Genomic DNA, 144,179 nt, shown 5'->3' with positions numbered 1-144,179 from the left:
GCGACAAGATTATTGATAAGGTAGTCATATCTAATAAATTCAATAACTTTTTTGTCACCGAAGCGTCTAAATTAACAAGCGCAATCAACTCGATCACCATTAGTTCGACTAAATCTCTATCCGCGCGAAATAATTCTACATTCGTTCTTTATCCTGTAAATTTAGAAGAACTAAAACAAACCTTTCTATCGATAAAAGTTACTAGTTCAGCAAGAATTCTATCCCTTTTTCTTAGATAAATTTATGTTATGTTTAAATAAATGCTTCGATGAAGGAATATTTCCATCCCACCTCAAGCATTCAAAAAATTTTCCACTTTATAAGAAAAATAATAAAGACGATATAAATAATTACCTCCCCATTTCGATTTGTTTTTGAACTCTTTCGATAAAATAATTGAAAAAATCTTGCATACTAGATTAACGTCTTTTCCCAATAAATATAATATTTTGTTCAAGAATCAACATGGTTTCCAAAAGAACCATTCTACTTCCCACTCAATTTATAATTTAGTTCATAACATCATTGACTCCTTCAAAGAAGCCACATATTGTACTGCGATATTTTGCGATCTGTCCAAAGCTTTTGATAGTATTTCTCATCAAAGACTTCTTGACAAATTAGAAAATTGTGGTATTCGCGGACGTCGGCTCAAACTATTTGAATCTTACCTGTCTAATCAAACTCAAAGCGTTTACTTAAATTACTTTTACTTAAATTAAGCGTTTACTCACGAGCAAATAATTTCGGATAAATTGACAAGTACATTGGGTGTGCCCCAAGGATCAATTTTAGGGCTTCTCTTATTTCTCATTTATATTAATGATTTACCCCACTGTACAAATCTTTGTGATTTTATTCTGTTTGCGGATGATACCAGCGTTATCATCAAGGCCAAATCTCTTAATGAATTACAACATAAATTAAGCGTGGTTATGTCAGAAATAACGAAATGGTTTTGTGAAAATAATCTAATCCTCAATAATGATAAGACTCAAATCATATCTTTTTGTACAAAAAATCGTTTATCCAATAATATTACTTCTTTAACCATCAATAATTTAGCATATAATTTTTCGCAAGTATCAAAGTTTCTTGGTATCCATATTAATAATATATTAAAGTGGTCTGATCATATCTCTTAATGAGTTACAACATAAATTAAGCGTGGTTATGTCAGAAATAACGAAATGGTTTTGTGAAAATAATCTAGTCCTCAATAATGATAAGACCCAAATCATATCTTTTTGTACAAATGTTTTAAATGAGTATAACTTTCAATTTTGAGCTTGACTGGTGGTCAAATAGACTTTAATATGATGAACTTGATGATGAACATTGTATTTAATGTTCGAATGCTTTTTTTCAGCTCTTTTTTTCGGAAGCGAAATTCGTGCAGCTACTATGATTATTATAAAATTACTATCCTTTTAATATTAACTATAAATAAGCTTGACAAGAGCCTGAAATAATATCTATTATTATTGATTACGGCTTGCTTACGAATAAATAAATAAATAAATAAAATATATATATATATATATATGTGTGTGTATATTTCAAAATTCGAATCTTTGGGTGAATGCACAGGACATCAGAATTCATTTCAGAGATATGGTTTCTTCGGCAAAGTATCTTATATTAATCCTTAGTATACGAAAATCATATGTGCCTATGCGTCTTTTTTTACCCATACAAATCGACCCGCCCTAATATATCTTATATATAAATTTCTTCTGTAACTATGTATGAATGGTTAATTCTTCTGAACTATAATTCGGATTTTCATGAATCTTCCTAAAGTTTGCTCGAAAAATTTTCTAGAGTTTCTGGATTCATAGAAATATAGATAGATTGTAGAAATAAATGGAAAAAATTACAAAAAAAAACGCTTATCATTGTTTGCCCTTTAAAATATTTAAGGCATAGTTTGAAATTAAAAACAAGTGAAGACTGTCATTTGCCAAACATTTCCATTCACTTATAGGCTAAGACAATATTAAAATATAATATATTTATGATTATGAATAAGAAAATTGTAATGACTATATTATTATTGCCGAAAAGCAGATGAGATGTGCCAAAAATTAAAATAATATAAGATTTATAGTCTACATCTGACAGGTGATGCAGTCTGCGCAAGCGTCTGTCAGTGATCGCACATCAAATTAGCCTATAATTCACTTTGACAGATTATTATTTTTTAACTTTTAAATACAGTCGTGTTTTGCTTTACTTTAGTAAATCACGATACAAAAATAATTTACTTATACAAACAATTATTTAGAAGTTTCATCGTGTCAAAAATTCATATGTTTGTCATTGGATACGAAATATTTACTCAAGACAATGGAGCATTTTGGGTCTGAATATTTTTAATGTGCTCCAATTTGCATGAAATTTTGGAACTAGGTTCATCTTACTCTTAAGTTTAAAAGTAAAAATAATTTAGAATCATTTGCCACTTCCCGGGGAGATGACATGCCTTTCCAGTGGTGCAATTGTATCTCTTTCAAACTAACGTCGGATATCGATAAAAGAACTAATTAGAAGATTAAAATGTTTAATAATGTTTTTCAAAAGAAAAATTATTTTTCACGTTACTGGTTACTGAAATTTTTTTTTTTTGCTAAAATTCTAAAAATATACATTTAAACGAAAATCATGTGATGAATAAAATTATATCAATTAAAATCCTAATAAATCCGTGTTCTATAAATTGTTCTAGGAACAATATTAGGCTGGATATGAAAATGGGGTTTTGTAGGACTCAAAATAAGCTTTAAAAGGAGTATTTCTGCTTGTAAAATGAGTGAGCTATCATGCAGATAAAAGACGCATACAATATTTTTTTCATTTAAAGCAAATAGTTTTTGAGTGCCATTTCCACCAAAACTAAAAATAATCGTATTCCCTCTAGAATCAACTTGGTTTAAGAGATCTTGACGGATTCTAGAAAATACCATAACTTTAGTGCAAACGATTTTTAAAAAGCTCATGATTTCATGAAAAAAGGTATATAAATGAAAATTCAAGGTCTTTTATTGACTAATTATTGCTTTTTATTATTTTTCTGTTACACAAATATTGATAGTGTCTAACCAGAGTGTCTTTCGAGTCCTTCAATCCTTTGCCATTTCAAAATAAGAGAAGTTACAGTAAAATTTATGATAGAGAAAGTTATAGCTCATTTATTTACCTTTAAAATAGTGTATTGCAAGTACTGATAAAATCAGAATTAAAAGAGTTATAATCCAGTTAATCCGGTGGGTGGTGACGAAGTGCAAATTGTTTTCACTTCCGAACTTAAGATGAAGATTAGCTTATTTCCGACACACGCTTTTTTTCTCTCCATTTACTGCAATAATTTTGTTGATCGTAGGTTGAATAGAGCACATGTGAACAGGATTTGATAAATTAATTCACTTCAATTATAAACTTAAGTAATAATGTATATTGAATTATTAGTGTAAAAAATGTTATTTAGATCGTAAAGTACTAAAAGCCAGTTAAAACATGGTACGAAATTATAAAAATTATAGGCAACATTATTGAAGCAATTATTTTGGGTAGGAAAATCCAAGGTGATATTGTACCTTTACCGCAAATGCTATATATTAATTCTTTCTGAATTTGTTATACCTTTTAAAAGACTTTAATTTTCAACACGTGTGTCTTATGCTATGACCATAAATCACAAAGCAGGCGATGATTTTTTGTGTGATAAATTTTGAAAATCAATGTTTTAGTCGTGAATAAACAAAAAATCATTTATTTATACATCCACATCTACAGATATGACTGAAAGGTAGTATAATCCTTGGCATTAAAATAAATTGAGCTATTGGAAATAAATTTGCAGTGTATAATTTTTAATATACAATTTTATTGAACATATTTTAATATTTGTTAAAGAAATAATTAAAGTGTTAACTGTGGGAATTGAGAATAATCTTTTTATTTGAAACAGTTCTACATTTAACATCACTCATATATTGGTGTAAATAGTAATTTGAAAAACAATAATGATTATTTTTAACTTAACGGTATAAATATTAGTATAGGATATTTAAAAAAACGTAGATGTGGGTACAGGACAACGTCTGTCGGGTCATCTAGTATATATATAAATATATATATATATATATATATATATTTATTTATTTCTTTATTTATATAATGAGTGAGCGGTGAGCGTCATTGACATTCGCATTTCTTAAATACCGTAATTAGATTTGTGCATGTGGTATGCGTGACTAGTCATACTTCTGAAAAACATATATTTCCAGCCTGTCACACTACCTGGTTCTAGCATAATATTTGCATATAGTAATATGCGGTACATTATATGTCTGTGAACTGTCATGTTCAAATATATGTGTCATTTCTTTCGCTCCAGCTTACCGTAGCTTCTTTTCCTCGGAAACTGCCATTCATGTCATCTCGGGAAATAGCAGCGGACTGCGCGAAATCAACGCTGAGAGCTCCCCAGGAATCCATTGTTATTGCAGTCTGTATAAAATCGCGAACACAATAGATGACCACAGCAATATATCAAAGCTTTCCCAGATTTTATTTATATTTATATCGAACCTCTCTGTACCGCGATATCACTTTAATGAGATCAATTTTAATATATCAATAAATAAATTTATTTAGGCTCTACAATTATATTTAATTTAATAATCACAATCATACATTCACAACACTGGCATTTTATTTGATTTGATTATTATTCCCAAAAGCATATGTTACTCTTGCAACAACGTTATCATATTTGATTGCTTATTTGTTTTTTTTTTTTTTCAAAGATATTTATAAATTATTCACTGCAGAACTGTAATTTTAACTAACAAATTTGCGTTTTCGAACACATGTTTATAACGATATGTATGAAATTAAGTAAATGACAGAACTAAAATAACCTCATAAGTGACGGGCTTTGCTCGTCCCGGGTATGTAAGCTCCAATTGAACAGCTTCAGATGACACGTTCCGTACGCTCAAAATCTATTTAAACACACAACAGTTCACAGACATGTCGGAACAAAATATTTTGCGATTTCATGTGTGGCCAAGTGCCCAGAACGTTCGCTCGCAAACGGATCGACATTCTGTTTGTTTTCATGAGTTTTATATATTTGCAAACCTATATGCTGCAAATGTTTTCTAAAACTATTGTCGGCAACCGAAATTATCAGAAAACATTTTACTCAAGCAAAATGTGGGAAAGAATTTTTCTGATTTCACTTTCAGAACACCAGTATTAACTCATTTACACATTATTTACTCATCAATTGTACACAAAAGGATAATAATAGAAATTATTATTTAATGTAATCACATAAAAATTGGTCTTTTTCTATATTAGTTTACTTTTTTCAGATGGAAATTTGTTTATACTACTTCAGAACTTATAATTTGAATACTTTAATATGGTTACAACAAGCTTTATAAATTAATGTATCGAAATAAGAATTAATGAGTGAATTCTACTCTAATTGAAAAATATAATATCAAAACAATTTTGCTCATATTTATTTTATAAACGAAAATTTTGTGTTTTTAAATGCAATATTAAAAAACGGTAAAGAATGTTCGTAAAGAAACGATACAGAACATACGTTATATTGATCCGTGCTTGAATTGACATGGTGAAGAACTGATAAAATTTTTAGAAAGGCAGGTTCAGCTGTTTTTGAGATCCGATTAAAAACGTACAAAAATGCCATTTGGTGGTCAAAAATGATCATTAGACAGATACACATCAAATTTACAAATATTTGATAGAAATTTTAATAATGAGTATAAAGTTTGTTCACATTTCTATGAGTTCTGTACCAATGTTTATTCTTTAACTTACAACGCAGCGCTTCTATATTTTGTCTTTAAAACAGCTACATAGCGCAATGATACGTTTAATTCTTTTAAATTGATACAATAATTTAAACAAAATTCAATACTTTTTTTATGTGGACAAGAAAATAATTAACTTCCCGTAGGGTAAGTTATTGTAATCGTCCAAAAATCGAAATTGATGGATATAATTTTTTGTTCACGTTTTCGGGTGCACGGATCAACCGATTAGAATAGTTAACTAGCTGTAAGTGGAATTATGTCTTAAGGCAATTAAGGCATCGTGCCTTAAGGCAAATTGCTGGAACTTCCCGTACCAAAAATTATTATTTTTTTAAAAACAATTAACATTTTTGAAAAAAATTTACTTCGAAAAAATTAGATTTTTGAGAAACTATAAATTTGACAAAAAATTACTTTTAAAAAAAAAAATTTTTTTTTTTGAAAACAATTTTTTTTGAAAAGAAAAATGTTTTCTTCATTTTGACATATTTTGGAAATTCTGAAGGTTTTTTCAAAGCAATCGTACTGCTTTCACTGCATAAAGACGAAATATCAAAGCGCGTAAGCGCCGCATCGCCGTCTAACGCGTAAACATTGTAACGGAACCCACGGGAATGTAAACAAAATTTATACTTATTGTTAAAATCTCTATAAAATATCTGATAATTTGATGTGCATATGTCTAATGATCATTTTTGACCGCCAAATGGCTCATTTTTTTACTTTTTCCTTCATATCTCCAAAGTCGTTGGACCTGCCTTTCCAAAATTTTGAACAGTTCTTCATTTAGTCAATACAAATAAAATGTTTTTTGAATTATTCCAATCGGACGCTCCGTTCTCTTAAAAACTGAGTTACCGTTTTCAGCACTTTTTGCCCCGTCTCTTCGGAATTGCTAGACCTACCTTTGCCAAAGACTAATCAGCACGTCCCCTTATCAATACGAATCGAATGTTTTTTTAAATTATTCAAATTGGTTGATTCGTGTTCCCGAAATCGTCGACGAAAATTTGTATCCGCACATACATACACACACATACACACACACACACACACACACACACACACATACATCCATTTTTTCTAAGGTATGCCAAAATGTTCAGAAACCTTTGAAACGTAAAGATATATAAATATTTTCATTTTCGATTTTTTGCGATTACTATAACTTGCCCTACGGGAAGTTAAAAATTTTTGCATTTCTCGACGTTTCAAAGGTTTCTGAATATTTTGGCATACCTTAGAAAATATGGGTATGTGTGTGTGTGCGTGTATGTATGTGTGTGCGGATATAAATTTTCGTCGACGATTTCGGGAACACGGATCAACCGATTTGAATAATTCAAAAACATTCGATTCGTATTGATAAGGAGACGTGCTGATTAGTTTTTGTGGAGGCAGGTCTAGCCGTTCCGATGATGCGGGGCAAAAAGTGCCAAAAACGGTAACACGGTTTTTAAGAGAACGGAGCGTCCGACATTAAAAATTCAAAAAACATTTTACTTGTATTGACAAGATGAAGAATTGATCAAATTTCCATGAAGGCAGGTCCAGCGGTTTCGAAGATCTAATAAAAAAAGTGAAACAAAAAAGCGATCAAAAATGATCATTAGACATATGCACATCAAATTATCAGATATTTTATAGAGATTTTAACAATAGGTATGAATTTTGTTTACATTCCTATGGGTTCCGTACCTATGTTTATCCGTTAGACGGCGACGCGGCGCTTACGCGCTTTGACATTTCGTCTCTATGCAGTTAAAGCAGTACGATTGCTTTGAAAACTAGCTGTAAGTGAAATTCTGTCTTAAGGCAATTAAGGCATCGTGCCTTAAGGCAAATTGCTGGAACTTCCCGTACCAAATATTATTATTTTTTTAAAAACGATTGACATTTTTAAAACAAATTTACTTCGAAAAAATAAGATTTTTGAGAAACTATAAATTAAACAAAAAATTACTTTTTTTGAAAAAAAATTTTTTTCAAAAAAAAATCAATTTTTTTTTTTTTTTAAATTTTTTTTGAAAAAAATAATGTTTTCTTTATTTTGGCATATTTTGGAAGATCTTTTTTCAAAGCAATCGTACTGCTTTAACTGCATAGAGACAAAATGTCAAAGCACGTAAGCGCCGCGTCGCCGTCTAACGAATAAATATTGGTACGGAACCCATAGGAATACAAACAAAATTTATACTTATTGTTAAAATCTCTATAAAATATCTGATAATTTGATGTGCATATGTCTAATGATCATTTTTGACCGCCAAATGGCATTTTTTTTACTTTTTTCGTTAGATCTCCGAAACCGCCAGACCTGCCCTCATGAAAATTTGATCAATTCTTCATCTTGTCAATACAAGTCAAATGTTTTTTGATTTATTAAAATTGGACGCTCCGTTCTCTTAAAAACTGAGTTACCGTTTTCGGCACTTTTTGCCCCGTATCTTTGGAACGGCTGGACCTGCCTTCGCCAAAAACTAATCAGCACATCTCCCTATCAATAGGAATCGAATGTTTTTTGAACCATTCAAATCGGTTGATCCGTGCGCCCGAAAACGTGACTGGAAATTTGTATCAATACATACATACACACACACACATCCATTTTTTCTGGGGTATGCCAAAATATTCAGAAACCTTCAAAACGTCGAGAAATGTAAAAATTTTCGATTTCGATTTTCGGCCCATTACAATGACCCAACGGGAAGTTAAAAACTAGTTGGTTCTGGTATTTAGCATTGAGGCAAGTTACATGAACTTCCCGATATGTATAAATAATCGAAGTAGTCAATAAATAATAAATTAATTTATGAGTGATTGAAAGTATTCCGAGTGGATGGATTTATTACACATCATCACACTTGAACTCGGAGTATTTTCTAAAATCGAATTTTCAAAAATCAAGAATTTTTATATTTGAACCAATTTCCGTAGGACATTTATGGTTTGTATTTTACAGACAAAATATAAAACTGAATTGCAAAGTTAAAATTATTTATTTTAACTATTAAGTGAGCTTTCGAATTCAAGATAGATTCAAAATAAAAACCAAATCATTTTCAATTTTCAAAAAAATATCTTTAAAAATTATAAAAAAAATAAATTTAAAAATTAGAAATTTTTTGCTTAAAAACAATCGTTCCGTCAGCACAAGCAATTCGAATTGGATTCTTCGTTCTCTCAAAAACTGCCATTTTTGCACTTCAAAATGTTCAGAAAAAATGCAAAAATTTTCGATGATGATGATGATGATAAAGTTTTATATTTCTATCAATATATTTTACAAAGTCCAGTATAATATTTTATGCATTACTACCTAATAAGTATTTTTGCAATTTATGTATTATTTAAGGAAATTTTAATAATCTAGTTACATATCAATATCAATAATGTTGACAATAAGTGAAAAAAAGGAAAACAAAAAAAACACTATTCGTTCAATTATAACTTACAACTAAGATAACACTAAAGCTTAATACTAACTAAAATATATTATTATGAATAAGTGTAACTATATCTTTTCCAAATACTACTGCTCTATCAGGTGGTTTGGCAAAGCGTATTTGCCATACCATATCATGTCTGATGTAATTCTTCCTAGGCTTTTTATGATTGGGTTTGGACTGTGTTTGCAATTTTCGAAGAATTTCGCCGTCATGTTGAGTATGGTCTCTTTAAAAGGTTGCAGATTGGATTTTTCATGAAGATACTTACCAGATTTGTAGTGTTTTGTGATTGGATCTCTCTGCTCATTTAGTATTAATCGTAATACTTTATTTTGTAATATTTGCAGTTTATGAATGTTACTTTTACATGTAGTGACCCAAATTTGTGCCGCATAGGTGATTATTGGTCTTATTAATGTGAGATATACGGTCCTCTTATTTTTTGAGTTCAGAATACTGGTTCGATGTAGTAGTGATTTTAGTGCGTTCATTGCACCGTATGCACTACCAAGTTTATTTTTAATGTGTTTTGTGAAGGTTAATTTTTGGTCCAGTGAGACACCCAAGTATTTGACAACATGATTACAACAAGCTTTATAAATTAATGTATCGAAATAAAAATTAATGAGTGAATTCTACTCTAATTGAAAAATATAATATCAAAATAATTTTGCTCATATTTATTTTATAAACGAAAATTTTGTGTTTTTAAATGCAATCATAAAAAACGGTAAAGAATGTTCGTAAAGAAACGATACAGAACATACGTTATATTGATCCGTGCTTGAATTGACATGGTGAAGAACTGATAAAATTTTTAGAAAGGCAGGTCCAGCTGTTTTTGAGATCCGATTAAAAACGTACAAAAATGCCATTTGGTGGTCAAAAATGATCATTAGACAGATACACATCAAATTTACAAATATTTGATAGAAATTTTAATAATGAGTATAAAGTTTGTTCACATTTCTATGAGTTCTGTACCAATGTTTATTCTTTAACTTACAACGCAGCGCTTCTATATTTTGTCTTTAAAACAGCTACATAGCGCAATGATACGTTTAATTCTTTTAAATTGATACAATAATTTAAACAAAATTCAATACTTTTTTTATGTGGACAAGAAAATAATTAACTTCCCGTAGGGTAAGTTATTGTAATCGTCCAAAAATCGAAATTGATGGATATAATTTTTTGTTCACGTTTTCGGGTGCACGGATCAACCGATTAGAATAGTTAACTAGCCGTAAGTGGAATTCTGTCTTAAGGCAATTAAGGCATCGTGCCTTAAGGCAAATTGCTGGTACTTCCCGTACCAAAAATTATTATTTTTTTAAAAACAATTAACATTTTTGAAAAAAATTTACTTCGAAAAAATTAGATTTTTGAGAAACTATAAATTTGACAAAAAATTACTTTTAAAAAAAAAAATTTTTTTTTTGAAAACAAATTTTTTTGAAAAGAAAAATGTTTTCTTCATTTTGACATATTTTGGAAATTCTGAAGGTTTTTTCAAAGCAATCGTACTGCTTTCACTGCATAAAGACGAAATATCAAAGCGCGTAAGCGCCGCATCGCCGTCTAACGCGTAAACATTGGTACGGAACCCACGGGAATGTAAACAAAATTTATACTTATTGTTAAAATCTCTATAAAATATCTGATAATTTGATGTGCATATGTCTAATGATCATTTTTGACCGCCAAATGGCTCATTTTTTTACTTTTTCCTCCATATCTCCAAAGTCGTTGGACCTGCCTTTCCAAAATTTTGAACAGTTCTTCATTTAGTCAATACAAATAAAATGTTTTTTGAATTATTCCAATCGGACGCTCCGTTCTCTTAAAAACTGTGTTACCGTTTTCAGCACTTTTTGCCCCGTATCTTCAGAATGGCTAGACCTACCTTTGCCAAAAACTAATCAGCACGTCTCCTTATCAATACGAATCGAATGTTTTTTAAATTATTCAAATCGGTTGATTCGTGTTCCCGAAATCGTCGACGAAAATTTGTATCCGCACATACATACACACACATACACACACACACACACACACACATACATCCATTTTTTCTAAGGTATGCCAAAATGTTCAGAAACCTTTAAAACGTAAAGATATATAAAAAATTTCATTTTCGATTTTTTTGCGATTACTATAACTTACCCTACGGGAAGTTAAAAAAACATTCGATTCCTATTGGTAGAGAGATTAGTTTTTGTCAAAGGCAGGTCCAGCCATTTTGGAGATACGGGGCAAAAAGTGCAGAAAATAGAAATCGATTTTTGGTGACAACTAAGCATCCGATTTGAATGATCCAGAAGACATTCAATTCGTAATGACGGCGACAAGTGGTGATTAGTTTTTTTGGCAAAGGCAGATCCAGCCGTTTAGGAGATACCGAGCTAAATATGTAAAAAATGGCAGTTTTTGAGTGAACTAAGCATCCGATATGAATATTTCAAAATACTTTCTGCTTGTGTTGACGAAACGATTGCTTTTAGAAAAACAATTGTTTTTTTCCAAAAAAATTTTTTTTTAATATCGAAAATAATTTGAATCCTTACTTCAATTCCACCTATAGTTCTAAAGCTCACATATATACTTCAAATAAATAATTTTAACTTTGCAAATCGATTTATATAATTCTTATAAATATTAGACAATGTCGTTCATTTTAAATTCGATTGATTTTATTTAGTTTATTAACCTTTCTGTATACATATATAAGTTACAGTATTCATAATAATCTTTTTGAAAACATTTAATATTTCTCGAATATTTTATTATGGTACGGAAAGTTCCAGCAATTTGCCTTAAGGCACGATGCCATACACCACTAGTTTATGTTTAAAATAGATTTGGGGCTTTTCAATCAATTTTTATTTTGTTTATCAAATTTTGACAGTTCTCGTTATTGTTTCTAACTAAAATTAAACTAGTGGGGTGAATGGCATCGTGCCTTAAGGCAAATGGTTGGAACTTCCCGTACCGTAACGAAATGTTCGAAGAATTTTGAATGTTTTCAAATAGATTATTATAAATAAATATTGTAACATTGTCTAATATTTATAAGAATTATATAATCTAAATTGCAAAATTTAAATTATTTGTTTAAAGTATATTAGAACTATAGTCAGAATTAAAAATAAAATCTGAATTATTTTCGATATACAAAAAAAATTTTTTTTGAAAAAAAAAAGTTGAAACAATTTTTTTTTTACAAAATCAATTATTTTGTTAAGACAAGCAGAAAGTTCTTTGAATCATTTAAATCGGATGCCTTGTTCTCTCAAAAACTGACATTTTTTACACATTTAGCTTCGTATCTTCGAAATGCTTGTGCCTGCCTTTGCCAAAAACTCATAAACACTTTTCCCAATAATTACTAATTGAACGTTTTTTAGTTCATTCAAATCAAATGCTCCGTTCTCTCAAAAACTCGATTTATATTTTCTGCACTCTTTGCTCTTTATCTCTGTAACTGCTAGACCCGCCTTTGCCAAAAAACTAATCAGCACATCTCCCTATCAATAGGAATCGAATGTTTTTTGAACCATTCAAATCGGTTGATCCGTGCGCCCGAAAACGTGACTGGAAATTTGTATCCATACATACATACACACACACACATCCATTTTTTCTGGGGTATGCCAAAATATTCAGAAACCTTCAAAACGTCGAGAAATGTAAAAATTTTCGATTTCGATTTTCGGCCCATTACAATAACCCAACGGGAAGTTAAGTTAGTTGGTTCTGGTATTTAGCATTGAGGCAAGTTACATGAACTTCCCGATATGTATAAATAATCGAAGTAGTCAATAAATAATAAATTAATTTATGAGTGATTGAAAGTATTCCGAGTGGATGGATTTATTACACATCATCACACTTGAACTCGGAGTATTTTCTAAAATCGAATTTTCAAAAATCAAGAATTTTTATATTTGAACCAGTTTCCGTAGGACATTTATGGTTCGTATTTTACAGACAAAATATAAACCTGAATTGCAAAGTTAAAATTATTTATTTTAACTATTAAGTGAGTTTTCGAATTCAAGATAGATTCAAAATAAAAACCAAATCATTCTCGATTTTCAAAAAAATATCTTTAAAAATTATAAAAAAAACTAAATTTTAAAATTAGAAATTTTTTGCTTAAAAACAATCGTTTCGTCAGCACAAGCAATTCGAATTGGATTCTTCGTTCTCTCAAAAACTGCCATTTTTGCACTTCAAAATGTTCAGAAAAAATGCAAAAATTTTCGATGATGATGATGATGATAAAGTTTTATATTTCTATCAATATATTTTACAAAGTCCAGTATAATATTTTATGCATTACTACCTAATAAGTATTTTTGCAATTTATGTATGGTATTTAAGGAAATTTTAATAATCTAGTTACATATCAATATCAATAATGTTGACAATAAGTGAAAAAAAGGAAAACAAAAAAAACACTATTCGTTCAATTATAACTTACAACTAAGATAACACTAAAGCTTAATACTAACTAAAATATATTATTATGAATAAGTGTAACTATATCTTTTCCAAATACTACTGCTCTATCAGGTGGTTTGGCAAAGCGTATTTGCCATACCATATCATGTCTGATGTAATTCTTCCTAGGCTTTTTATGATTGGGTTTGGACTGTGTTTGCAATTTTCGAAGAATTTCGCCGTCATGTTGAGTATGGTCTCTTTAAAAGGTTGCAGATTGGATTTTTCATGAAGATACTTACTAGATTTGTAGTGTTTTGTGATTGGATCTCTCTGCTCATTTAGTATTAATCGTAATACTTTATTTTGTAATATTTGCAGTTTATGAATGTTACTTTTACATGTAGTGACCCAAATTTGTGCCGCATAGGTGATTATTGGTCTTATTAATGTGAGATATATGGTCCTCTTATTTTTTGAGTTCAGAACACTGTTTCGATGTAGTAGTGATTTTAGTGCGTTCATTGCACCGTATGCACTACCAAGTTTATTTTTAATGTGTTTTGTGAAGGTTAATTTTTGATCCAGTGTGACACCCAAGTATTTGATACTGTTTTTCCATTCGATTGGTATATTTGTTACTTGTAAATTGTTATATGGAATACTTCTTTTATTAGATTTATAGAGAATTATTGCCTCGGATTTTTGGGCATTAATTTTAAGGCACCACAATTTCGTGTAGTTTATGATCTCGTTTATATGTTGTTGAATTCTCTCTATTATTAAAGTAACTGATCTTGCTGAGCTTAGGATTGCCGTATCGTCGGCAAATATCAGCATGTCCGTTTTGGGGGAAACTGGAATGTCATAAATATATAAGTTGAACAGTGTAGGTCCAAGTATAGATCCTTGAGGTACCCCTGCAGTAACCATTTTTGAACTTGAAAGTACATTACCAATTTTCACTTGAAAGTTTCGATCACTGAGATATGATATGATAAATTTAATTATGTACTTTGGAAATTTTAAAATAATTAGTTTATAGATTAATCCTGTGCTCCAAATTGTGTCAAAAGCTTTCCCAATGTCAAGTAACACTAGTCCTGTATGATTACGTTTGTTAAAGTTAGTAATGGCTTTTTGTATCAGCACACATAGTGGATGCACTGTAGAATGTCCTTTTTTAAACCCAAATTGAAAGTTTGGTATAATATTTAATTTTTCTATATGTTTGTTGGCCCTGGTTTGTACGACCTTTTCTGCCACTTTACTCATTGTATTGAGTAGTGCAATTGGACGATAGTTTGCTGGTATATTGTTTATTTTACCGGGTTTGTGTAATGGCATCATGATTGAACTCTTCCATTGAGCTGAAAAATAGCCGAAAATCAGTATTTGATTTATTACTCTTGTTAGAAGTATCAACGCTTTATGCGGCAAGTTTTTAATTATGATGTTTTGCAACCCATCTGGACCTGGGACTTTATTGTTTTTGAGAGTTTTTAATGTGTCTATTATTTCCTTGACAGTAACGATTTTAGTCTTGGATCTACAGTGAGCAGTTTTAGAGATGAATGATTGTACTACATTTTCTACTTTTTGGGAAAATAAGGTGTTTTGACTGTCTGAATTTAATCGATAATTATTTTCAAATTGTTTAGCTAGTGCTTCGGCTTTCTGGATTTCTGTCGAGGCCATCCCCGTATCGCAAATTAGGGCAGGTATTTGTGGAAGTCGCTTTGTGATGCGCTTTATAGTTGGCCAAATATTATTTGGATATGTATTTATTTTGTTTAGTTTGTCAGTCCAGCATTTGTTACTATATTCCCTTATTTCTACTTGGATTATTTTTGTTAGTTTATTCACATGGGATTTCAGGTGTTGATTTCCGGAAACTTGCCAAAGTTTTTTGACTTGATTTTTGAATTTTATTTTATTTATTATGTCTTGTGGTAAGCTGTCAGCAGTATATTGTTGTGAATTTCTAAAAGAAATAGTTAATTTAATAGCGTTATTTATCGTGCTTGTTAAGTGTTCAATTGCTCTATCTAGATCTTCTTTTTCAATAATTTGCATTCTGTGATTGATATTTAAGTTTATTAATTTTTTAAATAGGATCCAATTGGCTTCTGCGTAGTTTAAGTACTTTGTATTGTCAGACTCACAAACGGTTAATTTGTTATTTATTTGTATAAAGACTGGATTATGATCCGAGTTTAGACATGGCAGAGATGTCGGTTGAGTTGTTATATGTACATTTTTTGTTAAAGCCAGGTCAATAGTACTATTGTTATGATTGAGCAAATCTAGTAGGAGTATCTGGGTAATGCAGCTGAACATTATTCACTGTATTATTAATATATTTGTATAGTTTTTTACCACTGTTATTATTTCCTCTGCATTTCCACATTGCATGTTGAGCGTTGAAGTCACCAGCTCTAAGCACTTTATTGTTAACATTAATGAGTAATTTGATGTCACGTAGTAATAATTTGTTGCACGGAACATAAATAGATATTATTGTCAGTTTAAAATTTTCAGTAAATATATTTATGGCAGTCGCTTCAGTGTACTTCAGTTCTGGTAAGTTGAGTTGCTCATGCTTAATGCAACGCCTGACAAGAATGGCTGTACCTCCCCATGAAGAGTTTTCTCTATCTGTTCTATACACTTTGTAATTTTTAATATAAAAAGTATCTTTCTTTTGTAAATGTGTCTCATTTAAAAGGACTATATCAATGTTCTTAGTTTCAAGTAATTCAATAAGTTCAGCTCGATTTATCTTGATGCCATTTGCATTAAAGTAAATTACATTAATGTTATAGGTTTGGTTCAAGGCCATAATTTTAATGAGTCGAGTATTAAATGATATTTTTCACTATAGGGCTTTGCTGTCTTGAGAGCTGTAGATAATGTGTATAATTCCTTAAATATTGTTGCCACTTCTGGATCTTCAAATGCTGATTTTATATGTTTGTTCGCTGTTGATGTTGTTCACCTTTTTTAGATTATTCATATCCTGACTGTTATCCAGTATTATTATGTAGATAGGTAGTTTGATTGTGTGTCCATCCGAATGTTTTTTCTTGAGTTGAATAACTTTTCAACTAGTATGTTGTTTTCGATGAGATAGTCATGAACTTCCGTATCTGTAATGTGTGGGTTCAGTCCAGTAATAGTAATTTTTTTTAGAGAAATTGTTACTGGTGGAGTAAGGGGTATAAAATTGAAGTTTTAATTCTTTAAGTTTGTTTTTAATAATTTTATGATCTTTTATATTGGTAGTGTAAAGTTTATGTCTGTATGGATTAATGTATTCAAGAGTAAATGATATTTTAGTAGCGTCTTTTACGTACTTAATAGTTTTAAGATCAATTGTGCTTCTGATAATGATAGGTGGAATTTTTGTAGAAACTTTTTTGATGAGAGCCTCTTCATTACTGTTATTATTGTTTGAATTTCTCCTTCGTTTTTTGTTTGTCACTGTTTGAAAATCGTCCATGTCCATATCATCTCTGTCTGTTAAGGATTCGAAACTATTTGCACAAGAAATAGTACTTGTGGTTTCTTCCATTGTGTTTTGGGTAGGATCTACATTATTTAAATTTATTTCTAAAGATTTCCTGGGAATATCCCTAGGTAAATCTTTGTTACCTTCTGTTCTTCCTGCAGCTGAATCCAGTATCGTAAATTGACCTTGGTATAAGTTTCTCAATTGCTGCTTTAACACTAAAGACTTTTTATCACCACAATCTTCGGTTTTCCAAAAATCCTTCTTCTTCTTTTTGCCTTTCCACTTCGACATCAGCCACAATCCGAGAACATTTCGAACACTTCAAATATCTTCTGCGCCAATCTCGCCAAGTTCTCGATCCTCTTCCTCAAGCAACCTGCCGCCGAGTCGAGTTGTCGCAAAAATTTTCTTACTCTACGGGAAGTTAATGAATTGTAATAACGAGTTTGTATATGATAATATAATTGTAAATATCGATGAAGTATGGAAAAACCCAGTATCAAGTAAAAATTTAGAAAAAGACGTATAGTAATAGTATTAGTAGAAAAAAGAAGAAGATGGATTCACAGGAAAAGGAAAAATTGGTAAATTTAAGATAAATGTATATAACTTAGAATGTGAAATGTTGAGTTTTTTTTTTTTTTTTTTTTTTTTTTATTGGCCTCTGGTAAACATTTAGCCACATACATAATGTACAATATACAGGTAACATATATAGTATATTGGTCACTTACAACTTAATTTTACTATTATTAACAAACCTAATTATGATAGGATAACAGTTCAGATTTTGCAATAATGATGTCAGATTAAAGGGTTTAATCAGTGTTTTTATAGAGTGTAGTTCCTCTAACAATTTAGCCCTGCTTGCCTCAAATATACTACATTCTAGTATGATGTGTTCAGATGTTCCGCTTGATGCTCCACAAGGACATGATTCTGACTCTATTATTCCCAGCCTCTTCAGGTGTGCAGGGAAGTTGCCATGGTTAAGCCTTAGTCTTGTTATTGTTACGATGGTACCTCTGTTTTCATCTGCATATTTTCGGAACCACGGTTTCATCTTCAATTTGGGGTTGACTGCCTTATAGTGTCGTCCTTTTGTTTCCGACGATCTGTTCCATTGCTCTTGCCATTTGTCCAGTATTTTTTTCTTTGAATTATTTATATAGTCTTTCCTAGTGGCTAGGTTGATCATAGTTTCGTATTCTGTTGCCCATTTTGCTATGGAGTCCGCTTCATCGTTTCCACTAGAACCGGAGTGCGATCTAGTCCATAATAATTTGACTGTATACCCGTTCTCCAATAGCTGTATAAGTCTATTCCATACTTCATATACTAATGTCTCGCTTAGTCGATTAGTAAGGAATAGATTTTTCAGTTTATCTATGCAGCTTTTGCTATCGGTAACAATAACCACTTTAGTGATTTTGTGGCTTTCTATATATTCAATTGCTTTTTTTATAGCTATTAGCTCGGCTGACCAAATTGAAACGAAGTCTGGTAGTTTATATCCTATTTTGATATTATCGTTTTCATAAAATAAAGCGCAGCCAGTTTTGTTATTAATTTTTGACCCGTCTGTAAATATAACTTTATAATCCTCTATGTTGATTGTATTCGTATTGAATATTTTTTCTATCGTATAACTGTTGTCTAATGTGAAAAAGTTATAATACGGGTGTTTATTGTATTTATTTGTGTCTCCTCTTGTTTCAATTACTTTTATATAGCTATATACCAAGCTTGGTTTTGGACGATTTCTCCAATAGTCACTTGTTAATGTATCTATGGCTACATTCTTGATATTTTCGATTGTTCTATTATTTTGTACTTGGTATTTTTTAAGTACAAGTTTATCACTTAAATATTGGAATCTTGAATGTAAAGGCATTTCTCCACATTCCACCAACAAGGCGTTTGTAGGTGTGGAGATCATTGCCCCTATGCACAGTCTCAAACATTTATATTGAATTTTTTCTAGCTTTCTGCAGTGAGAAGAGTTACTGAAAGCTAGACTTCCATACTCCCATGATGGTCTAATTATTGTTTTATACAAATTCAGGGCTGTGGTAGGGTGAGCTCCCCACCATGTCCTATTTACCATACGTAAAATGTTGATTTTTGGCTCAATTTTTGTGATTACTTGATTAATATGTGCTTTGAAAGATAGTTTTTTGTCGAATGTGACGCCCAAAAATTTATTATTTTCTTGTATTTTGATTGTATGGTATTTAGTCGTTAGTGCTGTTCTTTCTTCTAGCTTCCTGCGTCTTGTAAAGATTCCGATTGAGCTTTTTTCGTCCGACAATTCAAGTCCTTTCTTTGCGAGCCATTCGTGGAAGAGATCTATGTTACGGCTCATCACCTCATAGGCTTCCTGGAGGCTTGATTTTTCTATATATATCACGACGTCATCTGCAAATTGTAATATTTTGGTACCTGTTTCCCATATTTTTTCTATGTCTCTTACATAAATTGAGTATAAGATGGGGCTAAGAATTTCTCCCTGTGGTAGGCCTTTGTAGATTTTTCTCGGCCCTATCAGTTTCCCATTTATTCGGAAAAATATCTTTCTTTCTCGGATGTTGGTCGTAATTGAGTTTATGAATTTTCCTGGTAGTCCAGTGTTAGCCAGAGTATCTTCCAGCACCTCTGGGAGGACGTTATCGTACGCACCTTTAATTTCGCTAAATAGAGCAACGACATAGTTGTTTTTTGCCATTGATAGATATAGATCTGATATAAAGATCGTTAGGTTGTCATATGTTCCCATGCCCTTTCTAAATCCACATTGGGATTTGGGAAGTATGTCATACTTTTCTACCCACCATTCTAATCTTCTCTTGATCATTCTATATTTGACTTTGACTTTTGCAATGCAGGAAGCCAAAGATATGGGTCTATACGATGAAACTAAATTTGGGTGTTTATTCATTTTTCTGATAAGTATTATCACTTGTTGCCCCCAATCTTCTATTGCTACTGGATTCAGCCACACTTTATTAATTATATCTACCAGTATACTTTTAGCTTGTGGTGTCAAATTTGCAATCATTGAATATGATATGCCGTCTGTTCCAGGAGCTGTGTTGTTGCTCCTCTTGATAGCTATTTCCAGTTTCCACAATGAGAATGGTTCCATCAGATTGTTTGTTTCTCTTTCCAGGACAGTTTTATTTCCATTGCCTAAGTCATTTTTGGCAACCGGTGGTGATAGATAGTCGATGATTTCCTCACTAATTTCTTCAGGGATATTACTATATGTGTCGGTCCCGTTCGTGTGTTTCTTGAGACGTCTGATCATTCCAAATATTTCTTTAACTGAAGTATTTGGATTCAATTTATTGACGTATTCCTTCCAACTGTCTTTTTTCTTCTTCCTGAAAATGTTTTTGATTTTCTTGTTTATATTCTCACATGTTAAATAGTTTTTATAGTTGGATTCCTGTCTATAAGCTTTTTCACCCTCTCTCCGTTCCTTTATTAGCTGATTGCATTCGTCATCCCACCACACTGGTTTAATGAACTTAGTATTTATCAATTTTTTCCTTTTTGGAATGCTTTTTTCTGCCGCTGAGTTAATTTTCCGTATAAAATCTGTGTACGCTTTTACGGGGTCACTTACACAAAATCCATTTAGTTCATCTTCTAGATGTATTTGATACTTTTCCCAGTCTGCTTTATTGAGGTTCCATCCAAGATCGTTATTTTGGAGTTGTGGAACTTCTTTTTGTTTCAGAGTTAGAATTATGGGGTAATGATCTGAGCCCAGAGACTCATCGATTACACTCCAGTCTATTTTGTGCGCTATGTCCTGAGAGCAAAATGATATATCAACTGCTGTAAAATTGTTTTTAGATCTCAAAGTTGGATTTCCATCATTGAGTATAAATAAGTCATTGGACTCTACGGATTCTAGTAAATTATTTCCCATTTTGCTATTCCATTTACCTCCCCATGCATAATGGTGAGCGTTAAAATCTCCGCACAAAATGAATGGGTTTTGGAACTGTGACAATATATGATTCCATTGACTTACTGAGATATTGCTGTTTGGTGCAACATAAATGGATATAATGGTCAATTTGGTGTTACAGAACATAAGTGTTATTCTTTTGATTTGGCACTTGCTTACATCTATTGTGCCTATATTAATGTTCTCTGTATTGAGTACCGTGATATTATCCTTGACTATTATAGCCGTACCTCCATATCCATCATTTCTATCGTTGCGGAAGATCTTGTAACCTCTGAAAGTGCAGTTGTTACCACCTTTTAACCATGTTTCTGAGAAGGCCGCTATTTGAATCTTTTTCTCGTATAGAAAATGTTCAATGCTGCCTTTGTTGGCAAACACTGATCTACAATTGTATTGCAATATTTTCAATTCCTGTGTCATTCTTGTCATTTCGGATTTGTTAGGTTTATCTGATCTCTTTCCATCCGATTAATTATGGCCATTAGCACTTGATTATTTTTTTGGTTGGTAGGGTTAAAAACATCCTTTAGTCTTTTGATTATGTGATTCAGAGATATTTGCTCTGGTGTGCTTGGATTTGGTTGTATTCCTCTTTTCTGTATATTTGTCGTTCTAACATCCTTCTCTTTCGTTTTATCTCTGTTGTCCTCTTTTGTCATTTTCGTATTTACGTTTTCATTTTTTTTAAATGGTATTTTATTTATATTAGGTGACGCTTTTCGTGCATCGTTTTCTGTTTTATTGTTATTATTAGAGTTTTTAATGCTGTTGTCTATGGCTGGTGTCTCAACGCTAGTATTGTGTAGTCTTCGTTTCTTGGGCTGATTCACTTCCGTATTTTCTGGTTCTTTATCTCTTGTGCGTTGTTGGTGATCTTGAATATCGGGAAAAACTTTTTTGTTTTGTAAGTCTAGTCTAGTTGTAATTATATTTGCGTAGGGGCGGTTCTCCAAAATCCTTTTTGCTTCATTATAACTTGCATTATTAAATTCCATTATTTCCTTTAATTTAATTTGTTTTTTGTAGACTTCGCAATTTTTGTTAATTGCCTGATGTCCATTGCCACATAATGCACATTTGGGCTCTTCCTCCCTGTTATCGCACTCCTTGTAGTTGTGGTTACCCGAACAATGTCCGCACCTGACACTACTTCGACACTGTGTGGTCACGTGACCATAACGTAAACAGTTATAACATTGGATTATTTTGTTGTATTGACTCACCCGACACTTCACCGCATGTATTGTTACTTTCTCAGGTAACCTTTGGCCTCTGAAAGTTAGAACGCATACGGGCGTTTTTACATAATCGTTGTTTTGTTTTTTAAGAATTCGTTTGACTTCTAATATTTCCACTTCAGATTTTATATGTTTCAAAATATGTTCTTCTGATAGCTCGGTGTCTACGTCGTATATTACTCCCTTTTTTATTACAGTAGATAGTGGTATATATGCCCTTGCGCCGATCTCTGAGAATATGTGGTCCGCTACCAACTTGTTTGTGAATTTGTAGTCATAACATTCAATTTTGATTTTGTTAATTCCGATAGCTTTAATTTCCTTTATATATTTGTCCATCTCTGGGTGCTTGTTAAATATCTTTCTTCCTAATGCCATGTGGTGTAGTTTGCCTATGTTTTTGTTCATCGATTCCACATAAATTAAAAATGGTCCTATGTCTTTTTCTGTGTATGACACTGTTTTAAATACTTTAGTATTTCTCGATTGATTATTTTTTTCATATGTATTCTCATTAATCTTATCGTTGGTTTTTAAATTTTCATTAATATTAATTACCTCATTATTATTAATAGTTTCTTGGGAAGGTTTGTCCCCTGTGAGATATTCACTAGCACTGTTTTTCCCTCGAGTCGTTTCTAGATTTGTTATTGTATTCATTTCGTTGTTTGATACAACGTCACTTTCTTGCACTGAATTGATTGTTCCTTTAGGTGTAACATCACTATTTAATTTATTTAAATTAGCGTTTGATTCAGTTTCCATATCTTCTCCATAACATATACGCAATGCGTTTCCTATGCACGGACCTAATTGTATTTGTTCACGGTCATCGTCGGGACCCTCTCCGTAGGGTCCGCTATCCATGATGTCACTATTTCAACTACCTGCTACGGATTACTCACTATTCAACACTGAGGTCTTTATCGTTCGAACGCTCGTTGCTGACTGCGAAATGTTGAGTTAAAATTTGAGTTTTTGTTAATTTGAAATTGCATAAAAAGATAAGATGGAAGTTGAATTAAAAATATATATAAAATATAAAAATTAAACGTTGTAGGTGGTTAAATGCTCTAAGTAAGCGAGGCCAATAAATAACTAGTTGAAAGTGGCATTTAGCCTAAGGCAAGTTGCGCGACCTTCCCGAATTGTATAATAATTGACTTAATCAACCATAATTGTGATTTAGATATTTAGATAAAATTTTCAACTATTTATTTCAAAAATAAAGTTTTCGTTAAATCTTCTAAACATTGCGATTTGCAATTATGTGTTAATATATTAATTATACTGCACGTCAATAACGCAGTGCTGTATGTCCTAAAATTGTTGCTTATTATTTTAAATTTCAACTAGCTGTAAGTGGAATTCTGTCTTAAGGCAATTAAGGCATCGTGCCTTAAGGCAAATTGCTGGAACTTCCCGTACCAAAAATTTTTTTTTTTTTAAAAACGATTACTTTTTTTGAAAAAAAATTTTTTCAAAAAAAAATCAAATTTTTTTTTTTTTTTTTAATTTTTTTTGGAAAAAATAATGTTTTCTTTATTTTGGCATATTTTGGAAGATTTTTTTTCAAAGCAATCGTACTGCTTTAACTGCATAGAGACAAAATGTCAAAGCGCGTAAGCGCCACGTCGCCGTCTAACAAATAAATATTGGTACGGAACCCATAGGAATGCAAACAAAATTTATACTTATTGTTAAAATCTCTATAAAATATCTGATAATTTGATGTGCATATGTCTAATGATCATTTTTGACTGCCAAATGGCATTTTTTTTACTTTTTTTGTTAGATCTCCGAAACCGCTAGACCTGCCTTCATGAAAATTTGATCAATTCTTCATCTTGTCAATACAAGTCAAATGTTTTTTGAATTATTAAAATCGGACGCTCCGTTCTCTTACCGTTTTCGGCACTTTTTGCCCCGTATCTTTGGAACGGCTGGACCTGCCTTCGCCAAAAACTAATCAGCACGTCTCCTTATCAATACGAATCGAATGTTTTTTGAATTATTCAAATCGGTTGATCCGTGTTCCCGAAATCGTCGACGAAAATTTGTATCCGCACATACATACACACACGTACATACATACATACATACACACACACACACACACACACATACACACACACACATACACATACATCCATTTTTTCTAAGGTATGCCAAAATGTTAAGAAACCTCTGAAACGTAAAGATATATAAAAAATTTCATTTTCGATTTTTTTGCGATTACTATAACTTACCCTACGGGAAGTTAATAAATTGATAATGTTTGACTCATCACATCACAAAAAAACTTTCGACACAAATTTGACTATAATACTTTCTCAAACTTTGATGAATTTTTAACATTAAACTATTTGTCGTGAGGCCGTAACATTTTAGTATGATCTATGAGACCATGATATCTGTTGTCAAAAAAAGGTTTATAAAAATTTTTATAAAAAAACTTTTTTTTCAACAGTTAATTTCAAGAAAACGGACCGGAAGATTTTTACCTAAAACTAATCACGTCAATAACGCAGTACTGTATGTCCTAAAATTGTTGCTTATTATTTAAAATTTTAATGAATTGATAATGTTTGACTCATCACATCACAAAAGCCTAAACCTAATCAATTTCATTCCCATACAATATATTTTGAAAAGTTTTTGATTTTTTTAAATTGATTCAAAATTGAGACAAACGCTAAAAACGATACTAATTTTTGCAAACTTTGACATATTTTTAAAATTAAACGACTTATCGTAGGGCCGTAATATTTTAGTATGATCTATAAGACTATGGTATCTACCGTCAAAAAAAAAAACCATAATTAGTGGGGCACATGGCATCGTGCCTTAAGGCAAATTGGCGGAACTTCCCGCATAGTAATTAAACATTCGAGGAAAGAAAATAAACAATAATTGTTTAGAATGATTTCAAATAGATTATTTATTACATACTGTTAGTTTATGAGTGCTTTTTAAACTGGGCGACGAGCGTATTGTATGAACAACTTATGTGTACGTTTACAAGAGTCCAGTTTTTTTAATTTGTTTTTTTTTTGATAATTTAGAAATTTTTCCAAAATTTTGAAATTTGTTTGAATTTAAAAAAAATGTTTTTTCTAAATATTTTGAGAATTCGGAAATTTTTGAAAATATTCGATTTTTTCGAATATTTTCAAAATTATCAAATTCGAAATAATCAAAATATTCTCAAATTTTTGTAAGAAATCATTTTATTTAAGTTTTTTAAAATTTAGTTTTTTTAAATTCCGAAAATTTGAATTTTTTAAACTTATTAAAATTTTTCAAATTTCTAAATTTTCAAAATTATTAAATTTTCTGTAAATGCATTTTTTGCACATCGTTTACTAAAGCAAAATGTTTTTTGAATTAATCTAATCGCATGATCCATTCTCTCCAAAACTACATAACCGTTTTTCCACACTTTGCGCTTCATACCCCGAAACGGCACAATTGCCTTTTGCAAAAATGCCTCGCGATCGAGTACGAACCGAATGATTTTTAAATTTTATAAATTGGTTATTCTATACTATCGTAAATGTCTAGGACATTTGTTTAAACAATATAAATAAACTTCAAAATTAAAAATCTTGGTCGGAACCCATAAAAAATTACACAAAATGTGCACACAATATTAAAATTTCTATAAAATATCTGATAATTTGATGTACATATGTCCGTATAAACATTTTTGACCACCAAATGACACTTTTTTAACTTATTTTTATTGAGAGTCCATAACCGCCTGATCTGCCTTTGCAAAAATTTTCCTAGTTGTTCATTTCGTCAATGCAAGTAAAATGTTTTTTGATTTTTTAAAATCGGACGCTCCGTTCTCTTAAAAACTGAGTTACCGTTTTTGGCACTATTTTCCCCGTATCTTCGGAACGGCTAGACCTGACTTTGCCAAAAACTAATCAGCACGTCACCTTATTAATACGAATCGAATGTTTTTTGAAATATTCGAATCGGTTGAATGGTGTTCCCGAAATCGTCGACGAAAATTTGTATCCACACACACACGCACACATACACACACATACAGTGCCGGTCCTGGGGTCCTCAGCGCCCGCATGCAAGATTTGTTCTAGCGCCCCCCCCCCCCAAATATATTTTACTGTTTTAACAGTTTTTCATTGAAATTATATAAACATTTACTTTATTTTTTTAAATTATAATTAAAGTAAAGTAAATAAATAAAGTAAAGTAAATAATTATAATTATTAATCATTCTGGATTTTTGTACACACACTTTAGTACACAAAAAATATAATCTAAAAGCGTATAAAATACATTGATTTTAAATTTATTTAAAAAATCGAGACTATTCGCGGTTTGATCATAATCAAATATTTTTAAATTCTCAATTATTTCTAACGTAGGTGTAATATTAATATTTGTGATTTTGAAACATTTAACTTATTTATTATGCGATTTATTCTAAAGAGCAACCTATCACGACAAAAGAGCAAAAGAGTTTGTATTTGACCTCGGAGCAGGTAACATCGACAAGTGTTCAGTGAATATATATTAAAAAAGTGACGTAATGGAATCCGGCCAATACGGACAAGAAGGCGGACGGCCGCCCGACTGTTCAACAAAGTGTTCGGTAATCGGTGAAACAATTGCAACGGCAATGAATACGATAAATGATAGCTATGATAATGAAATGTTAATGAGTAAAATTAGTGAAGAAGAATTAGAAGTACATTATAATTCAAACAAAAATCCTAGTAGCATCATGAGCGAGGTAGATGTAATTAAGAACAGATTATTACATAAGTATAAAAAACATACCAGAATTTCCGCAATATCAGATAGTAAAGATAAAAAGAACAGTAACAAAAATAAATCAATTAAAAAAGATAATAAATTAAAAATAATGAATAAAGTAATTGGCAAAAGTGCAACCAAACTTAGAAGAACCGAAAATATTATACATACTATGGGAAATAATAACAATGACACGGCGTCTAAGATAACAAATAATAGTGATATTTCAAATTATAATAATAGTGATGGAACAAGTCATGAAAGAAATATTATGGTATCGAATATAGTAAATATCAATCAGAATACTGAAGCAAATCGGGACAGCCAAGAATTAAACAGCGTTATGCAATTTGATGAGTGCGATAAGGATTTGAGTGAAACAACAACTTATACAAACAACGAAGAAATGACCAATGAAAATATTAGTGCAGGGTCGAGTAATACCGAAATAAATGATCAGAATGATAAAATGTTGCATGACTTTCATGAGTTAGATAACGTAATGCAATTTGATGATTGTGGTGAGGACTCGAGTAAAATAACAAAAGATAATGACAAAGAAAACGAAACGATGCCCGACAGTTACGTGCAGGATAAACTACGATATGACAGTTACGACAAAGGACCACATATAATATACGTAGAATCTTATAATAAAAACATAGGACGCCTGCATCCTATAGCACTTGGAAAAAAAAATCATGATGCATGGCCAAATTTGAAAACAAATCTGGAAGAAATTAGAGTAATTGGCAAAAACAAAGTGAAATTGATTTTAAGTAATGGTGTGACAGCTAACAGAATATTAGATGATGATTTCTTCAAATCGAATAATCTAAGAGCGTATATCCCCAAATATTTAACGGTGCGGACCGGAATCATTCTTGACGTTGATAGCGAATTATCTGAGGAAGAAATTTTAGATGTCATCGAATCCGAGTATCCGATAGTGGGAGTAAAATGTATAAGATCAAAAAAAAAAAACATAAGACATACATAAAAAAAAAAAAAATAAGACATACAAATCACAATGTGTTAAACTCACTTTTAAAGGGACAAAATTGCCAGAAAAAGTAGCGATCCACTCTGTTAAATGCCCAGTAACACCATTTGTGAAAAAAGTAATCCAATGCCACAAATGTTGGAGATTCGGACACGTTCGTGATCAGTGTCGAGGAGAGGTTAGATGTCCAAAATGCGCAGAAAAGCACGACTCACAAGAATGCATAAATACAGATGATTTAAGATGCTGCTTGTGTTATAGTAAACATGCAGCATATAATAGGGAATGCCCAATATTTATGAAATACAAGAAAATACGAGTATATGAAATAATGGCAACACAAAATTTAGCTTTTCACAAAGCACGGTCAGTCGTAGAAAACAACAAATATACCAGGATTACCAGGGGTAGCCTAATCAATCTAGACAAAGAAAAGAATTTCCCGGTAATAAGCACAGAACTCAGGAAAAGTTCACAAATTAACAACAGCATTCTTAGAAATAAATTCGAAATTTTATCTGACTTGGAAGATAAAAATGATGAACTGGTATCTAGTTCAGTCATTTAGTAGTTTTACCTTAAGAGTTTTCCGGTAGTTTTGAAAATTGGTGATTTTATAGATTTTGATGTGATCTTTATGAATTTCAACTTTGCCACCTCGAATTTTTGCCGCTGCCGCCGCTATATTGGAAACATTGCGTCAAAAATCAGTTTTTCAACGATATCTCCTTTCTGACGCATGTTGCATTAAAATAACTTTATACAAAATTAAACTAGACAAAATTTTCTATAATTTATTCAATAACGTTTTTTTCTGTAACATCAATAGTTTTAGCGTACGTGCGCCGCAAAGTTTCTGCTGCTCGCGCCACCATCGGATATTTGGCCGCTCTTTGCACTTGAACGCATGCTCTCTAATAAATAAATAATTTCAATAATGAATTAAGCTTTTCTGCTCAGGTTTGGTCTAGAAATAACATAAATTAATCATTTTTGTTTTTCATTTTTATTTTTGCTGATGATTGAACATTTTAAATCATACAATTTAATGCATTTTTTTCTTTTTTTTTTTGGCAATATTTATATAAATTTGGGATTATTAAACTATGAAATATTGAATGAACTCAAATTGGAACTGTATATAGGAATAATCTTTGGCGATATACGTTCTAATAACTCGATTGCAACGAATAGATTACTGCGTATTGTATAGAAGATTATATTATCTTCTAACTATTCTAACTATTATAACAACACACAACGTCAATTATCTGTATTTCTACATCTACATATGTATAATATGTTCAGAATAGGGTTTATACAAAAACCGACATTTCAGAAAACTGGTTTTCGAATTTTAATTTTACTAAAAAAACGGTTTTAACCGGTTTTCGAATTTTAAATAGAAAATAAATTTTTGCTCAAAAATTCTGTAATTTATCCGCAAATTTAGTGTAATTTAGAGCAGTATTTGACTGAATTTATTTATTGTTCAATTTTATAGATAGTAAAGTAAACAAATTCATTTTAATTTTAATTAGTAGCTCTAAAAAAATATAGTTTACCTTGATTAAATAAATTTGAAAGTAATTATTCGTATTTATCATTTTCACATATAAGAACGAAAATATTTTTATGGTAGTGAAAGGAAAGTTTTCGAATAAATAAAAATAATACATTTCTAAATAAAAAAAAATCATTAAATTAAAAAAAATAAATAAAAAATATTAGATACATTTTGATACATACTTTTCAATATCAATTTTAGTTTTAAAAATAATTAAGCTAAACTCGGGTATTGTCTCTTCCGAGTAATTTTAATTAACTAATTTTAAACATTCTATTTTTTTTTTGTTTAATAAAATACGATTTCAAAAAACTGAGAACATCTATCGAACTTCTACATAGACGTGTCCTTTATTTACGAATCAAAATTTCCTGGAATAGAAAATACTCTCATACTTGCGAACAAATTATGCTTAATTGTTTTTAAAGCCTGCTATGATAATTCCAAGTTTTTTGTTCTTTAATTTGTGGCATCTAGGGTTTAAAACTCTTTTTTTCAAGTTTGAGTAGAGGAAGTTACTTCTCAAGAAGAAGTCACACTGATTTTAATTAATATATATACTGCTATAAAAATCTAAATTAATACAAAAAAATACCTTTCAGACTTTTGAAAACTAACAAGATATCAAATGCTATTGAACCGATATGATTTCAAAAATCAAAACGCTTTCATCTATCTTTTATATTTGGCTATATTTGTCATTTTCCATTTATACATTGAAACCCGACTTTTTTCACTAAAAAACCGGTTTTTGAAAACCGACAAACCCTAGTTCAGAATCAATAGAAGTATTTTTTTAGACGTCAGTATATTTTTATCGTTCCGTATGCTAGTTTACTTGCATTTTTGAAGCCATGACTACTAATAACGTGAATTGTTTTATTTGTGAAACTCCATTGCGAGAAACTGAAGTGATTGAAGTGAAAGAAAGAGGATTAGAGACTTTTCGTAAATCAAGTGCTCAAAGAAAGAACAATAAAAGTAAACTTTCAGAAGGACTGAGGTCAATAGTCAAATCAATCAATAAAATCAATAGTCAAAACTATTCTTACAAACAATTTCATATTTGCATTAAATGACACATTTAATGGTTTAAAATGTTCAATCATCAGCAAAAATAAAACTGTAAAACAAAAATGATTAATTTATGTTATTTCTAGACCAAACCTGAGCAGAAAAGCTTAATTCATTATTGAAATTATTTATTTATTAGAGAGAATGCATTCAAGTGCAAAGAGCGGCCAAATATCCGATGGTGGCGCGAGCAGCAGAAACTTTGCGGCGCACGTACGCTAAAACTATTGATGTTACAAAAAAAAACGTTATTGAATAAATTATAGAAAATTTTGTCTAGTTTAATTTGGTATATAGTTATTTTAATGTAACATGCGTCAGAAAGGAAAAACTGATTTTTGACGCAATGTTTCCAATATAGCGGCGGCAGCGGCAAAAATTCGAGGTGGCAAAGTTGAAATTCGTAAAGATCACATCAAAATCTATAAAATCACCAATTTTCAAAACTTTCGGAAAACTCTTTAGGCAACAGCATTTTTTTGCACCAAATGACTGGGCTAATCGGACAGCACACCAATATGGTACAGTACGCCTTTAAGACCTCTCAAGAGAAACATCGGCAATAAACAAGAAAGAACCATATATAATAACATGAACAATAGAAAGAAGATAAATCAAAAGGTGAACCAAATAAATGTAACAAGGTACATACAGATCTATGTGATGTTTTGTTCTTTAGGTATATATTTGTATATATGAGTATGTATATATATGTACATATATTTTTAATTATAACAATTTAAAACAAATTTTATAAACAAGCCGTCTCATTCATAGAATATTTTTTCTCTTAACAACATCTATTTTTCAACTGGACCCTAATCCTTCCTTTCCTATCTGATCGCGTGACTATTCAATTTTAAGTGGTTTTCAAGTGGTTAGAGAATTTGGACTTCGACGATCGTTGGTGTGGCAGAAGACAGTATATCGAGCGACTTGTAATGGATAACACATAGTGCTAACTTAGGTTTCCATATTTTAAATTTTAAATTGTAACACACTGATGATGAGACAAACCTAGTCTCGAAACGTTTGTGAAAATTATTATTTAATAAATTAGTGCAATTAGAATTTTTCCAGCGAGAGCATTACAAATAAGTGCTAAGTTGTATCAGTGGGCCATTTTCGTTTGAACCTTCTCATTGACGGTGCATTGAGCAAAGATGTAACTAAATCTTTTGAGTGAAATTCTAATTTTAACACGGGAGAGTTTTGTCTGTTATGGATAACATCTTGCAATAACGGAATTTGTCGGCACATCACTAAATATATATATATATATATATATATATTTATATATATATATATATACTAGCTGACCCGGCAAACGTTGTTTTGCTAAGTAAGATATATTCTAAACAATTTCTAGAGAATCAAAAATATTAATACCTTAGGTGTATAAGGATGTGCTGTTGTGTTAATGCTATATACAATGAGGTATTATAAAAACAATAAAACCCATTAGTTTGACTATATTTTGTCAATACAATCGAAATGAACGTTTTATACATTTTCTATAGAAAACATGGTATAATCCATCCAAGTCTTTTTTGATCTTTCGACTTATTAATTACGTTTCAGGTTTTCACATTCTTTTTGGGTTCTGGATTTTGTGTATAATTGAAAATAATACTACTGAGCTTATACAAAATTATCAAATTTTTGCGAGGAGAGATAGAAAATAAATTAAGTATTTCTTTTTTAACCTGCTTTTTGAAAAGTTTCAAGTAACATTCGATGAATTAAAGTAAATTTAATAAAGTATATATGTGGAGCAGGGCGAGGCACAAAGGTCAAATTTGACTTTGAGCAAATATAAACTGCATTGTGAAAACCATGACAATGATATCACATATCAAACGAACAATTATCTGAGTTCAGTAAACTGCCTTCTACTTCATCATTGTAGAAATGTGCTTTTTTGATGTCTTTCAAAAATTTGTTATCTAGACCTCTTTACCCTATAGGTGGGGTAACTTAAACGTGCAGATGGCAAAAAGGTTTAAAGCCTTATTATAGTCTCAAAGATATTTTACAAAATAATTTTTAACTAATGCTAAAGAACTACCAACGGAAGAAAATACTTTTATTATGGATTTTTAAAGATTATCGTTTATCTCCGTCATTTCAAAGATTACCGTTTTTAAATCAAGGTTGTAGCTGGTTATACATCTTTTTTCCTCTACTTTCAAATATTGTTGTTAAACAATGCTTAACTTTACTGATTTTTGACACATCGGTGGTGGAACTTTTTAACCCCGGACCTTCATATACTATCTATTCTTCGATAAATTCTGGGAAATTATAACTGGGAACATGTTATTTGACAAAATGTCAATTTGATCGATACCAAATTTAGGTTCTGAATTTAAATAACATAAATAAAAAATAATATAACCTAGAAAATGAGTATATAATTATACAAATGAGATCTTTCAGAGCACCGTGTTTGAGAAAAATATGCCAAAAAGTGCATTTTCATATTAACATATCAAAAAAGTTTATATTTTGAGTCTCTAGTAACACTTGCGGCCCGTTTACAAGCGTTTTTGTATATAAATAAAACTACAAACAAAACTACTTGCTACAAATTTATCATAAATAAATAATATTCGCGTAAAACATCCTATTAAACGTAATTGAACATCATCTGTCAAAAGCGTTTGACATTTCACGAAATTGCCACCGTCCATTGTTTTATTTAAATTACGCTTCTACAAAAATTTTCAAATTAAAAATGTAAAGTTTCTACGCGGATTTGAAATAATTTCCCACCTTTTGGACTTTCTCTGGATTGGCACGAAGTTTTCAAGACTAAGACTGGCCAAATCGATTCAGGCGTTTTCGAGTTTTATTCGGACATTTGAAAGAGAGCTCCATTTTTATATATAAGATATATATATATATATATATATATATATATATATATATACATAGCTGGACATTAATTCGTTAATCCGTTAATCGTTAATTAACGAAATTAACATTTTAACACGGGAGAGTTTTGTCTGTTATTGATAACATCTTGCAATAACGGAATTTGTCGGCACATCACTAAATATATATATATATATATATATAATATATATATATATATATATATATATATATATATATATAATATATATATATATATATATATATATTTATATATATATATATATACTAGCTGACCCGGCAAACGTTGTTTTGCTAAGTAAGATATATTCTAAACAATTTCTAGAGAATCAAAAATATTAATACCTTAGGTGTATAAGAATGTGTTAATGCTTATACAATGAGGTATTATAAAAACAATAAAACCCATTAGTTTGACTATATTTTATCAATACAATCGAAATGAACGTTTTATACACTTTCTATAGAAAACATGGTATAATCCATCCAAGTCTTTTTTGATCTTTCGACTTATTAATTACGTTTCAGGTTTTTCACATTCTTTTTGGATTCTGGATTTTGTGTATAATTGAAAATAATACTACTGAGCTTATACAAAATTATCAAATTTTTGCGAGAAGAGATAGAAAATAAATTAAGTATTTCTTTTTTAACCTGCTTTTTGAAAAGTTTCAAGTAACATTCGATGAATTAAAGTAAATTTAATAAAGTATATATGTGGAGCAGGGCGAGGCACAAAGGTCAAATTTGACTTTGAGCAAATATAAACTATATTGTGAAAACCATAACAATGATATCACATATCAAACGAACAATTATCTGAGTTCAGTAAACTGCCTTCTACTTCATCATTGTAGAAATGTGCTTTTTTGATGTCTTTCAAAAATTTGTTATCTAGACCTCTTTACCCTATAGGTGGGGTAACTTAAACGTGCAGATGGCAAAAAGGTTTAAAGCCTTATTATAGTCTCAAAGATATTTTACAAAATAATTACATTTTTAACTAATGCTAAAGAACTACCAACGGAAGAAAATACTTTTATTATGGATTTTTAAAGATTATCGTTTATCTCCGTCATTTCAAAGATTACCGTTTTTAAATCAAGGTTGTAGCTGGTTATACATCTTTTTTCCTCTACTTTCAAATATTGTTGTTAAACAATGCTTAACTTTACTGATTTTTGACACATCGGTGGTGGACCTTTTTAACCCCGGACCTTCATATACTATCTATTCTTCGATAAATTCTGGGAAATTATAACTGGGAACATGTTATTTGACAAAATGTCAATTTGATCGATACAAAATTTAGGTTCTGAATTTAAATAACATAAATAAAAAATAATATAACCTAGAAAATGAGTATATAATTATACAAATGAGATCTTTCAGAGCACCGTGTTTGAGAAAAATATGCCAAAAAGTGCATTTTCATATTAACATATCAAAAAAGTTTATATTTTGAGTCTCTAGTAACACTTGCGGCCCGTTTACAAACGTTTTTGTATATAAATAAAACTACAAACAAAACTACTTGCTACAAATTTATCATAAATAAATAATTTTCGCGTAAAACATCCTATTAAACGTAATTGAACACCACCTGTCAAAAGCGTTTGACATTTCACGAAATTGCCACCGTCCATTGTTTTAATTAAATTACGCTTCTACAAAAATTTTCAAATTAAAAATGTAAAGTTTCTATGCGGATTTGAAATAATTTCCCACCTTTTGGACTTTCTCTGGATTGGCACGAAGTTTTCAAGACTAAGACTGGCCAAATCGATTCAGCCGTTTTCGAGTTTTATTCGGACATTTGAAAGAGAGCTCCATTTTTATATATAAGATATATATATATATATATATATATATATATATATATATATACATAGCTGGGCATTAATTCGTTAATCCGTTAATCGTTAATTAACGAAATTAACATTTTGATTAACGGATTAACTTTTAAGTTAACTTTTAAAAATATTAACGGACACGTTAACTTCCGTTAAAATCGCAGAAGTCCGTTAATCGTTTATCCAATGCCTACTATTTACCGCACGGCACAGCTTTAGCCAATGCTTTATAAAATGGCATAGAGAAAAGATTTGGACCACTCTTGAATAATGAACAGTGCCAACTTGCCGCGACATTTCACCCAAAGTTCCGCTTGATATGGCTGGAAACGTATGACAGCAGTAGAGTGGATGCAGTAAGAAAGTGCATGGAAAAAAGGTAGAAGATGCCTTACGGCAAGAAGCAGCGGAAAATGCGAAGGACAGAGATAGATTTAGTGGCGGAAGGAGCAATGCGAGTAACAATGATGATGACGAGGAGGAAGACTTTTTCAATTCTGTCACTCAGTCTATAGAAAACCCAAAGAGCTCCAACTCTTTAAAGAATATAGCGCAAAGTCTCGTTAAAATGTGGCTGGACATGAAATTCGTTCAACCGTTCCTCGGGGAACAGATATTCATAAATCTATTTACTAAATACAATACTGCTATACCCGCTGCAGTTGAACGTTTGTTTTCCCGTGAAGATATTTTGGCACCAAAACGAGCCTCGCTTTCAGACGAGAACTTCAACATGTTAATGTTCATGAAGGGGAATATGTACCTTATTCCCGACGCTTAACCCGTCGCGCGTTTCCTATTTTTCGCAAAAAAAACTCTTTCCCTTTAGTTAGAAAAAAATTCTTATAAAAACAATATGCAATCATAAAAACGGAAACTTTTTTTTATAGTGCTCATAAAAACGGAAAGTTGAGCAATAGCGTTATTATCACGGTGTGTGCATAAAGCGCGTCGCGCCATTTTCCTTATACACACGGAAGTGTGCATAAAACGCGCGACCGATGGGTTAAATTATACAAGTATTTTGTTTTATTCATAACCTGTTAACTTCCAGAACCTAAGCCAATAAGTTTTTTAAGTTCACTAACGCAACGATATAAAAATGTAATTTTACACATATTAACGGATTAACGATTAACGATAACTTGCGTTAATTCTTCCGTACGTTTAGCGAAGCTAACTTTTTTGTAGCGGATTAACGATTAACGAAGTTAACTATTTGATTAACGGCGCCCAGCTATGTATATATATATATATATATATATATATATATATATACTAGATGACCCGACAGACGTTGTCCTGTATCCACCTCTACGTTTTTTTTTAATATCCTATACTAATATTTATACCGTTCAGTTAAAAATAATCATTATTGTTTTTCGAGTTACTATTTACGCCAATATATGAGTGATGTTAAATGTAGTACTGTTTCAAATAAAATGATTATTCTCAATTCCCACAGTTAACACTTTAATTATCTTATTTAAATACCTGTAGATAAGGATGTTTAAATGAATGATTTTTTGTTTATTCACGGCTAAAACATTGATTTTCCAAATTTATCACCATGTATTTATTGTCATAGCATAGATACACGTGTTGAAAATTTAAATCTTTTAAAAAGTATAACAAATTCAGAAAGAATTAATATATAGCAAGCGGTCAAGGTACAATATCACCTTGGATTTTTCTACCCAAAATAATTGCTTCAATAATGTTGCCTACAATTTTTATAATTTCGTACCATATTTTAACTGGCTTTTAGTATTTTAATATCTAAATTGCATTCTTCACACTAATACATCAATATACATTATTACTTAAGTTCATGTTTGAAGTGAATTAATTTGTCAAATTTTGTTCACATGTGCTCTATTCAACCTACTATCAACAAAATTATTGCAGTAAATGGAGAGGAAAAAAGCGTATGCCCAGCTAATCTTAATCTAAAGTTCAGAAGTGAAAACAATTTGCATTTCGTCACCACCCCCCGCATCAATTGGATTATAACTCTTTTAATTCTGATTTTATCATAACTTGTAATATACTATTTTAAAGGTGATTAAATGAGCTACAACTTTCTCTATCATAAATTTTACCGTAACTCTCTTATTTTGAAACGACGAAGAGTTAAAGGGCTCGAAAGACACTCCGGTTGGACAGCCGCGCACTCTTTAATCAATTAGAACTCTATCATAATTTGTGTAACAAAGAAATAATAAAAAGCAATAATTAGTCTGAAAAATACCTTGAATTTTCATATATATACTTTTATTGTATTTTTTCAGAGATATTATAATGAGAAATTGTTTTTTTTTTAATGGATTTTTTTATGAAATCATGAGTTTTTTGAAAATCGTTTGTACTAATGTTATGGTATTTTCTAGAATCCATCAAGATCTCTCAAACCAAGTTAATTCTAGATGGAAAACAATTATTTTTAATTTTGTTGGATATGGTACTCATAAACTATTTGATTTAAATGAAAAAAAAACATTGTATGCGTCTTTTAATTGCATGATAGCTCACTCATTTTACACGCAGAAGTACTTCTTTTAAAGCTTATTTGGAGAACTATAAAAACCCATTTTCATAATTAACTTAATATTGTTCCTAGAACACTGTAAAATAGCGATTTATTAGGATTTTTATTGATATAATTTTGTTCATTACATAATTTTCGTTAAAATGTATATTTTTGAAGATATTAGAAAAAAACGATGAAAAACGCAAAAAAGAAACAAATTTCCAGTAGCCAGTAACTTGAAAAGTATTTGCTTTTTTGAAAAACATTATTAAACGTTTTTCTCTTATAATTAGTTCTTTTATTCACACCCAACGTTATTACACCACTGAAAAGAAATGGCATCCCCCCGGGTAGTGCAAAGGAGTCTAAATTGTTTTCACTTTTGAACTTGAGAGTAAGATGAGCCTAATTCCAAAATTCCAAACAAATTGGAAAACAGTAAAAAAAAGTTCAGACCCAAAGCGCTCCATTGAGTAAATATTCCGTACAAAATGCCAACCATATGAATTTTTGACACAATGAAACTTCTAAATAATTTTTTGAATAAGTAATTTTTTTTGTATTGTGACTTAGTATAGTAAGGCAAAACGACCGCAAATTCGATATTTTTGAGCGCAATCACTTATGGCCCGTCTCCTTTGCACGAATTCGTACGGCGAATCTGTTCGCAAAGTGCGCAAACAAAATTATTGCAAGCAAAAGCAAACCACGCGCACGTTGAGAACACGATTCGCCGTGCGCGTCAGTCGCATGCGCAGACTGTCAGACGCATGTTATATTATTTGCATCTTATATTAATTTAATTTTTGGCACATCTCAGCTGCTTTTCGGCATTAATAATGTAGACATTACATTTTCCTTATTCATAATCATAAATTTATTATATTTTAATATTGCCTTAGCCTATAAATGAATAGAAATGTTTGGCAAATGACAGTTGTCATTTGTTTTTAATGTCAAACCATGCCTTAAATATTTTAAAGGTCAAACAATGATAAGCGGTTTTTTGTAATTTTTTCCATTTATTTCTACAATCTAACTATATTTCTATGAATCAAAACATTCTAGAAAATTTCCCGAACAAACTTCAGGAAGATTCATGAAAATCCGAATTATAGTTTAGGAGGATTAATGAAACTTACATTGTTACAGAAGAATTTTATATATAAGATATATATATATATATATATATATATAAATTAGATATAATTTCATTCTAAGTTAAGAAAATGTAAACTAGCTAAGTAGACTCGTTAAGAAATAGCTTTATGAAGAAGAAATCAAATGCCCAAATAATTAATAATTTATTGATAAAAAAGAAATAAACTTAAAATAGCTCAACGTCGAGACTAATATAATCTTGGTGCAGCATGCAAGCTTTAGAATCGCATTAAATAAATTTCATGTTTTTTGGCTTATTCCAAAATTTTACTTATGATGTTTAAATACAATTCAATAGTGATTTTATCTTGAAAGTTATCATTCACATTTTTTTAGAAACAAAAAAATTGTGTGAGCGGGGTGCATAACGTTTTTAGAAACTTCAAGGTGGGGCCAGGTCCAAAAATGGTTGGGAATCACTGATCTATAGTATACCGGAAAAAGTTACAGTTGGTACTATTGTTGTGTAGCACAGAAAATTCAGTTTTAGATATATAGATAGAATTTATCGAAGCTATTACTGGAGAGTGATCTGAAGATAAGTCGTAATTAGGACCGACTTCAACGTATGTTTCAATAATTCCAGAAAAAATTAAAAAATCCAATATATCTGGTATACGTGCTGGATCGCTAGGCCAGTGAAACTACATGAAAATTATTATGTTGGATGGTATTATTTAATACTCCGCCTTTAGAATTTACTAGACGAGAGCCCCAATAAGGATGTTTGCTATTGAAGTCACCACCGATAAAAAAATTAAGTCCAAAAGTTTCAAAAAATGTTGGGAACTATTCGTCTTGAATGCTATGTCTTGGTGGGCAGTAAACTGCAGATATTGTGACGATAATCTAAATTATCGTCTTATTGATAATTATTGTTGCCTGATGGTCGTCCACCCCGTAGTACACCATCCCTACCCTTAACTATTTATTGGTTCTTAGGGTCCAAGGAGAGATGCTCTGGAGATCCTGCGTAATTAAGAAGTTACTGCCATCTGAGACGTATCCCATAGGCGAACGCCTTGGGATACGTTAGTGTTAGTTGTGTGTGTGTTGTGACACAAGACAGGTCCAGCTTAAAGGTCAGATCATGTAGATTATAAGCTATGGCTATTCTCCCCTCATATATCCATATAAGCACATATACCACGATATAAGAATAAGTGGTATTAGTTAGGGAACATGACCGTATGCAAGTACGGTCATGTCCACAAATACATGCGGAATGTATTATTAATTATTTTATCGGAAATCAAACAATTTACCGATTATAAAATATTTATTCTTTTATACCGTGATAAATTTCATAAATTTATCTGAACCCAAAACTTTACATTGTTCCAAACAAATGATCCAACAAAACTCAATGTCAATTATTATTTTTTCTCTCGCTTACTAAAATTGACGCGACCTGCCAATCTCCCACATATTCCCCCTCTCAGTGACGTTGTCACGAAGGAACCATTCATGGGTGATTGTAAACATCTCAATAATTTGTTTTCACCGCTATTTCGTAGGCTGGTTTAATCCGATCTACTGAAACGGTGACATTTTTACCACGTATCATTAAATTGAAAGTTTTTGAAGATCGTGATAAAACTTCAAATGGGTCTTCATAAGGGTTCTGCAGAGGTCTTTTTGGTCCATCATTTCGAAGGAATACATATTTAGCATTTTCTATCTCCTTGAACCTAAAGGTTGGTTTTACTCCATGCCTTGTGCCAGTCACAGGCCTAACCATTTTCATCTGCTTCCTAAGATTTTTTACAAAATCGGTCTCACTATGACTGGTCTCTTGGGTTGGTACCAGCATGGCACCCGGTAATCTTGAAGTTTCGCCATATAACATCTCAGCGACAGTCGCTTGAAGATCTTCTTTCCATGCTGATCGAATACCAAGCATAACAGTCGGTAATATCTCAGTCCAACGCTCAGTATTATGACATCTTATCGCGGCTTTTAATTGTCTATGAAATCTTTCAACCATACCGTTAGAAGCCGGGTGATAAGCAGTTGTCCTGAAATGTGTAGTTCCCATTAATCGGTTGAGCTGCTCAAATAAACACGATTCAAACTGTCTACCCTGATCTGATGTAACTCTTAAGGGAGCTCCGAATCTTGCTATCCAGTTACAAAAGAATGCTCTTGCTACTGTAGCTGCTTCCTGATTTTCTATAGGGATTGCTTCAGGCCAACGTGAAAAACGATCTACGCATGTTAGACAATAACGATATCCATCTGATAACGGCATAATCACGATGCCGACGTGTACATGCTCAAATCGTGCTCATGGCAATGGAAATACTCCCGGTCTTGAGACAATGTGTCGACTAATTTTTGAGCGCTGACAATCTAGGCAGCTGCGAGCCCATTGTCGACAATCCTTCTCAATGGAAGGCCATACATAATGTTGCGTTATCAATCTAATTGTAGCATTTGCCCCAGGATGCGACAAACCATGTAGGCTATTGAATATAGCACGGCGAAATCTTCTTGGTATCACCGGCCGAATGATTGGTTGAGATACATCGCACAATAGTGATGTTCCCAATTCTTCAATAAAAATTCTGTTTAATTTAAGAGAATGGTCAGAACGTAATAACAGTTGTGCCATGTCTATATCCTTATGTTGTTCATCTGCAATCGCCTTAAAATCTAGATCACATTTGTTAACTATCTCTATACGGGATAAAGCATCTGCTACCACGTTATCTTGACCCGATACATGTCTGATGTCGGTCGAAAATTGACTAACAAAATCAAGGTAGCGAAACTGTCTCGGCGTACACTGGCTATCTTTCTTTTTAAACGCGTAAGTGATAGGTTTATGATCAGTATATATCACAAATTCTCTTCCCTCTACCATATGTCTAAAAAATTTTACAGCGTCGTAAATTGCAAGGAGTTCTCTGTCGTAAGTCGAATATTTTCTTTCTGTTGCATTCAATTTTCTCGAGAAAAAAGCTAATGGGCCCCATGCACCATAAATTCGTTGCTGCAACGCCGCTCCTATAGTGTGGTCGGAAGCATCACAAACTATAGCTAGAGGAGCGTTTATCACGTCGGGGTCACCACTATCGGAAATCAAACAATTTACCGATTATAAAATATTTATTCTTTTATACCGTGATAAATTTCATAAATTTATCTGAACCCAAAACTTTACATTGTTCCAAACAAATGATCCAACAAAACTCAATGTTAATTATTATTTTTTCTCTCGCTTACTAAAATTGACGCAACCTGCCAATCTCCCACAATTTAAATAGATTTAGTTATAAAAGTAATCTTAGTTTCATTCGTATAGTAGCTACTAACCCCCACAGGTAGTTACAGGTACTTTAGCGGGCAATTGGAGTGTTGAAGTAACCCCTTCGTAATGGGGTTGCAAGGCTAAAATATAGTATTTGGCAGCCATTGCATACCCCAAGAAGGGGCTTCAACCCCATTTGTCACAATGATGAAAGCGTATTCGATCCCCAACTTACAATTTTTATTTAATATTTAATAATATTTAATAAAAAAACAAGCGAGTAGCTCCCACTATTTACGTGTTCGGTTGTATTTTAATGCGTTCGTAATTTTTAGAGAAGTTTGTAGAAATAAATCAAATTTTAAACGTTGCGCAATTTCTTGGTGTTAGTGCAGTAAACGGAGAGGAAAAAAGGGTATAACCTCTGAATTTTTTTACTGTGCTTCGAATTGAATGAAATTTTGGAATTAGGTTCATCTTACCCTCAAGTTCAAAAGTGAAAACAATTCGGGTTGCGCCATCACCCCCCGGGGGGATAACACACCTTCTCAATTTTGTAATTACATTTTTTCAAAATAACGTCGGAAATCGATAGAAGAAATAGAAATAATACGTCGGAAATCGATAGAAGAAATAGAAATAATAGAAAGCATGTTTATTATTATGCCATTTTATTGCATAACTTGCTAAAACATTTATTATTATCTTTATTTTAATTACAATCTGTCACACTTAGGACATTCAGTAATTGTTTTGACTTTTTCTTATTATATGAATTTTGAATTTAACTTTTTTCATTTTATATTCAATGTATTGCATTTTTTGTTTTTTTTTTTTGTATTTTTTTTTTCGCTCATATCAATTTTGTAAATAAGACATTAAAGTCTTGATTTACAAAAATAAATTGTAACAAAAAAAAAAAAAAAAATATATGAATTTTGAATGAATGGCAACCCAGTAGTTGTTCAGTTCAGTTATGACTAATTATCTATACTCGACATTTGCTGACATTTTTATTGCATATGCAACTGTACCCACGAGAGGCGATTTTCACTTGAGGCTATATTTGAGATCTATAAACTCAAGTGAAAATTTGACATCAAAGTTGCCTGATGTCGGGCTTGGCGTAGCGGGAATCGAATCAGCGAACCCGGGACTAGTTGGTGCTAGCCCACGTTCTAACCGATATCGCCACCGCTGGTCCCTACTTGCTAAAACATAGTTGTGAATTCTTTGAGTAGAGTTGATAACGTATTGTTGACTTGATTATTGTCTTCATTATGTTCATACAATGTTGTTGCCTAACGGGCTATGAGTAATAGGTCGTGGTCCCGTGGTAAAAACGTGGGCTAGCAAATCCCAGTCCCGGGTTCGAATCCAACCTCGGTCGGTTCGGTATCAAAGCAGCTTGATACCAAATTTTCACTTGAAATCATAGATTTCAAATATCATCTCAAGTGAAAATGGCCTTTCGTGAGCATTGCTGCAGCATACGCATATGCAGAAGGAGCAACAGCTGTAGTAGCAACATGCCTCTTACAAGTAAGAGGTACTTGGATTGTATCCCTGTAATCAAAATGAAAAAGAAGGACTCTGACTCTGTGCATCCATGACTGAGTTGGAGAGTTAATACACCGACGGTTTACCTGAATTGGGATTAGAAATAAATTCTGTTACGGTATTAAATTTATTGCTCTTATTTACAAGATTTTGATAGTATCCACATTTAGAGTAATTGGAGTTATGGCGACCGCAACAAAAATAGCACGTATCCGGAGCATCTTTAGCTTTTGTGCAGAGTTGAGATTCAGAATATGATTGAATATTTTGTTTACCTTGAATATTGCTGAATTGTTATTAGGTGGCTCTAAGTCAATATAAAACATATTAAGTGGTTCTCGGCTTTTTTGGTGAATAACATTTATTACATTTCGTACTCTGTAACCATTTTTTTTCAATTTCGCATTTGATATCTGCGATATTGGTACTATGATGAATATACTGCAATACGACTCTGTACGCTCGTTCTGATTTTATCTGATATGTATGAAAGACTACTCTAGTTTCACGTAAGTAGTGAATTAATTTTCCATAACAGTCGCTATATATCACATTAATTTTGACACTGTTGTCCGCCATCGTTTTTGACGAAAACTGGTTGGAATTTAAAGTGGAATTAATACTTCCGATCATTTGTGCATAGTTTTTCACACCATAAATAAATATTGGCGGAAGGTCTTTTTTTGTTGGAATGTTAAGTAAATTGTCATTCTGAGTTATGGGTGTTTCATTAATATTTAGGACGCTAATTTGTTGTTTTCATATTATCATTTATAACTTTGCCTTTTCTTCTACTTTTGAAGCCGTGATAAACTTCCTGTCAGGGATTAGGGTTTGAGTCTAATATTGGAAAGGAGTCCATAGCTAATGTTGATGGAGTTGAGTCCATTGCCGATGTTGAATGCGTCGCGTCTAATTACGAAGTTGATTGCATACATTCTTGACTGGTTGTATTTTTTTTTTACTTTTTCGCTGGCGATATAATCTCATTCTATGAACAGCTCTAATATCTGTCTTGCCTAAAAAATATTTTCCATTTCAATAACTTCAAAGATTTATAGAAACTACAAATAATATAGAAATAATTTCTAATCAATAAACTTACGTTTATCATTTTACGTTTTATTATTTTCAAAGAATAGAGTAAAATATTCTTCTGATTCAGGCATTTCTCAAATCAAGGCTTGTACTACGATGTAACTTTAAAATATTTATTTATCTATGCTGATTTCCTTGTTGAATTCGGTACGCATACAAATACATATCTCTATTCACATACGCGACGACTAATCACAATCGATCCGTATGGAAATGATATCATCGAGAGCAAATGACGAATCATTGGCACTCGACTCTTATCTTATCTTATCTGCCGTAATGCATTTCCGTTGCTTTTGTACGAATTTACACCCTAGTCGCGCTTAAAAAAGTTTTACTTTAAAAACTTAAATTGAATGTCTGCTATATCAATTAGTAGATAAACCTCACTTCATCGGAAAAAAACACTTTAAAAAAAAAAAAAAAAAAATAAGTAGAAAAAATAATATTTCACAGCATATAATAAACAATAGGTTTTCACTCGACAAGAGCTCGACCGAAAGTGTAAAGTAACACAGGTTACTTCCACAAACAATCACAAATAATTACAGCCCTTACATCAATTAGCATAAGTCATTATATTAATTAGCATAAGCCATTTATATTTAGCCAAATGTGTAATATATCGTTTTTTATATGTCTCTATTTTTCAAAGAAATTTTTACTTTACGAATTGCTCGGCCGTTTTACCGTATTTAGAAATAAAAAATGATTAGATAATACATTGAAATTAAAAATTAATTAACAAAGAATATTGAAAAGAGAACACTGTCTTATCGCTGCACAGATTTATTTAATGAGCAACGTTTGCAACTTGCGGGCCGCATTTAATTTATAAATTTTTTGGCGCGCCTCACTTATTATTAATTTACAAAACTTGATATATACTAATAAAAATTATAATATACTTAATTTAAATATAAATATTTCATAAATTAATGAAACCTAGAAAGAATGTATATAAATCAAATTCCACTTTAAAAATGCTTGGTGGGCCGCAGAAAAATATTTAAAGGCCGCGTAAAGCCCACGGACTGCGATTTGTCCATCCTTCATCTACTCTATTCAACAGTTTTAGGCAAAGGCACAGTAATGAATAATAGCGAAATACATTATTAAAGAAAATGTTCTGCATTTGTAAATAAATTAATGCATTTTAGTTTCAAAACAGTTTTACATTTGCTTTGTCTTGGATGTCAAACTGTTATGAATTTGGCAAAGTCTTGTGATGTATAAGATGAATAATATTTAATTTTTAAAATTAATGTTGTTTAGCTCAATTAATTTCGTTTTTATAAGGTACGAAGTTAGTATTATTTTTACCATTTTAGATATTTCTTGTTAAAATTACTCTTAAAGCTATTATATTACATTATATGTCATGCAAAAATGAAGGCCAAAAAATGAATTTACTAGCATTCTTTTATTTTGGCATGATGAAACTATCGTAAAATATTTATGTAAATTTATTCTTATCGGATTGAATAAACATAAAATTAGCAATCGAAATACTATGAAAATATTGCAATTGATTCATAAAATAAACATAAACAACAGTTGCACATGTTGGCAGTCTGTGGTTATTGATAAAAACGTGATCGGTCGTTGGGTCGGTCCGAGATTCTACGGCCATCTCTTTCCTTCCCGTGTCTATGATAGACTAACTCCGACTTCGTATGCGCAGGCTCGACACGACGGACGTATTCGCATTCGCACGATCTACGAACCAACTGACATAGTAGTACAGCGGGTGACAGTCGTCGTAAAACGTAGAATAATGCGTTACAATTTCGATCTGAAGTGGACAATGACTTCAATAATTTATAACATCAAAGCTTCTGCACGACCATAAATTGATTTTAATCTTTTAAATGATTTCGTTAACGCTAGCTCAATCTCAGTGCAGATTAGCTAGTCGAACGTCGAATCTTCCCAAGAAAAACGGTGCGACTATACGACGTTTGATTTTTTGTTTACTGCGCGTTCTATTGGTCCTTAAGTGACATTCTCAGATGTTTTTAATGTGATTTTCTTGTGATATAAATGCGTGCTCATATCATTTGTGTTAATTTTGAAATTAACGATTTTTTATTTTCCGTTCCAGGCTTGTGTTTCTATTGGATTCATTTGTTTTATGGATTTTGATGCAACATAAACGGTGTATTGTAAAAACCTGATGATAAAACAAGTATTTTTAAATAATAATTACGTTACGTTATTTGTGATAGAGAGTGAAAGTAGTGGCAATGAATTCCTCAATTTGGGAGTCAGACTCAGCCTTCAGATTTATTTACACTGATTTAGTTATGGAATACATACCAGAATATTTCAAAGACTGGCAATATCATCCATGGATTTTTTCGGTCTTAGGTTCTATTTTAATTGGATTAAGTGGTGTGTTGCCTTTACTTATAATTCCATTGGAAGGAGGAGAACATTTTAAAAGTGGAGGTAAGTCAACTAACTAACTTAAGAAAAACCTTTATTCCAAAGTGATAGGTAATTAGTATTTCGATAATTGATATTAAAATGTCAATATAATTAAGGCCAATTTTTTTTAAGATTTAGTTTTTCAAGTTTGCAAACTATTTATGCTCTCTTTTAAAATTTAAATTTGTCACAAGTTATTGGTAACTTCACTTACTTAGTTTAGTAATTAACTTCCCGTAGGGTAAGTTATAGGGTTCGCAAAAATATCGAAAATGGAAATGTGTATATATCTTTACATTTCAAAAGCTTCTGAACATGTTGCCATGCATTAGAAAAAATGAATGGTGGTGTGTGTGTAATGTGCTTTATGTATTTGCGGATACAGATTTTGGCTACGATTTCTAGAACATGAATCAACCGATTTGAATAATTCAAAAGTTAATAAGTTTACTATTTATGTGAATAATAAAAAAACGTTTTTTCATAAATAATCAAATATTTAACGTATATTAATATATATATATATATATATATATATATATATATATATACAGGGCCGGTCCTGGGGTCCCCAGCGCCTACATGCAACTTTTTTTTCTAGCGCCCCCCCCCCCTATTAATTTTAGCTGTTTTATAGTTTATCATTAAAATCATATAAATATTTACATATTTGTTAAAAATTAATTTTTAATTATTCTGGATTTAGTACACAATAAATAAGATATAATCTAAAAGCGTATAAAATATATTGATTTTAAATTTGATTATAATCAAATGTTTTTAAATTTTCAATTATTTTTAACGTATGTACAGTATTAATATTTTGCTTTTAAAACATTTTACTTATTACGCGATTTATTCTATTGAGCAAATCATGCCAAGAGAGCTAAAAAAAACTAGTTTTTCATTTTCAATCATAACACTCGCATTTCATGTTAGATTTTTTAAATTTTAATTTAATTTAATTTTTCATCATTTGCAATATCCAAAATTGCGTCGTAAACTTCTCCTTATTGATATCGTAAGAGCCGAACTGTATTTATCCTTGCATTCCCGTCATATTCAGAGTATCGGGTTTGTTGTTTTAAAGTTAAATTTTTAACGTATTTTAGAAGTATTGTCCAGAAATCAGCAAAAAATGCAAAGAAATTACACATTTCATAGAACTATATTGAAAAAAAAATTGCAACAAAAACAAAAGTTAAAATTCATTTTTTTCTAAGCACCCATTTTTCATTTTCCCGATTATATTTTGTTTAAACTAAATCAGCTTGCAATTTTTCGTCAATAATGCCCAATAATTAATTTAATCTCTCGCAGGTTTGCGCTTAAGGGATTGAACACTAGATAATTCTTTTTTCGATTCCACGGTAACTTGAAACAAAGAAAAAATTGAATAAGTAGATTATCCAATACACAGAGCAGTTATTTACTAATTTGCAGAGTTATTAATCGGTTAATTGTTTCTACTGATATCACATTGCAAAATAAATATGCTTTTTGTGTCTCCGTATCCCTAGTTAAGTTAGATCGTTTATTATAATTTATTAAGTATTCTAGATTTTATACAAATAATTCTAGATTTTATATAAAAAAATATAAATATTATATTATAAATTTAATTTCCGAAACTCGTTTTGGCGCCCCCTAAGGCGTGCGCCCGCATTTTTTGCATGCATCGCATGCAAGACAGGACCGGCCCTGTATATATATATATATATGTATATATATATATATATACTTCATACTATATACTATCACAATTTATTTGTGACATTGAAAAATTGAATTAGTTGAGAAAAACGATATTATGTGGTTCATTTAAACCTACTTCATTATCGCAGATTTTCTTAATACTCTTGCAATTCTTACGGTTCTCATTAGAAAGCTCTGCGATAATTGAACCGCAAATAATAATCGTAACAATAGTTTTTTATGTGACTATGGAAGTAATACCGACGTTTTTTTCTCTTTCTTCAAAGCGAAATTTACACGCAATTCTTTTTGCAACGACGATTTCTCATATCAGATACGACATGAAAATATGTAATAATTATATGTAAATGAGTGTATTTCATTACCTAAATTACAATCATTATCAGCTTTAGATCCATTTAATTACCGATTCAGGTTTTTCTTATGGGAAGATCATAAAATTAAAAGAGAAGTCTGGCAGAATTAGAGCCAAAAAAGTGAAAATACTTTTTTTAACTAAAATTTACTTTTGATTAATCCTTCCGTGCAAAAGTATGTAAAAATCAACGCTATAACATTTCAATAAAATTTGAATAGAATATAATCTTTCACACTGCACTTTCATGTTCGAGCTGCAGTTTAACTCAGCACACCAACTTGCCTTGGGGAAAAGTATTCAATCAGAGAATTAAACGATGCAATAAGAAAACAGTCGTACGTGATATTATATGTAAGGAAAGGTAAAATTGTGTGACCATATAATGGCGGTTGATAATTTTAGATTCTCATATTTATTTCTCAATATTCTAATCTTCAATTGCACGTGTCATTGTTTCTATTATCGGTTGATGATAGAAACAATGATAATGCAAAGTGAACTCTTTATTCCATGTCACTTTAAATCAATCTCGAACAGGAAATCGTGGTAGTAATGGTAGATAATATGTAGCGATTATTTAAAAACTAGTGGCTTTAAGGCAAATTGCTGGAACTTTTCGTATCGTAACTAATTGTTCGAGTAATAACAATATTTAACTAGCTGTAAGTGGAATTCTGTCTTAAGGCAATTAGGGCATCGTGCCATTAGGGCAAATTGCTGGAACTTCCCGTACCAAAAATTATTATTTTTTTTTAAAACGATTAACATTTTTGAAAAAAAATTACTTTGAAAAAATAAGATTTTTGAGAAACTATAAATTGGACAAAAAATTAGTTTTTTTTGAAAAAAAAAAAAATTTAAAAAAAAAAATTTTTTTTTAAAAGTTTTTTTTTTTGAAAAAAATTTTTTTTTTCTTTATTTTGACATATTGTGGAAGATCTGAACTTTTTTTTCAAAGCAATCGTACTGCTTTAACTACATAGGGACAAAATATAAAGCGCGTAAGCGCCGCGTCGCTGTCTAACGCATAAGCATTGGTACGGAACCGATAGGAATGTTAACAAAATGTATACTTATTGTTAAAATCTCTATAAAATGTCTGATAATTTGATGTGCATATGTCTAATGATCATTTTTGACCGCCAAATGACTCTTTTTTTTACTTTTTCCTCTATATCTCCGAAACCGCTGGACCTACCTTCATGAAAGTTGTATCGATTTTTCATCTTGTCAATACAAATAAAATGTTTTTTGAATTATTAAAATCCGTTCTCTTAAAAACTGAGTTACCGTTCTTTTTGCCCCGTATCTTCGGAACGGCTTGACCTGCCTTTGCCAAAAACTAATCAGCATGTCTCCTTATCAATACGGATCGAATGTTTTTTGAATTATTCAAATTGGTTGATCCGTGTTCCCGAAATCGTCGACGAAAATTTGTATCCGCACATACATACACACACATACATACATACACACACATACATACATACACACACACATACACACACACACACACACACACATACATCCATTTTTTCTAAGGTATGCCAAAATGTTCAGAAACCTCTGAAACGTAAAGATATATAAAAATTTTCATTTTCGATTTTTTTGCGATTACTATAACTTGCCCTACGGGAAGTTAATAATCAACAAAAATTGATCAATGCTTAATCATATTTTTTTTTCAAATAATTTCAAATTATGAATATGGTACAAGTGCTTATGAAATTGAACTACAATAGGTGTGTATAAAAGTGTTTTTTGTGAAAATTTGGAATTTTTTCAAAATCTAATATTTTTTTAAATTGAAATCAATTTTTTTAAATTTTCTGAAAAATCTGAGAAATTTCGATTTTTTTTTTAAATTTTGATTTTTTTATGAAACCAATTTTTTGAAAATTTCAAAAATGAAGCAATTTTTCACACCGTCAACACAAGCAAAATGTTTTTCGAATCATTCTAATCGGACGATCTGTTCTCTCGAAAACTACATGATCGTTTTTGCACCCTTTGCCCCCATACCTCCAACATGATTGTCAGTACGAACTGAATAGTTTTTTAATCAATTAAACCAGTTTTCCAAACTGTAGAAAATGTCGAAGACATTTGTATGGACCATATGAGTGTACTTAAAAAAATTAAAGATCGGATTTTATACGAAATCCAAAAAATGTAACGAGATATGTGCTCATTATTAACAGTAACCTACCGACAATTATTCATACCCATTTATATGAATTATATAAACTGAATAACAAAGTTAAAATTATTTATTTAAAGTATATAAGTGAGCTTTAAAAATTTAACCAGAATTAAAATTATAATCTGAATTCTTTTCGATATACAAGAAAATATTTTCTGAAAAAAAAATTGAAATATTTTTTTTCGCGAAAGCAGTTATTTTGTCAACACAAGCAGAAAGTTTTTTGAATCATTCAAATCGGATGCGTAGTTCTTTCAAAAACTGCCATTTTAGGTATAGGGGTTGATTAGACCCTTTCGGAATAGTTTATTGTGTTTTGATTCAATGGCTACTCCGAGGATTTTGTAAAATTGAGTATTTTAAGGAACAATTGAGGTTATCTGCTTGGAAGGCGGCCCAATTGCAGCTTGAAGTCCGGAACTCTCAGCTCGTTCTCGGAATTGGATGCTCATGAAGGAATTGACTCCAAATGCACAATAAGGAACACTGCTTTCAATTAATAAAAGTGCCCCGGGCGGCACTTATTTTGGGGCGGCATTTTTTAGTTTATTTATAATTAGTTGTAAAAAGCAACTTATTCATTTTATATTATTAACTTCCGTAGGGTAAGTTATACCGAAAATCGAAAATGAGTTTTTTTACATTTCTTCACGTTTTGAAGGTTTCTGAACATTTTGGCATACCTCATAAAAAATGGAAGTGTGTGTGTTTTGTGTGTCCGCATTTTTTCGTTCACGTTTTCGGGCGCCCAGATTAACCGATTTGATGGTACAGAAAATAGAAATCGAGTTTTTGAGAGAATGAAACATCCAATTTGATTGATGCAAAAAACTTCAATTTGTAATGATGAGGAGAAGTGGTGATTAGTTTTTGGCAAAGCAGATCCAATCGTTTTGGAGATACCAAGCAAAATGTGCAAAAAATATCTGCTTTTGAGAGAACTAAGCATCCGATTTGAATAATTCAAAAAACTTTCTACGTGGATTTTAATTTGAATTCTACATAAAGTTCAAATGCTCACTACTTATATACTTGAAATAAATAATTTTAATTCAGTTTATATATTTCTTATAAATGTTAGACAATGCCCTTTATTTCAAATTTGATTGATTGAGTTTTGTTTATTTACTTTTCTGTAAACATGTATAATTTACAGTATTTATTATTATATATTTGAAAACATTTAATTTTCCTCGAATATATCATTACAATACGGGAAGTTCCAGCAATTTGCCTTAACTTACAATGCCATATACCACTAATAAACTTCCCCAAGGAGAAGTTTATGTTTTCATCAAAAAATCCGAATCGCTAATTTTGTTTTCTCGACGTTTCAATCCATTCTGAATCGAATGAGCCCAAATTTGGAAAAAGTATGTGTGTGTATGTGAACAGATTTTTTGTCGTAAATCGTCATTTTCTCAAAAACGGCTGGACCGATTTCAAAAATTTAAAAGCCACTCGATATATCTCGATGAGGACTATTATTTGTCAGTTTTGTGCGACGATCGGCCAAGCTGTTTCTTCATAAATCGCAGAAAAGTGAAAAATTTTTTGTCTACGTTTTAGCCTGCAATTCTGAATTGATTTTGAAAATTCAAAACCGTTCGAGAGATATTAGTAGGGAATCAAGCTGATTAGTTTTTGGTAGAGATCGGCCGGGCCGTTTTTTAATAAAGTTTAAAAAAAAATTCGACGAATTTTATGGTTATTTTTTTGACGGTAGATACCATAGTCTTCTAGATCATACTAAAATATTACGGTACTACGACAACTGGTTTTGCTTTAAAAATTCGTCAAAGTTTGCAAAAATTAGTATGGTCTTTTTGGCATTTGTCTAAATTAGACCTTTGATCGACGTTTTCTCAAAAACGCCTAAATCTATTTCAGAAATTTAAAAGCCATTTGATGTATCACGATGAGGCATATCGTTTCTCAGTTTTGTGCGACGATCGGCCGAACCGTTTCTTTGTAATTTGGAAAGAAGTGTTAAATCAAAAATTAAAGTCCACATTTAAGCTCATACTACCAAACCGATTTTAAAAAATTAAAAACCGTTCGAAAAATATTATTTGGGATTGATACATTAGGTGTATAGTTTTAGGTGAAAATCTACCGAGCCGTTTTCTTGTAATTAACTGTTGAAAAAAAATTAAGCCGATTTTTATGAAACTTTCTTTGTCGATGTATATCATTGCCTTATAGAACTTACTGAATTATTACGGCCTTACGACAAGTAGTTTAATTTTAAAAATTTATCAAAGTTAGAGAAAATGTTTTTTTGACGTTTGTTAAAAATAAAATTAGATGATTTAGTTGGTGTAACGATAGTGTACTTGGTCTTGAACATAGTAAACCATTGAAGTCCTACGGAAACTGGTTCAATTATAATTATTGATTAATTAAAATTATTGATTTTTTAAAATTTGCTTTTAGAAAATACTCCGAGTTAACGTGTTCGTTCGCTCATTTGCAATGATGTTTAATACATCCACTCGGAATACTTTTAATCAACTCATAAATTAATTTATTTTTTATTGATTAAGTCGATTATTTACACATTTCGGGAAGTTCATGTAACTTGCCTCAAGGCAAAATACCAGTACCAACTAGTTTTCTTTCTTGAATTATAATACATACAATACACCGAAGAATAAAATTCTAAATCATATGGTTAATTATAATTTATATAAATCAAATATTGACAGTAATAGCAATCAAAATGATCATTTTGATTGCTATTACTGTCAATATTTGATTTATATAAATTATAATTAACCATATGATTTAGAATTTTATTCTTCGGTGTATATAAATTTATATTAGTGTAAATTTTGAATTCTAATTTAAGAACAGGTTAATAATTTTATTTTATTGTATTCATTAAAATTCGTTGAATTCGTATAAGCATCTTTACGATTTTGTTCAGCGATTTTTTCTATTTTTTTATATCAGCTCATAAATGTCATTTCTTTTGAAAAGTTTATATGATTACTTTGAAGTGATTTATCAATATTTTTTTAAATCATCAATTTTTCTTTTGAAAATCAGGGCTGGCGGAAGGCGGGGTCTGCTAGGTCTGCAAAGCTTTAGGGCATTATATAAATATGTTGACGAGTGCATATAAATATGTCTGAAAGAAATTACTCTGTGTATTAATTAATATTGATTAAATAACTTAATAATTTTTTAACTTCCGTAGGGTAAGTTATACGAGTATATAGTAATCGCAAAAATGTCGAAAGTGAAAATTTTTATATATCTTTACGTTTCAGAGGTTTCTAAATTTTGGCATATCTTAGAAAAAATGGATGTGTGTGTGTTTAGATACAAACTTTCACAATGACTGTAGGAACACGCATCAACCTATTTGAACAAAACATTCGATTCGTACTGATAAAACGTGCTAATTAGTTTTTGGCAAAACAGGTCCAGCCGTTTCAAAGATACGGGGCAAAAAGCCAAAAATTGTAATTTAGTTGTTGAGAGAACGAAGCGTCCGTTTCAAGAAATTCAAAAAACATTTTATTTGTATCGACTAAACGAAGAACTGTTTTTGGGATGACAGGTCTAGAGGTCTAGCGAGATTACGGAGAATCAATCAGAAAAAGTAAAAAAATGACATATTTGGCGGTCCAAAATGATCATTAGACATATCCACGTCAAATTATCTGATATTTTCTAGAGATTTTAATAATAAGAACAAATTTAATTTACATTTCTTTGGGTTTCGTATCAATGTCTAGCCGTTTCACTTCGATATTTCGTCTGCAAAACAGCTGCGCAGCGCGATTGATTTGAAAAAAAGTTACAAATTTTCAAAAAATTTCAAAATATAAAAAAAAAATCAAAAAAAGCCATTTTTTTCATAATTTTCGAAATTCTCAAAAATATATTTCTTTCAGATTTCAAAAAAAATTTAATCTTTTTTAAAAATTTTATGTTTCGGTACGGGAAGTGCCAGCAATTTGCCTTAAGGCACAATGCCATGCACCACTGGTTTTTTTGTATTAATTTATGAAAACTACTATTTGATTGACTTATAATTGAAAGGGCGGCAATCTGGAGACCGCCCCGGGCGGCAAAAGTTCTAGGTACGCCACTGATTGTACTTATATTTCTACTCAGTCACACGCATAGGGGGAAGTCCCGTAGCGCCGGACGGCACCAAGTACCGGACACTCTATTTAACACGTATTATTTAAGCTAGTATGAATCTTTTTATTTCAAAATACAAGTGAAATGGGCACTGGGGGCACACAGGTACAGGATCACGCGCCAAGCCTCGCCTGTGATGCACACGGCCACGGCGAGAGCAACCCTTTCCTGTTTTAGGCGCAAAATCACGGCGTCACCTAAATATCAATGGAAGTAATTGTAGCATATTGATGCATTTATATTTGAGAGGTATGCAAAGATAAAAGTTGTAATTGATTGTTATTCGTAAAATAGTAGAATATCATTAGATCTTTTAACCAATTTTAGTAGGTGCCACCAAATGAACGAAAATGTCTGTCCCTTAGCACCGGACACTAAGTCGTCTCTTTGTGCCGGACAGTAAACATATTGATATTTCTTGTGAGAATTAACGTAATTTATTCCAATTATTAACTTCCCGTAGGGTAAGTTATAGTAATCGCAAAAAAATCGAAAATGAAAATTTTTATATATCTTTACGTTTTAGAGGTTTCTTAACATTTTGGCATACCTTAGAAAAAATGGATGTATGTGTGTGTGTGTGTGTGTATGTGTGTGTGTGTGTGTGTGTATGTATGTATGTATGTACGTGTGTGTATGTATGTGCGGATACAAATTTTCTTCGACGATTTCGGGAACACGGATCAACCGATTTGAATAATTCAAAAAACATTCGATTGGATTTTCGTATTGATAAGGAGACGTGCTGATTAGTTTTTGGCGAAGGCAGGTCCAGCCGTTCCAAAGATACGGGGCAAAAAGTGCCGAAAACGGTAACTCAGTTTTTAAGAGAACGGAGCGTCCGATTTTAATAATTCAAAAAACATTTGACTTGTATTGACAAGATGAAGAATTGATCAAATTTTCACGAGGGCAGGTCTAGCGGTTTCGGAGATCTAACGAAAAAAGTAAAAAAAAATTCCATTTGGCGGTCAAAAATGATCATTAGACATATGCACATCAAATTATCAGATATTTTATAGAGATTTTAACAATAAGTATAAATTTTGTTTGCATTCCTATGGGTTCCGTACCAATATTTATTCGTTAGACGGCGACGCGGCGCTTACGCGCTTTGACATTTTGTCTCTATGCAGTTAAAGCAGTACGATTGCTTTGAAAAAAGATCTTCCAAAATATGCCAAAATAAAGAAAACATTATTTTTTCCAAAAAAAATTAAAAAAAAAAAAAAAAAAATTTGATTTTTTTTTGAAAAAAATTTTTTTTCAAAAAAAAGTAATTTTTTGTTTAATTTATAGTTTCTCAAAAATCTTATTTTTTCGAAGTAAATTTGTTTTAAAAATGTCAATCGTTTTTAAAAAAACAATTATTTTTGGTACGGGAAGTTCCAGCAATTTGCCTTAAGGCACGATGCCTTAATTGCCTTAAGACAGAATTCCACTTACAGCTAGTTTAATTTTATTCTGTACGAGTACTAACAGTCACTACATAGCCACATTTTTTGTATTTCCTAGTCAAAGAATGAAAAGCTTATGAATGCACCAGCTGAGAGCATCGGTGTGGCCCAGCCAAAAGGGTGGATGAATAGTGACTTTTTTTGCAATATCTAAGCATATTCGTCAAAGACACATGCGCAGATATTCCATAGCGTGGAGATGTGATCAATGCAGGTTATTTTGAAATGTCCGGTACTAAGTGCCACTGAAATCATATTTTTTTATAGCAAAGTTTGATTGATGGTATTAATTATTTTTTAGCAAAGATTGTGGTTTTGTTAATTTAATTTGATTTCTAACTTTGTTATCTAACATAAATCATAATTTAATAAACCTTTCGTAAAATATTTTTTGATTTATTTATAAATAACTTCAAGTGTCCGCCACTTGGGGACACTATTTTCCACCTAAATAAATCGGATGAGGTTTAAAAATTATAATAGTATCCACTCCAACGAGTTCAACTAATTCAACTAATCTAGCTGAGATATGTATCGTGCTCTGGGTCTGGTCTTGATCAAATTTGATCTGTCTTTAAATCAATTAGAACTCTTCTTTTGAGTCTCTTAGAACGGGGTTCTTCAAGATGATGTTTCACTCAAAAGACGATTACTGGTAGTGCTAATTACATATTTTACAAATAGTAGGTCCATATCGCCTTTATTACAGTATTATAAGCTAGCTACTCAAGCTACTAAAGCTTGCTTTCAATAGGTAATTTAGATTTGCTACCTATGAGCCAGTAGAGTTCCTTAGCTCTATTATTTACTAGAGCTATTTTTGAAAGTATGTGTTGTTTCCAGGTAAGTTTGCTATCTAATATCATCCCGAGGTATTTTGTTAAGTGTTTAATTGGAATTGTCCTATCATGAATTTGAACTGCTGGGCAAGGGGTTTTTTGAGTGTGAATATTACTTGACTTGATTTATTGCCATTGATTTTTATGCGTCATTTGCTAGTCCATTCTTTAATGTTGTTAAATTTTCATTTTTAGGAAAATCGTTAGTATAGAGTAGGTAAAGGTATGGGTCCAGTACATTCTTAGTTAAATTAGATTTTTTATTATCTGTTTAATCTTCACCCGAAAATGATAAAAAATACATGTGACAACATATGTCACAACCGTACCCAACGCACACTTTTAAAAACAAATCATCATTATTTTGAGTTGAATTATCTAAGCAAAAACTAACAAACAAAGTGAGTGATCTATTTGTATACTACTAACAGTTATTATTGAAATAATTCGAACATGAAAACTTACTTTTGACTCTTCAAAAACAATGCGATCTACAGATAATATTAAAGTAAGGCACTGACTGAATGCAATAGTGGAAACTTGGTCGAATCATCATACTTCATCTTACTCCATTTGAACCCTATCTTAAAATCAGTTATCTGTTAAACGACTGTTACTACCGTACCCTGGCACAATACCTTTAAAAAAATGAATGTGTTTTTGTGCGTATGTATAGATTTAAATAGTTCAAAAACTATTCGATTCTTATTTATGGTAAGATGTGTTAATTAGTTTTTGGCAAAGACAGGTCCATCCATTTTGGAGATACGAAGCTTAATGTGCAAAAAAATTTAGTTTTTGAATGAAGCATCCGATTCGAATGATTAAAAACATTTTGCTTGACAGTTGAAGAAACGATTAGTTTTTGGGAAGAGCATTTTTTCATTTCCAAATTTAAAATATTGAAAATAATTTAGATTTTATTTTAATTCTAGTTAAAATTTGAGATCGTCCAATTTATGAGCTTTCATATTTTATCTATAAAATACGAATAATGGAAATTACAGTATTTATAATAATCTATTTAAAAACATTCTAATTATAAAAAAAAATATTCTCCGAATATTTCATCACGGTACATTTTATTACAGCAAATTGCATTAGGGCACCACTAATTTTTCGTTTTTTTTTTCAAATACTACTGAATCATAAAATACTAGTGGAAATATAACTTCTCAAGGTGTTCAATTTGTAGATCACGGAATAGCGTCAAATTCGATTTTTTTACTGATTGATTTTTTTATTTTAAATTTATTTATTGTTAGTTTGATTTACTTCTCCGCATTATGTATATTGGTTTCAAAAAAAAAAAATTTATTTTAGATTTGTTCTTAATTACAACCCTCGTTAGTGAAAACTTAAAAAAACCAATGCTAAAATATAAGGTCTATGATCTTCCTTATATAATTTATAAAGCAGTGCATTTGTGAATTATGGTTATTTTATGTGCGTATGCATTTCCTTACGAATACTATGATGGTTGTGCTGTTTTATGATACTTATTTTATGAAGTCTGTACCAATTTTTGTGCGAAATAATCTGTTTTATAAATGATGGTATTCAGACGTTTTTAATTTTTGTTAAAAGACCTTTATGTCACACTTTATGAAAGGATCATTTTGCATCTAGGAAAGGTGATGTATAGTATTCGTTTTTTTTTTCAAAAGCTCATGGCCCTGTGGCATTGCTGAATCGCGGAGTGTTTGCAACGAAAACAATTGCCTGGAAGTAAATCGTCATTTTTAGTGTGTATGACATTAAGTATAGTTTCAAATAGTTTGGCTAAAGTAAAAATAAATTTTATCGGTCTATATAAACTTTATATGAATCAACGAGTTCAGAATATTTGAATTAACAGTATTTCTGATATTTTTAAAGCATTAGACCAGCAATTTAGTGTTACAGAATTGATAATGTAGGTTAGGAAAACGTATCCCTTTTTAGATAGTTTTTTTTTTATTAATTAGCATGTATCTTTTCTATTGTGTAAAACAATGCGAAACAAACTCTCCAGGTTTAAATCTAGGAACACGATGAATCGATGATGGTAGTTTAATCTGATCTCTCATTGTATTCAGAAATATAAGGTTTGAATACAGTTCCTAAATAGTCTGCAAGACACTTGACCTTTTTTTCATTACTTATAGCTCAGGAAAAAAACATTTGCTATGGCAACTTTTATTGGTTTGCGTATAGATTTAGGACTTTTATTAATATTTAACATAGATATGTCAAATTTGCTGAGATTTGATATATACTTTTGAAATTTAATTTTTTTTTTCAATTTGTTTTTAAGTTTATTATTGAAATTGTTACATAATGTTTTCATTACAGAATTATTATATATTTGCCATAATCTATTAGCATTACTTCTAATATTCCTGCATTTGTGTTTTATAGGAGGAGTTTGGTTAATTTATATTTTTTTTATATATTGGCAATATATAAATAATATATATTTAATTATATAAAAATATAGTTATTATTATACATATACATGTAAATATATAATTATTCAAAATATAAATGTATATATCTTGCGTTTTATTAAAAATGTTTTAATTTATCAAGACGCGCGGCGAGCAATGCTGTTGCTAGTCGTTGCGAATGAGAGACGACTTACACGGGTGCTATGTGAGCGCGAGCGTGTACTTGCTCAGGTTTTTTCTACTTTTGAATGTGTTCTACCACATGAAATACAACAAAATTTTGCACACTAAAAGAATATTCAATAGCCTTTCTAATGATGCTAATTAAAAATTAGTCCAAACAGCCGCACTACCCGAAAAATCAAAACAAAAAATTATTTTCACTTTTTCTCGCACTAACAAATAATTTTTTCACATTATTTGTTATGAACAACATAGCCAAGATCAGTATAAATAGAATGACGTTAACAGTTTTTCGATATCTCTCATATTTCCGACAAAAAGTGAGATTGAAAAAAGGGGCCACTTTCACATGTTTTCACTGATATCTCGGCCAAATGATGAGCTACGGATTTGATATTTGGTATATCGGATTTTCTCGAAAATACCTATAAAATGGCATCAAAATTATTTAAATACCAGGGTGGGGCCAATTCTGTATGGAAACACGCCCATACCCTTTCTTTATATGTACTTCTTAACCTTATTGATTCGTATGAAATTGCTCTTATCGCTTTCCTTTTTTCTTTGTGCGGAATTGTCATCATATATGAAGTAAGAAACCACTAGAAATCTGAGGCAGTGAAGCATTTCACAATTGCCTTAACCGCATTGCCGCAAGCCGCTAATAACAAGTATTTTCACGAATTGTTTCCACGATTTCCACAGACATTTATTTACTGTTAGCATTTTATTTGCAATAATTAATTACCATCACGTTTATCACGTTCTGAACTTTTGTCCTCCGTAGAAAATAGTAACTTCTTGTTTATTCATTATACTTTTTTAACATATGTGAGTTTATTAGGTATTTATATTTGTCAAGTGTAATATTGTAATTAACTTCCCGTAGGGAAAGTAATAGTAATCGCAAAAAAATCGAAAATGAAAATTTTTATATATCTTAACGTTTCAATGGTTTCTGAATATTTTGGCCTACCTTAGTTAGAAAAAATGGATGTGTGTGCGGATACAAATTTTCGTCGACGATTTAGGGAATATCAATCAACCGATTTAAATTATTCAAAAAACATTCGATTCGTATTGATAAGAAGACGTGCTGATTAGTTTTTGGCGGAGGCAGGTCTAGCCGTTCCGTAGATACAGGGCAAAAAGTGCCAAAAACGGTAACTCAGTTTTTAAGATAACGGAGCCTCCGATTTTAATAATTCAAAAAACATTTTACTTGTATTGACAAGATAAATAACTGATTAAATGTTTGGGGAGGCTGGTCTAGCGGTTATGGACTCCCAATAAAAATAAGTTTAAAAAATGCCATTTGGCGGTCAAAAATGTTCATTGGACATATGTACATCAAATTATCAGATATTTTATAGATTTTAATTTTAATAATATGTACACATTTAGTGTACTTTTTTTGGGTTCCGTACCAAGATTTTTAATTTTAAATTTCACGTTTATGGTTCAAATAAATGTTCTTGACATTTTCGACAGTATGGAATAACCGATTTGAATAATTTAAAAAACATTTGATTCGTATTGATAAAATTGTAATTCAGTTTTTGGGAGAACGGAGCGTCTGATTTGAATAATTCAAAAAACATTTTATTTGTATTGATTAAACGAAGAACTGTTTAAACTTTTGGAAAGGCAGGTCCAACGGTTATGGACTCTCAATGAATTATTTTTAAAAAAATGAAAAATAGCGGTAAAAATGTTCACTAGACATATGCACATCAAATTATCAGATATTTTATAGAGATTTTAATAACGTATACACATTTTTTATCAATGTTTTTGGGTTCCGTACCAAGATTTTTAATTTTAAAATTCACGTATATAGTTCAAACAAATGTTCTCTACATTTTCGACAGTGTATAATAACCGATTCGAATAATTGATAAAACATCCGGTTCGTACTCGATCGCGAGGCGTTTTTGTGAAAGACAATTTTGCCCTTTCGGAAGAATGTAAAAATGGTTGTGCGGTTTTTGAGAGAACGGATCATTGGATTAGATTAATGCAAAAAACATTTTGCTTGAGTAGACGGTGTGCCAAATATGCTGAACTGTTCAGCATATTCAAATGAATTATTGATTATTTTTATTTCTCGAATGTTTAATTACGGTAGTAAAGTTCCAGCAATTTGCATTAAGGCACGATGCCATGCACCCCACTAGTTTAATTTTTTTTTTATTTTTAACTTCCCGTAGGGCAAATTATAGTAATCGCAAAAAAATCGAAAATGAAAATTTTTATATATCTTTACATTTCAAAGGTTTCTGAATATTTTGGCATACCATACAAAAAATTGATATATGTGTGTGGGTGTGTGCGGATACAAATTTTTGTCGACGATTTCGGGAACACCGTTCAACCGATTTTAATAATGCAAAAAACATTCGATTCGTATTGATAAGTAACGGTGCTGATTAGTTTTTGGCGAAAGCAGGCTTAGCCGTTCCAAAGATACGGGGCAAAAAGTGCCAAAAATGGTAACTCAGTTTTTAAGAGAACGGAGCGCCTGATTTTAATGGTTCAAAATACATTTTACTTACATTTTGCTTGGTTAGACTGTGTGCAAAAAATGCATTTACAGAAAATTTAGTAATTTTTTAATTTTCAAAAAAAACTAAATTTTGATAAACTTCAAAAATATCAAAATTAAAAAAATCGATTTTTTACAAAGATTTGAAAGTATTTCGAAATTTTCAAAAAAATCGAATATTTTCAAAAATTTCGAAATCCTCAAATTTAAAAAAGACGTTTTTTTAAATTCCAAAAACTTCTAAAAAAATTTCAAAATTTTGAAAAAAAATCTAATTTAATAAAATGAACAAATTTCTTGTAAACATACACATAAGTTGTTTATAAAATACGCTCGTCGCCCAATTTAATAAGCACTTAAAAATTTACAGTATGTATTTATAATAAATAATCTATTTGAAAATATTCAAATGTATTATTGATTATTTTCATTCCTCGAATGTTTAATTGCGGTACGGGAAGCAATTTGCCATTGTCACGATGCCATGCACCCCACTAGTATATACATCTACATCTATAGGTATGACTAAAAATATCGAAAAACCCTTGGTATTAAAATAAATTGAGCTATTGGAATTAAATTTGTTCAATAAATTGTAGTGTATACTTCTAATATACTATTTTATTAAACATATTTCAATATTTGTTTGTTTGATGGTTTTAAGTGGCTGATTTGAATTTCACAGTATAATTAAAGAGTTAAGGGGGTGGGAGTACTCAGAGGCACGAAAAATGAAAATTTTCAGTATTTTTTTTTTGTTATTAAACGAGGTTTTTTACAAAAATAGTAAAACGGCATTATTATATAGGGTCCGCCAAATAACTTTTTTTTTGAAAATGCTATAAAAAAAAATACTGAATATTTTCTCAAATTTCCTTTTTTATTTGAAAGTACAATCCTTCCGGTTAATAATGGAAAATAATTTCATTGAAATGGCTGTCTCGGCTGGCCATGCAGTAGCCTACACTATCGGTCCAATTTTTAACCAATGGCTTCACGAATATTGTCCTTTAAAGCGTCAATTGTCTCTGGCTTGTCGGCGTAACACTTATCTTTGACGGCACCCCACAAATAATAGTCCAACGGTATCAAATCACAGCTCCGAGGAGGCCAAACGACATCAGCTCTGCGACTGATAATGCGATCTTTAAAAACAGGGCGCAAAACATCGAGTGTAGCTTCGGCTGTGTGGCACGTAGCGCCGTCCTGTTGAAACCAAATGTTGCCAAGATCTTCCTCTTCAATTTTTGTGAACAAAAATTCGTTCAACATGGCCCGATAACGATTGCCATTGACTGTAACGGCCACTCCTTGCTCATTTTCGAAGAAAAATGGCCCAATTATGCCTCTGGACCAAAATCCGTACCAAACAGTGACTCGTTTTGGGTGCATCGGCTTTCCAATGTATGCGTGCGGGTTTTCTGTGCCCCAAATGCGACAATTTTGCTTGTTTATATACCCGCCAAAATCAAAATGAGCTTCATCTGAAAAGATGATTTTTTGGCAAAATCGGCATCTTCTGTAAGTCGATCGCAGGCCCACTTAGCGAAGCGAAAACGCATTGGATGGTAAGTAATGTCGCAATATTTCCCAGCGTTGTTCAAGCGTATACACAACCATATTCGTTCAGCGGAAGGATAAAACTAATTATCTGTCAAATCAGACATGAGCTAAGTGTTACCATTCACGAAATAAGCACTAGTTGAAAAAAAACGTTAGATGGCGGACCCTATACAATGTTTTGACTTCAAACAACAAAAATTTCAGAAAAAAAAATATTGTAGCTGTTTTTGTTGTCATAACTCCTTGGAGATTTATCTAAAATCGATCGAATAAAAAAAATAGGATAAATAAAACATCAGGAGGTAAGGGAGAATAATCTTGAGTATAAGTATCGGGCTGTCCACTTACTTCAGTGCGCTGGTAAGATTCCAATAATTCAAAAAGTAATCATCGGATCAACTTGAAATTTTCATAGTACATTTTCAAGATGTTACACTTAACGAAAATGCAAAAAACAAAAATTGATTTTTCAAAAATTTGAAGTATTGCTTACCCCTTAAGTGTGGGTTCTGAGACTCATCATTTTATTTAGAGCAGTTCTACATTTAAGATCACCCATATGGATGTATCATTGTGCACCCATGGGCTGACAACAAATATGTTGTGGATCCGTTGCCAACAATTATGTTGCGTCACGCCAACGATGTCAACATCTAAAATTAGGTTCTTCTGCTGCTATCCTAAGCTTTTCACTGTGGAAATATTTAATTAAACATTTGAAGACATTTATTAATTTTATTTACTTCATTATTCGGTTACACTTAATACACAATTGATATATTAAAATAAGGACTGATGTGAACTGTTTAGCGTCTACTCGAGAATGAACACTAGTTCCGTCGTCCTCAGGCTTTTTATAATCTCTGATGATGACGTAACCATCCTAGAATATTACGTTACAATGATTCATACTTGCTTATTTGTCATCGCAGAAACCGTTACGAATGACTCAACTTACTTATTTGTCATCGAAGAACACGTTACAGGCTTGCATACAATGTTGCTTATCTCTGATACAATCTATGAGCTGTGAATCAGCAACGTATTGCGTCTTTCATATTGACTGTTATATCGAATTTATAATATTATTTATAATTATTGCAAAAGGGGTGAATACCACTACACCTCACCCGCCAAAAAACGCGCGCCCTCGTGCGTTCATAAAAAAAAGAAAGCATTTCGGGTGCTTCAAAAAAAAATGTTTGCGCTCATGCTATTACATTGAATAGAAACTTGTACAGATTTTAAAATTGGAACGTTTTTGTCATGTCTTTCTTTGATTTCATCTTTGTCTTTTAATTTCTGTTTGTCGTTTCTTGGGTCTTGTTCTTTGTTTGATTTTGTACAAAAAGTTTTGTTTTCAATTTGTAACGTAACATTTTTGTTTTTGTAATTCACTTCCTTTTCGTCGGTTTTATTTATTGAAAATGAACTGAAAAATTGTGCATTTAGTTCACATACTGTAATTGTATCGTTGTCTGATGTTGTTGGTTTTGGATCTTGGGTTTGGGAATTTGTGGTTTGTTGGTTTTCGTCACAGTTTGACATACTATGGGTATGTGCGTTTGATGCATTTTCTGCATGTGTGTGCGAATAGTTGCAAGTTTGTCTGTGTTCGTTGGTAGGGGTAATACAAGTTTTTGACATGTTAAAATTATTTCGATTTGTATTAAAATTTCTGCTATTTGGATTTCTGCACTCAAAAATTAAATGACCTTGTTTTTTACAATAATTACAAAATTTCTGGTTATTATTATTTGAATTAGCGTTATTCTTTTTATTTAAGAAACATTGTGGAGCAATATGACCACGTTTTTTGCAAATGTAACATGTTATATTATTATTTTGATTACTTCTGATATTTGACGAATTTTGACAAGCTTCTTCTTGCAAAGCGAAGTCAATAGCATCTTTGATATCAGAAAATCGACAACATTTTACTAAAGTTTTTAACGGTTCTCTTAAGCCATTTTCAAAAACTTTTATGCCTACTTGTTGGAATGTCACTTGTGTTGTTGTTGCATATTCATGTCCTACTCTAATTATGTTTGAATAATGAATTTGTCGCAAAATTTCTTCAATTCTGTCTCCAAAACTTTTTACTGTTTCGTTGTATTTTCGTTTTAAATTATTCAATTCGTTTAATAAACTAGAAATGGGTCGTTTTACAACATATTCTTTAGCTAAATAACATTTTAAATCATCCCACGTTTCAAAATTAATAAATTGGATTTTTGCAAAAATTTGTGGGTCTAATTTCAATTTTATAACTGTAAGCAATTTTTCCGCTTCTGATGGACTCAAATCCACCGACAAAGCATCACAAGCTGTGATAAATGAAGGGAGATTTGAAGGTTCCCCATTGAAATTCGGGATTAAAGCAATAGCAGTTTGAATATTTAATTTACCTTCGCGCGACATATCTACTGGTTCATTCATTTTTGAAAAATATGTGTAAAACTATTAAAACAGAAGCGCAAAAATTTACAAAAATATATTAAAATTAGCTTACTGACAATGAGTTGTAATCCTTTCTTAATTTAATATCCTTCTGGTTCACTCGAATTCACAATCACTTGAACTTTTGTAACCTTGAACAATGATTTGTATCACTTTTTCATAACACTTTTTATTTTATTTTTCACCTTTGATTTTTCACTTGTAATTATAACACTTGAACTTCTCGATTCTTGTTTCTTGATTTGTATTATCTTCTTTCTCTTTTCTTTGTTTCTTGATTCTTGATTTGATTTTCTTGTTTCTTCTTGTTACGATTTTTCTCTTTTCTTGCTTCTTGATTCTTGATTTGATTTTCTTGTTCTTCTTCTTGTTACGATTCTTGGAAATTCTTCTTTATAGATTCTTGATTATATATCTTTATACTTGATTAAACTCTCGATTTCTTGATTCTTGGAGTCTTCACTTTGTAGTTTCACTGATATTTCCACTTTCGGTAAAGCTTCTTACCGTTTTTTGAATCTAATTATTGCTATACTTCGGCGTATTTTTTCAAATATCCGTTTTCCAAGTATGCAATAATTCTATGTTCAAAACATGTTATGATAAATACCTTAGCATTTTTATAAAAAAAAAATTCGCAGAATCCCACACTGCCACCAAAATGATGTTATGCACCCTTGGGCTGACAACAAATATGTTGTGGATCCGTTGCCAACAATTATGTTGCGTCACGCCAACGATGTCAACATCTAAAATTTGGTTCTTCTGCTGCTATCCTAAGCTTTTCACTGTGGAAATATTTAATTAAACATTTGAAGACATTTATTAATTTTATTTAGTTCATTATTCGGTTACACTTAATACACAATTGATATTTTAAAATAAGGACTGATGTGAACTGTTTAGCGTCTACTCGAGAATGAACACTAGTTCCGTCGTCCTCAGGCTTTTTATAATCTCTGATGATGACGTAACCATCCTTCTAGAACATTACGTTACAATGATTCATACTTGCTTATTTGCCATCGCAGAAACCGTTACGAATGACTCAACTTGCTTATTTGTCATCCAAGAACCCGTTACAGGCATGCATACAATGTTGCTTATCTCTGATACAATCTATGAGCTGTGAATCAGCAATGTATTGCGTCTTTCATATTGACTGTTATATCGAATTTATAATATTATTTATAATTATTGCAAAAGGGGTGAATACCACTACAGTATATACATTTCGGTATCTATAGACTGTAGTGTAAAAAACATTAATTTTTAACTAAATGGTGAATATATATAGATATATATATATATATATATATATATATATATATATATAGGTTATTAAATGGAAAAAATAATATAGCCCTGCTCTGGTGCAAACTGCGTTTGAAATTGTTGATTTGCACATTTTTACAAGAACAAGTCATTTAATAACTTCAAGATTATGTAAAAAACAGTATCTTTCTCTATTTATCACCTACTTTTTTATTTAAAACAACTAAGTTATTAAACACGTTTTTTTATTGTTTTTTTTTTGACTTTGTATACACGCACATTAGTCATATACATTTTATAAGTATAATTTATAAAGACTTTAAGTATTATGTTTATTTATTTTTTTTTTCTACCGCAACTTTTTAATTTTGTTATTTTTATTACCAAAACAATTGGGAGGGTACTTGGCTTGAGGGTATTGACTGGGAAATGTATATACTTACTATAATCAGTTCAGATCGACCTTGCGTTTTGGGGAATGTGCGCATAATCCGTTAAAAGTGCACATTTTTCAATAGTGTACATTTACCGTAACATATGTGTGTGTGTTTCTTGTGTTCTTTAGAGTGGAGGATCACTTTCGGGTAGAATGGACCAGTGTTTTTGGGTTGTTGATTAGTTAAAGGACCAGATAGAATATGTGACTCTATCAACCGTCTTGATTATAAAAAGACTTTAATTAGAATGGAAAATACACTTTTTATTAAAATATAATTTTAATATATAGTTTTATATATTTATTATTAGATTATTAGAGCCAAATTACTGGATGCGTACTGATTCGCAAACATTTTCGAATATACTTCTTTTCCTCGTCGACCGATAATGGAAGCGTATGCTGAGCATGCATCGTTTTCAGATTTAACGGCAGAGGAAAATGTATGCGATGTTGTGGATACAATTTTTCGTCCACGTTTTGGGGCGGACGGACCAACTAATTAGTAATGATTTGGAGAAGTGTTTAATAGCTTTTGGCAAAGGCAGGCTCAGCCATTTCGAAGATACGGAGCTAAATGTGCAAAAAATGACAGTTTTTGAGAGAACTAAGCGTCCGATTTAAGTGATTCAAAAAACTTTCTGCTTGTCTTAACAAAATAATTGATTTTGGAAAAAAAAATTTCAACTTTTTTTTCAATTTTTTTTTTATTTTTTTTTTTGTATATCGAAAATAATTCAGAATTTATTTTTAATTCTGACTATAGTTCTAATATACTTTGAACAAATAATTTCAACTTTGTAATTCAGTTTATATAATTCTTATAAATATTAGACAATGTTACAATATTTATAATAATCTATTTGAAAACATTCAGTATTCCTCGAGCATTTCGTTACGGTACGGGAAGTTCCAGCAATTGGCCTTAAGGCACGATGCCATACACCCCACTAGTTAACTTCCCGTAGGGCAAGTTATAGTAATCGCAAAAAAAAGCGAAAATGAAAATTTTTATAGATCTTTACGTTTCAAAACCTTCTGAACATTTTGGCATACCTTAGGAAAAATGGATGTATGTGTGTGTGTGTGTGTGTGCGTGTATGTATGTATGTTCGGAAACAAATTTTCGTCGACGATTTCGGGAACACGGATCAACCGATTTGAATAATCCAAAAAACATTCGATTCGTATTGATAAGAAGACGTGCTGATTAGTTTTTGGCGAAGGCAGGTCTAGCCGTTCCGAAGATACGGGGCAAAAAATGCCGAAAACGGTAACTCAGTTTTTAAGAGAACGGAGCGTCCGATTTGAATGATTCTAAAAATATTTTATTTGTATATATAGTTTTATTTGTAATATTTTTTCTAAATGAAGAAGTGTTCAAATTTTTGGAAAGGCAGGTCCAACGGCTTTGGAGATATGGAGGAAAAAGTAAAAAAACGAGCCATTTGGCGGTCAAAAATGAACATTAGACATATGCACGTCAAATTATCAGATATTTTATAGAGATTTAAACAATAAGTATAAATTTTGTTTACATTCCTATGGGCTACGTACCAATGTTTACGCGTTAGACGGCGACGCGGCGCTTACGCGCTTTGATATTTCATCTTTATGCAGTTAAAGCAGTACGACCGCTTTGAAAAAAAGTTCAGAATTTCCAAAATATTTCAAAATAAATGATTTAAGATAGAATGATTATTATGGTTCGAAATTCTATTAAAAGTTTCAAATCATTGATCAACTTTTATTGATTATTATTATTGATTATTTTTAATTACTCTAATTTTGAATTGCGGTGCGGGAAGTTTCAGCAATTTGCCTTAAGGCACGATGCCCTAATTGCCTTAAGACAGAATTCCACTTACAGCTAGTTTTAATTTTATTTGGCCTCGCTACGGCACCATTAGAATATGATATCTTCATATAGAAGTTTCTCTCTCCCGATTTTTACGTTCAGAAGGAATAATTAAAGGGTCCTACACTCAAACGTGAGGGCGTTGCTTTAGCCATTCAAATTAATGGCGGAAAATTTGAAATTACATTTAATGAATTTTATTAATCAGGTATTTGAAACAAAATTTGGTATTACAATCGTATTATGTGTTGTAATAATACAATAGTAACAAAAATATACTAGATAATTTTATATTATAATAAATATACAATCAAATCAGAATTGACATTCTTAAGCAATTCATTTTCTTCCAAGTCTATTCAGGTCCGTGTGAAGTGGTAATCCAATTTTGAACGGCTGAAAGAGTTCTAAATATTTTGTCTTTCTTGTAGAAGCTTATACTTGTTTTCTTACATAATTTCCTACAAGTGGTCAACTACGTAGTATTTATGTCCTGTATGTGAGTTTGAAGCCCTTCTATTCACTTTGTCAATGAAAACTTTATTAACAAATGTACAAACACAAACGAACAAGAATCACAATTTGTCAACTGACACAAAAATAACACTGAAGTTTCTTAGTAGCTAACATAATACATATATTTACAATACATTTTCATCGGCTCACTCTTTGTGATTAGTTGCGGATTTTGTTCTGATTGTGAGATAATAGGCCGTGATACTTGTCAGCGTGTCAGCATGATATGAATATATCATATTCTAGTACTGTCTTGGTTGTAACTATTAAGTTTTTGAGTATGGTCAAGGAATAGTTTTTAGTTGCTACAAAGGGAAATTCTGTTATTGTATTTATTGCTTACCATTAACCTGAAGTATTAATTTCATGTATTTTTAACTTCCTGTAGGGTAAGTTAAAGTAATCGCAAAAAATTGAAAATGAAATTTTTTATATATTTTTACGTTTGAAAGGTTTCTGAACATTTTGACATACCTTAGAAACAATGGATGTATGTGTGTGTACGTTCTGATTAGTTTTTAGCGGGGGCAGGTCTAGCCGTTCTGTAGATACGGGACAAAAAGTGCCAAAAACGGTAACTCAGTTTTTAAGAGAATGGAGCGTCCGAATTTAATAATTCAAAAAACATTTTACTTGTATTGACAAGTTGAAGTACTGATCAAACTTTTGGGGACGCAGGTCTAGCGGTTATGTACCCTCAAAAAATAATTTTAAATAATGCCATTTGGCGGTCAAAAATGTTCATGGGACATATACACATCAAATTATCAGATATTTTATGGAGATTTTAATAATGCCTATAAGTTTTGCTTACATTTCTATGGGTTCCGTAACATTGTTTGCCCCTTAGACGGCGACGCGGCGCTTACGCGCTTCGATATTTGCTCTCAATGCAGCTAAAGCAGCGCGATTGCTGTAAAAAAAAGTTCAACATTTCCAAAATATCTCAAAATAAAGAAAACATTTTTTTAAGTTTTTTTTTCCAAAAAGTCTTTTTTTTTTAAATTTTAAATTTCTCAAAATTCTAATTTTTTCAAAGTTTCCAGAAAATTTTAATCTTTTTCAAAAAAAATATTTTTTTATACGCGAAGTTCCAGAAATTTGCCTTGGCACGATGCGATACACCACTAGATCATTTGTATGATTTTAATTACCATTAATATCGAGTTGTTTTTGGAATGGAAAGTTATTTTATCAATGACAAATTTATTTCGAATCAATTTTGTTTGTTTTTTTAGTTTCTTCTTACTTGGTAATTTGAAATGACTGTTTCACTAAGAATAGTTTTAGATACTAAATTTCATAAATATATTACTATTTTAGTTTTGGTTTAGCCGTAATATTTTTGATACAACATTTATTTATACATTTACAGGAGGGGGCAAACTTTTGCGCGTATTGCTCAGTTTTGCAGTAGGAGGTCTGCTCGGAGATGTGTTTTTGCATTTGTTGCCAGAAGCATGGGAGAACTACAGTAACAAAGGAGGTATTCATATTTTTTTATTAAATAGTTTGTGTTATTTGACCTCATTCTAGTCTTGTTTATTAATAACGGTAATATATGGTGGTACGCATAAGGATGTTTTTAGTATTCATAACAGTATCAAAGTAAACTAGTTGGAATTGGCATTTTGCCTTGAGGCAAGTTACATGAACTTCCCGATATGTGTAAATAATCGACTTAATCAATAAAAAATAAATTAATTTATGAGTAATTAAACGTATTCCGAGTGGATTTATTACACATAATTGAAAACGAACGAACGCGTTAACTCGGACTATTTTCTAAAAGCAAATTTTCAAAAATCACAAATTTTTATATTTGAACCGGTTTCCGTAGGACTTTAATGGTTTAGTATATTTATAAAGACCAAGTACTCTAATGTTATACCAAGTAAATCATCTAATTTTAATTTTAGTTAACGTTAAAAAACTACTCATTTTCTCAAACTTTGATGAATTTTTAAAATTAAACTACTTGTCGTAAGGCCTTAATGTTTCAGTAAGTTTTATAAGACCATGATATATATCGACAAAAAAAGTTCCATAAAAATCGGCATAAATTTTTTTTTTCAACAGTTAATTACAAGAAAACGGCTCGGTAGATTTTCACCTAAAACTAATCAGTATCATTCCCAACTAATATCTTTCGAATAGTTTTTGATTTTTTAAAATCGATTCGGTAGTATGAGCTTAAATGTAGACGAAAAGTTTAACACTTTTTTCCAAATTACAAAGAAACGGCTCGGAAGATCGACGCACAAAACTGACAAACGGTGGTCCTCATTGAGATCTATGGAATGGCTTTTAAATTTCTGAAATCGGTTTAGGCATTTTTGAGCAAACGTCCATGAAAGGTCTAATTTTGACAAATGCCAAAAAACGATACCAATTTTTGCAAACTTTGACGAATTTTTAAAGTTAAACCAATTGTCGTAGGGCCGTAATATTTAGTATGATCTAGAAGACTGTGGTATCTACCTTCAAAAAAATAATAATAAAAATCGTCGAAAAAAAAAATTTTAACAGTTTATTACAAGAAAACGTCCCGGCCGATCACTACCAAAAACTAATCAGCACGATTCCCAATCAATATCTTTCGAACGGTTTTTGAATTTTCATAATCGATTCAGAATTGCGGGCTAAAACGTGGACGAAAATTTTTTCACTTTTCTGCTATTTATAAAGAAACGTCTCGGCCGTCGTAATCGTGCTGATTAGTTTCTGGTAAAGATCGGCTGGGCCGTTTTCTTGTAATAAAGTTTAAAAAAAAAAATCGACGATTTTTAGTATTATTTTTTTGACGGTAGATACCATAGTCTTCTAGATCATATTAAAATATTACAGCCCTACGACAACTCGTTTAGCTTTAAAAATTTGTCAAAGTTTGCAAAAATTAGTATCGTTCTTTTGGCACATGTCAAAATTAGACTTTTGATCGACGTTTGCTCAAACACGCCTGAACCGATTTTAGAAATTTAAAAGCCATTCGATGTATCTCAATGAGCACTATAGTTTGTCAGTTTTGTGATACGATCTGCCGAGCCGTTTCTTTGTAATTTGAAAAAGAGTGTTAAACTTTTCGTCTACATTTAAGCTCATTCTACCGAATCGATTTTAAAAAATTAAAAACTGTTCGAAAGATATCACTTGGGAATCATACTGATTAGTTTCAGGTGAAAATCTACCGTGTCGTTTTCTTATAATTAACTGTTGAAAAAGAATTTAAACCGATTTTTATGAAACTTTCTTTGGCGATGTATATCATGGTCTTATAGAACTTACTGAAATATTGCGGCATTACGACAAGTAATTTAATTTTAAAAATTTATCAAAGTTTGAGAAAATGAGTAGATTTGTTGACGTTTGTTAAAATTAAAATTAGATGATTTACTTGGTATAACGATATATTACTTGGTCTTAATGAACATACTAAACCATTAACGTCATACGAAAATTGGTTCAATTATAAAAAAATATTGATTTCTGAAAATTAGTTTTTAGAAAATACTGCGCGTTAACGTGTTCGTTCGTTTTCAATTATGTGTAATAAATCCTCTCGGAATACTTACTTATAAATTAATTTATTTTTAATTGATTACGTCGATTATTTACACATATCGGGAAGTTCATGTAACTTGCCACAAGGCTAAATACCAATACCAACTAGTTCATATACTTAATATATTTTCTATGTAACTTTTTTGCATAGAGCGACTCGTAGTCATGTACGAATTCGTAGATTCAGGAGGAGGTAGTCCATCAATGACATGCGGGTGCTGGGTATTAGCTGGCCTCTTGTTATTCACGATGGTCGAGAAGTTATTTGCTGGTTACATGGAAGATGATGACGTTTCCGAGGAAAAGACCGAACGAAAGCGCAAGAAAATGTCTAAAATTAATTGTTTGATAAAGAACAACAATGTCTTGAGGGCTAGAAACGAAAATGGACGATTCTCGACCAGCAAATGCTCAGGCGGACAAAATGGAAAAATGTGTGACATTGAAGTTATAAATGGAGCTATCAAAAACGGCTGTTGTATGGTCGAGGAGCTAGAGAAAGAGGCTGTGAGCAACAAGTCTAAGCATGTGAGTTGCAGAGAAAAAAATTCACTATCTTATTTTTCATTGATGTTAATAAATTGATCACTATTTTGTATTTCAATAGTTTTGATTTTTATTAATTCGTATTATGGACTTTGTCAGGTTTCTGGATACTTAAATCTCATGGCAAACTCAATTGATAATTTCACACACGGTCTTGCTGTTGGTGGTTCTTTCATTGTTTCATTCAAACTAGGAATTTTAACAACATTCGCAATTCTAGGTAAAATCTCTATACATATAGTCAATTTAGGAAATATTGCCACTACATGTTACATAATTCTAATTTGTATCCCTCGTGCAGTGCATGAGATTCCACACGAAGTGGGCGATTTTGCAATTTTGTTGCGGTCAGGTTTCTCGCGGTGGGACGCGGCTCGAGCGCAACTCATGACCGCTGGCGCCGGCCTGCTTGGAGCTATGACCGCAATCGGCGGAAGTCGGGCTACGAGTGCAATGGGTAAGTGCCTAATAAATAAAGCAACAATAGAGAATCGGCCGCATCTGGTATTTAAATAATTTATACGCCATTTTAAATGTTTTTTTTGAAAAAAAAAACGATATACCAATGTTTAACTTTGTACCTCATTTAATGGCCAAGATATCATCGAAAACATGCCAAAGTGGCCCCTTTTTTTCAAACTCACTTTTTGGCCTGAACATAAAAGATATCGAAAAAAAGTTTTCGTGGTTCCGCTCATACTGGCTTAGACAACATTATATAGAATAATCGACGCCAAATAGTCATTTATTATTAGCTGAAAAAGATAAAATAAGTTTTTAATTGATGTTTTCGGGTAGTGCGTTTAGTTGGATCACTTTCTAATTAGCGTTATTCGAAAGTATATTCTTTTTTCTTCTAGTACTGCAAATATTGTTCAAATCAATTATGTGGAACACATTGGAAAATTGAAAAAACCGGAACTAGTACAACCGCGCGTACTTGTTTATCTATGCAAGTAACGCTAATAGTACCCTGCAATTGCATGCAGTTCGTTTTTTTTATTTATTGGCTTTGTAAACGAGTACATATGCCATATACACAGTGCTGGATTCAGAGTAGGGGCAATCGGGGCTACTGCCCAGGGCGGCAAATTTTGGGGGGCGGCAAAATTTGGATAGTGAGAAAAAATTCTATACAATATAATCAACTTTTTTTTAACAACATTTTTTATTTCAAGAATTCTAATTAACAAAACATAATACGATTGCAATGCAAAATTTGGGTTGAAATAAATGTCAACTAAAACTTATTATTTTGCCTTGCCTCCCTCTCCGAACGTAAATTATCAAATTGGTTAATAAGTTATTAAATTTGGCAATTTGGCTAATATAAAGATGCATAAACAAGCTGAAAGTTTAGGAAAAATATGTTTTTCAGTTCTCGAGCCCTCTTAAAATATACGTATTTATGCACTTCCAAGCTTATAGCGTCGAATAAAAAATTTAAACTAGTGGGGTGGGTGGCATCGTGCCTTAAGGCAAATTGCTGGAACTTCCCGTACCGTAACGAAATGTTCGAGGATTACTGAATGTTTTCAAATAGATTATTATAAATATTGTAACATTGTCTAATATTTATAAATATTATATAAACTGAATTGCAGAGTTGAAATTATTTGTAAAGTATATTAGAACTATAGTCAGAATTAAAAATAAATATTTTCGATATACAAAAAACTAAAAAAAAACTAAAAAAAAAAAAGGACACATTTTTTTCCAAAATCGATTATTTTGTTAAGACAAGCAGAAAGTTCTTTGAATCATTTAAATCAGACGCTTAGTTCTCTCAAAAACTGCCATTTTTTACATATTTAGCTCCGTATCTTCAAAATGGCTGGGCCTGCCTTTGCCAAAAACTAATAAACACTTCTCCCAATCATTACTAATTAAATGTTTTTTAGATCATTCAAATCGGATACTCCGTTCTCTCAAAAATACGATTTCTATTTTCTGCACTCTTTGCTCCGTATCTCCGAAATGGCTGGACCTGCCTTTGCCAAAAACTAATCAGCTCTTTTCCCTATTAATAGGAATCGGTTGATCCGTGCGCCCTAAACCGTGACTGGAAATTTGTATCCACACATACATACACACACACACACACACACACACACATCCATTTTTTCTGAGGTATGCCAAAACGTTCAGAAACCTTGAAAACGTCGAGAAATGTAAAAAATTTCATTTCCGATTTTCGGCCCATTACAATAACTTACCCTACGGGAAGTTAACTAGTGACTCAAGGTACTACGCCTTAAGACAAATTACTGAAACATCCCGCACTGAAAATTACATTTTATAAAGAGCTTCAAATTTTATTGAAAAATAAAAAAAGACTTATAAAACACATTTTTTGTATTTTGAAATTTTTCGAAAATTATGAACTTTTTGCAAAGCAATCGCGCTGCGTAGCTGTTTCAGAGAAGAAATATCGAAAGTCAATTACCATTTTTCGTAATTGCATGTACCAAAAGCTAATCAGCACGTCTCCCCATCAATACAAATCTAATATTTTTTAATTATTCAAGTCGATTTCGAGAACACGGATCAACCGATTTATGATTCAATTCCTATTGATAAGGAGACGTGCTGATTAGTTATTGGTCAAGGCAGGTCCAACTGTTTTGAAGATACGGGCCAAAATGCCAAAAATGATTTAGTTTTTGAGAAAAAAGCGTCCAATAACATTCAAAAAAATTTACAGAATAACTGCTTAAATTTGTGGGGGGCCGGATAAGCGGTTTCGATGATCCAATAAAAAAATTTGAAAAAGAAACATTTGGCGAACAAAAGTGATCATAAGACATAGGCACAATAAATTATTTTAACATATTAATTAATTAAAATATTTTAAAGATATTATAATAACAAGTATAAATTTTCTTTACATTTATATAAGTTCTGTAACATTGTTTATCAGTTAGACTGCGACGCGGCGCTTACACGCTTCTATAGCGCGATTGCTTTACAAAAAAGTTCGAAAGTTCGTAAAATTTCAGGGATGGGGCGGCATTTTTGTCAGTGCCCCGGGGCGCCAAATTTCTAAATCCGGCCCTGCATGTACATAAGTTAAATCTTATTTAAACATCTTATACTATACTGCATAATATCTACACTATATTGAGAACTTTTGAATGCGAAAATATTTCTCATATAGTTATATGTATAAACTAGACAAAATTTGCAATTTTTAGACATTATTAGTTCTACTATGTGGGGCGCATGGCATCGTGCCTTATGGCAAATTGCTGGAACTTCCCGTACCATAATTAAACATTCGAAGAATGAAAATAATCAATAGTTGTTTTGAATAATTTCAAATAGATTATTTATTACATACTGTAAACTTATAAGTGCTTTTTAAATTGGGCGACGAGCGTATTTTATGAACATCTTATGTGTACAAGAGTCCATTTTTTTTAATTCAATTTTTTTGATAATTTAGAAATTGTTTCAAAGTTTTGATTTTTTTCTTATAAGTTTGAAATTTTTTGGGATTTAAAAAAAACGTTTTTTCTGAATATTTTGAGAATTTGGAAATTTTTGAAAATATTCGTTTTTTTTTTTAAATTATCGAAATAGTCCCAAATTTTTGTAAGAATTTTTTTTTTAAATTTTTCGAAATTTAGTTTTTTTTTTTAAAATGATGAAAAATTTCGAAATTTAGAATTTTTTAAACTTCGATTTTTTTTGAAAATTTTGATTTTTTTGTTTGAAAATTTTCAAAATTATTAAATTTTCTGTAAATGCATTTTATGCATATTGTCTACTCAAACAAAATGTTTTTTGAATTAATCTAATTGGATTATCTGTTCTCTTAAAAACTGCATAACCCCTTTTACACCCCTTGCGGTTATTCCATACTGTCGAAAATGTCGAGGATATTTGTTTGAACCATATAAATAAACTTCAAAATTAAAAATCTTGGTACGGAACCCAAAAAAATTGACGAAAATTTGTATTCGCACATTATTTTCAATGTTAAAAAAATATATTTAAATATATGTGTTAAAAAATCCATATCACAATTTGTCTTATTAACTTCCCGTAGGGCAAGTTATAGTAATCGCAAAAAAATCGAAAATGAAAATTTTTATATATGTTTTCGTTTCAAAGGTTTGTAAATATTTTGGCATACCTTAGAAAAAATGGATATATGTGTGTGTGCGTGTGTGTGTGCGTGTGTGTGTGCGTGTGTGTGTGCGGATACAAATTTTCGTCGACCGTTTCGGGAACACCGATCAACTGATTTGAATAATTCAAAAACCCTTCGATTTGTATTGATAAGGAGACGTGCTTATTAGTTTTTGGCAAAGGCAGGTCTAGCCGTTCTGAAGATACGTGCCAAAAATGGTAACTCAGTTTTTAAGAAAACGGAGCGTCCGATTTTAATAATTCAAAAAACATTTTACTTGTATTGACGAAATGAACAACTGGTAAAATGGGAAGTCAGGTATGCACTCTCAATAAAAATAAGTTAAACTAGCTGTAAGTGGAATTCTGTCTTAAGGCAATTAAGGCATCGTGCCTTAAGGCAAATTGCTGGAACTTCCCGTACCAAAAATTATAATTTTTTTAAAAACGATTGACATTTAAAAAAAATAACTTTTTTTTGAAAAAAAAAATTTTTCAAAAAAAAAAATTTAAATTTTTTTTTTTTTAATTTTTTTTGGAAAAAATAATGTTTTCTTTATTTTGGCATATTTTGGAAGATCTTTTTTCAAAGCAATCGTACTGCTTTAACTGCATAGAGACAAAATGTCAAAGCGCGTAAGCGCCGCGTCGCCGTCTAACGAATAAACATTGGTACGGAACCCATAGGAATGCAAACAAAATTTATACTTATTGTTAAAATGTCTATAAAATATTTTATAATTTGATGTGCATATGTCTAATCATCATTTTTGACCGCCAAATGGCTCATTTTTTTACTTTTTTCGTTAGATCTCCGAAACCGCTAGACCTGCCCCCATGAAAATTTGATCAATTCTTCATCTTGTCAATACAAGTCAAATGTTTTTTGAATTATTAAAATCGGATGCTCCGTTCTCTTAAAAACTGAGTTACCGTTTTCGGCACTTTTTGCCCCGTATCTTTGGAACGGCTGGACCTGCCTTCGCCAAAAACTAATCAGCACGTCTCCTTATCAATACAAATCGAATGCTTTTGGAATTATTTAAATCGGTTGATCCGTGTTCCCGAAATCGTCGACGAAAATTTGTATCCGCACATACATACACACAAGTACATACATACATACATACATACATACACACACACACACACATACATCCATTTTTTCTAAGGTATGCCAAAATGTTCAGAAACCTCTGAAACGTGAAGATATATAAAAAATTTCATTTTCGATTTTTTTGCGATTACTATAACTTGCCCTACGGGAAGTTAAAAAGTGTCATTTGGCAGTCAAAAATGTTTATTGGACATATGTAGATCAAATTGTAAGATATTTTATACAGATTTTAATAATGTGTACCCATTTTGTGTAAACTTTTTTGTAAATATTTAGAAAAAACGTTTACTTTAAATTCCAAAAAAATCATATTTCTAAAACAATTACAAAATTTTGAAAAAATTTCTAAATTATCAAAAAATTTCTGAATTATCAAAAAAATCATATTTAAAAAAAATGGGCTCTTGTAAACGTACACATAAGTTGTTCATAAAATATGCTCGTCGCTCAATTTAAAAAGCACTTCAAATAATCTATTTGAAATTATTGAAAACAATTATTGATTAATTTCATTCCTCAAATGTTTAATTATGGTACGCGAAGTTCCAGCAATTTGCCTTAAGGCACGATGCCATGCGCCCCACTAGTTCTTTTTAGTATCGTAGTGCTGACAAAGATAGGTCACAATAAGGGTTTTATTATCACAACACAACGTTACAGCTATCATTAAAACAAAAAGGTTTCTTGGGTTTGTTGAAAATTACAATGTTTCATTATATAATTATTTTATATGTATATATATATATATATATATATATATATATTGTAACGACAATTAGTATTGTCATCAAAGGGTTGCACAACCATCAGTGCAAATCGACTCCCCCACCTACTTCTACTAGGGTTTCTGCAATATAAGGTCCAAGTCGAGGGTTGAAAATTAGCATTAAGAAATGTAACAACCTCCGAGGAGGTCGGTCGGATCCAGGAACGAGTGTATAGTGGTGTGCCAGGAGAAGTAAACCTGTTCCAGCAAAGGTCAGATGTATTGTTTAGTAGCTATTCCCTCCGTTGATTCCGTTAGTATAATATAATATAATCCGATACTCCATTATGTGAGTCCAATACTCCGTCAGTTAAGTTAGCGCGTTAAGTAATTAATAAAGATATTATCAGTACGTTAGAATTTAGGCATAGGTCATGACTATACGTAGGTACTATCATGACCTCACACCTGTAATCTTAATTAGTTAAATTAAATAAACTAAAAGTACCTTCTCGTTCATTCGCGTAGTTAGTTGGTTTAGTTTTCACAGGTAATTACAGGGTGTTCTTAGAAGTCGGGTTAAGGAGTTGGAGTAACCCTTTCGTAATGGGGGTGCAATGCTAAGATGTAATAATATTTGGTAGTCGTTGCAATCCCCCAGCAAGGAGCCATCAACCCTTCCCCACTCTCGTCACAATGATGGAAGCGCATTCGATCCCCCTTAAAACCCCCCTCACAAATTTTTAATATTGTTAATTATAAATTAATTTTAATTAATATTAATTAATTTTTATTAAAAGCTAAGCGAGTCGATCCCACTAGTTACGTCCTTGCTGTTATGCTAATGTTCAAGATAGTTTTTTGTTATTAGACTACGTTTATCGGTTTATCGGTAAATCGGTATTTCTAAGTTAAGTAGTATTTGTCAAAAATATAAGTGATTTTTTTAATAAGGTTTGGATATGAAATTTAACGCCTGTTATAATTATTATCTAATATTTGTTAACATTAGTTCTAAAAAAAATATATGTATATAAAATTAGCGAATTTAAAGTTACTTAACTTATTTAAAACTATTGAACTTATATTTATTTAACTTACTTAAGTTTATAATATTACAAAAAATACGAAAAGTATTATTTTTATTTTAAAATCAGATTTAATTTAATTGTTGTGTGTGTTCGTTCTATTTTTTTTCTCTGGATATTATATCTGGATATTACAAAAAATGTAATTAATTTTATTTTAAAATTGGATTTAATTTACTTGATGTGTTTGTTCCATTTTGTTTCCTCTGGATATAGAAAAAACTCGATCAAAAAAAAAAACATTATTATTCGTACAGTTGTCAAATATTCGTACTGTAAAGTCATATATAAATTGTCATCAGTTTTTGAGTTGTTTCAAGTATTTTGTTTTGATAGTCTAGTTCGAAAGTTCGAAAGATTTTAAACACATTGCCCAGCAAAATACATTGCGTTTTCTTCGTAAAACTCAAATTTCGTACACTTGACCCAATACTGATGTCAAATACTCGTATCGTAAAGTCATATATAAATCGTCAAACAGTTTTTTAGTTGTTTCGAATATTTTATTTTGTTAGTCTAGTTCGAAAGATTTCAAACACATTGCCCAGCAAAATATATTGCGTTTTCTTCGTAATATTCAAATTTCGTACTCTTGACCCAATGCCACACACAAATCGTTTTTTTTTTGCTGTCTTCGAAAACAGATATTAATAGGCAAATATTATGTTATAGTAATCCCTAGTATTTTTTTCATTGACATGTTTGTATACAGATTTTAAATATATTATGTTTTTTTGAAAATCCCAACGTCTCTTTTATGTCTCTCAGCACTCGACAATTTTTGACCCTATCGACGGGGTGCCGTGCGCAACGCGAAAGAACCGTTAAGTGTTTTTTTTTTTGCACAGTTCCTGGCGCCAGCCGGACACGAATATATAACGAAAGATCGTGTCGTAGCATCCACCACCCCTTTTAATAATTTATTTTTCTCTTTATTTTTCATATGAATATCCCGTAAACAGCCCAGCTGCCGAGCGACGTAGTGCTAGTCGTGGTGGCCGAGGCAAGCGACAGGGCACTAGCGGTAAACGAGTTGGACTCGATTCGCTAACGAGTACATACTACAAAATTTCGGGAGAGCCCAACAAAAATGACGAATTTGGTGTAGGCCAGTGGGTGTTAGTGAATACAGACGTTAGTTAAGATAGTTGATAAATTATAAACATGAGTTATAAAATTAGGCGTAAATTTAGAAATAGTTACAAATACGACACGGTGCACGTTAGCAGAATAAAAGAATATTTTGGTCGCGAACCAATCCACTAAAAATATTTCTTTCACTTTTCTCTTCGCTTTTTAAATATATATAGGTGACATATATAGATGTAATACATAAATAATTAAACATAGTATCAACAATTATTGTAATAGGTTTAGTTTTAAGATTCACCCCCCCCCCTTAGTTAAGTCGTAGAATTAAGTTTTAGAATATATTAAGATATATAAGAAGTTATGTCGGGATTTCGGTTGTTGAGAATAGGTTAGTTGCAACAAGATAGTATAAATATAAGTATGGAAACTTATATGCAAAGGCCATATCGGATCTACGTTTTTGTTTTATGTGTATATTAGAGTAGAAAGCTGGGCCCAGTACTCCACGAGCGAGGACCATTGAGATGTCCGAATCGATGGACGCGTACGGTTTCAATCGGGGAAATCGCCCTTAATCAACCCCGCAGCCGTCGAATTATTATGTGAATTATGATGAATTATGTTGGAATATTTTGTGAAGGTACAGCGAGACCGGGATGGCGACATAGGTCGCAGCACGTCATCTCCCGTCAAGAGGGCAACTTGGGGTACTCTTGTGTAGTGTTAGAACGATAGTATCGATACTGAGTAAGTATCGATACTTTGACTTCGATACTGAGTACTTTTGGAATCGATTCTTCAGCACGATTCTTTTGGCGGTATCGATACTTTGCGCCGATTCTACTCAAAAAGTATCGACTATATTTTTTGACCCCAGCAAAAGTTCGACCGCATTTTATAAACACCACTCGTTCTTTTTTGTCGCGCCGAAACTTCTCTTCATAGATAACGAACGAAAGAAGCGATAATCGAGTGAGATATGGTTTTTGTTAAAGAAAATGTTTATGAATGCCCCCAGTTCCAAGCCAATGATTAACAATAAATAAAAGAATTAGAGTTTAAGATTACGTACGTCGATAATATAATTTCTGTTACCTCCAAGAACATATGTTTATCAACGATAATAAATTTTGTATATTGTATGCAAAAACCTTGTTATCTGCGAAATTGTCACGCAACCAACTTTGGTTAAATAATTTATTAAGACATTCGATTTCCGATTCTAATTTTTAAAGCCGATACTTTTTTCGAAAATAAATACTACTTTATAATCACTAAGTATTTCCAATAAAATTATTATAATTCCGATTCTAATATTTAAAGCCGATACTGGTTTTTTCTAAAATAAATACTATTTTATAATCGCTAAGTATTTCCATTAAAATTATCATTCCCATTCTAATATTTAAAGCCGAAACATGTTTTTTCTAAAATAAATACTATTTTATAATCGTATAAGTATTCCTAAAACAATAATATTTTTTAATTAATGAGTATTTTTCTTTATGATATAAATTAGCCGATACTGAATTCATAAATAAATACTTTTGTCACAAAACAATACTTTTTTTTAATTAATGAGTTTTTTTCTTTGTGATATAAATTAGCCGATACTAAATTCATAAATGAATACTTTTGTCACAAAACAATACTTTTTTTTTATTAATGAGTATTTTTCTTTGTAATATAAATTAGCTGATACTAAATTCATAAATGAATCTTTTGTCACAAAACAATACAATTTTTAATTAATGAGTATTTTTCTTTGTGATATAAATTATCCGATACTAAATTCATAAATGAATACTTTTGTCACAAAACAATACTTTTTTTAAATTAATGAGTATTTTTCTTTATGATATAAATTAGCCGATACTAAATTCATAAATGAATACTTTTGTCACAAAACAATACTATTTTTTAATTAATGAGAATTTTTCTTTATGATATAAATTAGCCGATACTAAATTCATAAATGAATACTTTTGTCACAAAACAATACTTTTTTTAATTAATGAGTATTTTTCTTTGTGATATAAATTAGCCGATACTAAATTCATAAGTGAATCTTTTGTCACAATACAATACAATTTTTAATTAATGAGTATTTTTCTTTGTGATATAAATTAGCCGATACTAAATTCATAAATGAATACTTTTGTCACAAAACAATACTATTTTTTAATTAATGTGAATTTTTCTTTTTGATATAAATTAGCCGATACTAAATTCATAAATGAATACTTTTGTCACAAAACAATACTTTTTTTTAATTAATGAGTATTTTTCTTTGTGATATAAATTAGCCGATACTAAATTCATAAATGAATACTTTTGTCACAAAACAATACTTTTTTTTAATTAATGAGTATTTTTCTTTGTGATATAAATTAGCTGATACTAAATTCATAAATGAATCTTTTGTCACAAAACAATACAATTTTTAATTAATGAGTATTTTTGTTTGTGATGTAAATTAGCCGATACTAAATTCATAAATAAATACTTTTGTCACAAAACAATACTTTTTTTTAAATTAATGAGTATTTTTCTTTGTGATATAAATTAGCCGATACTAAATTCATAAATGAATACTTTTATCACAAAACAATACTATTTTTCAATAAATGAGAATTTTTCTTTATGATATAAATTAGCCGATACTAAATTCATAAATGAATACTTTTGTCACAAAACAATACTTTTTTTTAGTTAATGAGTATTTTTCTTTGTGATACAAATTAGCCGATACTAAATTCATAAATGAATACTTTTGTCACAAAACAAAACTTTTTTTTAAATTAATGAGTATTTTTCTTTGTGATATAAATTAGCCGATACTAAATTCATAAATGAACACTTTTGTCACAAAACAATACTATTTTTTAATTAATGTGAATTTTTCTTTATGATATAAATTAGCCGATACTAAATTCATAAATGAATACTTTTGTCACAAAACAATACTTTTTTTTAATTAATGAGTATTTTTCTTTATGATATAAATTAGCTGATACTAAATTCATAAGTGAATCTTTTGTCACAAAACAATACAATTTTTAATTAATGAGTATTTTTCTTTGTGATATAAATTTATAAATGAATACTTTTGTCACAAAACAATACTTTTTTTTAATTAATGAGTATTTTTCTTCGTGATATAAATTAGCCGATACTAAATTCATAAATGAATACTTTTGTCACAAAACAATACCTTTTTTTTTAATTAATGAGTATTTTTCTTTATGATATAAATTAGCCGATACTAAATTCATAAATAAATACTTTTGTCACAAAACAATACTATTTTTTAATTAATGAGCATTTTTCTTTTTGATATAAATCGAATTTGAAATTAGTATCGAAAAATCATTGTTTTAAACTTTTCAAAATTTTGAAAATGATGCTGATTTAGCAGCATCAAATACAGGCAATAGAATTTATAATAATATTGTAATTCGATCTGTAGAGAGTTTTAGATCTCTCTTGCACTTATGTTTGATTTTGGTGAAAAGTACTCAATATTCGATACTGAGTAGTATCGATACTTTTGCCACGATACTTTTTTGGAATCGATACTTTGCCTCGATTCTTTTTTCAGTACTCGGTAACGATACTTTGCCTCGATACTTCTAACACTACTCTTGTGGCGGGCTGGGGAACCCCAGGTGTGTCCCGCTTACATAGGTGTTTAAGTGTAAGTGCCATTTGTTTTCGGGTGGGCATAGACGGTCAGTCTAGAGTGATATTATTATGGTGTTGGGCTCTGCGGGGGGAGCAAGAAGGAAAACTAGATCTTAGCCCCCATCTATGGTCTTGTATTTGGGGGGCAATCACACCAGTAGAGGCTGAATTACTGTAAATGTCGCGTCCGTAAAAGTAAACTGGTTATTTAAATATTTGAGTTTTGTAAATTGATACGTAAATATATTATTTCTTGTTTATCGTCAAATTAGTTTTTTTTTGTATTTCCGCGCGTTACGCAGTGAAGGATTGTCCATATCATCGGGCTCATCGATTCTGGCCAACTAATTTATAATTCGGGCTACAGTTATTCCATTAAATCTAATACTACAACCAAGGAAATAGGTGACAGCACACGCACATAGGATAAGTTTGCGTTTCAAGGAAACATGTTACGAAAAAACTGTACGAAAAACGTAACTTTTAAAAATACATAACTTTTTTTTTCTTTCGAAGTCTAGCCTTTCTGTTTTAAGTTTACTACGCACAGTTTTTCCTGACACGATTTCCTTGAGAACGAAATAGGTTAAGATAGTTTCAAGCAAACGGATTTATTTTTGTATTGTAATTTTTGTGTTACTGAAGGATTTTTTTGTTTTTTTTTTTTTTAAATTAATGATGTTTGTGTATTTTTTATTTGACCTGTATATATAAGTTCATGTTTACTAGCTGCTACGTGTTTTGTGTTTGTAAACAAAGGGGGAATAGGTTACCAGGATACTAGGAATATCTGACCGGAACCACAACACCCAAGGGATGGCCGGCACACAACCACAACCACAATCATCGTCCATTAGTCAAGGCTCACACTTGAGCAAGCTCATTTAACTACCCAACCCAAAGTCGAGGACCAAAGGGCAAAACAGGACCCTAGGAAGAACACCGGAACAACCCGGAAAACCCATGAGAAGGCAAAATTTCAACTTTGGATTTAAGAGCCGAGGGAGGCTCTAGTGTGACAGGGGGCGTGTAACGACAATTGGTATTGTCGTCAAAGGGTTGCACCACCTTCAGTGCAAATGGACTCCCCCACCTACTTCTAATAGAGTTCCTGCAATATAAGGTCCAAGTCGAGGGTTGAAAATTAGCATTAAGAAATGTAACATCCTCCGAAGAGATCGGCCGGTTCCAGGAGCGAGTCTCTGCACCCGCTTTGTGTATAGTGGTGTGTGTGTGTGTTGTGCCAGGAGAGGAGAACCTGTTCCAGCAAAGGTCAGATGTATTGTTTAGTATCTATTCCCTCCGTTGATTCCGTTAGTATAACCCAATACTCCGTTATGTGAGTCCAATAATCCTTCAGTTAAGTTTGTCCGTTAAGTAATTAATAAAGATATTATCAGTACGTTAGAATTTAGGCATAGATCATGACTATACGTAGGTACTATCATGACCTCACACCTGTAATATTAATTAGTTAAATTAAATAAGCAAAAAGTACCTGCTCGTTCATTCGCGTAGTTAGTTGGTTTAGTTTTCACAGGTAATTACAGGGTGTTCTTAGAAGTCGGGTTGAGGAGTTGGAGTAACCTTTTGTAATGGGGGTGCAACGCTAAGATGTAATAATATTTGGTAGTCGTTGCAATCCCCCAGAAAGGGCCCATCAACCACCACTTGTCACAATATGTATATATATATATATATATATATATATATACAGTAGACCCTCGCTTTACACGGCACTCTGGGTACGCGGTTCCCATACTACACGGAGCTAAAAATCCGACATCCCTCCGACTACACGGACTTTTTATTACACGGTATTTGGTCAACAGCCCATAAGTTCGTTGTGCAACCTATGAGTGATTCTAGTAACTTGATATCAAAAGGATATTAATGTAAGTTTTCTTATCGACTTTTAAATTTTAGACATGCTTGATTATATAATAGCTGTGTACTGCATTGGGTTTTATTGTCTAAGAATACGTTTGAATAAGTATTGATAAAAAAAATCTGAACCGACATGTCTGAAGAAACTAGGAAAGGCCTCAAGAGGAGGTGTATATCGCTTGAAAATAAAATTGAAATTATAAATCGGTTAAAAGATGGTGAAAAATTATCGGCTATTGCCAAATCAACAAATTTAAATGAATCAACCATTCGAACCATAAATAAAAATGCAGATCATATAAGGAAAACTGTGGCAGATGGGTGTCCTTCAGTTGCAAAACGTGTCACTCGCACGCGACCATCTATTATGGTGAGAATGGAACGAGGATTGATGATTTGGTTAGAAGATTGTATAGCTAAAAGAATTCCTATAAGTGGAAATCTTATAAAACAGAAAGCTCTTAAAATTTATAATCACTTAAAGAATAACGGACCTTCACTACATAACCATTCGTTTGCCGCGAGTAAAGGATGGTTTGACAAATTTAAAAAACGGCATGCCTTGCATAATATAAAATTTCAAGGCGAACAGGCATCAGCAGATTCAGAGGCTGCCGAAAATTTTAAGCTGAAACTTGCTAGAATTATTAATGAGGGAGGTTATTCACCTGAGCAGATATTCAATGCTGATGAGACGGCTTTGTATTGGAAAAAACTTCCATCAAGGACTTTTATTTCCAAAGATCAAAGGCGTGCTCAGGGGTTTAAACTTTCCAAACAACGAATTACTCTTCATCTGTGCAGCAATCTATCCGGGAACATGATTATGAAACCGATGATAATAAATTCTTCTTCAACTCCGCGTGCACTAAAAAACATGAATAAGACACGATTGCCTGTATTCTGGCGATCAAATAAGAAGGCCTGGATGAGTCAAGATTTATTTAAGGATTGGTTCTATAATTGTTTCATCCCGGCTGTGGAAATCTATATGATAGAAAAAAATTTGCATTTTAAAGTTATATTGCTTCTTGACAACGCTGGTTGCCACAATATACAGCTAGACCATCCAAATGTGAAAATAGTCTTTCTTCCTCCTAACTGCACATCATTAATACAACCTTTGGATCAAGGAATTATTCAAACTTTAAAAATGTACTACACACGTCGATTTTTTCAAACAATTTTTGACAGACTAGAAAATAGTAATAAAACTCTTATTGAAGTGTGGACTGAATTTTCTATTTTAGATTGTATTACAGCTTTATCGTCGGTTTGCGAGGAAATTAAACCATCAACGCTTAACTCGTGTTGGAAGCCTCTTTTACCTGAAATAGTTCACACAATGCAAGATGATTCTACAATTTCACTCCCAGCTGCAGAAATAATAAATATGGCTTCCCGCTTATGCGATGACGCCTTTGAAGTAAATATCGACGACGTACGACAACTTGTTCTCGAGGAAGAAACTTTGGATGAGGAGGAATTGATAGAATTAATTGATGGGCCTGCCTCAAATACATTGGTAAATGAAACAGATGAAATCGAATGGATTCCACATCTCGATATACAAGATGTAGAAAAAGGATTTAAATTGGCGAAAGAATTGGAACTTCATTTTATTCAAGCAGATAATTCAACAATGCGAAGTGCAAAATTTAAAAGAGAGTTAAACAGTTGTTTAGCTCCCTATAGAGAAGTTTTACAAGAATTGAAAAAATAAACAATCACAAAAACACATGTGAAAAAGAAGCATGAAAAAAATCATTTTGCCAATTAAAAGTAGACAAGTCACATGTGACAGCGAAGGCGATGGGAGTTGAAAAAATTCATGATTTTACCAAAGTCTTACTTGTTTATGTTGGAAAACATTTTAATTTATTTAGTTTAGTATTTTTTGTATTGTTTTTTTTTATTTTGTTAAATAAAAGTACTGTATGATTCATCTTGTTTTCCATCTTACCGAAGGAGATGTATATGATCTGTTTTATGTTTTCTCGACGGTTCAAGTCATTATGAATTGTTTGAGACTAAAATAAGAAAATGTGTATGTGTGTATGTACATATGGGCAAAGATTTAATCCGTCGTCGGCGTTTCCTCAGAAACGGCAGCACCGATAAAAACAAAAGTCGTTTGATACTTCATAAAAACTCGCGTTTACTACAAATATGTACCATTTTGTCTTACATCCATATACGGTAAAGGCATATTGAAACACTATTTTTTCACAATTAAATTGTTTGGTCCACTTTGGGACATCAGCACATGACGCATGAGCCCAAAGGGAACAAGTCATACATCGTACCGGGAATATAAGAATAGGAAAAATTTACAATAAATGAAAGTCTCCAAAGTTATGAAAGAAGTTATGAAAATATGTAATAACCATATTTTACTAGTTTTTTATTTTTGACCTCTAATGAATCATCATGTATCGTTTCCAAATTAATACTTTGTCATCTTGTCTATTCTATATCATTTTGTCCAAAAGTGAACGTGAATAAATAAATGATCAAAATTCAATCAAACACCTGTTTATTACGATAAAATTAATAGAAATTATGAGTACCTACTGACATAAGTTTATTCATTTTAATAAAATTAATTATAAAAAATAATAAATAAGTCTCCAAAAACACATCCATAAAATAAACTTTGGAAGGTGCGAACATGTTTGAATTGACTACTGCGTCGCGCCAATTTTTGAATAAGTTGTCTATGTCATACATGTCATTTCGTCCGTATTGCACCTACTTCAAGTTGTATTCCTGGGTCTCCATACAGCACGATAAAAATGATGCGATTTGTACTAACTCCGAGTCTCGCATAGCACGGTTCCCATACTGCACTATGTAAGGTTCCATAGAACGCACGACGAATTAGCCTGAATTGTATGTTAAATACGAGTTTCTTATAGCACGGTCTCCATACTGCACGGTACGCACTTGCCGCGTAAAGCGAGGGTCTACTGTATATATATATTTATATATATATATATATATATATATATATACTAGATGACCCGACAGACGTTGTCCTGTACCCACATCTTCATTTTTTTAATATCCTATACTAATATTTACACCGTTCAGTTAAAAATAATATTCATTGTTTTTCGAATTACTATTTGCAGAAATATGAGTGATGTTAAATGTAGAACTGCTTCAAATAAAATTATGATTCTCAATTCCCACAGGTACACTTTAATTGTCCATTTAACAAATATTAAAATAGGTTCAATAAAATTGTATATTAAAAATTATACACTGCAATTAATAGAACAAATTTATTTCCATTAGCTCAATTTATTTTAATGCCGAGGTTTTATTCACGACTAAAACATTGATTTTCCAAATTTATCACACGAAAAATCGTCTGCTTTTGTGATTGATAGCATAAGATATACGTATTGGAAATTGAAGTCTTTTAAAAGGTATAACATATTCAGAAAGAATTAATATATAGCATTCGCGGTAAAGGTACAATATCACCTTGAATGTTTCTACCCAAAATAATTGCTTCAAAAATGTTGCCTATAATTTTTATAATTTTGTACCATATTTTAACTGGCTTTTAGTAATTTTAATATCTAAATTACATTTTTCTCACGAATAATTCAATATACATTATTACTTAAGTTCATATTTGAAGTGAATTAATTTGTCAAATCCTGTTCACATGTGCTCTATTCAACCTAAGATAAACAAAATTATTGCAGTAAATAGAGGGGAAAAAAGCGTGTGCTCTGCGAATTTTTTTTACTATGCTCCAATTTGCTCGATATTTGGAAATAGGCTAATCCTAATCTTAAGTTCAGAAGTGAAAAAAATTTGCACTCCTTCACCACCCCCGGCATTAATTGGATAGAACTTGTAATATACTATTTTAATGGTAATTAAATGACCTACAACTTTCTCTATCATAAATTTTACCGTAACTTCTCTTATTTTGAAACGGCGAACTGTTAAAAGGCTTGAAAGACACTCTGGTTTACTGCCGCGCACTCTTTAAACAATTATAACTCTATCAATATTTGTGTAACAAAAAAATAATAAAAAGCAATAATCAGTCATAAAAAACCCTTGAATTTCAGAGATATAATAATGAGAAATTGGTTGTTTTTTTAATGGATTTTTTTTTCATGAAATCATGAGTTTTTTGAAATTCGTTTGTACTAAGGTTATGGTATTTTCTAGAATCCATCAAGATCTCTTAAACCAAGTTAATTCTAGATGAAATACGATTATTTTTAATTTTGGTGGAAATGGCACTCATAAACTATTTGATTCAAATGAATGAATGAATGAATGAATTTATTTGCATGATAGCTCACTCATTTTACATGCGAAAATACTTATTTTAAAGCTTATTTTGAGGACTATAAAACCCTATTATCATATCGAGCTTAATATTGTTCCTAGAACACTATAAAACATTGATTTATTAAAATATTAATTTATATGATTATGATCATTTCATTATTTTTGTTAAAATGTATATTTCTGAAGATATTAGCAAACAACGTAATTTTAATATAGGGTATGTAATTATATTGAACTGACATTTCACAAACGCGAGACGCATGCGCAGAACTGCATCACTTGTCAGGCGCATGTTGACTCTATTTTATTATGTTTATCTAATTTTTGGCACATCTCAGCTGCTTTTCGGCAATAATAATGTAGACAATACATTTTCCTTATTTATAATCATGAATTTATTACATTTTAATATTGCCTTAGCCTATAAGTGAATAGAAATAATTCAAAATAACTTCAAATATTTTGAAGGCCAAACAATGATAAGCGGTTTTTTGTAATTTTTTCCATTTATTTCTACAATCTAACTATATTTCTATGAATCTAAATATTCTAGAAAATTTCCGGAACAAACTTCAGGAAGATTCATGAAAATCCGAATTATAGTTTAGGAGGATTAATAATTCATACATAGTTACAGAAGAATTTTATATATGATATATATATATATATATATATATATATACAGGGCCGGTCCTGGGGTACTTAGCGCTCGCATGCAACTTAGCGCTCCCCCCTATTAATTTTAACTTAACACTTAACAGTTTATCATTTAAATTATATAAATATTTACATTTTTTTTAGTACACAAAAAATTAGATATAATCTAAAAGCGTATAAAATACATTGATTTGAAGATTATTTAGAAAATCGAGGCGATTCGCGGGTTGATTATAACCAAATATTTTTAAATTTTCTATTTTTTAATTTTATTTAATTTTAATTTAACTTAATTTTTCGTTATTTACAATATTCAAATTTGCGTCGTAAACTTCTCCTTTTTGATGTCGTAAGACCCGAATTGTAATCATCCTTGCTTTTCCGTCATATTCAGAGTATAAGATTGTTTCAATTGTGATTGTGATCAATTGATAACGTATTTTAGAAGTATTGTCCAAAAATCAGTAAAAAATGCAAAGAAATGTGTAATTTCTTGAACTATATTGAAAAAAAAACTTATTATATTTGATATGTATAATTTCTGCATAGTTAATAATTATTAAATTTATAGTATAGACATGACTAGGTATAAAAAAAAACCTTAAGATTTTCGTTCCAAAGTAAATTTTGCTTTCATTTTTCATATCTGTTCCATCTGTTCTACGCATGTCTTCAACATTCAAAGTTCATCAGATGGGAAACATTTACGGGATAGAGAGAATTTTAGTGTTTACAATTACGAAGAATTTCCCAGCGATCATGCGCAGTGGGAACATAGAAAAAATTAAATGTGTAAGCCATCCATAATCAGAGGGTTAAACATAACTGGATCAAAATGAAATAATATGTGGATCAAAATAAAAATATAGAAACATAATAAAACCATGATAGAACAATGTAAGAAATATGTGAATAAACAGAATTTTATTAAGAAAAGGTAAGGATATTAACTGAAAACAATAATAGTTATGAAACAAGTTATTATATAAACAAATATAACACAACATATATATGTATATATACGCAACTCAATAAATGTACATATGCATACACATACACAAACATACATAAACAAACTCATGCACACATGCATATACAAACATATATGTAAAATCCATATATATACAACAAATACATATATATATATCCAACAAACATAAACATGTATATATATACATATACACATACACATATAAATATACACATACATACATATATATATATATATTTATATATACTAGCATACCCAGCCTTGCGTTGCAACGGCCCTTATTAAAATCCACCTGATTGAAATTTGAATCCGTTTGACAACCACATTGAATAACCAAGTGATTTTTATAAATTTGTTATATCTTATTTGGTATTACTATAATATGCCTTTAATATTTTCTTTGAAAATTTTCCATAAATTTATGATTAGACACTCATCGATTTCAATGCATTTTTTAAAATTTGTGATTACTTACAAAATGCTTATAATATAAATTTCCGACTATAAATTGATATTCATACTATCCCTGAAACTAACATGGATAAAGTTCTGAGGAATTCGAGTCCAAATCTATGTGCCAAAAATCACACTTCGAAATTTAATATAATATGATATAATATTTAGTTTTCAATCATGATTTATATTAATTTTGTGATGTTCATCTGAATGAACAACTTAAGCAAATTAAATCTTAATCATAAATCAATTTATTCATACATTTCCCGTAATATTATAAAACGTCATTTTCGTCATTTGTTTTAAATTCGTAACCGCCCAAATTTATTTAAATTTGATAAATTTTATTATTCTGTATCTTAACTTAAATGTGATTTGTAATATAAGTTGGAATAATTAATGTATTTGTTCCTATTTGAATTCGTTAAAAATATTAATTCTTTTGACCTGTCAAAATTTTGACGTGTTAGTATCCGAACCAAATAAATATAAATTATAAATTTATTCATCTAATACTTTCCATAGATATTGACAAATGACACTTCCTTTTTTTTAGTTTAAAACTATCAAATTTTGTTTAAATTTATAAACATTATATATTTCTATTATTTTGAATATAGCATTTTGCCTAATTTGAATATAACTGTTGGATATATTCTAATATATCTGTTCCTTTTTCAATTAGTAAAAATAATATATTTTTAGAATTGTCAATTTTTTTTTCAGAAATCATAAATCGTTTTTTCTCGAAGTTTCCATAAATATTGACATTTGTCATTTTAGTGTTTTGTTTTTTTTTTAGTAAATTTCTGTCAAAATTCATGGAAATTTATAAAAAATATAAAACTAAATAAATATTTCCTTCTTGGTCGAAATTTAATATAATATGATATAAAATATTTTTCAATGATGTTTTGTATCTACAATATTGCCTATAACAAAACTTGGAATAATTAATGTATTTGTTTCTTATGAAGTCGTTAGAAATTCAATTTTTCTGAACTGTCAAAATTTTGTTTATTATTAATATTAAATTTAATATGTCATTTTTTTATTGTGATCTATAATGTTTTGAGGAAGTTTTGGTATCCGAACTAATTTCGTAAGCAAATCAAATAAATATAAATTATAAATCTATCTATCTAATAATTTTTATAAATATTGACAAATGTCAATTCACGTTTTTTTAATGTCAACTTTTATTTAAATTTATAAACATTGATTTTTAATTAGATTTAAAACTATAAACAGTGATTTTGAATATAGCATTGCATCTAATTTGGATATAAATGTTGGATATATCTTTAATATGTATATGTTTTTGAATTATATTTTTTGAACTGTCAAATTTTTTTTTCCAAAAACGTTAATCTTTTTTTCTCGAATTTTCCATAAATTTTGACATTTGTCATTTGTGTTTTGTTTTTTTTTTGGTCATTTTCTGTCAAAATTTTTTGAAATTTATAAAAATTATGTATTTATATTTTAAATTTACTTCTCAAAATTTCCTATAACCTAAGTTGGATATATATGCACACGATGAGCCAATAAAATTTAAAATCGGTCCAGTAGTTTGGGCGTCCATCGCGAACCAACATCGTGACACGAGATTTATATATATATAGATAGATATATATATATATATATATATATATATATATATATATATATATATATAACATAAAAGAAATGTTAGGAAGTATTGCGCATATTGAAAAAATTATTCGAAGCATCGCGGTAAATATTGCAAAGAGAAGCCGAATCAAAACGTTTTTTAATCGTAGGTAATATTTGTATAAAAATACTCTCAGCGAACTTCCTGCGTAAAGTGTTGGCTTCTCGATGAATAATTCTTGGATTGGTGAAATTAAAAGAATGTTTAAAGTTGGAGACGTGTTCGGTGATCATGGTTTTATTCTGTTTCCTGTTAAGACTATTAAGTTCGTGTTGGCGCATTCTTTTTGATAGAAATTGTGAAGTTTCTCCAACATAACAACTTGAACAATCATTACAATCAATGACATATACGACGTTTGACGTGCGGGAAATAATAGGGGTAGGAGTTTTTAAATTAGTGTATAAGTCTGTGAGAGTGTGTCCAGTAGAACACACTAGTTTCAGACCAACGGATGAAAAAAGTTTTTTCCATGAGTGGAAAAGGCAATCAATGTACGGTAATGAGATGAAGGAATTGAGAGAAAGTGAATTTTCAGGAACAGGGTTAAGGGTTTGTGAAATCATGCTATTTTGTTGTGATTGGGAGGTAAATAAGGAAGATGTACGGAATTTATTACGAAGAAAAGGTAATCTATTATCAATTACTGAGCGTAAAAGTTGTAGTGGATAGGAATTATTTTGAAGGGTATAATATATCAAATTGATATTTTTTTCCCAATGTGATGGATGAGAAAGAAGGATGGCATGGTCTAGTAAGTTGATGATAGATGCAATCTTAGTCGATTTGGGGTGATAGGAATGGTAGTTTAAATAACGTCCAGACCAAGTGGATTTTTGATACCAACATGTAGTGATGGAGCCGTTATTTATAAAAAGGGTAATATCTAAAAAATTAATTGAGTTGTTAAGTTGGGTCTCTACGGTAAAACAAAGGTGTGTGTCGAAATTATTAAAAGAATTTAGGAAATTGGTTATATTGTGAGTAGGAATGCAAGTTAAAATGTCGTCAACGTAACGTTTGTAAAAAAGAGGTACATAAGACAAGGTATTAAGTGTAGAGTTCTCTAGGAACTGCATACAAAGTTCAGCAAGTGGGGCACTCAAACTGGAACCCATTGGAGTGCCAAATTTTTGTTTAAAAAAGCAGTCGTTGAACGAAAAATAAGTATTGGAAATAATGAATTTAATACATTTCAGGAACCAAGAAAAATTGAAATCTGTGTGTTTACTTATATCAACCCATTTATGGTCTATGGCAGAGAGAATAAGGTCAGGTGAAATGTTAGTAAAGAGGGAAACAACATCTAAACTTATAAAGGAAAAATCAAGTGGTACAATGAGGGAGTTAAGTTTGGGAATGAGTTCGAAGGAATTTTTTACAAAATGTGGGGAATCATGAGTGATATTGGATAAAATAGAACTAATGAATTTGGATAATTTACAAAGAGGGGAATTTAAGTCAGCAACTATTGGTCGAAGAGGAAAACCATCTTTGTGGATTTTGGGAAGACAATAAAGTTTTGGGGAAATGGGATTGTAGGTTTTTAATTGTAAGGAGAGAGGTTTGGGAATTTGCTTGTTTTCTATGAGTGAATCAATGAATTTCAAAGTATTCCGATTTATAAGGTCGGTGGGATCTGAATTTAAAGGTTCGTAAATGTTTGTATCAGCTAAGAGGGACATGGATTTGGAAATATAGTCAACCTTGTTCATGATAACCGTGATGTTACCCTTGTCTGCCCTGGTAACAACAATTTCTGGGTGTTGTTTGATAAAGGATTTGCAAAAGTGGATGTCCTTAAGTAATTCTTTATGTTGATGAATGTTAGAAATGTCAAATTTGAAAAAAGAATTGAGTTGGTTGCAAAAAATAGATTTAATGCGGTTTTTTTCATTGATATATTTTAAATTACGTAAACTATATTCTAAAGAGCTAAGTGTTTTGACAAAATTAAACGATTTTTTCTGTTGTGGAATGGAAAATTTAGGACCTAGTGCTAAAATGTTCAAAACATTGGGTAGGATTTCTAAATCGGAAATGTTTTTTACCCATTTATTGATGATATCAGGGTTTATAATTATTTTGGATTCGTTTGTCTTTTTCGAATAAAGGTTATTGAATTTTTTTTATAAAGGATTTTTTTGACATATTAAAAAAATTATTGTATCTAGAGTTTTCGAAATCTAAAAAATTGTTAATGTCAAAATGATTATTAATAGTGGAAAATAAGGATTGGATGTTATAATTTAAAGATTTATTTATGTTATCAATAGAGGTAATGCAATGTTTGATTTCTAGATTCAGCAACATAAAAGAGAAGGAAAGCTTTTTATTTTTGAAATAATTGTAATTTAGATGATCAAAGTTTGATAATTTGAAATCAAAGGATTTTGGTAGAAGTTTTTCTTTGCGACAACGAAGTAAAAAAGTTCTTTTGTTGGTGACGATAGCCAGTTTTGAGAAAAGATTTGAAATAGTTTTAAATAATAAGATATATATATATATATATATATATATATATATACAGGGCCGGTCCTGGGGTCCTTAGCGCCCGCATGCAACTTTTTTTCTAGCGTTTTTAACGTATGTGCAATATTAATATTTAAAAAAAACTACCATTTTCAAACATTACACACGTATTTCATGTTGGATTTTTTAAATTTTAATTTAATTTAATTTTTCATCATTTACAATATCCAAAATTGCGTCGTAAACTTCTCCTTATTGATATCGTTAGAGCCGTCATATTCGAGTTCCAGCTTGCTGTTTTAAAGTTAACTTTTTAATTTATCTTAGAAGTATTGTTCAAAAATCAGTAAAAAATGCAAAGAAATTACACATTTCTTGAACAATAGTGAAATAAAAACTTATTATATTTGATATGTATTATTTCTGTATAGTTATTAATTATTAATGGACACCACTAGGTATAAAACAAGCCTTAAGATTTTCGTTTCAAAGTAAATTTTGTTTCCATTTTTCATATTTGTTCCACGCATATCTTCAACATTCAAAGTTCAACAGATGCGAAACATTTGCAACAAAAGCAAAAGTTACAATTTAATTTCTCAGAATAAACAAGTAATTTTCTAAGCTCCCCATTTTTTATAATTTGTTTATATTTTTTAACAAGTTCCGATTCAACTAAATCAGCTCGCCATTTTTCGTCAATAATGCCCAACAATTAATTTAATCTTTCGCAGGTTTGCGCTTATGGGATTGAACACTAGATAATTTCTTTTTTGATTCCACGGTAACTTGAAACAAAGAAAAAATTTGATAAGTAGATTAAGCAATAAACAGAGCTGTTATTGACTAATTTGCAGAATTATTAATCGGTTATTTGTTTTTACTGATATCACATTGCAAAATAAATATGCTTTTTCTGGCGTCTCCGTATCCCTAGTTAAGTTAAATTATTTATTAAAATTTATTAAGTATTTTAGATTTTAAATAAATAATTCTAGATTTTATATAAAAAAATATAAATAGTATATTTTTAATATATAAATTTAATTTCCGAAACTCGTTTTGGCGCCCCCTAAGGCTTGCGCCCGCATTTTTTGCATGCATCGCATGCAAGGCAGGACCGGCCCTATATATATATATATATATATATATATATATATATATATATATATATATATATATATATATATATATATATATATATATATATATATATATATATATATATGAGTGAGTTCTTGAGGGCGATACATCAAACAAAGAAAAGGCAAAGATTTATAAAATAATCTTTAATTCCAAACGTTTCGACATTCAATTTAATGTCATCATCAGTGGATCTAAAGACAGTATGAAAATTAGTATATCTAGGTAATTATAATATATGTGGATTGGTATAGTAATTATAAAATAAGAGAAAAATTAACAAACAGCAACACTTAACAACAAACAAAATATAAAAGATAGGAAATGTAATAGAGACTAGAATTAAATAAATAATTAAAAAAGAAAAAGAATATAGGCAAAAATATATAAGTACACTCATATAAACCTACGCATATATACATATATACACATATACATATATACATATATACATATATATATATATATATATATACTAGCAAACCCGACGAACTCCGTTTCGCCACCAAATGGTTTCGTGAGAAAGATGAATAAATTTTTTGCTTGTTTTATATTTTAAAAAGAAAAATTTGATTTTATTATACAACAGTAACGAATTTATTTTGATTACAAAAATGAAGTGTTTTTTAGTTGAACTTCTCTAAGTAAATGAAAGTGAATCCGCAAATTATCCGTTTCATAGAAGTGATCTTTGGTAAACCACATTTTTTGTTTTTTGGTCTGACGTTAACACAAACAAAGCGGATGGTTTTCCAACTTGTGAACAGGCAACGTTTAACTGCGCATGTGAAAAACAATGATTTTCTAAATAATCTATTAGAAATTTATCCCGCAAACACTAAGCGATTGGCTTTGCGACTTGTTATTGCAAACGCAAGGCGAACTGGATATTGCAATCGTTTGAAGTCAAACGGAAGACCAGTCAGAATCATTGGTATGTCACCAAATCGCCAGCAATTTTTGATTGAATGGTGAAATTCAGAGCGTGTACATCATTATTCTTTGCGGCAAGAATTGCTCGTTGACTTAACCAAGCATAATTCTGATAATTCTCACTAATGTCATTACACGAATTTTTAATTACGGTGCGTGAAGTTCCAGCAGCTTGCATTAAGGCATGATGCCATGCACAACTAATTTTCTTAGCTATAAACCTTGCTGAGCCTGAGACCTTTTCAACAAATGCAAAATTGTCGAAATCGGTTCGTGCGTTCTGGAGTTATTTCGTCAGGAAGGAAAACCCGACTTATTTTTATATATATAGAAGATAATCTATTTGAGTTTATTTAAAACAGTTATTGATTATTTTTATTACTCGAATTTTTAATTACGGTGCGTGAAGTTTCAGTAGCTTGCATTAAGGCACGATGCCATGCACAACTAATTTTCTTAGCTATAAACCTTGCTGAGCCCGAGACCTTTTCAATGAATGCATAATTGTCGAAATCGGTTCGTGCGTTCTGGAGTTATTTCATCAGGAAGGAAAACCCGACTTATTTTTATATATATAGAAGATAATCTATTTGAAATTATTTAAAACAGTTATTGATTATTTTTATTACTCGAATTTTTAATTACGGTGCGTGAAGGTCCAGCAGCTTGCATTAAGGCACGATGCCATGCACAACTATTTTTTTCAGCTATAAACCTTGCTGAGCCCAAGACCTTTTCAACGAATGCAAAATTGTCGAAATCGGTTCGTGCGTTCTGGAGTTATTTCGTCAGGAAGGAAAACCCGACTTATTTTTATATATATAGAAGATATATATATATATATATATATATATATATATATATATATACATACATACACACATGCAAACATATAATACACATATACATATACAAATACAAAAATATATACCTATATATGTACACATATACATGTACGACTATACTACTTATATAAATATACGCATATACATATATGCAACGTGCATGCATATTCACAACGACGTACATGTACATGTATGAAACGTACATATACTCATACCTATCTATGTAACTATAGCTATACACGTATACATATACATATACGCATAAACATGTATATATACATATATATATATATATATATATATATATATATATATATATATATATATACACCTACATATGTACATACATACAAACATACATGTAAATAAATAATATACATATATATATATATATACATATATACATACAAATACGTATATATATATATATATATATATATCTATATATATATAAATCTCGTGTCACGATGTTGGTTCGCGATGGACGCCCAAACTACTGGACCGATTTTAAATTTTATTGGCTCATCGTGTGCATATATATCCAACTTAGGTTATAGGAAATTTTGAGAAGTAAATTTAAAATATAATTTTTATAAATTTCAAAAAATTTTGACAGAAAATGACCAAAAAAAAACAAAACACAAATGACAAATGTCAAAATTTATGGAAAATTCGAGAAAAAAAGATTAACGTTTTTGGAAAAAAAATTTGACAGTTCAAAAAATATAATTCAAAAACATATACATATTAAAGATATATCCAACATTTATATCCAAATTAGATGCAATGCTATATTCAAAATCACTGTTTATAGTTTTAAATCTAATTAAAAATCAATGTTTATAAATTTAAATAAAAGTTGACATTAAAAAAACGTGAATTGACATTTGTCAATATTTATAAAAATTATTAGATAGATAGATTTATAATTTATATTTATTTGATTTGCTTACGAAATTAGTTCGGATACCAAAACTTCCTCAAAACATTATAGATCACAATAAAAAAATGACATATTAAATTTAATATTAATAATAAACAAAATTTTGACAGTTCAGAAAAATTGAATTTCTAACGACTTCAATAAGAAACAAATACATTAATTATTCCAAGTTTTGTTATAGGCAATATTGTAGATACAAAACATCATTGAAAAATATTTTATCATATTATATTAAATTTCGACCAAGAAGGAAATATTTATTTAGTTTTATATTTTTTATAAATTTCCATGAATTTTGACAGAAATTTACTAAAAAAAAACAAAACACTAAAATGACAAATGTCAATATTTATGGAAACTTCGAGAAAAAACGATTTATGATTTCTGAAAAAAAAATTGACAATTCTAAAAATATATTATTTTTACTAATTGAAAAAGGAACAGATATATTAGAATATATCCAACAGTTATATTCAAATTAGGCAAAATGCTATATTCAAAATAATAGAAATATATAATGTTTATAAATTTAAACAAAATTTGATAGTTTTAAACTAAAAAAAAGGAAGTGTCATTTGTCAATATCTATGGAAAGTATTAGATGAATAAATTTATAATTTATATTTATTTGGTTCGGATACTAACACGTCAAAATTTTGACAGGTCAAAAGATTTAATATTTTTAACGAATTCAAATAGGAACAAATACATTAATTATTCCAACTTATATTACAAATCACATTTAAGTTAAGATACAGAATAATAAAATTTATCAAATTTAAATAAATTTGGGCGGTTACGAATTTAAAACAAATGACGAAAATGACGTTTTATTACGGGAAATGTATGAATAAATTGATTTATGATTAAGATTTAATTTGCTTAAGTTGTTCATTCAGATAAACATCACAAAATTAATATAAATCATGATTGAAAACTAAATATTATATCATATTATATTAAATTTCGAAGTGTGATTTTTGGCACATAGATTTGGACTCGAATTCCTCAGAACTTTATCCATGTTAGTTTCAGGGATAGTATGAATATCAATTTATAGTCGGAAATTTATATAATAAGCATTTTGTAAGTAATCACAAATTTTGAAAAATGCATTGAAATCGATGAGTGTCTAATCATAAATTTATGGAAAATTTTTAAAGAAAATATTAAAGGCATATTATAGTAATACCAAATAAGATATAACAAATTTATAAAAATCACTTGGTTATTCAATGTGGTTGTCAAACGGATTCAAATTTCAATCAGGTGGATTTTAATAAGGGCCGTTGCAACGCAAGGCTGGGTATGCTAGTATATATATATATAAACATACACATATGTAAACTCGTATAATGTAAAGCAAAAAAATATTTATGAAGATGGATAATACATGTAAAATACAAGTGGACTTACATTACGTTGCTAGGTTACATCTAGAAAAGTGTACACAACACTAGAGATTGGCACTAACATTTATACAACTAACTTGTCAACACCATGCATTTTTTATAATTTTTTGTATGATGTAAACAGAAAAATGGTAGTTTTATTTGAACAAAAATGTAAGTAGAATTATGTAATTTCTGCCACGACTTCTGTACTTTGCGCGTACCGAGGCATGTGTGAGCGCCACACGTGTTTTGAAAGATTTTTAAGGGTCATTCAAGGATTGTTATGAGTGGGTAGGTAGAAAAACGGTCGAAGTTGAAACTAGTAATGTTAGGCTAGGTTTGTATGGTTAGAATTAGTTTTTTTTAAGAGGAGAAAAAAATTGGAAATGTTATTTAGTATTACTAGGTAGTTATACTAATAACTCAAATATCTAAAATAAAAAATTTTTAAGGGTTATTCAAAATTTGCTATGCATGGGTAGGTAAAGCTCGGGTTTCAAGGCCGAAGTTAAACTAGTAATGTTGGCAAGGTTAGTATGGTCAGAATTAGTTTTGTTCAGAGGAGATAAATTTGGAAACATTATTTAGTATTACTTGGTAGTTATCGCAGAGTAAGGAGGTATCAGATCTTTTGTTTACCGCGTGATCACATACTGATATGAAACAAGATTCTGCAAAACGTCTCTGAATGGTGTTCCGTTCATGGTAGAGAATACTGGCATTATAAAAGTTAAAGGAGTGTTTGAAATTTTTGATGTGTTCTGTTATCAAAGTTTGGTTTTGGTTGGGGTTTTTCGAATTATTGTCGTGTTGTTTGAGTCTTTTTATTAAATTTTGTCCGGTTTCCTGCCTGCGATAACTACCAAGTAATACTAAATAATGTTTCCAAATTTATCTCCTCTGAACAAAACTAATTCTGACCATACTAACCTTGCCAACATTACTAGTTTAACTTCGGCCTTGAAACCCGAGCTTTACTAACCCATGCATAGCAAATTTTGAATAACCCTTTAAAAAAATTTATTTTAGATATTTGAGTTATTAGTATAACTACCTAGTAATACTAAATAACATTCCCAATTTTTTTCTCCTCTTAACAAAAACTAATTCTAACCATACATACCTAGCCTAACATTACTAGTTTCAACTTCGACCGTTTTTCTACCTACCCACTCATAACAATCCTTGAATGACCCTTAAAAATCTTTCAAAACACGTGTGGCGCTCACACATGCCTCGGTACGCGCAAAGTACAGAAGTCGTGGCAGAAATTACATAATTCTACTTACATTTTTGTTCAAATAAAACTACCATTTTTCTGTTTACATCATACAAAAAATTATAAAAAATGCATGGTGTTGACAAGTTAGTTGTATAAATGTTAGTGCCAATCTCTAGTGTTGTGTACACTTTTCTAGATGTAACCTAGAAACGTAATGTAAGTCCACTTATATTTTACATGTATTATCCATCTTCATAAATATTTTTTTGCTTTACATATATACGAGTTTACATATGTGTATGTTTATATATATATATATATATATATATATATACGTATTTGTATGTATATATGTATATATATATATGTATATTATTTATTTACATGTATGTTTGTATGTATGTACATATGTATATGTGTATACATGTATTTGTATATGTGTATATATGTATGTATGTATATGTATATATATGTGAGCATTTATGTACATATGTATATATGTATGTATTGTGTGTGTATATGTATATATGTAGGTGTATATATGTATATATATATATATATATATATATATATGTATATATACATGTTTATGCGTATATGTATATGTATACGTGTATAGCTATAGTTACATAGATAGGTATGAGTATATGTATGTTTCATACATGTACATGTACGTCGTTGTGAATATGCATGCACGTTGCATATATGTATATGCGTATATTTATATATGTATAGTCGTACATGTATATGTGTACATATATAGGTATATATTTTTGTATTTGTATATGTATATGTGTATTATATGTTTGCATGTGTGTTTGTATGTATATATATATATATATATATATATATATGTATATATGTATATATGTATATGTGTATATATGTATATATGCGTAGGTTTATATGAGTGTACTTATATATTTTTGCCTATATTCTTTTTCTTTTTTATTTATTTATTTAATTCTAGTCTCTATTACATTTCCTATCTTTTATATTTTGTTTGTTGTTAAGTGTTACTGTTTGTTAATTTTTCTCTTATTTTATAATTACTATACCAATCCACATATATTATAATTACCTAGATATACTAATTTTCATACTGTTTTTAGATCCACTGATGATGACATTAAATTGAATGTCGAAACGTTTGGAATTAAAGATTATTTTATAAATCTTTGCCTTTTCTTTGTTTGATGTATCGCCCTCAAGAACTCACTCATATATTTCAACATCAAAATTAACTACTAAATCATATATATATATATATATATATATATATATATATATATATATATATTTTGTATGATTCTGAATTTGATGTTGACATATGTATTAACAAAGTCTAATAATCGGTTATGCCCGATTATTAGACTTTGTATATATATATATATATATATATATATATATATATATATATATATATCTTATATATAAAATTCTTCTGTAACAATGTAAGTTTCATTAATCCTCCTAAACTATAATTCGGATTTTCATGAATCTTCCTGAAGTTTGTTTGGGAAATTTTTTAGAATGTTTTGGTTCATAGAAATATAGTTAGATTGTAGAAATAAATGGAAAAAATTACAAAAAACCGCTTATCATTGTTTGCCCTTGAAAATATTTAAGGCATAGTTTGACATTAAAAACAAAAGACGACTGTCATTTGCCAGACATTTCCATTCACTTATAGGCTAAGACAATATTAAAATATAATATATTTATGATTATAAATAAGAAAAATGTAAGGACTACATTATTATTGCCAAAAAGAAGCTGAGATGTGCTAAAAATTAAAATAATATTATATAAGATTTAGTATAAGATACAGTCAACATCTGACAGGTGATGCAGTCTGCGCATGCGTCTGTCAGTGATCGCACATAAAACTAAGCCTACAATTCACTTTGATTAATTATTATTTTTTAACTTTTAAATGCTGTCGTGTTTTGCCTTACTTTACTAAACCACGATACAAAAATAATTTATTTATTCAAACAATTATTTAGAAGTTTCATTGTGTCAAAAATTCATATGTTTGGCATTGGATACGAAATATTTACTCAAGACAATGGAGCATTTTGGGTCTGAATATTTTTAATGTGCTCCAATTTGCATGAAATTTTGGAATTAGGTTCATCTTACTCTCAAGTTTAAAAGTAAAAATAATTTAGAATCATTTGCAACTTCCCGGGGGAATGACATCTCTTTTCAGTGGTTCAATTGTATCTCTTTCAAACTAACGTCGGATATCGATAAAAGAACTAATTAGAATAGAAAAATGTTTAATAATGTTTTTCAAAAAAGAAATTACTTTTCAAGTTACTGGCTACTGAAAATTTGTTGTTTTTTGCGTTTTTCATCGTTTTTGGCAATTATTTCTAAAAATATACATTTAAACGAAAATCATGTAATGAACAAAATTATATCAATCAAAATCCTAATAAATCGGTGTTCTATAAATTGTTCTAAAAACAATATTAAGCTAGATATGAAAATGGGGTTTTATAGTACTCAAAATAAGCTTTAAAATTAATACTTCTGCGTGTAAGATAAAAGACGCATACAATATTTTTTTCGTTTAAAGCAAATAGTTTTTGAGTGCCATTTCCACCAAAATTAAAAATAATCGTATTCCCTCTGGAATCAACTTGGTTTAAGAGATCTTGACGGATTCTAGAAAATACCAAAACTTTAGTGCAAAGGATTTCCAAAAAGCTCATGATTTCATGAAAAAAAAATCTATTTAAAAAAAATAAAAGATACGTATAAAGGTATATAAATGAAAATTCAAGGTCTTTTACTGACCAATTATTGCTTTTTATTATTTTTCTGTTACACAAATATTGATAGTGTACAACCAGAATGTCTTTCGAGTCCTTCAATCCTTTGCCATTTCAAAATAAGAGAAGTTACGGTAAAATTTATGATAGAGAAAGTTGTACCTCATTTAATTGCCTTCAAAATAGTGTATTGCAAGTATTGATAAAATCAGAATTAAAAGAGTTATAATTCAATTAATCCGGTGGGTGGTGACGGAGTGCAAATTGTTTTCACTTCTGAATTTAAGATTAAGATTAGCCTATTTTCCGACACACGGTTTTTTCCTCTCCATTTACTGCAATTTTGTTGATCGTAGATTGAATAGAGCACAAGTGAACAGGATTTGACAAATTAATTCACTTCAAATATAAACTTAAGCAATAATGTATATAAATTTATTAGTGAGAAAAATGTAATTTAGATATAAAAATTACTAAAGCCAGTTAAAATATGGTACAAATATATAAAAATTATAGGCAACATTATTGAAGCCATTATTTTGGGTAGAAAAAACCAATGTGATATTGTACCTTTACCGGGAATGCTATTTATGAATTCTTTCTGAATTTGTTATACCCTATAAAAAACTTCAATTTTCAACACGTGTAAATTATGCTATAAATCACAAAGGCAGGCGATGATTTTTTGTGTGATACATTTGGAAAGTCAATGTTTTAGTCGTGAGTAAACAAAAAATCATTCATTTTTACATCCACACCTACAGGTATGACTAAAAATTTGTATAACCCTTGACATTAAAATGAATTGAGCTATTGGAAATAAATTTGTACTATAAATTGCAGTGTTTGATTTTTATTATATAATTTTATTGAACATATTTTAATATTTGTTAAAGGGATAATTAAAGTGTTAACTGTGGGAATTAAGAATCATCATTTTATTTGAAGCAGTTCTACATTCACTCATTTATTGATGTAAATAGTAATTCGAAAAACAATAATTATTAATTTTAACTGAACGGTGAATATTAGAACAGGATTTTGAAAAAATGCAGAGTTGGGTACAGGACAACGTCTGTCGGGTCATCTAGTATACATATAAATATTTTCGCATTAAGAATAGTTTCGGGCGCATCGCGCACTGCTTCGCGTCCGAACGAACTGCATGCAATTGCAGGGTGCTATTCATAGATAAAAGAAGAGTATGGTACTCCATAGATAAGTAAACATAAATGATGGTACTATTAGCGTTACGCGCGGGTGTACTGGCTCCAATTTTTTTCAATTTTGCGATGTGTTTCACACAATTGATTTGAACAATATTTACAGTACTATAAGAAAAGATAATATTCTTTCGAATAACGCTAATTAGAAGGTGGTCCAACTAAACGCATTGCCCGAAAACATTAATTGAAAAATTATATTATCTTTTTTAACTAATAATAAATAATTATTTGGCATCGATTCTTCTACATAATGTTGTATAAGCCAATATGAGTATAACCACGTAATTTTTTTTTTGTTATCTTTTCAAGGTCAGGCTAAAAAGTTAGTTTCAAATAAGGGCCCACTTTAGCATATTTTCAATGATATCTCGGCCATAAGATAAGGTACAAAGTTGAAAATTAGTATATCGTTTTTTTCCAAAAAGACTCTATGGCAGTGCGCCCATACCCTTTAATGCTAAAATATCAATGACGTTAGCAAAGCTTGTATACTGCATTACATTATAAATAAATTCTAATGTCTTAATACATCTTCTCCAGAAGCTAGAACATGCTGGATAATGCCCTTCACAGCCGGCGGATTTCTCCACATAAGTTTAGTTACAGTGCTACCTGACTTGCTGCAAGAAAGGGATCCAAAAGAGTCGATTAAACAATTTGGAGCATTGATTGGTGGTATAGTTCTAATGGCATCATTGACCACATTATTGGAGTGAGGCATATATTTTTCTATTTCTAATTAGATTTCACATATCGGTGCCATCATCACATTAAGTCACTGTGATTTGACTAATATGATACAGACTTGATGAAATAAAGTAAAAATAGGGAACTATTTTACAAAGAAAACTTATTGACATAATTAGATTAATCTATTTGATCTGTCCGGGAGAATTACTTACTTACTTACATATTATGGTTTTGAAAAGTAATTCTCAAATAATGATATTTGTGCATGTAAATAGTTATATTTTTAATACTTGTTTATATATATATATATATATATATATATATATCTTATAACCAATAATTAATTATTCATATTTTTGTTATGATTGCAATATATATATATATATATATCTTGATACGATTCTGGTATTTTTAGGAGTTAAACTTTAATATTTCAGAGAAGCATTTTCAGTGTGTAATGAGTATTTTTTCAGTGCTGCAACAAATAATACTGCTAAAATTTATAGATTTTATTGTGCTCCTGTTTAGCACAAATCTCCAACAATATATTTGTTAGGGCGTTGATTTCCTTAACATAATTGTCTGCGTAGTTTAAATTTCCATTCCAACATTTACTAGGCTTAGCATGTTCTTAGTATCAAAGCTAACTGAATACTAACTATGAATTTGAATATAACATAAGCATTAACAAATAAATATCTGTGTAGAAGAGGCAGTTGCAAATATACACTATTGCATACATAGTATTTAGGAAATTTCTATAATATGTATTAATGCAGATGTTTGCATTTGACCTGGTACATTTTCTTGGAAGCGTACATGTGTTTATAACAAGGATAATATGTATAATAAATATTTGCCATAATCAGCATAGATAAGTAAACATAATCAGTTTCCTGTGCAGTGTGGAAAATAAGTTTGATAATAAGAAAAATATAAAAGGGATAAGTATGTGCTTAAGCTATTGAAAAATTATCTAATCTGCATGTGCGTCCTGTGCCCACTTAAAGTAAATAATCTAAATAATGCAATGATCATAAAATATTTAAAAACGAATTCTTAACAAAATTAAAGAAGGAATTTGTAACACTTATTGTACTTGAGCGGCTTTTAACATCTAGATTTTGAGACAAAAAAAAAGCGAACAACCATATTTATTTTTTTGAACATTGGACTACAGTAAAACATGCATGTATATAAAAATATTATATGAAAGTTAATGGTTTCATTAGTTACTTGAACTAAATTTTATTATCTTTAAAATACAAAAGGTTTCCATCTAATATTTACAATTTTTTTAATTACATTATATTATATAGTTTTATATAAGTAATTTGTATATTTGACTAATATACTATTAAAACTTTCAAAAATACTATAATAAGATACAGAGTAAATTTTATCAATGTTAAAATAATGTAAATCATTTCTTAGGTACACAAAAGTGTGTTAAACAGATAAGGCATTTATAAAATTAATAGATTGTTAATCAATTCAATCTGCAAACAACTACAATATTATTGATTTATTAAAAAATAATAAACTTGGCCTGTAGAACCAAGTAATGTTGTAATTACTAATTAAAATTGGCGAAGTTCTTAAATATATTATTTAGTAAGGAAAATTGTATGTTTTCCACCACCACTAACTGCAGGACTTTTTTACCATTGATATGCTTCCCAGTTACCTTTAGAGTAAAAAAAATTAACCATATTAAATTATTTTGAATTTGTTCATGTAAATATAATCATAGATTTACTTGAACTGGTGCTAGAACATCATCATCAGATCCAGTACCAAGTTCACCATTTCCACCCATCCCCCAAGCATAAGCTTCACCTTGAATAATGAATATTAAGAAATTTAAATAGTACTTCTGTACTAGCTTTGCTAGTTGAAGCGCTTGTTTCTAGTTTTTGCATTCGGATTCATAAATAAGAGAGTTAAAAATGATGAAGTTCAATGATGAAATATTACAAAAATATGTGAATCGGAATCCTAAATACAAAAACTAAGAACAAGCCCTTTAACTAGCACAGCTATCAGGACATATTGATAGGGAACACCATAGATAAATATATATAATAGATAAATAAGCATATACCCATAGATAAAAGAAGAGTATATATATCGCTCTCTCGGGCCATATTTCGTTGCCACATTCCTGTGTTAGTTAAAGCCCCTCTCTACAGATGGCACTAGTCGCCTGAACGGGTGCGTATAAAAAATACTATAGAAATGAACCAAAATTATATGGACCGTTTTAATTCATAATTTAAAAAAAGAAAAATTGAAAAAAAAAAAATTTAGAAGCATTTATTTTTCACAAAAACATTCTACATTATATCTACATAGTATTTCTCTTTATAAACAATGCACACATAGCATAGAAATGTACATAAATATACACATTATCCACTTTTATTAATATGCATACTTCAAATTACTTCCATTTGATTGTACTATTCTGATATGATTTTTCATTACAGTTTAATAATTCAGTAATAATTGAGACATTTAACTATATCAATACTAGAAATTTTAAGGTTATAAATAGACAGAGAGAATTCCCGTCAGATCTCTGAAAGGTATGTTATTAAATAACTAAATATAAATTATTCTTTTCAGCAGTATTAAAAGAAAATACGTTTAATTGTAAAATGGTTAGACGGTTTACTAAACACATTCACAAGTATACAAGTATTGCTATGAGATGAATGAATACTCAGGAAAAAACAATTAGAATGAAGTCTGAAATATGTGCTGAAATCTTTGCTGATCTCCCACTAATATTGAACAGTAGGACTCGTAATTATATATTAAGTCAGTTTGGAGAACATACTAAAAACACTAATGATATAATCGTAAGTGGAAGGAAATTCTCAATTAATGGTGAAATTCTAGCTAGTGCAAAGGTTAATTTGGGTTTGGCTATGTCACAGGAAAAGTTTTTAAGTATTAATAATTTCATTTTGATATTACAAGAAATATTATTATCTACGTTGTTTAATGATGATAAAGGGAATCACATTGTATAGATTTTCAGGAACTGTCAAATGACAGGCAAAGTATAATCATGATTAATGATAAAATTCTAGCTAGTGCAAAGGGATAAAACACCCTTAATGTGCACTGCTTATTGCATTTGACTATTCTGAAAGAGATGTCAATAGCTTTACTCTAAAATGTCTTATTGTAGATGCTATAAGAAAACTATTAAGTACTGTTATAATAATATCAATGATTTGTTTTTCTTTAAGACAATGATAATAATGACATTTTGAACCAACATTTGAATGCACATTAACAATAGCGCAGAAAAGATTCCCAAATAGAGACTGTACATCATAGATATTGGGTTCGTTCCATCCGAGCAAATCTGACAGTCCGAAACTGTTTCAAACTAGATCAAACTCTTTCTGATTTTTTCATGGCAGTTGGCAATGGTTTGGTTTTGATACATGCAACGCGATCGAACTCGGAGCTCACTCGATTGTATTAATAATTATTATTTTATTACATAAATATAAGTTTAATATATATATATATATATATATATAAAACATATTCTAATAAAATATAACTTAATTATATCAATGAATTTACTTTTTAATATTTCCTAGTTATATATCGTTAGGTCGCTTTAATCTAATATTCTACAATGTTTGAACTCCTGTAAGTTCATTAAATTTTTAATGTTCTATTTGAGATTAAATAACATTCTATTTTAATCGTATTAAATTGCGGAGTTTTTGTTTGTGCCGAGTACAAACACAAAATGATAGTTTCAAACTCATCGGACTGCTTGATGGAACGCATTACTGACAGTCCGCAACAGTTTGGAATCCGAAATTTTGGATGGAACAGAAAAAAGTGTTCTGCGCATGCGCGGACAGTTCCGGACTGTCAGATTGGTTCGGATGGAACGAACTCATTATGTAACTTAATGTTAATCAAAATAAATATATATCTATATATATATAAATCTCGTGTCACGATGTTGGTTCGCGATGGACGCCCAAACTACTGGACCGATTTTAAATTTTATTGGCTCATCGTGTGCATATATATCCAACTTAGGTTATAGGAAATTTTGAGAAGTAAATTTAAAATATAAATACATAATTTTTATAAATTTCAAAAAATTTTGACAGAAAATGACCAAAAAAAAACAAAACACAAATGACAAATGTCAAAATTTATGGAAAATTCGAGAAAAAAAGATTAACGTTTTTGGAAAAAAAAATTTGACAGTTCAAAAAATATAATTCAAAAACATATACATATTAAAGATATATCCAACATTTATATCCAAATTAGATGCAATGCTATATTCAAAATCACTGTTTATAGTTTTAAATCTAATTAAAAATCAATGTTTATAAATTTAAATAAAAGTTGACATTAAAAAAACGTGAATTGACATTTGTCAATATTTATAAAAATTATTAGATAGATAGATTTATAATTTATATTTATTTGATTTGCTTACGAAATTAGTTCGGATACCAAAACTTCCTCAAAACATTATAGATCACAATAAAAAAATGACATATTAAATTTAATATTAATAATAAACAAAATTTTGACAGTTCAGAAAAATTGAATTTCTAACGACTTCAATAAGAAACAAATACATTAATTATTCCAAGTTTTGTTATAGGCAATATTGTAGATACAAAACATCATTGAAAAATATTTTATCATATTATATTAAATTTCGACCAAGAAGGAAATATTTAGTTTTATATTTTTTATAAATTTCCATGAATTTTGACAGAAATTTACTAAAAAAAAACAAAACACTAAAATGACAAATGTCAATATTTATGGAAACTTCGAGAAAAAACGATTTATGATTTCTGAAAAAAAAATTGACAATTCTAAAAATATATTATTTTTACTAATTGAAAAAGGAACAGATATATTAGAATATATCCAACAGTTATATTCAAATTAGGCAAAATGCTATATTCAAAATAATAGAAATATATAATGTTTATAAATTTAAACAAAATTTGATAGTTTTAAACTAAAAAAAAGGAAGTGTCATTTGTCAATATCTATGGAAAGTATTAGATGAATAAATTTATAATTTATATTTATTTGGTTCGGATACTAACACGTCAAAATTTTGACAGGTCAAAAGAATTAATATTTTTAACGAATTCAAATAGGAACAAATACATTAATTATTCCAACTTATATTACAAATCACATTTAAGTTAGGATACAGAATAATAAAATTTATCAAATTTAAATAAATTTGGGCGGTTACGAATTTAAAACAAATGACGAAAATGACGTTTTATAATGGGTTTGTTCGATGTGCAGTCGCCGACAGTACACAACCGTCAGACGCATGCGCAGATCGTTTTGACCGTTCGATGTGTCCAAACTGAATCCCAAACTGTCGTGGATTTTTATCTACGCGTTCGGTCAGCTCGGTTTGATGCGTTTGTACCAGTTTGTGACTGTCGATTCGTGACTGCGAGAATTGGTATTATTGTCTATGTATTGGTGTCTGACGGTTTCAAATTTTAATCTGAGCGTTATAGGCTTACTTTGTAGCCTACATATACAAATAGAAGAAGAAAAATTGGCAATTCTAAAACAAAAATATGGAGTGCTCTAAAATAAAATAATATTCATAAATTTGCAATAAATATAAATAAATCATTATCCAATATAAACGCCTGATTTTAATTTATTAATTCATTTAATTTTTTTTCAATACAGAACATTCACAGAATAATACATTATAAGTACTTGACAAGAGCCTGAAATAATATTTATTGTTATTATTAAGGTGTGCTTATGAATAAATTAATGAATAAATAAATAATGTAGGGTTGCCTAATTAGGCCTATAATGGTAAATTAGCTGCAATTTGATCCCGTAATATTGAAGCATCTGTTGAATAAGGATCAGAATCTGCCACATCATCTGATGTCTCATTATTTTCATCTTCCATTTGCAAATATTCAAATTCATCAGTGAGACTCATATTATATAGAACGCAGCAAGCTCTTATAAAGTGAGAAATAAGAGTTATATTTCTTAGTTTTAAATGATATAGTTGTTTGAACTTTTGTTTTAGCATGCCGAATGTATGCTCAATTTTAATTCGATTACTGCTGAGTTTTTTATTAAAATTTTTCTGAATTACTGTAAGGCCATGAGTATTTTTATAAGGTGTCATCAAATTTGCATTTAGTGGGTAGCCATTATCTCCTAATAAAATAAAATGTCCACATTTTTGAATTAAATTTGAGCCCAATTTTGATTTTCGAAATATTCTGGCATCATGAACAGAACCAGGATTTCCAATGCACACATCTATAATTTTCTTTTGGTCATCACAAACTGCCTGAATCTGTAAAATACATATAATTGTAAACTGGAATACTGTGAAACACATATAGATGCAAGTAGATGAAAAGCAGTACATGAATTGAATAAAATCCTTTTCGGTTCATATATGAATTTGGATCCTCTATCGGTTTATCTATTCGAATGTGGCAACCGTCAATTGCACCAATTACATTTAGAAAATCATTTTTAGCAAATTCTGTGGCAATCACCAACTTTTCCTCATCACTCGGCCATTTAATAAATTTTGGGGATAAATTGCTTAAAAAGAAAGCAACCCTTTGCACTATTCGATGTAAAGTACTTAACGTTATATTAAAACGATCACTGACATCCCTGTAGCTGGATGTTTGGTGTCCCGCAAACCATAAAAATATTAGTATCTAAAATAATATGTAATTAATTATGATTTTACTGGTTTGTCAATTATAGTACATTTTTTACCTGATTAAATGCACAGATTTTTCCGAATGGTCCATATTTAATTTTGTTATAATATTTACTATCTTCATATATTTCTGATATATTAGAACACGTTGTTTTGCTTATTCTGAAGTGCTCGAGAAATTGTATGTCATCAAACAATGGCACCACTTTTTCTGTCAAAATAAAACTATAAAATGATTAAATTGCACTTATGGAATATTATATTATATTAACCTCTTTTAATTATAATAACTGATACTTACCAAGATATTCTTCATTTTTTGTAACTTGAACAAACTCTAATAAATCTAACTCCTCCTCATCGTTCTGCAAAAAATCATAAAAAAACTCGTTGTCACTCATTATGTTAAATTCTCTCCATAAAACACATTAAACATTTCATTTACTCAAACTGAGCAAATAAACAGAAACACGAAACGAACTATACCGAAGACATGCGAATGAACTCTCGGCAGTTTCGTCGCGTTCGATGTAAACCGTCTTGTCAAACCGTTGGAAACTGTCATGAGATGGCGCATGCGCAGTGTAACAAATCAGAATGAGTTTGGAAGAGTTGTGGACTGTCACAAACTGCTCACTGCGAACAGACCCAATATTACGGGAAATGTATGAATAAATTGATTTATGATTAAGATTTAATTTGCTTAAGTTGTTCATTCAGATAAACATCACAAAATTAATATAAATCATGATTGAAAACTAAATATTATATCATATTATATTAAATTTCGAAGTGTGATTTTTGGCACATAGATTTGGACTCGAATTCCTCAGAACTTTATCCATGTTAGTTTCAGGGATAGTATGAATATCAATTTATAGTCGGAAATTTATATAATAAGCATTTTGTAAGTAATCACAAATTTTGAAAAATGCATTGAAATCGATGAGTGTCTAATCATAAATTTATGGAAAATTTTTAAAGAAAATATTAAAGGCATATTATAGTAATACCAAATAAGATATAACAAATTTATAAAAATCACTTGGTTATTCAATGTGGTTGTCAAACGGATTCAAATTTCAATCAGGTGGATTTTAATAAGGGCCGTTGCAACGCAAGGCTGGGTATGCTAGTATATATATATATATATATATATATATATACACATGCAGGTATGAATTGTGGTTATATATATATATATATATATATATATATATATATATACTTTCATGTACATTTCTATTCTTTTTGTGCTCAGCTTGAAAGGCTGATATGCTAAAATGATATTACACACACACATATGTATATATACATATATATATATATATATATATATATATATATATATATATATATTATATATAATATATATATATATACATATATTTATATATATATATATATATATATATATATTTTGTATGATTCTGAATTTGATGTTGACATATGTATTAACCAAGTCTAATAATCGGGCATAACATCAATAAAAAACATGAATTTCTTTCAAAAATTTATTTTAAATCCATACGTTTCGGCTATAATCCTAGCCTTCATTCAGTGGAAACTAAAAATAAAATTAAAAACTAAAACAATTGAATTGGAGTGAAAATAAAAAATAAAATAGTAATTAGTACTTACAATTAGTAGATCTTAGTGTTAAATTGGAAAATTTTAATAATCCATGGTATTAGGATATGGTAATGCACTACACTATGTATTATAAACATTAACTTGATATTACACAATATTTTCACGAAATACTGATTTGAAAAAATCACAAATGGATAGTGTGTTATTCGTAGACTGGTTGAAGATGTAATGGAGAAAGACATTTTTTAAAAAATATTTTTACCAAGATTCTAACATGTGTGGAACGAATTGCGAATCCTTTGTACGAACGCTTTTATTGTTTTGTAAGAAATTTGGAAATGTTATCTAAATAGAAGAGATTTGTGTCGCACAGCGTATTGAGTTCATTCCGTTTATTTATTGTCTTATTGTTATAAATAGTTAAAAAAGATCCCTCTATAATTCTTCGTTTAAATAAATTTTGTTCGAATTGTAGTACAGTCGGATTAGAAAAGTCCATATTGTGTTTTAAAGTATATATATATGGTCTGCAAGTACAGTTTTGAATTATTTGGGGTTTTTTGAATTGTTTTTATGTTGTTGTAACCGTTTATTAAGGTTCTGGCTAGTTTCTCCTATGTAAATTAAATTACAGTCTAAACAATTTATTTGATAGACGAGATTTCTGAGTCGTTCAATATTAAATGGGGTTTTTGTCTTGGTAAAAATAGTGCTAGTAGTTGTACTAAAATTGGTTACAAGTCGAAGTCCAGATTTATAAAAAAGTTTTTTCCGAGGAACATACAATTCTTTAATGTATGGCAAACATATTACACCAGAATGAGTTTCTGAGTCAGGTAAATCGTTATGTACTGTGCAATTGTCCATTTTATTCAAAAGGTACGTTCGTCTGTTACTAGTTACAGAATTTATAAGTTTTAGGGGATAAGAGTTATCTGTTAGAATTTTTGTAATTAATTTGATGTTGTTGTCCCAAAATGTTTTTTCCGATAGAAGTATTGCGTGGTCCGTTAGATTTATTATAGTACCTATTTTCATTTTGAGTGGATGATAAGAAAAGTAATTAAGGTAACGTCCAGAGTTAGTTGGTTTTTGGTACCAATTTGTTATTAGTTTGTTATCTGTAGTACGTATAAGTTTTATGTCTAAGAAACTTATCGAGTTCATTGTCTCCGATTCCACTGTAAATTTTAATTTTTTATTGACGTTGTTAAATTGATCAATTATCATAGTGACATCATTACTAGGGATACAAGTGATAATGTCATCTACATAACGGTAATAAAAAATATGTTTATTGTAATTTTTAAAAATTGTATTTTCGAGAAGTTGTAAGGATATTGGCGCCCCAAAAATTTGATAATAGAAAGAGCCATTGAATTCAAAATAAGTATTAGAGACAATGAACTTGATAGTTTCCCTGAACCAGTGCAACGATAAAGAAGTCAACGGGGAAATTTCATTCCATCGGATTGTTATTGCGTCTAAAATAAGGTCTAGGGGTACATTAGTAAAAAGTGAGACTACGCCTAAACTAATTAGTTTGTAGTTGTCTGGTATATAATTTATCTTGTGTTTTAAGTCAGTAATGAGTTCATAAGAATTTTTTATGTAGTGTGGTGATTGTTTTGTTATTGTAGTTAAAATGTTACTTATGTATTTTGAAAGTTTATATAGGGGGGTATTAATGTCCGAAACTATTGGTCTAAAAGGTAAATTATTTTTGTGGACTTTGGGAAGGCCATAAATTCTGGGAAAATATGGGTGTAAATTTTTCAGGTCAGAAGTTATCTCTTTTGTTAGTTGTAAGTTTGTCTAAAAATTTATGGCACATGCGGTTTATATAGTCAGTTGGATCGTTATTGGTAATTTTGTAAGTATTAGTGTCGAGTAATAATTCAGATATTTTATTTATATAGTCTTGTTTGTCTATGATAACAGTGATGTTGCCTTTATCCGCTTTAGTGACCACTATATCCGGATGATTTTTGAGAAATATTTTGCATGCTTTAAGGTCTCTAAGAATATTATTGTAAGTTGTATTTTTAGTATTAAAGGAATTAATATGTTGGATGAATTTTTTACAAAAAAGATTTCTAGTGTGAATTTTAGTTTTCGGATCTTTAATTTGTTGTAAACCATATTCTAAATTACTAAGCAATTTAATAAAGTTAAAATTACGACAAGAAGCAGGAACTGAAAAATTGGGTCCTAAAGCGAATATGTACAATAGTCTGTCTGGTATGTCGATAGAAGAATAATTTTTTAACCACTTATCAATAATATTTTTATCTAAAATTATTTTGTTATTTTCTAATTTATTTTGTAATAGTTTATTAAATTTGTTAGTATACGAAAGTTTCAAACTATTGAACTGTTTGTTGTTTCTAATTGTTTCTAAATATAAAAAGTTTTCAAAAACATCGATTTCTACTGTGCGACACAACCAATTTGTGATTTTTTCAATCGTATTTCTAAAATTACAAATATTTTTGATACACCTGTTAATTGTGAGTGTAATGTATTTTAAACTAACTTTTTGTAAACTATTGTATGGGGAATTATTACTAATGAATTGGAATTTTTTAATGTCTATTTCGTAAAATTTAGGAACAATTTTTTACAACTACTAGCACTATTTTTACCAAAACAAAAACCCCATTTAATATCGAACGACTCAGAAATCTCGTCTATCAAATAAATTGTTTAGACTGTAATTTAATTTACATAGGAGAAACTAGCCAGAACCTCAATAAACGGTTACAACAACATAAAAATAATTCAAAAAACCCCAAACAATTCAAAACTGTACTTGCAGACCATATATACACTTTAAAACACAATATGGACTTTTCTAATCCGACTGTACTACAATTCGAACAAAGTTTATTTAAACGAAGAATTATAGAGGGATCTTTTTTAACTATTTATAACAATAAGACAATAAATAAACGGAATGAACTCAACACGCTGTGCGACACAAATCTCTTCTATTTAGATAACATTTCCAAATTTCTTACAAAACAATAAAAGCGTTCGTGCAAAGGATTCGCAATTCGTTCCGCACATGTTAGAATCTTGGTAAAAATATTTTTTAAAAAATGTCTTTCTCCATTACATCTTCAACCAGTCTACGAATAACACACTATCCATTTGTGATTTTTTCAAATCAGTATTTTGTGAAAATATCGTGTAATTTCAAGTTAATGTTTATAATACATAGTGTAGTGCATTACCATATCCTAATACCATGGATTATTAAAATTTTCCAATTTAACACTAAGATCTACTAATTGTAAGTACTAATTACTATTTTATTTTTTCTTTTCACTCCAATTCAATTGTTTTAGTTTTTAATTTTATTTTTAGTTTCCACTGAATGAAGGCTAGGATTATAGCCGAAACGTATGGATTTAAAATAAATTTTTGAAAGAAATTCATGTTTTTTATTGATGTTATGCCCGATTATTAGACTTGGTTAATACATATGTCAACATCAAATTCAGAATCATACAAAATATATATATATATATATATATATATATATATATATATATATATATATATATATATATATATATATATATACATAACATTATATATGATAAGAAATAGATGGTAGTAAGCTGTATAAGCTATGTGCGAAAAGCATAAAAATGTACATAAATGTACACGCTATCCACAATGTATATATATATATATATATATATATATATGTATGTATATACACATATGTTTGTGTGTAATATCATTTTAGCATATCAGCCTTTCAAGCTGAGCACAAAAAGAATAGAAATGTACATGAAAGTATATATTATTTATATATATATATATATAATATAGAATTTTATGATATGAGTGGAACGAATATTAATTGTTTAATATGAACAAAACAGCACTCAGATTTGTTTAACACAACTTTATTTTATGATTACAGACGTTTCGAGACCATGGTGTGTCTCATCTTCAGTGTAATTTCAAAAACAGTTACTTATATACTACACATTCTTTAATAATTTATTTAAATTTCATTTAATTTTTGATATACAAAAAACACCAACTATTTCTTGCAATGCTTGACACAGTACTAAAGAAACAAATAACACTTACAGAAATATTCTAAACAAATTTGAAGTACTTATCTAGATGGAGACAGAATGGGTATCATTATAATGTAAACAAAAGGAGTGCTATCGCATACAAAAATCGATAAAAATGAAAAAACAAATTAATTTATTGAAAAGAATAAGATAAATGAAAAAATTTATAAATTATTAATGATGTTTATATAAGTGTCATGTAAAATATTTGTGTCGGTTCTTAGATTTATGCTATTGTTAGTCCGAACTATTAACATTGATTCTGCCATGCTCCGTTTAAATAAGTCTTTCTCATGGAATAAAATTTGGGGATTGTCAAAATCAAACTTATGGTTGTTGATATTAGCATGATCCACAAGTGTACTTTTAAATTTTTTGTTATCTATTTTTTCACATTGTAATTCATGTTGCCTGAGTCTCTTTTCTAAGTTCTGGCAGGTCTGGCCAATATAAGAGCAATTACAATCCAAACAATTTACTTTATAAACTATATCTTTCTTTTTTGTTAATGGAGTTTCATCTTTAATTTTGGAATATAAAAATTTTAATTGTTTTAATGAAGAAAAAGTAATACGAATATTGTGTTTTTTGAAAAGTCTTTTTGATAATTGGTCAAAATTATTGTCAAGATATGGAAAATTAATGAAAAAAGTTTTTTCAGGAACACTTGTTTTGCCAGGCTCTTCCGGTTTCTTATCAAAAGGTTCAAGTAATTTTGCGACTCTATTTTTAATAATTGGACAAATTAACTTATATGGAAAATTATTAATATTATGATAATAATATTAATATTATTAATATTATTAATTAGTTAAAACGATCCTACTTGGCAATAATTTTCCATATAAGTTAATTTGTCCAATTATTAAAAATAGAGTCGCAAAATTACTTGAACCTTTTAAATGAAGTACTTCAAATTTGTTTAGAATATTTCTGTAAGTGTTATATGTTTCTTTAGTACTGTGTCAAGCATTGCAAGGAATAGTTGGTGTTTTTTGTATATCAAAAATTAAATGAAATTTAAATAAATTATTAAAGAATGTGTAGTATATAAGTAACTGTTTTTGAAATTACACTGAAGATGAGACACACCATGGTCTCGAAACGTCTGTAATCATAAAATAAAGTTGTGTTAAACAAATCTGAGTGCTGTTTTGTTCATATTAAACAATTATATATATATATATATATATATATATATATATATATATACATATACATATATAACCACAATTCATACCTGCATGTGTATATATATATATATATATATATATATATATATATATATTTACATATATATTTACATATATATTTATTTTGATTAACATTAAGTTACATAATATCTATGATGTACAGTCTCTATTTAGGAATCTTTTCTGCGCTATTGTTAATGTGCATTCAAATGTTGGTTCAAAATGTCATTATTATCATTGTCTTAAAGAAAAACAAATCATTGATATTATTATAACAGTACTTAATAGTTTTCTTATAGCATCTACAATAAGACATTTTAGAGTAAAGCTATTGATATCTCTTTCAGAATAGTCAAATGCAATAAGCAGTGCACATTAAGGGTGTTTTATCCCTTTGCACTAGCTAGAATTTTATCATTAATCATGATTATACTTTGCCTGTCATTTGACAGTTCCTGAAAATCTATACAATGTGTGATAATAATATTTCTTGTAATATCAAAATGAAATTATTAATACTTAAAAACTTTTCCTGTGACATAGCCAAACCCAAATTAACCTTTGCACTAGCTAGAATTTCACCATTAATTGAGAATTTCCTTCCACTTACGATTATATCATTAGCGTTTTTAGTATGTTCTCCAAACTGACTTAATATATAATTACGAGTCCTACTGTTCAATATTAGTGGGAGATCAGCAAAGATTTCAGCACATATTTCAGACTTCATTCTAATTGTTTTTTCCTGAGTATTCATTCATCTCATATCAATACTTGTATACTTGTGAATGTGTTTAGTAAACCGTCTAACCATTTTACAATTAAACGTATTTTCCTTTAATACTGCTGAAAAAAATAATTTATATTTAGTTATTTAATAACATACCTTTCAGAGAGCTGACGGGAATTCTCTCTGTCTATTTATAACCTTAAAATTTCTAGTATTGATATAGTTAAATGTCTCAATTATTACTGCATTATTAAACTGTAATGAAAAATCATATCAGAATAGTACAATCAAATGGAAGTAATTTGAAGTATGCATATTAATAAAAGTACTCACTTAGATTGAAAGCCTGCAAATATTATTAACCATTTTACTTTTACTTCGTCGTTTCTCGCTGGAACTACATAATACATGCATTTTTCTTGGTATTTCTTCATCGTTAAACAATGCACTTAGACAGCTAATTTGTTTTTTACTTTAACAAGCGTTTATTATATTGTCTAGACTCTAGGTAATCTCTTCATGAAAAATTTATTACAATGGACGCCATGTTTCATTTACGTATCTGTCATATGTCAAATTCGATTTCAAAGTAAAAAAAAAAAAAAAATGAAAACAAGCGCGACCAGCGGCGGGGGCTCTAACTAAACTCGGGTTACAGGCGTTTGCTCGGAGATTACCGGCCATGCATATACCTATAATATTTTAAAGGGTTCGGATTGACAATAAACTATATCATCAGCCAAAGTTTCATCAAAATCCCAGAAGAGTAAACCTGGGGTTTTCCTTGTGAGGCATTAAATATTGTTGAGCATAAATTGTAACACAAACCATGTACCCTAGATAAATAAGCATGTACCATCCTTATAATGATAAAGCACTCTTGTTAACTCACCTAACTGGCAATAATTGTAATCCAAAAAATATCTGTTGTGTCAGTAGGCTTTGTGAATGAACTGTGTTGTGCCCATGGCCGGTAATCTCCGAACAAATGAAGATTACCGTGTTTTGAAATGGATTGGTATTTGAATAGTTCGAAGGATGGCGCTACGATTTCCAATTTCATTGATCTAGCAGCTGGCTTGTTGATCTACATTGATTTGATCGGCCATCTTCTATAAGTTGTCAAGTTGTCATCGCGTATTGTAGTTGAGATTTTCTGTGATTGTTTATATATAATTATGTTTTGGTGAATACTTTTTTCATTTATTATTAAGTTAAAATCATAAAGTGTTATGTGCCAAATTGTTATAACCCCAAATATAATAAAAAAATGCATGTCTTTCCGGCATCTAATTATCAGGTATGTATATAATGATATATTATGCATATAATGAATATGTATCATCACAATACTATTAAAATGTTATATATATATATATATATTTGTGTAAATATATATTATATATATTTGTGTGTAAAAAGATGCTTTCAATTTGGATGCAGAGGGCGAATAATCTTTTAATGGATGACCTAACTCTTCGGTTTGTGGCACAAATCAACGATAATTTGAAATCGAAACCAAATAGAAGTGTCTCCTTTACGGCAATAACAAAATAGTTTTCAAGTCACTGGAGAATGCTCTGATACAGAACCAGAAGAACAATCTGCAACTCTAAGGACAAGGACAAGTAATTATAACTCTAAATACTTCAATAACATTTGCAAAAAAATATTAATAAATGAATCTTATGTTCTTAGGAGATGGAAGCCTAAACACCTTGAAAAAGATTTTTGCAGCACCTCTAAGATTGTGAAGTGCAGGTTAAAAGTCACCTATTCTGACACCAGTTTTCTGAAAAGGTATTTTTTCATACTAATTGCAGCAAAAATATTTAATATGATAATTACAATATCTTCAATTAATATGATATAACAATATATTCAATAGAAGTCCTTGATGGTAGCTGCAAATTGCCGCAGAATGCAATGATAAGGCGTAGGAGTGCCTTAACACCCAGAAGATGTATGATACATCAAATTTTGTTTCGGGATTAAAATGCAATGCAATAATTTAAAGGATAAATTCCAACAGAGTATACAATGTTCTGAGAAGTTTTCAAATATTCCGGAAACTTAAAATGTAAGGGCAAGAATTTTGATAATGTCTCAATTAAGAGAGCATACTCAAAGACATTTTATAAAGCGCAAGGGTTTAGTTATAGTTTTAACTAAACCTCCTTGCAATAAAAACTGGATTAAAACGATAGATAGATTTGAGCTACAATTGGTATAAATTAAAAGTAGTTCAGGGTTTTGGTTACTTACGTTTAAAAAAACCCTTATACAGAAACTATTCAAAGATTTCGTCAAATATAACTTTATTAATGATTGATTAGATAGCAAAATAACTATTAAATGGAGAGATAATAAACAAGAATGTCTCGTAAATGAATTTTAATCATAGGAATTTAGTTTTATCTCAATTTGGATATCAATATATATATGTTTTGTTTTTAGGATTATTTTGTTTGGAAAGTATTCATTCTTTTTTAAAAATGTGCTGTTCTTTTTATCCTTTTAAATTATTGCATTGCTTGTCATTCCTTCTAAATTTGTCATTACATCATCAATACTCCTGCACTTTTTACTTCTTAGTTTTTAAGTTTTTAATATATTATTATTAGTCATTAAGTAATTAATATGAATAAGTTATTTCTAGAATATTAATAGAATAAGTACTTTAAAAATATGTCTGTAATATACTTTAATTAATAGTAGTCAGTTATTTCTGTTTAGTTTATAATTCTTCAAAAATATGTCTGTGATATATTTGAAAATATATTTTGTATTTCGTATGTTTTGTTCTTATTTCAAATAATAATTTTTTTCAGATTTTTGGGCTGTATTGATTTTATGTACAAATGTAGAAGTAATACCAGGGGTTAATTTACATACTGTATGTACATGTGCTGCCATGTAGTGATCTATTCGTAAATTAAAATGAGTGTAACGTCAAATGGCCCGAGATAGCGATCTATTTATGCTTATTTATCCTTGTCCCCATGCATGGCCGGTAATCTCGGAACAAACGTCTGTAACCCGAGTTTAGTTAGAGCCCCTGCCGCCGGTCGCGCTTGTTTTTTTTTTTTTTTTTTTTTTTTCACTTTGAAATCGAATTTGACATATGACAGATACTTAAATTAAACATGGCGTCCATTGTAATAAATTTTTCATGGAGAGATAACCTAGACAATATAATAAATGCTTGTTAGAGTAAAAAACAAATAAGCTGTCGAAGTGCATTGTTTAACGAAGAAGAAATACCAAGAAAAATGCATGTATTATGTAGTTCCAGCGAGAAACGACGAAGTAAAAGTAAAATAAGTAATAATATTTGCCGGCTTTCAATCTAAGTGAGTACTTTTATTAATATGCATACTTCGAATTACTTTCATTTGATTGTACTATTCTGATATGATTTTTCATTACAGTTTAATAATTCAGAAATAATTGAGACATTTAACTATATCAATACTAGAAATTTTAAGGTTATAAATAGACAGAGAGAATTCCTGTCAGCTCTCTGAAAGGTATGTTATTAAATAACTAAATATAAATTAATCTTGTTCTAATAATGTAGGATCATAACTAATAATTCTACATCGATTTTTTCAGCAGTATAAAAGGAAAATACGTTCAAATGTAAAATGTTTAGACGGTTTACTAAACACATTCACAAGTGTACAAGTATTGATATGAGATGAATGAATACACAGGAAAAAACAATAAGAATGAAGTCTGAAATGTGCTGAAATCTTTGCTGATCTCCCACTAATATTGAACAGTACGACTCGTAATTATATATTAAGTCAGTTTGGAGAACATACTAAAAACACTAATGATATAATCGTAAGTGAAAGGAAATTCTCAATTAATGGTGAAATTCTAGCTAGTGCAAAGGTTAATTTAGGTTTGGCTATGTCACAGGAAAAGTTTTTAAGTATTAATAATTTCATTTTGATATTACAAGAAATATTATTATCTGTGTTGTTTAATGATGATAAAGGGAATCACATTGTATAGATTTTCAGGAACTGTCAAATGACAGGCAAAGTATAATCATGATTAATGATAAAATTCTAAAAAGCAAAGGGATAAAACACCCTTAATGTGCACTTGCTTATTGCATTTGACTATTCTGAAAGAGATGTCAATAGCTTTACTCTAAAATGTCTTATTGTAGATGCTATAAGAAAACTATTAAGTACTGTTATAATAATATCAATGATTGTTGTTTTTCTTTAAGACAATGATAATAATGACATTTTGAACAAACATTTGAATGCACATTAACAATAGCGCAGAAAAGATTCCCAAATAGAGACTGTACATCATAGATATTATGTAACTTAATGTTAATCAAAATAAATATATATGTAAATATATATATATATATATATATATATATATATATATTGGTTATATATTGATCTGAATCAATATCAATCAAAGAATTGTGGTTATATATGTATATGTATATATATAAATAATATATACATTCATGTACATTTCTATTCTTTTTGTGCTCAGCTTGAAAGGCTGATATGCTAAAATGATATTACACACACACACATATATATATATATATATATGTATATATATATATATATATGTATATATATATATATATATATATATATATTTGTATATATATATATACATTGTGGATAGGGTGTACATTTAAGTACATTTTTATGCTTTTCGCACATAGTTTTTACAGCTTACTACCATCTATTATAATCATATATAATGTTATATATATATATACATTGTGGATAATGTGTATATTTATGTACATTTTTATGCTATGTGTGCTTTGTTTATAAAGAGAACTATGTAGATATAATGTAGAATGTTTTTGTGAAAAATAAATGCTTCAAAATTTTTTTTTTTTTCAATTTTTCTTTTTTTAAATTTTGAATTAAAACGGTCCATATAATTTTGGTTCATTTCTATAGTATTTTTTATACGCACCCGTTCAGGCGACTAGTGCCATCTGTAGCGCGGGGCTTCAACTAACACAGGAATGTGGCAACGAAATATGGCCCGAGAGAGCGATCTATATACTCTTCTTTTATCTATGTCCCCATGTATATTAGTTGACAGCAAATTCAACTCATAAATGTGTCATCCGCCATATTTGTTGGTCGTCGAGTTTCATTTAAAAATCCGCTAGAGGAGAGCTTGCATCTTGCAGTTTTAGACGTTGTGCGTCTAAATAAAAATATATAATTGTTTATAATCAAAAAGTAATAACACTTGAAAATACACTAATTTATTCTAATTTGAAATACAAAATATTTAATTTATATCAAAATAATAATTCTTCTTGGTTATGTGCACTCGGCGAAGGCGGAAGGAAGAGAGAGATTTTTGGGTAGCTCAATTTCATCCCTTCTTGCAAGGGGTTGCAAGATTTGATATTACAGTGGGATTGCAGACTTGCAACCGTTAGTTGCGTACTTCATGTTGCGTTGCCTGTGTGTTGCGCCACTTAGAACGTATGTTGCTCAAGTGTCATGTGTCATGCGCGTCATGCGACCGCTATAGTATTCCCCCCTGAATGAGATTGCGTGTAGTAATCTGACAGGAGAGCCTGATGAAAAATCTGTAATATAGAAAAAAAATTATGTTTTGAATGTTACTCTTTTCGAGTAAGTTTTCTTCGGAGGATCCATGGATGATCCCCAGTGGTGTTGCTCAATTTGGGGTGTATTTTCTTGAAATTCATCGTCGGTCTTGGTAATGTATGCCGGTTTTAATCTGTCTACGGAGATGTTTTTCTCAATGCCATTTACGAGGATCTTGTATATTTTGTCTGTTGTCCGTTCAAGAACTTTGTGTGGTCCGCTGTATGGAGGCTCCAGTGGTTTCCGAACGTGATCTGATCTTATGAAGACATGTGTACAAGTATCTAAATCCTTTAGAATGAACATCTTTGACTTGTTATGATGCCGTAGGAGTAGGTTTGAGTGCGTTCATGACTTTTCTGTGTTTGTCAATAAAAATTTGTGGGTTTTGATCCAGGTCCGGTGTAATGAAGAAATCTCCTGGGAGTCTTAGTGGCGTTCCATAAACCATTTCGGCTGGAGATGCTTGGATGTCCTCTTTTAGTGAGTTACGAAGGCCCAGAAGTACAAATGGTAGCACCGTAGTCCAGGGTTCTGGTGAACACATTAATGCTGCTTTTAATGTTCTGTGCCATCGTTCAACAAGACCGTTTGACTGTGGGTGGAAAGCTGTAGTGCGTATTTTCTTTGCACCTATTGTCTGAGCTAGAGATTTGAATAATGCTGCTTCGAACTGTGTGCCCTGGTCGGAGGTAATTGTAGCCGGTGATCCAAATCTGGATATCCAGTGAGTGAATAATGCTTGTACCACGGTGTCAGCTGATATGTCTTTGAGAGGTATGGCCTCCGGCCACCTAGTAAACCTGTCAATGATAGTTAAGCAATACTGGTATCCATTGTGGTTTGGTAACATTATAATATCAGTGTGTAAATGGCTAAATCTTTGTTCTGGAATTGGTATATGTTCTGGTAAAAGATGATTGTGCCTGTGAACTTTTGATTTTTGGCATGCAGTACATTGTCGAGTCCAATTGTTGATATCTCTTGCAATACCAGGCCAAACATATCTTCTTCGTACTTCCTTTGATGTTGTTCTGATACTTGGGTGTGATACTCCATGGATCACATTGAAAGCCAGCTTACGTAGATTCTGTGGAAGATATGGTTTGACAAATTTAGTATCAATATGACAATATACTGCATGTGAATCAATGGTGACTTTTTTTAGTTGTAGAGATGTATTTCCGGCCAGTAAAGTTGGTAGTTCGGTGTCTGTTTCTTGATATTTTGCTATTTCTTCTGCAGTGAGTTTGGTAGGCATTTGAACGGTATTAATTCTGGAAAGAGTGTCAGCAACTATATTTTGATCACCTTTCACATAAACTATGTCTGTGGAAAATTGTGAAATATACTCCAGTTGTCGTCTCTGCCTGTCTGAAGCTTTGTCCAGTCTTTGTTGGAAGGCATAGGTGATGGGTTTGTGATCAGTTCTGATTGTAAAATGCCTACCTTCTAATAGATGTTCGAAGAATTTTATTGCAGCAAATATGGCAAGAAGTTCACGGTCATAGGTGGAATATCTTTGTTCAGTTGTGCTAAGTTTTCTAGAGTGAAATCCAATGGAGCACCAGGTTCCATTTTCCTCCTGCTCCAGGACGGCTCCGATGGCTATGGTGGATGCATCCGTGGTGAGGCAAAGGTTGGCTGATGCAGCAGGATAATGCAGTAAAGTACTGTTTGATAGACTTTTCTTGAGTTCTTCAAAGGCATGTTCAGCTTCCGGGTTCCACAGTATGGGTGTTTTGTCATTTTTCTTAGATTTTGTCAAATAGGCATTGAGCGGTATCTGAATTTTTGCTGATCCTGGTATTGACTTCTTGTAATAATTGGCCATGCCAATGAATCGTCGAAGTTCTACCACAGTTGTTGGCTTTGGAAACTCTAAAATTTTCTTTATTCTGTCTGTGCATGGTGTGTAGCCCTTGGTGTGTATTCTGTATCCAAGGAAGTCCACTTCTGTCTGACCTAGCCTGCATTTTTCAGTATTGATGGACAGCGAATGTTCTTGTAGTTTTTCAAATACTAGGCGTAGGTGTTCTTGATGTTCGTGTTCATCCTTGGACATGACAAGGATGTCATCTATATAAATGAATACAAATTCTAGACCTCTGAAGATGTGGTTGATAAATCTTTGAAATGTCTGTGTAGCATTTTTAAGTCCAAAAGGCATCGCTAAATATTCATAAAGTCCCCATGGTGTTATGATCGCTGTTTTTTGGATGCTTTCCTCGTCCATTGGTACCTGGTGGTAAGCTTTGAATAGATCCAGCGTCGAGAATATTTTTTTATCGTGTAGTAATGGAAACACATCTTGAATCAGTGGTGGAGGGTATTTGTCAGGTACAGTGTTGGCGTTTAACTTACGATAATCACCGCACAACCTGTACTTACCATTTTTCTTTTGTGTCATATGTATAGGACTGGCCCATTGGCTACTTGATGGTCTAAGTATTCCTGTGTTGAGTAATTCTTGAATTTCCATTTTTGCTGCTGCTGCTTTTTCCCCAAAGATTTTTCTAAATCTGGCTGCAACTGGCGGTCCTGTGGTAATAATCTTATGTGCCAGGCTTGGATCCTTGCATTTAAAGTTGTGTTGTGGTTTGGTGATGTTAATGTAATTATTTAATAGATGCCTGTAGTTATTGGTTGGATTAATAGTAGAAATATTATACAAACTTGATGGTAGCATTTGTCCATTTGACGTTAATCTTGTAATGGGATCAATTAATCTTTTCTCTTTGAGGTCAAGCAGCAGGTTGAAATGGCTTAAGAAGTCAGCTCCGATGATTGCTGTTGACACATCAGCAATGATGAATGGCCATGTGAAACTCCGTCTTAATGAGAGGTCGAGTTCCACATGTTTTTTTTCATAGGTATGTATTGGACTCGAATTTGCAGCAAACAGTACCAGTTCATCCCTTTGTTGTCCACATCGATATTTGCTTGCCGGTAAAATTGAAAGAATGGATCCTGAGTCTACAAGAAAAGATTGTGAAGTTTTTTTGCAAGTTATATGTAATCGGAGCTCTGTGTTTAACGAATTTATGTCACCATCTTCACACGCTCCTGTGCTTGATGGTGGCTTCAGTTTTCCGGATGTACTTTGTTGGTGAACAGGCATGGTGCTGTGCATTTCTTACTTTTTTCACCAAATCTTATATGGTAATAGCACACATGACTTTTGGATGGTGTTCTAGATCTAGGTCTTCTCTGGAATTGTGTGGACTGGTTGTAGTGACTGGGTTGTGATTTCAGCTGTTCTATTTCCTGTTGCTGTGCTAGTTGCACAGCTTTTAGTTCCCGAATTTCCTTTAGAGCAGATATGAGGATATTATTTAGTTTTTCTAACTTACTGTCTGTGGTGTCCTTGCTAGTTGCCATGACGTAGTTGGAACCACATACATCCATTAGTTTGTCGGCAAGTTCAGCAATTGTGTCCAGGTCTGACTTTTCTGTTATAACAAGGTGTGTTCTGATGTTGTGTGGTAATCGTTCCAACCACAACTTATGTATAATGTCATTGCTGATCTCTTTATTGGCCAATACTGTCATCTCCCTTAGTAGTTGGGAGGGTTTTTTGTTGTCTAATGATAAGCTTTTTAGCAATTTGTCGAGTTGTTTTGACCTGGATTCAGATAAGCGGTTTATAATTACTTTTTTAATATTCTCATACCTGTCTTTTGCCGGTGGGTCACGAAGAACATCGGCAATTGTGTTCAGTGTTGTCCTGTCTAATGCTTTTAGTACCGATGTGTACTTGATGTCGTCGGATTTTGTTCTCCATGCTTGGAACTCCGACTCAATGATGAGGAACCATAGATCCGGTGCATCCTCCATGAACGGCGAAAGACTCTGCTTACTCACGTTGAGAAGATGTCCCACATCGTTTTCTGGAGTTTCTTCGCCGCAGCGCTCCTTCCGCCCGAGTTCTGTTGCGTCCAAGTTAATTTGAGATTTGTCTAGTTTTTCTGTAGACATTTTTTAGTTTATTATTTTTTAGCACGTGTTCTTATTTACAGGGGTCACCACTTTAGACGTTGTGCGTCTAAATAAAAATATATAATTGTTTATAATCAAAAAGTAATAACACTTGAAAATACACTAATTTATTCTAATTTGAAATACAAAATATTTAATTTATATCAAAATAATAATTCTTCTTGGTTATGTGCACTCGGCGAAGGCGGAAGGAAGAGAGAGATTTTTGGGTAGCTCAATTTCATCCCTTCTTGCAAGGGGTTGCAAGATTTGATATTACAGTGGGATTGCAGACTTGCAACCGTTAGTTGCGTACTTCATGTTGCGTTGCCTGTGTGTTGCGCCACTTAGAACGTATGTTGCTCAAGTGTCATGTGTCATGCGCGTCATGCGACCGCTATACAGTTTAATGACAGTTTTGAGTCATGTCAAACCGTCACTATGGCCAACTTAAACATTTTTGCACTATGGGCTTCAATAAATGATAATTGAAGATTTAAAGTAGAAATGTCATACACGTCATCTTTTTTCTCGAAAATCAAATAAAATAACGTTTGATATAACATTAATAATTCTATGCACAATTGATTATTATGCCACAACTCTTACATCTGAACATATAATAAGTGTTTGACAAGAAAATGGGGAGCTCGCAAAGTGTCGAAATTCCTGGTGGCGGTATGGAAGGATATCATGTTCTACGTGTAAGATTTAATATAATATATTAAATTATATGCTTATATTATTATAATAAAACATATATTCTAAAATACTGAAATAATTCAATATTTCTACCCCAAATATGACAAGAGGAACACCATGAAAATAGTGTAAAACTATTGCTATATACAATGAGGTATTATAAACCTCATTAGTTTGTCTATATTTTGGCAATACAATCAAACTGGAAGTTTTATCCAAGTCTTTTTTAGTCTTTCGACTTATTGATTACGTTTCAAGTTTTTCAGATTCTTTTTGGATTCTGGATTTTGTGTATAATTGTAAATAATACTACTGAGCTTATACAAAATTTTCAAAATTCTGCGAGGTGAGATAGAAAATGAATTAAGTATTTCTTCTTTAACCTGCTTTTTGAAAAGTTCCAAGTAACATTCGATGAAATAAAGTAAATTACGTTCAGTAAAACTGTCAGCTACTGCATCATTGTAGAAATGTGCTTTTTTGCTATCTTTCAAAAATTTGTTATCTAGTCCTTTTTACCCTATAGGCAGAGTAGCTTTAACAGATTTAATGTCTTATTATAATTTTAAAGGTATTTTACAAAATACAAAACAATTTGAAGGTATTTTACATAATAATTACATTTTTAACTAATATGCTAAAAAACTATCAACGGAAGAAAATACTTTTATGTAACACTTGCAATCCGTTTAATAACGTTTTTGTGTATAAATATAACTACGAACAAAACTACTTACTACAATTCAATCATAATTAGATAATATTCACATAAAACATCCTATTAAATGTAATTGAACATCATCTGTCAAAAACGTTTGACATTTGACGTATTAGCCACCATTCATTGTTTTATTTAAATTACGCTTCTACAAAAATTTTGAAATTAAAAATGTAAAGTTTCTACGCGACTTTGAAATAATTTCTCACCTTATGGACAACCGCTGGATTGGCACGAATTTTTCAAGACTAAGACTGGCCAAATCGGTTCAGCCGTTTTCGAGTTTTAGCGGATTATTTTTTCGAGCTCCATTTTTATTTATAAGGAGATATATATAGAACCTCGTTTATCCAGCCCTCGTTTATCCAACAGATTCTTGATTTCCCGTACTACCAACCGCGACCAATTTATATGTATGTACATACCTACAAGTCAAATTTTTGCATAATTAATGCTGCAGTTTAGTATATGTATGTAATGTAATCTAAGAAAATATGTATGAACATACATAAGCAAGTGTTCATTTCTTAATAAATATTGATTTTTGTTGATATTTGTGTATGTGTTTATTATTTTTATTAAATACACTGCATTATTTTTTATACTTTCCATTATTTGGACTTTTGATTATCTGAATGTCTATTGACAACAATTAGCCCGGTGAATTAAGGCTCTACTGTACATATATATATATATATATATATATATATATATATATATATATATATATATATATACACCTAAGTCTGTTTTTACATGGTCTTTTTGTACACGGTTTTGATATAACACGGTTTGAAAATTGAATATATTTAACTTTTTTACACGCTTTTATTCCATTTAGCACGATTTGAAATGTTATGTACTTACATTTTTTCTGTCAAATTTAATTTTTGCGAAGTATGTTCATATCACAAAAAAGTATTTATGAAAGAAAAAAGTCTGAAACCATCGATAGTATCGATAGTTTGCGAACACTAGCTTAAAGATTTAAGTGAATTCCCCTTTAGCGCGTACAAACAATTTTTACTGGTCAAAGCAAATGTGAATAGCACTAATTTAGGGGAATTATTATTAAAATAAACATGAATTCTTGTTCTTAAAAATTCTTGTTTTTCACTAATTTTAATAGGTTTTAGAGATTAGGAACAAATCACCCATTTTTGTATAAGATCAATGTCTTTTTTTACACTTTTTTTTTTTACACGGCTTCTTCTGGAACCAATCTACCGTGTAAAAACAGACTTAGGTGTATATATATATTTTAAAAACTTTTTCTTTATAATGTAAATTTCTTTTACCTGAATGATGAGACACATCTAGTCTCAACACGTGTGAAAAATTAAAATAAATTTTCTACATTCGACACATTGGCTGTTTTATTCATTTCAATATGTTTCAACGTCGAACAAAAAATTCTCGATATATATATATATATATATATATATATATATATATATACGTATATATATTAACTACCAGTGTGTTATGCACCAACAAAACACTATTACCTATGTATTATTTGTTTTTAATATTGAATGTGTTCTCTTTTTATTTAGGTTCAAGAAGGTTCCCCTGGACAAAAAGCTGGTTTGGAGGCATTTTTTGACTTTATAGTAGCAATTAATAAAACTAGACTTGACCAAGATAATGATACACTTAAGGAATTACTTAAGAACAGTGTTGACAAAGTAATTACTATGACAGTGTACAGTAGCAAAACCCAAATTATTCGGGAGATCCAAATAGTTCCAAGTACAAGCTGGGGTGGTCAAGGTCTTTTGGGCGTCAGTATCAAATTTTGTTCTTTTGAAGGAGCTAATGAAAACGTTTGGCATGTTATGGTAAGTTTATTTTATTTTCAAATATGCAACAAATATTAAATGACCATTGTTACTGTTTAGGAGATTCATCCATCATCTCCAGCAGAACTTGCTGGCTTGAAACCGTTTACTGACTATATTATTGGAGCAGATTCAATACTACATGAGAGTGAAGATTTGTTCAATCTAATTGAAAGTCATGAAAATAAACCTCTAAAGCTATATGTTTATAATACAAATGATGATGCATGCCGTGAGGTAATTAAGATCATTTGAACCATTTTCACATTATCTTGTCTATATGAAAATGTCCATACCTTAATTGAGTCTAAATAGTTTTCATGAAGTTTTTTTTAATGGATCCATATTCTGCATAAATTATAAAACATTTTTAGACCTATACTTCGATGAACTTAGTTGTAATGCAGCTCTGCTAATGTGTATGTAACTTAACTTGTTCGATATGTGAGAAATAGGATAAAGCTAATCCCAGAATAGGCTTACTTATTGTATGTTCAAAAATATGAATTATTTATAATTACTTAATGATTTTAATTATATTATTTGTAACTCTCTATTATTAGCAAAAATTAAGGAAAATTGATTTAATATTTTATTATAGGTTTCCATAACACCTAGATCAAATTGGGGCGGTGAAGGTAGTTTAGGTTGCGGAATAGGGTATGGATATCTTCACAGAATACCCATCAGAGTTTTGCCACCACATCCTGCTACAAAATCTACACCAGAAATGACTCCCATGCACGTCAGTAAACATGCTAATGTTTCTACTTTGTCATCAGGCTTGAGCAATTTGTCTGTAAATGATAATTCAGTTAGTCCATTATCTTTTGCAAGCGGTGTACCTCTTACACAAGGTAAAAAATGATTTACAATTTAATATTAAGTGGTAAGAATCATGAATTCTACAATTTCTTTCAGGTGGTCGGCCTATAACTACTAATGCTGATGGGACACCTATAAGTCCAACACCTTACAATATTCCCGGTCTTAAATTAGATAGTAATTGTAGTGACATTAACAAGCCCAGAATTAGTAATTCTTCAGAGCAACCTCATCCAACAACTGTTGGTGGAAGTACAACTATACAATCTGCAAATTTTATTAGTCAGCAATTTTTTGATAAACCATCGTTAGGTAAATTTATGCTATGTAATATGTGAGTTTTAATGTTTTCAAACCAAAATGACCTTTCATATGCTTTTTAGAAAAACAGTAACTTCAGTTAAGCTGAAGACTAAATTATAATTGCATTACATTTACAATTACAATTACATTTTTATTGCAGTAGGTTATGTATATATTATATATATATATATATATATATATATATATATATATATATATATATATATATATATATATATACACTAGCTGATCCAACAAAAAATATTTTTGGTATAAAATGTTTAGTATAAAAATAACTGATTGCAAATATGGTATATAAGTGAAAATGGGCAGCTAACAAAAATGTATGAATAGTTTACCCACTGCAAAATATGCCACATATAAATGGTCCTGGGTCATATTAATAGTCTTTTCAAATACCAACCTTTTCATTAATTCTGATCATTCATTTTATATTGTTATGTGGCATGCCAAGCTGTTTGACTGAGATTTAAAAAATTGAGAGTTGACAAAAATAAATAAATAATTTTTTAAAGTAAAATGAGTTTCATGTATTTTTCAATTTCGAATTTTAATATTGAAAAGAAAATTGGTCTAAAAATAAAAAATGTTAGGGAACCTTGATGAAAATAAACAGTTTTTTGATGTAAAGGGTTGTATATATTTTTCAATTCCATATTAATAAAAATTAAATAAGGAAAATTAACTTCAAAATAAAAAAAAAGGATTAGGGCTGGACAATCCCCTTAATAAAAATAAATTGTTTTTCAAAGTTACATTCAAGATTTTTTTTTCAAAGTTACATTTAAGATTTTTTTTTCAAAGTTACATTCAAGATTTTTTTTCAAGCTCAAAAATATTAACTAAAATTATGTCAAAATAATAAAAAAATCATTAGTGAACGACCCTTATCATTTAGATGCATGAATAATAGATAGTAGCCGCTTCTCAAACCTATAAAATTTGACAAAAACCCCTAAAACCATTTTGGAAGAGTATGGGAATGAGCATTCTTACATGGAAATTTTATATATAAGATATATGTATATACATATTATGTATATAAAATTCTCATGTCTTGATGTTAGTGGCAATACTTCTCAGAAGCGGTTTGACCGATTTGTAGGTTTTGTTATAACACACAACTTTCCTATTTTAATACTTTTTTAAGCTTACTATCAATAAAACTAGATGCATCAAATTATTATACAAATATATCATGAATGATTTGAAGATCAATTTTAGCAAATGTAAAGATTGAATATTAACCACTTAATGCTAGGGTTTTTTTTTTTGGAAGTGAGGTCAAAAAATAAGCAGGTTTTTTTGTGTATTTAATTAACATTAATATCGTAGAAATCATAATATAAAGTCAAAACAACATAAAAATTGAAAAAAAATATTTTTTTAAAATATAAAAATTCTAATTTAAAAAAAAAAAACTTACAAGTACAAATTTATAAGCTCTATGAAATAATAATCTATTCAACAATTCGATATTTCTATAGACTATTTGTGCTCACATTCATATATATATATATATATATATATATATATATATATATATATATATATATATAGATGCAAAATGGCTAATAATTATTGCTGTAGACAGAAATTTTAAGATAATATATGAATAAAGGCGCATGTAGTACTCGCGATAGAAAAAGTCGAAACAATTATTAAGCGAGACAGTCTCATTCAAAGTGAAAACAGAATATTGTATCGAGCGAGAGGGTCTTATTCGAGATGCTTAAATAATTAAAATCTGAACATACAACAGTGTTTGAGAAGTAATCATACAAAGATATGCCAACACTGTACAGGTTTCTAAGTTATGAAATCTCACTCAATACGCTAAGTCTGCTACTGCATAATTAAAATATGAAATATGAAAAATGATCCGATTCAAAAAAAAGTTTAAGTGAATGAATAGTGCGGTAATATATCAAAACATTGGATCTTCAAATGTGTCAATTCAATTTAAATGAAATCAGTTTCAGATTAAGGTAGCACTTGCAATGATTAGCAATATACCCCATGAAATTTCTATGTGGCACGTTTTGCAGTGAATAATGTAATTTGTGTTAGCAGCCTTTCACTTATATACATACCACATACTTTCACATTCACAATGACATATTTTATACTAAAATTCTTCTAAAAAGATTTTTCATGGCTAAACAATGTTTCCAGAGTTACCTACTATATATATATATATATATATATATATATATATTTTGATGAGTTATTTAGAATCGGGCATATATATATATATATATATATATATATATATATATATATATATATATATATATATATATATATATATGTTGAAAATGTTTAAATTTGATGTTGAAATGTATGATAGATTTCTTGGAGGGCGTAACATCAAGTAAAAAAAAAAATAATAAAGTAAAGATTTTTTCAAAACGTCTTTATTTATCCATACGTTTCGACGTAAAATTCTACGTCATCTTCAGTACAGTTGATCACAGAACATTTAAAACTAAATAACCATACTTTCAATTTTTATGACGCAAAGGTTCTTCATCACGAATCGAAAGTCTCACAAAGGCGCTTTTCAGAATCGGCCTATATTTTCTTGAACAGAAATAATTGTTTAAATAAACGCACAGACACTAGCTTCATTTGCGAAAATTACCAATTTGTTCTAAATAATGTTTCCCAATTCATATCGAATACCTAACACCACGGTTGCACAACACTATCACGCACACTTGCTTAGCGCGCCAAGACGTTCGGTCAAAAAACCAGCACATGTGTTTGTTTTTTCTAAAATTTTGACTTCACATCTAGGATACTTACAAACATATTATTCTGTTTGGCACTGGCCTCGGATGCAAGTGTATTACGTATAATATTTTATTTATTAATCACTTTTTATCTTTTATTCTTTTTATTAAAAAAAAGAAATTACTGACAGTTAGTGCTTGTCTATAATTATTAATTTTTGCAAGTTATATTAATATGTGTTAGTGATAATATAAATAATTCAAGTAAGTAATGTTTTTTGCAATTCTCTTTAGTTAAAACTTTTCTTGTTACTATTGCTTATGTATATTCAAATTGTAACGTTACTTTCTGTTTTTTAAATTGCAGAACCACTGAAGATGACGTAGAATTTTACGTCGAAACGTATGGATAAATAAAGATGTTTTGAAAAAATCTTTACTTTATTATTTTTTTTTTTTACTTTATATATGAGTAAGTTAACTTTATTTACTTTTACTATATATATATGAGTAAGTTCTTTTAAGGCGATACATTCAACTTTCATGTATTGTATTGTATATATATATAGGTCTTCTATGTGTTAAAGCGCAACACAACATTTGCAAATCCAGAACTCAACTATATATATGAACTTTGAATGTTGAAGACATGCTTGGTTAGGGTTACAGAAATGGAGCAAATTTGGAAAATAGAAGCAAAATTCACTTTGGAACAAAAATCGCTGAGCTTTTTTGTAATATAATTAGTTTTTTTTTTTTCAATGTAATCCAAGAAATATGTAATTTTTTTGTACCTTTTACGAATCTTTGGACAATACTGGATACTCTGAATCTGGTGAGATAGCAAAGATGAATACAGCTCTGTTGTTACGATATCAATAAGGAGAAATAAACAATGCAATTTTGGATATCGTAAATAACGAAAAATTTAATTTAATTAAAATTTATTTAATAACTCTGCAAATTAGTAAATTATTGTTCTGCTTATTGCTTAACATGGAATCGAAAAAGAAATTATCTAATGTTCAATCTCGTAAGCGCGGGCCTGCAAAAGATTAAATTATTGAGCATTATTGACGAAAAATTGCGAATTTAGTTGAAACGGAACTTGTTAAAAAAAATAGATACAAATTATAATAGAGAAAAATGGAAAAAGGGGGGTCAGTATTATATTTATTCCGAGAAATTGAATTGTAACTTTTGTTTTTGTTGCAAATGTTTCACATTCGATGAACTTTGAATGTTGAAGACATGCTTGGTTAGGGTTACAGAAGTGGAGCAAATATGGAAAATAGAAGCAAAATTCACTTTGGAACAAAAATCGCTGAGCTTTTTTGTAATATAATTAGTTTCTTTTTTTTTCAATGTAGTCCAAGAAATATGTAATTTTTTTGTACCTTTTACGAATCTTTGGACAATACTGGATACTCTGAATCTGGTGAGATAGCAAAGATGAATACAGCTCTGTTGTTACGATATCAATAAGGGAGAAATAAACAATGCAATTTTGGATATCGTAAATAACGAAAAATTTAATTTAATTAAAATTTAAAAAATCCAACATGAAATACGAATGTTCATTTAAAAATGAAAGGTTGATTGATTTTTCTTTCTTGGCATGATATGCTTAATAGAATAAATCGCATAATAAGTAAGTAAAATGTTTCAAAAACCCAAATACTAATTTTACACATATATTAGAGATAGTTAATAATTCAAAAATATTTGAATCACCTTTTGATTATATCTATTTTTTTGTGTACTATATCCAGAATGATTGA

General features: G+C 30.2%; 6 protein-coding genes and 2 long non-coding RNA genes across 14 annotated transcripts in view; 4 read left to right on the top strand and 4 right to left on the bottom strand.

Annotated features, from left to right (window-relative positions):
- Positions 1-4,756, bottom strand: part of LOC113376836 (F-box/LRR-repeat protein 2) — a 549,588-nt gene extending 544,832 nt beyond the window's left edge. The window contains exon 1 of the mRNA XM_026616906.1: positions 4,405-4,756. Within this exon, the coding sequence (XP_026472691.1) occupies positions 4,405-4,500 (96 nt within the window). The 5' untranslated portion in view covers positions 4,501-4,756. The remainder of the gene's footprint in view (positions 1-4,404) is intronic.
- Positions 4,757-21,674: 16,918 nt separating this feature from the next.
- Positions 21,675-23,354, bottom strand: LOC113375656 (putative uncharacterized protein DDB_G0267716). The gene is made up of 3 exons (XM_026615581.1): positions 23,046-23,354; positions 22,299-22,406; positions 21,675-22,250 (listed from the first exon to the last, which is right to left on the bottom strand). Exons 1-3 carry the CDS (start codon positions 23,352-23,354, stop codon positions 21,675-21,677), a joined length of 993 nt encoding a protein of 330 aa, XP_026471366.1.
- Positions 23,355-46,926: 23,572 nt separating this feature from the next.
- On the top strand, positions 46,927-111,557 carry LOC113376927 (zinc transporter ZIP13 homolog). Of its 6 annotated transcripts, none has more exons than XM_026617039.1 (7): positions 46,927-47,219; positions 47,380-47,726; positions 73,077-73,187; positions 75,414-75,790; positions 75,908-76,028; positions 76,110-76,265; positions 95,182-95,390. In XM_026617039.1, exons 2-7 carry the CDS (start codon positions 47,522-47,524, stop codon positions 95,301-95,303), a joined length of 1,092 nt encoding a protein of 363 aa, XP_026472824.1. In that variant the 5' UTR covers positions 46,927-47,219; positions 47,380-47,521; the 3' UTR covers positions 95,304-95,390. The 6 variants fall into 6 exon arrangements, with proteins under 6 accessions (XP_026472824.1, XP_026472823.1, XP_026472825.1 ...); XM_026617038.1 differs by lacking the exon at positions 95,182-95,390 and adding an exon at positions 111,120-111,557 and having other exon boundaries at positions 46,929-47,219; positions 75,444-75,790; XM_026617040.1 differs by lacking the exon at positions 95,182-95,390 and adding an exon at positions 83,816-84,074 and having other exon boundaries at positions 46,929-47,219.
- Positions 111,558-112,776: 1,219 nt separating this feature from the next.
- LOC113377373 (regulator of chromosome condensation-like) lies at positions 112,777-126,624 on the bottom strand. Its single transcript, XM_026617671.1, has 3 exons — positions 126,538-126,624; positions 113,029-113,108; positions 112,777-112,956 (listed from the first exon to the last, which is right to left on the bottom strand). The coding sequence occupies exons 2-3, from the start codon at positions 113,086-113,088 to the stop codon at positions 112,846-112,848; spliced, it is 171 nt and encodes a 56-aa protein (XP_026473456.1). The 5' UTR covers positions 113,089-113,108; positions 126,538-126,624; the 3' UTR covers positions 112,777-112,845.
- On the bottom strand, positions 117,086-118,737 carry LOC113377372 (putative nuclease HARBI1). Of its 2 annotated transcripts, XM_026617670.1 has the most exons (5): positions 118,516-118,737; positions 118,331-118,394; positions 118,086-118,240; positions 117,719-118,024; positions 117,086-117,645 (listed from the first exon to the last, which is right to left on the bottom strand). In XM_026617670.1, the coding sequence occupies exons 1-5, from the start codon at positions 118,522-118,524 to the stop codon at positions 117,136-117,138; spliced, it is 1,044 nt and encodes a 347-aa protein (XP_026473455.1). In that variant the 5' UTR covers positions 118,525-118,737; the 3' UTR covers positions 117,086-117,135. The 2 variants fall into 2 exon arrangements, with proteins under 2 accessions (XP_026473455.1, XP_026473454.1); XM_026617669.1 differs by lacking the exon at positions 118,516-118,737 and having other exon boundaries at positions 118,331-118,487.
- A 185-nt stretch (positions 126,625-126,809) lies between the features above and the next one.
- Positions 126,810-127,431, top strand: LOC113378297. Its single transcript, XR_003367167.1, has 3 exons — positions 126,810-126,945; positions 127,089-127,273; positions 127,344-127,431. It is a non-coding gene; the product is annotated as an uncharacterized LOC113378297 (long non-coding RNA).
- Positions 127,432-128,704: 1,273 nt separating this feature from the next.
- LOC113378019 lies at positions 128,705-130,033 on the top strand. The gene is made up of 3 exons (XR_003367135.1): positions 128,705-128,998; positions 129,077-129,175; positions 129,261-130,033. It is a non-coding gene; the product is annotated as an uncharacterized LOC113378019 (long non-coding RNA).
- Positions 130,034-135,734: 5,701 nt separating this feature from the next.
- Positions 135,735-144,179, top strand: part of LOC113376779 (Golgi reassembly-stacking protein 2) — a 10,065-nt gene continuing 1,620 nt past the window's right edge. Inside the window, exons 1-5 of the mRNA XM_026616833.1 lie at positions 135,735-135,957; positions 138,230-138,514; positions 138,575-138,751; positions 139,116-139,371; positions 139,436-139,651. Of these exons, the coding sequence (XP_026472618.1) occupies positions 135,895-135,957; positions 138,230-138,514; positions 138,575-138,751; positions 139,116-139,371; positions 139,436-139,651 (997 nt within the window). The 5' untranslated portion in view covers positions 135,735-135,894. The remainder of the gene's footprint in view (positions 135,958-138,229; positions 138,515-138,574; positions 138,752-139,115; positions 139,372-139,435; positions 139,652-144,179) is intronic.

This window comes from Ctenocephalides felis, unplaced genomic scaffold, assembly GCF_003426905.1.
Source record: "Ctenocephalides felis isolate EL2017-DRISC unplaced genomic scaffold, ASM342690v1 CF-g0.4_SCAFFOLD_01886, whole genome shotgun sequence".
Classification (NCBI taxonomy): domain Eukaryota; kingdom Metazoa; phylum Arthropoda; class Insecta; order Siphonaptera; family Pulicidae; genus Ctenocephalides; species Ctenocephalides felis.
Note: the sequence above shows the minus strand (reverse complement) of the source record. Positions and strands in the feature narration are given on the sequence as shown.

Coding starts and splice junctions, on each gene's coding strand:
- LOC113377372 (XM_026617669.1), bottom strand. CDS start 118,430: ATGAGTGACAACGAGTTTTTTTATGATTTTTTGCAGAACGATGAGGAG. Junction 118,025..118,085: donor AAATCTGTGCATTTAATCAG/GTAAAAAATGTA, acceptor ATATTATTTTAG/ATACTAATATTTTTATGGTT. Junction 117,646..117,718: donor AAGGATTTTATTCAATTCAT/GTACTGCTTTTC, acceptor TGTATTTTACAG/ATTCAGGCAGTTTGTGATGA.
- LOC113376927 (XM_026617034.1), top strand. CDS start 47,522: ATGAATTCCTCAATTTGGGAGTCAGACTCAGCCTTCAGATTTATTTAC. Junction 75,791..75,907: donor TGAGCAACAAGTCTAAGCAT/GTGAGTTGCAGA, acceptor GGACTTTGTCAG/GTTTCTGGATACTTAAATCT. Junction 76,266..111,119: donor TCGGGCTACGAGTGCAATGG/GTAAGTGCCTAA, acceptor CATCTTCTCCAG/AAGCTAGAACATGCTGGATA.
- LOC113375656 (XM_026615581.1), bottom strand. CDS start 23,354: ATGGATAGCGGACCCTACGGAGAGGGTCCCGACGATGACCGTGAACAA. Junction 22,407..23,045: donor AAACTATTAATAATAATGAG/GTAATTAATATT, acceptor GTGACCACACAG/TGTCGAAGTAGTGTCAGGTG. Junction 22,251..22,298: donor TATGTGGCAATGGACATCAG/GCAATTAACAAA, acceptor ATTAAATTAAAG/GAAATAATGGAATTTAATAA.
- LOC113377373 (XM_026617671.1), bottom strand. CDS start 113,088: ATGGGTGGAAATGGTGAACTTGGTACTGGATCTGATGATGATGTTCTA. Junction 112,957..113,028: donor ATGTTCTAGCACCAGTTCAA/GTAAATCTATGA, acceptor TTTACTCTAAAG/GTAACTGGGAAGCATATCAA.